This window comes from Rosa chinensis, chromosome 5 (genome assembly GCF_002994745.2).
Source record: "Rosa chinensis cultivar Old Blush chromosome 5, RchiOBHm-V2, whole genome shotgun sequence".
Taxonomy (NCBI): Eukaryota; Viridiplantae; Streptophyta; class Magnoliopsida; order Rosales; family Rosaceae; genus Rosa; species Rosa chinensis.
The window spans coordinates 47942547-48086725 of NC_037092.1; the positions used below are offsets into that span (position 1 = coordinate 47942547).

At 39.3% G+C, this 144179-nt stretch overlaps 6 protein-coding genes, 1 long non-coding RNA gene and 1 pseudogene across 10 annotated transcripts; 4 read left to right on the forward strand and 4 right to left on the reverse strand.

The window, feature by feature from the left end:
* Nucleotides 1-40043: 40043 nt before the first annotated feature.
* LOC112164801 (NADH--cytochrome b5 reductase 1) lies at nt 40044-46301 on the forward strand. 2 transcript variants are annotated; one of them, XM_024301118.2, is made up of 9 exons: nt 40044-40332; nt 40923-41064; nt 41211-41301; nt 41395-41472; nt 41621-41701; nt 41789-41878; nt 45040-45124; nt 45636-45721; nt 45797-46301. In XM_024301118.2, exons 1-9 carry the CDS (start codon nt 40224-40226, stop codon nt 45887-45889), a joined length of 855 nt encoding a protein of 284 aa, XP_024156886.1. In that variant the 5' UTR covers nt 40044-40223; the 3' UTR covers nt 45890-46301. The 2 variants fall into 2 exon arrangements, with proteins under 2 accessions (XP_024156886.1, XP_024156885.1); XM_024301117.2 differs by having other exon boundaries at nt 40047-40332; nt 45040-45105; nt 45797-46274.
* A 714-nt stretch (nt 46302-47015) lies between these two features.
* LOC112164800 (T-complex protein 1 subunit eta) lies at nt 47016-52106 on the reverse strand. The gene is made up of 14 exons (XM_024301116.2): nt 51956-52106; nt 51602-51862; nt 51395-51520; nt 51118-51321; nt 50867-51036; nt 50643-50778; nt 50120-50236; nt 49849-49968; nt 49645-49743; nt 49470-49559; nt 48255-48336; nt 47941-48029; nt 47730-47804; nt 47016-47406 (listed from the first exon to the last, which is right to left on the reverse strand). Exons 1-14 carry the CDS (start codon nt 51968-51970, stop codon nt 47305-47307), a joined length of 1686 nt encoding a protein of 561 aa, XP_024156884.1. The 5' UTR covers nt 51971-52106; the 3' UTR covers nt 47016-47304.
* Nucleotides 52107-61630: 9524 nt separating this feature from the next.
* LOC112202299 lies at nt 61631-63005 on the forward strand. The gene is made up of 3 exons (XR_002937265.2): nt 61631-61990; nt 62161-62293; nt 62945-63005. It is a non-coding gene; the product is annotated as an uncharacterized LOC112202299 (long non-coding RNA).
* Nucleotides 63006-86521: 23516 nt separating this feature from the next.
* On the forward strand, nt 86522-87305 carry LOC112203963 (lamin-like protein). Its single transcript, XM_024344858.2, has 3 exons — nt 86522-86672; nt 86800-86916; nt 86992-87305. Exons 1-3 carry the CDS (start codon nt 86618-86620, stop codon nt 87303-87305), a joined length of 486 nt encoding a protein of 161 aa, XP_024200626.1. The 5' UTR covers nt 86522-86617.
* Nucleotides 87306-87721: 416 nt separating this feature from the next.
* LOC112165103 (protein argonaute 4) lies at nt 87722-95613 on the reverse strand. The gene is made up of 24 exons (XM_024301518.1): nt 95496-95613; nt 95179-95220; nt 93845-94162; nt 93536-93741; nt 93217-93441; nt 92980-93116; nt 92799-92896; nt 92615-92712; nt 92350-92515; nt 92105-92221; nt 91920-92027; nt 91777-91839; nt 91582-91695; nt 91329-91494; nt 91130-91242; nt 90890-91027; nt 90597-90727; nt 90350-90415; nt 89595-89658; nt 89405-89516; nt 89252-89325; nt 88485-88579; nt 88361-88392; nt 87722-88249 (listed from the first exon to the last, which is right to left on the reverse strand). The coding sequence occupies exons 3-24, from the start codon at nt 94157-94159 to the stop codon at nt 88074-88076; spliced, it is 2814 nt and encodes a 937-aa protein (XP_024157286.1). The 5' UTR covers nt 94160-94162; nt 95179-95220; nt 95496-95613; the 3' UTR covers nt 87722-88073.
* Nucleotides 95614-111646: 16033 nt separating this feature from the next.
* On the forward strand, nt 111647-116966 carry LOC112166036 (leucine-rich repeat protein 1). 2 transcript variants are annotated; one of them, XM_040506904.1, is made up of 6 exons: nt 111647-112063; nt 113103-113174; nt 113298-113441; nt 113781-113852; nt 113975-114046; nt 116657-116966. In XM_040506904.1, the coding sequence occupies exons 1-6, from the start codon at nt 111849-111851 to the stop codon at nt 116748-116750; spliced, it is 669 nt and encodes a 222-aa protein (XP_040362838.1). In that variant the 5' UTR covers nt 111647-111848; the 3' UTR covers nt 116751-116966. The 2 variants fall into 2 exon arrangements, with proteins under 2 accessions (XP_040362838.1, XP_024158556.1); XM_024302788.2 differs by having other exon boundaries at nt 116678-116966.
* Nucleotides 116967-117517: 551 nt separating this feature from the next.
* Nucleotides 117518-120022, reverse strand: LOC112167878 (ribonuclease H2 subunit A). Of its 2 annotated transcripts, none has more exons than XM_040507232.1 (2): nt 119757-120022; nt 117518-118821 (listed from the first exon to the last, which is right to left on the reverse strand). In XM_040507232.1, the coding sequence occupies exon 2, from the start codon at nt 118769-118771 to the stop codon at nt 117884-117886; it is 888 nt and encodes a 295-aa protein (XP_040363166.1). In that variant the 5' UTR covers nt 118772-118821; nt 119757-120022; the 3' UTR covers nt 117518-117883. The 2 variants fall into 2 exon arrangements, with proteins under 2 accessions (XP_040363166.1, XP_024160738.1); XM_024304970.2 differs by having other exon boundaries at nt 119817-120021.
* A 20970-nt stretch (nt 120023-140992) lies between these two features.
* LOC112203964 lies at nt 140993-142294 on the reverse strand (annotated as a pseudogene).
* Nucleotides 142295-144179: the final 1885 nt, after the last annotated feature.

Here is a 144179-nt window from a genome sequence, read left to right on the forward strand (position 1 = left end):
TTACGTACCACATATGCACGCTCTTCGTTTAACGTCCTCTACAACTTTCATGAAGAACATTTTCTCAAATTTTGACCCGAACAAAAAGTCATATTTTAGGGCCTCCTAAAACTACTGAAACGACAGTAAAAGTGAAAGTAAATGTCGTTTACCGTCCTAATGATTAGTAAATCAGTAAATTTAGGTTCGGGACGTAACACAATTTTACCTTTAAACAGTCGAATCCGACCGGTGAAGATAACCCAGAAATTCAAGAACCCTAGGTTGTCGATTCGGCCTCTACACAGCAAATCTTGGCTCGAGGCTAGGGGCGAAATGATCTCCAGCAAAAACCCGACCTTCGACGCCAGTTTGGTGACCGGAGATGGCCGGAATCGTCGGAAATCGGCAAAAACCACAAGTTGCTACAATAACCTTCCCAGCTCGAAATCGAGCTCCTCCGACCAAATCTCCCCAAAATACCACCACAGATGCGTCAAGGGGGAGGAGACGAGCTTAGGGATGGCCGGATTTCGTCGTGGGTCGGGCGGAGAGGGAAGAAATCGAAGGGAGAAAAATCGGGCCGAAAGGAAGGAAGGGTCGGGGGAGAGGAGAAGGAGAGTTACCGTGGGTTTCCGAAAATGGAAACCTACAGTGGTAACTTTCCATATATATCTTTTATTACCATGAACAATAACTTCCACATTTTAAGCTATAACTTTCACATACGAACTCCAATTTTTATGTACCACATATGCACGGGCTCGGTTTAACGTCCTCTACAACTTTCATGAAGGAAATTTTCTCAAATTGTTAACCATAAAAAGTCAACTTCTAGCACCCCCCTAAAAGATAAAAACTGAAACTGAGGACGGTAAAACATAAAGAAAATCACTTCGACACAGATCAAGGATAAATCGAAGACGGGGCGTAACAAATATTTTTTATCTCTTGATTTTGTTTGTTGCATGTTGTACCCTCAATCCCCGGTTTGAACGATCCCTACTTATTCTATACTAACAATGTTTCATTTCAGGGTTTAAATTGGCACTTGTTCTGAATGTAGCAGGCAGTACTAGTGATGTAGTGATCGATCTGAGAGCGGATCGTTGTTGACTTGATGAGATTGCGTATACTATTGGGGAGGTTCGAGCCCAAGTGGATTGCGGCACCGACGACGGTATAGGTAGATCTAGTGGGATTGCTGGCCCTGTTCCTAGCCTGTGCTTTGGGAGCACGCTGCAAGTTGGGCCAGTTGGTGATTTTGGCAGATTGATGATGGTGGCGAGGGCTGCTAGGGTTTCTCAAGGATGGTCCTTAGGGTCTTAGTATAATTCACCGGGTGGTCCTTGTGGTTATTTTCATGACGGAGGCGGCGACTAGAATGGCGACCGTAGCGGTGGATGCGGTAATTATGGTTCTGACGACAGTGGCTTGAAGGGATCTATAGGGTTTCTAAAAGCTGGGATTTTGGGGCCTCCTAAGTGGACTTGGAGCTTAATGTGGGCTTGGCTTTTCTGGGCTCATAAAATTTTTATTTTTTCTTTTTATTTTGTCTTTGGGTCTCCATCCTTTTCCACAAAGGGATGATGGGCCAATTTTCTTCTTTTTTTGAGTGGGAAAGATCAACAAGAAATAGGTTGCTTCGTAGGTAGTTTATTGATTTCAGAGTTTACTTAATTTCTTTTTCTTAGTGCTTAATTCAAAAAGTTGGGTGTGCTAAGTAGTACGCTTGTGTGAGGGGTATACTAATGTAGTGTGCTCTATGTAATGTCTTCTTCTGTCTACCCTATGGGCAAGCTGTTCTTGTACTGCTTGCTTAAATTTATAAATGCGTGACCTTTTCACCTAAAAAAAAAAAAAAAGTAACCTAGTTGATAGCTAAATTAAAAGCTACCAATTTTCCTTACTCTCCTACATATATGTCGATTGTAATATAGGGAAATGAGGGTCTCCCACAAAAGATTAAGTTAAACTCAAAGCTTCAACAAAAGTCACAAAACATGGCAGCAGCTCCTACTAAACAGCAGTTGAAAACTAGACTGAAAACCTAACCAAAGCTACTCAGAAAAATATGAAAATTTACTAGACACACAGGGTGTCCAACACACAAAATTTGGGAATTTTTAGAAGTTGATTGCTATGGAATAAAATACGTAAAAACAGAGAACAGAAGATAAAGAAACTAGAAATAGATTTGAGAATTGTTGATATCAAGATGATGACTAGCTAGGTAGGAAGTATCCACTCCCAACAATCACACACCACACACTTTGTGTAATTTACCACCAATTAACTTAGTTGAAGACACTCAAGTTGGCTCGATACACTTGAACATAACCTATTACCCTTTCTTACTTCGTACGCTAGGCATGAAGCGCTCTATACCTAGACTATTCTCAAGCAATGCAACCTAAAGGTACGTTTATTAGATTTAACATCCAGAGATCGTTAAGTTTGAAAAGAGTTTGAGCAACCACTAGGCATCCCAAATAACTTAGCTCCTTGCTAAACCTAGGGTTTCATTTACTTGATAGTGAATACTACCAATTACTTCTCTAGATAATTTGAAGATTATCCAACTATTGATCCAAGCATCAAACAATCAAAGTATTAGAACCCTGGCACGCATACTAAGTAGGCTTCCAAAGCACAAACATAGAATTCATCAATGAGAAACACAGTAAACAAAACCTCAACTCTATTAATTGGAAAACAAATTAAATGTCAAAGTATGTTATGGATCATGTCTAGAAGCTTCAACTGCCCCCTAACTACTGAAAATTTAGTTACTCATAATCTTAAACATGAATGCAAAGGAATTCATGAATTAAAAAGACAACAAAAACCAAAAAAGAAGAAATCTACGAATCGGCATTCGATCTCTAAGGAGCAACGATCGATCGTTTCTGGCAAGTATTGCGTCTTCTTCTGCTCTTGAGTTCTGGTGCTCTTGTGCTTCTTCGTATGTGAGATGGTACGTTTCTTGAGCGTACTAGGAGAGTTTTTATTCAGTTTGTAGTACCTTTTTCATTCCTTTTGGGACTCTAACTTCTTGGCTTCAATGGAAAGCTCCTTGATGAATGTTCTGATTGATTTAGAATTCGTTGACATCATTCTATCCAATAAGAGCTGCCAAGAGAATTAATTGATGAACATCTTTATCTAATGTTGTCCTAACCTTCCTTGATTCATCCAGAGTCCAAGATTCTCCATCGATTGCACATATCTCCTCCCTTTTGCTTTTATTTATTCATTAAGCAACTAAACTAACTAGAAAATAAGATAAACTAACAAAATAAATATGGGAACTAACAACATTATCGTCTCATAATTATGCTCCTATCACTAGTCAAAGATGGTTAAATAATCTAGTTTTATTGAAAATGGCTAAAACTTGATGTCATGTGTACAAAAGAAAGCTATAATAAGTAGATGAATACAAAATTTAAGACTATAAAAATGAAAAACCTAGTATTGTTCATTCTAATAAGTAGATGAATACAAAGAATTAGTTGTTCTAATTCCCCTGCCAGTGTCGAAATTTCTCTATAAAACATAAATCATTTCAAAATAATTGTAGAAGTAAACATGGGTTTCGAAAAAATAAAAAAGTAAAAATAGATAATATAAAATAATAATGATAAATAAAAATTTTTGGAAAAAAATCAGTTTAGTCCCTTGAATTTTAGGGCTAAAATCAATTTGGTCCTTTTTTTTTAATCATGTTGGTCCCTAAGCTTCCAAATCCCATCAACCGCGTCCAATTTTTGAATTTTCTTTTTCATTTTCATTTTTCTTTTCTCTTCTCTCACCCCACCACTAGGCTTCATCAATTTCTCATTCTGAACCGACTGAGTGACAACCCATTATATATATATAGACACACACACACTATTCTCTCTCTTCGAAACAGGGAGGCCACTACTGTTCTCTCTTTCCCTACAGCGCCGCAACACCGATTTTTTTTTTTTTTTTCATTTTTATTTTCTCTTCTCTCACCCCACCACCAGGCTTCATCAATTTCTCAAGATTCATTGAGGAATTCACTCTAAGCAATGAGGCTTCAATACCATCAAGATCTTGACTTGGGTAAAAGCAGGAACTTATAAATCAAGGCTTGTCATAATTGTCCCATAACAATTTGTGACTTGCTCTTGCGTCTTCTTACTTCTCTTCACATGTTCCTTCTTTAATCGACTGATGTATATTGAAATTGATGTTGTTTTAATTATGGGTAGTGAGTAGTTTTAGCCCTAGCCCAAATTTTATGTAAGTTATGTCTATTTTAATGTAATGGTGCAATTTAATTTGATGAATGCTTAAATCAATTTTTGTTGGGTTGAAATGCATGTCTTCGAGCCTCTCTAGGGTATATATTTTGAGCATGTTTAGGATAGAGTTAGAGGCTTGACCCCCTCTAATTCCTAAACTAGAACCCTTAATTTGGTATTGTAGGGGTTATGAGCATAGTGGTTTATACTCGATGCGTGATTGCACGGGTGAATTGCTTAGTAGTCTAATTCTTGAGCTTTATGTTGATTAGATGAGTTAGTACCCTTGAACAGGCTCTAACTCTCTCTAATTGAATTTGTGTGACCTTAAAATGATACATTAATACCGTAATTGAGAATATATGGTCCTTGAGACTTGAACCGCGCAACTTGGATACGACTATCACCTAATTAAGCTTCTGACACATAGGTCTCAGGTGCAGAAGCCTCCCTTGTCTTGCATTTTTTATTAATTACTTTAGTAGTGTATTTCATTTGAGTAATTTTCTATTTGGCACTTATAATTTCGAATAATTGTTGCTAGAATAAATTGTTTTTGTGCTTAGTAGTTCATAACCAAGTGGGGTTCCCTATTCCCTTGAGTACGATACTTGGAGCTTAATTTAAATGCCTAAACTTGATGACCATGTTGTATTATGCGTGAGATGCTAGTATATGCATCAAATCAATATATTGTTTCATAATGTTGTGGGGCACTAGAATTAGTAGGCACATATGGAATCTCTTGTTGGGTTATAATCAAAAGAAACTTATTATAATAGATGCAAAAGAAAGAGTATAATCAAATGCAACCAAAAAATGACATAAAAGTTGTAACTTGCTGATCACTATCATGAGCACTTAATCATCAAACGTAACTTGCAAAAGAAAGAGTGTGACCAAATGTAACTTATTGTGCCTCATTGGTTATTTCTTAGGTTTATTCTTGAGCCACTAGGCCAACCATGACTCTTTTTGTTGTTCGCATTGGCTGCATCTATTTCTTGGATTGCCTTTATTTTCTTTGGAAACCTCTGCAAACCTTCATCAATATCATCACGTGCTAGGTTGTCTTGATCTGTCTTCATTTTCTTTGGTGCACGTTTCTTGCCTATAGTTTTTTGTAGTGACCTTTGTCTAGCTTCAACAATATTGTTGAGTACTTGGTTGTTTGGATGCTTCAACAAGGTGAGAGCTATGGTCAAACACTCCCTTACAGAATGATATTCCATGCATGAGTTTATTAGAATTTGTTTAAATCAATAACTTGAAAACATGATATTATTGAGATAAAATAACTACCCTGTCCCCTGTTTAATTTAGATGCATTCTCATAATCCTCCAAGAATTTAATCATAAAAATGCCACAATCGAATCCATTTTCTTGTATCTGAACACAATTGGGAAGACAAATTTTAAATGAAAAGAATAACCAATCCTTCATTAAAATAAATATGATCTTATTATCAAATATCATGTCTAGGGTCTTCATCTGCATCAATAAGAACCGACAATGTGTGATTTTGAAAATATGTACATATAGCCTGAAAACACTAGACAAAACTGTAACCCTATGTTTTTGAATAACAAACAAGGCTTTGTAAATGAACAACACAATTAGGAAGACATCAACAATTGCTAACGCAGTGTAAACCTCACCACTGAGGAAACTTCACTGCGTGGCTTTTAACGTAGCCAACACGAGAAACAAATCCACTATAAAATCAAATTGTTACAGATCACAAGTCGTAGTATTCAACATAACCAGACAGGTGGCCTCAGTATGTGTCACTTTTTCACCTGGTTTCACACATGTGGTAAGGCAAGTAGCATCAGTGTGAGCAAGAGAACTGTTTTTTCTAGTTCAGATAGGTTTATCTTTGGCAATTTTTAAGTTGCTTGTAGAAAATAAATCAGTCAGCTTATTGATGAGTTCCTTTTGCTCTCTAAGTTCAATTTGTAGTGATTCTACACTACACCTTCTTTGAACAAGCTGTGCCTTAATTCTCTCGTTACATCTAGGTCTAATATGTCCTATCTTACCACAGTAATGACAGGTAGGAATAAAATTCTTGGAATTGAGATACATGTGTTGACCAGTAGCAGTTCCTTGGTCAACCTTTACCTGTTAAGCATATTTCTGCTCCTTGATCATTTTGACAGGTTCGGGGCTTGATTCGTTATTCTCAACAGTTTGTCGAGTTTCTTTTACAAACTTTGTACCTTTAGAACTTTCACCAAAGTAGCCAAGTCCAGAAGTGTCATGTGGGGCTTTACCTGATCCAAATAGTTTAGATATAGCTCTTGAACTGATGTCGAACTTGGTAAATTTTTCCTGTGTAATTTTTAGTTCATCCTGCAAGGAATCAATTTCTATTAGCAAATTTAAGTTTAAAGCGTGTTGTCCTTTTACCTCAAGTTCCAGCACTTTGATTTTTTTGTTTAGTTCCAGAGGCTCATTCTTCCAAGCTGACACTTCTTCGTCATTTGACATATTTGCAAATTCATCAGCGAACCTATTCCGTTCTTGATCCAACAAGGTCTGAGATTCCTTTAACAGGTGCTACATCTCTCCTTTTTCAGCCTTCAACTTTTCAACTTCTCTTTCCAATTCCATTTTCTTGATCAATGTGGCTTTTGATGCCTTATAGAGTTGCTTGCAGCGGATAGTAGTTTTATCATTTGAGAATATCTCGTCACTCTTAGAGTCAGCTAATAAAGATGATACAAATGCCACATTTTCACTTTCCTGAGTTTCATCATCACTCCATGTTGAGAGTAGCGACTTATTTTGACTGTTCCCATGTTTTCTATTTCCACAGTCAGTGGAAATATGACCATGACCTCCACATTCATAACACTATGAGTTCCTTTGAAGCTACTTTTCCCATTCTTCCCACCGTAATCACTATTTCCATTACTGCTACTGTGAAAATTTTTTCGAGGAGCACTGGAACTCCTCATGGAGTTTTTGCTTTTGTGAAACTTCTTGAACTCCTTTGTTAAGAGTGCAAGATCAAGTGTTTCTTCTTCTTCTTCTTCTGCCTCTTTCACTGCCTTAAAAGCTACACCCTTAGATTTCTTGTCAGGCTTTAACCTCATTTCATAGGTTTTGAGATTTTCGATGAGCTCATCGAGTGGATACTCATCAATATCAAATGAATCCTCTATACTAATGACTTTTGAATGAAATTTTTCTGGTAAGGCCCTGAGTATCTTTTTGACTATCTTATCTTCATCAAAGGGTGCCCCCAGACTACGACACTGACCGAAAATTTTAAGAATTCTACCATGAAAATCATCCACAGTTTCATCATCTCCCATAGTCATGGTTTCGAACTCAAAAATCAATGCTTGTAATTTCTGTGCACGTACCTTTTTATTTCCTTCGTATGTAGTCTTTAGAAGATCCCATGCCTACTTGGCAGTATCACAGTGACTGATCCTTAGTTTTTCCCATTCAGAGAGGGCTGTGAAAATGTTATTCTTAGCTTTGAAATCTGCTTGCAGATCACGAACTTCTTCCTCAGTCTAGTCCTTCCTTGGTTTGGGAGTGGCAGTGGAAGAGCTTTCTCCTTTTGCTTTTACCTCAGGTATCTTCCAGCCATTTTCTACAATATTCCACACATGTTCATCTTGCGCATAGAGATATGATTTCATGTATATCTTCCACTAACTATATTTTTCACATCCGCCATCGAACCATGGAGAACTATTTGCAGATCCACCAGCAGCCCTGTCACGTGAATGTTCCATCATTCCCAGGATCACTAGAAAGTTCTAGAACCCACTCTGATGCCAATTGAAAACACTAGACGGAACTGTAACCCAATGTTTTTGAATAACAAACAAGGCTTTGTAAATGAACAATACAATTAGGAAGGTATCAACAATTGCTGACGTAGTGTAAACCTTACCACTGAGGAAACTTCACTGCGTGGCTTTTAAAGTAGCCAACACGAGAAACAAATCCACTATAAAATCAAATTGTTACAGATCACAAGTTGTAGTATTCAACACAACCACGTTACTAGCAATACAGCTAACTTGTATACAATTTGATTATCCTATACTGCAAACTTAAGTCTCTCAATGTCTGGTAAGCCTCAACGAAGCAATCTTTTCTTTTCGCCTTGTATCAAGGACTCACTGATCTCAAGTATGATATGTGAGAAGGAATACAATGACCATAATAGGTAAATATCAAAGAGAGTTTTTCATAAATCAGTTTATGAAGATCATGCAACACATGAAACAGTTAAAGATCCTAAAGCCAAAAACTCTGCATTCACAATGCAGTTTAAGTGACCTTTTATAGAGAAGCAAAACTCCCCCTCAATCAAATCTCTTCTTGTCACCAAAACAGGATAAACACGGAAAGGTTTTAAAACTATTTTGAATATGCAATCGAATCTTTTCTAACCATAGTCAGTCAATATCTCAAATTTATATGCATCATGAAAAACCTTTTAATGCAGATGAGAATATCAAATCAATCTAACCGATATGCATATCAATTTAAAATCAATGAAAATGATATGGAATGAATACCATCTTTAACTCAAGATCAATGAGACGATTCTCCTTGATCTTCTCTTCATGATCCGATTCTGAATCTTCCTCTTTGTTTCCTCTAGCCACCGGGAAGGCAGGAGAATTATTCTCCCAATCTACTACTCCTTTTGTTCTCCTTGTGACCATGAGAAAGCATGTGTTGAATAGTAATAACCCAATATACTTACATAGCCTAAGATAAAACAATAATGCAGAAAAATTATTACTAAATGATAAACTATATTAGTTCGAGGAGTCTTGCATGTGGGACTAGGGAAACTATCTCATATCTCAACCTCCTTGCTTACTATTTTTACTACCATCAAGAACCAGTGGTTTCGTTTAACACCGTCATCTAGGATGGGAATGAAAATCTATACATTATAGATTGTTACTGTATGAAATATCTATCTGAGAAGTAAGTGTGCAAATTAAATGTTTTGTATGATACAGTATCGTATTTCTGAATTATAGTGTACCGAAACTCAATCTTGTAGTTCTTTTTTGCTCTTGCAGCAAATTTTAACAAAGTATCACCTCCTTGTTGAGCAATTGCTTTGGCCTACATCAACATACTGAACGTAGTCTCCTAAACTAAAATTTTGGACACACCATCCATGTATATATAACCTTACAGAAAAATATGCACTAAAAAACCATTGAGAAGACCCAGGTGTCCTAAGAATTCCAACTACAATACTTATCAGCTGGTTACAAACATTATGCCAAAAACTTTTATCAGATGACGGGAGAAAACAGCTGTCTAATTTGGAGTGTCATCATTGTATATCGAGACGCTGTCTGTTAAAAATTCAGACAACGGTGGAACATAGTTGTCTGAGAAACACACAGGTGACAGGTATGTGTTATAAGTGTTGTGTGAAAGCTCGGCCGATGCTAAGCACAGCCCTGCGCAGCAGTTGAGACGCTGCTTCAGACCACACTGCTTGTTTTCAAGCTATTGTATGTGAAACTTTTCAAACAACATACGTTTATTTTGTGTTGTCTGATTGATCTTCAAACTTCAGTTCTTGTAATATATCTGTTGTATGATTTACTTTTGGGATAAGTTTAATTGCTTCTGTTTTGTGAGTATAAATTAGAAGACACTGGTTTGTTATAAACTGATGTGTGATATGAATGATTGCAGTGTGTGGCTGTCCCATTTTTGGCCATTCAGACAACGTTGAGTCGTCATTATATCTATTATGTTGTTTGATCATTTGAACATCCATTCCTAAATTACATTGTGCATTAAATTGGTCCATTTACCAAATGAACAGTACATCAAATGTGAACATTACAAACCATCAAATGACTAATCTAACCAATACTTTAAACTTCAAATGCAAAAAAGATGCATTTCCCAATCATCCAAACCAAAACTAAAAGAAGAAAAGTATTCTAATAGAATTAGAAAAGCATTTCCTTGTAACACTACAAAAAAGACATTTGGCCAATCCAAAATGGTTAAATCAAACTTCAACTTGACTGCATCTACAAAAATTTAGAGTAGAACACTGGTGTGCACTGGTGTGGCAGGAAATAGCCCTTTGTTTCTACATAAATTCATAGGAGACCATGTTTCCTTGTCACTGAATCTACCAATTCCTTTGGTCCTGCATAGAAACTCAATCAATGAGAAAGTACATATCTATTTCTACCAATTCTTTATATATTTCATTATGGTGCCAGGACATGTAGAAAGCCACAATAACCATAATACTTTAATTTGAGCAACTGCACAGTTACCTAACAAGGATAATAGGAGAATTAACTTTCTTGTGTCATACTTATTCACAAGAATAGAGCAAAGCACAAGATTTAAACCTCAAAAGAGCATGTTTAGTTATCTCATAAAATTCTATATAGTCTTGGACAAAGTAGAACTCAGTACAATGAAACACACACCTTCATCAAGTTATCTCAATGATCAAAAACCATATAGCCAGAATCAACTTTATCGTTTACATATCCAGTTCAATGATTATGTAGACATGTTAACAATTAACAGAAAACAAGCGGAATGTTAGAGTAGATTTATAACATGTTAAAGCAAAACAAAAGCTTTAGTTCAACATTGATATTTAGTTCAACTATTATAAAAAAGTAATATATCAAACAGAGAGGTTAATTACATAAGAAGTTAAACTTTTAGCTCAAATAAAGAAGATAGTTGTCGCTATCAATCTACTTTAAGGCAAGTGATAAGTTCCCTGACAACTTTATTGAAAATTTTAAATCCTTGAGGCATTCATTCATACAACAAATTTGGTTTCACAATAAAGAAGAGGGTGAGACCAATGAAAGAACAAGGAACAAAAGCTTTTGTTTTGCTTAATAATATGATCAAATTAAGATTTAAATATAAGAGCTTTTGTTTGCTTACTTTGTGGTGATGGTACTGTAGACCACACATGGAGATTTAATTAATGTATGCACATGACAAAAAAAATGATAAGGCTTGAACTTTGAAGAGGTGCCGCCATAGAAAAACCCAACGAGAAAAGCTTGGCGGTGCTATTCTAATCAATTATGATAGTTCAATCAAAGCTAATCAAGGTGAAAAAGACAAAAGAGCAACATTAATTTGTTAGAGTGCAGTAACATAACTTCATCGACACCAAAACTTCATCAAAAATCATTCAAACTAAAATTCCAAATCGGCTAGTTCATGACTCAACACTGAGAATAACAAGTACTCAGCAAAATTCCAAATTGGGTAGCAAACAAATTATCTGATAGCTGTAGCCAGAAACATATTAGTTAAGACAAACTCTGGTCTAAAATCATCAAACCATGACCAGCCGTATAAATGTGATACCTAAAACAAATCATAAGACATGTTCAATGTAAAACAAAGAATTAGGATTATCACCATAGAAACTTTTGCGATTAGATATGGATCACAACAATTGTATATGGTCATTCAAATTATTCTATTTTCTGCAAAGTAAGATATAAAGTAAAAGGGTTTTAAGAATTTGTACCCATGCCCTAGGCAATGAGCTCAACATCATTGTGCTGCTTGATCAACCTCTGCAACAAAGAATATGTTACAGATTAGCTCCATTAGAAATTAAGAAGATGCATCATTCTACAACAAAATTTGATGCAATAAAAAATGGGGCTGGAAATTTGATGCAATAAAAGATTCATGAACTTGGAGAAACCCAAATCACAGCAATGATATATATCAAGAATTAATTTCATGTTCAAGAATCCGATAATCTCCAGGGGACACTAAATATCAACAATCCATATCAAGAATAGTATCACATCAAGGTTTAACCACATATTCCAGTGACCCATCAACAATTAATTTTCTATCCAATAATCTCTAGCATACTCAAAGTTATCAATCCTAATTTAGAGATCAGTATAAGCACCAAACATTTCCCCTAAAGTCATGAAATTGGACGAACATAATTAACCAAACCACAACACATATTCAACACTCACTAATCAGATAGAAATCATCCACATTCAATATTTGATAGAGAAGAAGCACCTATCTTGCCTTGCAGATGAAATGGAAGATGGCGAACGAGATGATAATAGGGCTGCATCTGTATGGTGGTCAGAAGTTAGTGAGGGAGAAGAGAGAACCCCAGAACTGTTTTCTCTATCCTTGAACTCTTTCTTATCTGCATGATTTAGGGCTTTTGAATTGCTAGAATTTTAAACTTCATATTTGATTTAAGGATCCTTCGCGTTAATGTGTTCCAACAGAGACACGACCCAATCACCAGACCAACAAATGGAAATGGAGTTTCTAGAGAAAAACTAAAAATTATAAAACTACGAGAGTGAGAGACTTTTCGAGAGAAAAAATATAGACTTTTACAATGAACCTCCTCCTTCCCAGTACTAATAACCCTAATCAAGAAGATGGTGATGGCCGAGTGTTTTAGATGTTGTTTTCAGAGAAATAAGCCCTAACCAAAGCAAAACCAAAATTACGACAGGAGTTGTTGCGAGAAAATTGCACACAGTGAGCGTAAATGTCACCCAACATAATTTCACTCGTATTCATTTAGTGAATGGAGTTTTTATTATTTCGGGTTCGACCCATTCAAGACAGAATGTGTCTCTTAATTACAATCCCTTGTTACAGGGAAACACCCTTTGATTCCATTTATGAAGAAACCAATTGATGAGATGTGTGTTTGTTTGTTTTTGCGGCTGCACCCGGACATTTGAATGGGTTGCCTACGTACCCTTGGAGAGGGATCAAGCCACTCGTAGTTCAAGAGTTCCAACGAGTGAATGACTCATTGGAGGCCTTTGATTTTGGAATGAGAGTAGTGTTTGGGACGAATTTGGTTTAAGTGGACCAAAGATTAGATTTTGTGTTTAGGACGTGGTTGTATCTAGATAAATTTGGTTCTAGATTGCCTACATACCCTTTGCGGGATCAAACCACATGTAGTTCCGGCATTTGAGATTTAAAAGGGTAGATGACCCATTTATTTTGGATTTGGTGTTTGGGGAAGGGTTTAAAGCCCTTGCACTTGGTTTGGACTTTATTTGTGTGATTTGGAATGGATTTGATTTTTGTGGTGTTGGGAGAATTTGACTGGAGTCAGTGATTCATTTGGGACAGGTTGAATTTGACTGGTGGAGTCAGGGATTCTGTTTGGAGTTGTGGTTGCATCTAGTGGGTCGCTAGATTGCCTACATACCCTGTGAAGGGATCAAACCACTGTAGTTCATTGCTTTCGGTTTTGTACCGACTTTGGGTTTGATGGATGTGTACATATTTTGAATCCCTCAAACAAAAATATATTCTGGTGTGGACATCCAATTTGGCAGAGTATCCACCGATTTGATTTGGGCACCCTGTCGTGCCGAGCCTCACACTTGGGCTTGCCCAATTGACTTCTTCAGATGAGGCCCACAATTTGAAGACAAGCTTTTGCGGAGAGAGATGTCAACTTTTAGGTTGGGCTTCGTACTTTTAACACCCGGGCCCAAATTCTTGTAACCAAAGCTTGATTAGCATGTCTTAAGTTTCTTTGACAGTTTCGACAGCAGGTTCTGACTTTGATTTGGAGCAGGAAATCATGTCTCTGTACTGTGCACTCGACATAGAAGGAGAGCTGAAAAGACGATAGCTCTGCACAAACTTCGTACTCCTAATAGCTTGAAATTTGTTCGCTGCCCAGAGCATGGTGTGCAGTCTTCCGAAACTGTTGTGAACCCATCATCATATTCATATTAATTTCTCTCCATCTCCCCACTCCCCACTTCAAAAGAACAATTGTCATCACCTTCTTTAATTAATATGAGACTTCAATGCTTAATCCAACCCTTGGTTTTGGTGGAGGTGTGTCACGTTGCTAGTCAAGGTGCTTTATGATCATTGCCATGCATTTGTGAAGGCTGTGGGTGAATGGACTTAATTAGGACGGTGGCTTTGTCATATGCTTCTTTGTCTTCTTCTTTGTCTTCTTCTTGGCTTCCTCTTGTTTTATTTTCTTCTAGACTGTAATCCGAATCAAACTAGGGAGGAGCCAATCATGCTTCTGCTGACTTTGTTGAAGCTTAAACGTAGTCGACTGATCATGAAGATTTGCTCGTCGAATTGTTGTACTTTGTGGGATTGAATGGACATGTTCAATCCTTCATACAAGCTGGGTTATTTCGTCGTGTTGTATCCGTCGAACACCTCTACAGCCATCTTGTGAGGCAACTTCCCTCTTTCTTCCATTTGCTGCTGCAATCTAACTCGTGAGCCACTTTGGTTTCCCGAACATGACTTTGGTGACTCCGTTGATGCAGGTGGAAGCAACAACATGGCGTTGAAACACTATACGAGGATCCTTCTGGAGCAGCTTCCCCACTGTTGTGAACTCGGGAACTTTGCAGGGCCGTACTTGACGTGACATGGCAGCCACCAGGCATTCACCTGACATACTCATTTTTGCCACCCATATGCAGGACGCACCGCGATACAGGCATCAAAAACAAGCATGGTGAACCCCCTTGAACTTGAAGCTTGCTTCCGCCACCTATGCGCAGGACGCACCGCAGTATAGGCATCGAAAGCAAGTGCAGCATGGAGTGACACCACGGCTGTGAATGAGGGCTTGATGTCGACTTTGTGTCTTGCCCGGAAGCCGTCGGTGAGATTTGTGAGGATGAAGCAACGAGGGATTTTTGGAGAGAGGATAAACCATCAACTTCTTGTTTGGAGTGCTCATAGTGTTACATGATCACCTATTTAGCTTTCTGTAATCATATAATGTAGAACAAAGAGAACACTTGAGTGAAAATGATAATCGACAGCATATATAAGAAATTATACCCGCTGCTCTATGTCTGTAGCTTCTCGTGGTCTCTTCTTAGCTTCGAATTATTCTTCTCTTCTTCCCTTCCTCTTCTTTCTCTGCTCCTGCGTTTTTCCCCTCTACACTTGAAACTGCAGCTTAGGGACTAAACAAGAAAATCTCCCACCTAGTGTGAATTACAAACTCATTTCTCTCACCTAGAATTGCCATCTCACATTCACACAACAAAAATAGGTCATTCTGTTACCAACATTTCACCCAAAATTGGCCATTTTGGGGGTAATGACTCTCATTTTGAGGTACATTGAATTTTGTTCCAACTTGCACAACACAAACAAAAAAGGTGTTGTATGATATTTTGCAACTTAATCTCATACAACTATACTGTTGTACCGAGTCAAAATTTTCACCCAAATTTGAGCAAAGGTGGGAGGGAAATGTGCCGCCTAATTTTTTTCATTCAGACAACAGACAAATCCTTAGAAGTGTTGTATGGTAATCTTGGACAAAAAATAAAATCTGGTTTCTGACGTCCTTATACAACTGAATCTCATTAAACCTGTTGTATGAAGCAGTTCAATCAACACATGATGCAATTTTTTTTTTCATTGTCTAAAAAGTGTAGTCTGATAAGGTTTTTGGCATGGTGAAGAAAAATATGGTAGAGTTATAATCAGAATATAAACATGTAAACATGAGGACTAAAACAAAACCCGTAAACTAGTATACTGTACTTAACATTCATACCTTGTCGCTAACAAATTGACTAGGCTCTAAGCATCTCATATTAGAACGGTCTAGGAAGTTATCATATTTTTGAAAACTACAAAATTACACAACAAACTTATGTTTTATTTCTGTACAGATGTGTCAGATTCTTGTTATCCAATGTATGAAAGGTATGTAGACTTACTTGTTATCAAATTCGTCATATAACTCAGCAAATCGCAATCATCATCGTTAAGAGTAACTAGACCCCTAACACTACTCTTCAAATTGAGGGTCCTCCCATGCAACAATTTGACATTTAGCTCATCTTATTGGATCCCAAACTTCACAAATAAATATGATATTTGTTGATTTGGCTTCTAACGATGCACCGCGTATTGATCGGCCTGAATTTATTTGATTTAGTCTCATTCCTAATTGTCTCAACTATGATATTTTGTATCATAACTTGTAAAAGAAAATTAACATGTTTTTTAGCATCATAAAAAATGTTCAATGAATTTTGTTTTCCATATGAAATTTAAAAAAGAAGTGTATGCAAAACATACTATAGGATGTGTTGCCCCAGAGTTGTCCTGACTATATATTTGACATGATGACTCATCATTAAGCTCAACGTCTTTAGAATTCTGAATATTGAAATCATCACCATTTGTATCGGGTTTCTGATGGTTTTGCTTAATAATGTCATTTGCTGACATTTCCACATCCTTGTTTTCAAGATTAGCATCGTTGCTTTTTATACTAACATCCCGATTACAACCTCCACTCACTGCTTTGAAAAATTCTTCATTCATTCCTCTAACAAGACCACCAAGTTCATCAATCTTTTTTGCCACATGAGTAATGGTACTCTTCATAGATTCTTCATAAGTTTGAAGGGCAAAAGAAAGAAGAGGAAGAAAGAGTAAAAGAAAGAGTATATAATGAGGAAGCAAAAGAGAAAGAAGAGAAAGAAACAAGCAATGGTGGAGACAAAGCAAAAGGAAACAAGGAGAGGAAACAAGAAGCTCAAAAACAAGAATTTGATAAAGAAAAGAAGGGAAGAAAAGAGCAGTCTCCAAACACTGAAATGAAGGAAGGGAAAAATGTGAAGAAGAGAACAAAAGAGAAATCGCCAGAAACAGAAATGAAGGAAGGAAAAAATGTGAAAGAAAAGAAGAAAAAGCAGTTAATAGTGAGGCCGCAAAAATTGCAGTGAACATTTTGGAGACTCATAGAAGAACAAAGACTCAAAATACCAGAAGAATCTTGCAAATATTGAGGAAGACAATCTTCTGGCCAATGATAGATCTATTCTATCGTGGAAAGATCACAGAACAACAGTTGATAAAGAATGAGGAGGATCTAGAAACCATTCTGAATTGTTTTGAAACAAGAAAGAAGAAGTTTGTATGTGGACAAATGGAAATGAGTATTACAGAAGATGATGTGAAGGCACTATTCGATCGATCTCCCTACTGAGGGAGAAGAACTAAAATTCAACAAGAAGCTGGAAAAAAAAAAAGATGAGAAGCTCACTCGACTCTTGAAAACTGTGAACCAGGATTATACGCTGAAAACAAAAGTACAAAAAGCATTGACAAAAGAGTTGGCCAACGAGAAAGAGAAAAATAAAAAGATGGAGCTGGAAAGGCAAATAGAAAAAAAAAAAAACAGGACAGATCAAGAACCGGAAATGTCATTTGTTGACAATTCCGCATCCTTGTTTTCATGATTAGCATCGTCGCTTTTTATACTAACATCCCGATTACAACCTGCTCTCACTGCTTTGAACAATTCTTCTTTCATCCATCTAACAAGACCTCCAAGTTCATCAATTTTTTATGCCACATGAATAATGGTACTCTTCATAGATTCTACATAATTTCGAAGGGCAAAAGAAAGAAGAGGAAGAAAGAGTAAAAAAAAGAGTAAATAATGAGGAAGAAAAAGAGAAAGAAGAGAAAGAAACAGGCAATGGTGGAGACAAAGCAAAACGAAACAAGAAGCTCAAAAACAGTAAATTGATAAATAAAAGAAGGGAAGAAAAGAGCAATCTCCAAAAATAGAAAAGAAGGAAGGGAAAAATGTGAAGAAGAGAGAACAAAAGAGAAATAGCCAGAAACAAAAATGAAGGAAGGAAAAAATGTGAAACAAAAGAAGAAAAAGCAGTTAATAGTGAGGCCGCAAAAGCAGTTAAAAGTGTGGCCGCAAAAATGCAGTGAACATTTTGGAGACTGATAGAAGAACACAGACACAAAATAACATAAGAATCTTGGCAAATATTGAAGAAGACAGTTTTCTGGCCAATGATAGATCCATTCTATCGTGGAAAGATCACAGAACAACAGTTGATAAAGAATGAGGTGGATCTAGAAACCATTCTGAATTGTTTTGACACAAGTAAGAAGAAGTTTGTATTTGGAGAAATGGAAATGAGTATTACAAAAGATGATGTGAAGGCAATATTCGATCTCCCTACTGAGAGAGAACTAAAATTCAACAAGAAGCTGGAAAAAAAAAATATGAGAAGCCCACTCGACTCTTGAAAAATGTGAACCAGGATTATGCGCTGAAAACTGAAGTACAAAAAGCATTGACAGAAGAGCTGGCCAAGTAGAAAGAGAAAAATAAAATAGATGGAGGTGGAAAGGCAAATAGAAAAAAAAAACAGGACAGATCAAGAACCGGAAATGAAATGTCATTTGCTGATATTTCCGAATCCTCGTTTTCATGATTAGCATCGTAACTTTTTATACTAACATCCCGATTACACCCTCCTCTCACTGCTTCGAACAATTCTTCATTCATCCCTCTAAGAAGACCTCCAAGTTCATCAATCTTTTTTGCCACAAGACTAATGGTACTCTTCATAGATTCAACATAAGTTCGAAGGGCAAAAGAAAGAAGAGGAAGAAAGAGTATATAATGAGTAAGCAAAAGAGAAAGAAGAGGAAGAAACAAGCAATAGTGGAGATAAAGGAAAAGGAAACAAGAAGCTCAAAATTAGGAAATTGATAAAGAAACGAAGGGAAGAAAAGAGCAATCTCCAAAACAGAAATGAAGGAAGGGAAAAATGTGAAGAAGAGAACAAAATAGAAATCACCATAAACAGAAATGAAGGAAGGAAAAAATGTGAAACAAAAGAAGAAAAAGGAGTTAATAGTGAGGCCGCAAAATCAGTTAAAAGTGAGGCCGCAAAAAATGCAGTGAACATTTTGGAGACTGATGGAAGAACACAGACACAAAATACCATAAGAATCTTGGCAAATATCTAAGAATACAGTCTTCTGCCCAATGATAGATCCATTCTATCGTGGAAAGATCACAGAACAACAGTTGATAAAGAATGAGGTGGATCTAGAAACCATTCTGAATTGTTTTGACACAAGCAAGAAGAAGTTTGTATTTAGAGAAATGGAAATGAGTATTACAGAAGATGATGTGAAGGTAATATTCGATCGATCTCCCTACTGAGGGAGAAGAACTAAAATTCAACAAGAAGCTTGAAAAAAAAGATGAGAAGCCTACTCGACTCTTGAATAATGTGAGCCAGGATTATGCGCTGAAAACTAAAGTACAAAAAGCATTGATAGAAGAGCTGGCCAAGGAGAAAGAGAAAAATAAAAAAGATGGAGCTGGGAAGGCAAATAGAAAAAAAAAAGGGACAGATCAAAAATGGGAAATGTCATTTGCTGACATTTCTGCATCCTTGTTTTCATGATTAGCATCGTCGCTTTTTATACTAACATCCCGATTACAGTCTCCTCTCACTGCTTTGAACAATTCTTCTTTCATCCCTCTAACAAGACCTCCAAGTTCATCAATCTTTTTCACCACATGAGTATTGGTACTCTTCATAGATTCAACATAAGTTCGAAGGACAAAAGAAAGAAGACGAAGAAAGAGTATATAATGAGGAAGCAAAAGAGAAAGAAGAGGAAGAAACAAGCAATAGTGGAGATAAAGGAAAAGGAAACAAGGAGAGGAAACAAGAAGCTCAAAAACAGGAAATTGATAAAGAAAAGAAGGGAAGAAAAGAGCAATCTCCAAATACAGAAATGAAGGAAGGGGAAAATGTGAAGAAGAGAACAAAAGAGAAATCGCCATAAACAAAAATGAAGGAAGGAAAAAATGTGAAAAGAAGAAGAAAAAGCAGTTAATAGTGAGGCCGTAAAAGCAGTTAAAAGTGAGGCCGCAAAAATGTAGTGAACATTTTGGAGACTGATAGAAGAACACATACACAAAATACCAGAAAAATCTTGGCAAATATTGAAGAAGAAAGTCTTCTGGCCAATGATAGATCCATTCTATCGTGGAAAGGTCGCAGAACAACAGTTGATAAAGAATGAGCTGGATCTGGAAACCATTCTGAATTGTTTTGACACAAGCAAAAAGAAGTTCATATTTGGAGAAATGGAAATGAGTATTACAGAAGATGATGTGAAGGCAATATTCGATCTCCCCACTGAGGGAGAAAAACTAAAATTCAATAAGAAGCTGGAAAAAAAAAAAAAGATGAGTAGATCACTCGACTCTTGAAAACTTTGAACCAGGGTTATGCACTAAAAACAGAAGTACAAAAAGCATTGACATAAAAGCTTTCCAAGGAGTAAGAGAAAAATAAAAAAGATGGAGCTGGAAAGGCAAATAGAAAAAACGAGACAGATCAATAACCGGAAATGTCATTTGCTGACATTTCCGCATCCTTGTTTTCATGATTAGCATCGTCGCTTTTTATACTAACATCCCTATTACAACCTCCTCTCACTGCTTTGAACAATTTTTCTTTCATCCCTCTAACAAGACCTCCAAGTTCATCAATCTTTTATGCCACATGAATAATGGTACTATTCATAGATTCTACATAATTTTGAAGGGCAAAAGAAAGAAGAGGAAGAAAGAGTACAAGAAAGAGTATATAATGAGGAAGAAAAAGAGAAAGAAACAGGCAATGGTGGAGACAAACCAAAAAGAAACAAGGAGAGGAATCAAGAAGCTCAAAAACAGGAAATTGATAAAGAAAAGAAGGGAAGAAAAGAGCAATCTCCAAAAACAGAAAAGAAGGAAGGGAAAAAGAAAGAAGGGTAAAAGAAAGTTCATCAATCTTTTTCGCCACATGAGTATTGGTACTCTTCATAGATTCAACATAAGTTCGAAGGGCAAAAGAAAGAAGAGGAAGAATGAGTATATAATGAGGAAGCAAAATAAAAAGAAGAGAAAGAAACAAGCAATGGTGGAGACAAAGCAAAAGGAAACAAGAAGCTCAAAAATAGGAAATTGATAAAGAAAAGAAGGGAAGAAATGTCACGCCCCTGATTTTACACACAAGAAAATCGATATATATAATCCTATAATTATACATGCGTGAACGTTCAGTCATCAATACAAAATACCTGGAATCTTTTTCCTTTTAACCAAGTACATACTGATGCCCTGAACCCTCAAAGTTAATATACACTCGCTCCATAGAGTTATATATTACAATGCTTACGAATTAAATTGTCAACAACAAAATAAAACGTAAATGCAGCCTAGAGTAACTATACAACGGAAGTCCTTATCAACGGTAAAGTCACAAAGATGGCTTCCTACCGTAAAGCTACAAAAGCGCCACCTCAGCTTCAGCCACGATTTCCCTGACCTGCAGGATTAACCCCTACACCATTCCATTGAATAGTGCACCGGGTTTCCACACAACAAACCCGGTAAGCTTATGAAGCTCGTATGAGTAACTCAAAACCAATTACACAAATTTCACAAAAGCCTCCTGCTCATAACCTCAATCCTAGCATTCAATTACACAAATTTCGGTCAAACAAGACTTCCTCAAGCAATGTTTGACGCCACCCTAACGCACTACAGCGAATTCCAAAATCACACTCATTTCCCATTCCCCCCCCCCCCCAGGAGATTTTGTCATCAACATGACATCAAAGGTGAAAATCAAAGAATCACCTTCCTATCCTCAACACAGAGTACAATTCGTCACCACTATGGCTCTTAAGATAAATCAAACCATCAATCAATACAATCAAGAAGAAACAAGGCAATCACATATCAAAACAAGCAAAACGAATCATAGTAACCCCTGCATATAATTTAGTTCAGGAGGTCACATTAAGTCAAGCAATTCAAGACAAAGTAGTCATCGAAGTCCCACACTCTGACGTCTGTAGGTAGCCCCAACCATCACAGCAGTCCTCTCGATCTTTGTTAACTTAATAACAATTCAGCTCCGCTACCGAGAAGTCATCACACTGATTATCGCACAGATTTCCACCAATCATCACCCAGATTTACGTCATCCTACTGATCATCACATAGATTTCAAGGATCATTACATAGATTCACAAAGATATCGCCAATCATCACACAGATAGCGATCATCACATAGATTTTGCCGGTCATCACATAGATAGCAATCATCTTACTAATCATCACATAGATATTGCTGGTCATCACATAGCTAGCGATCATCACATAGATTTCGCTGGTCATCACGTAGATGGCGATCATCACATAGATTCACACATATATTTCTACACGAGCTTTACATGACAATCATCACAAAGATTCACCACAAAGCCACTAATACATGAATATATATGTACATATATATATATATATATATATCCCATAATATATATATAGACACACATAGTCATCCACTTAGAAATGCCACTAATACCAACTATAGTCGTAGTTAGCCTAATAACTCCAAGACAATATGGTAATCATATTCATAACAAATATCGATCATATTCATAACAAATATTGATCCTGCTCATAACAAATATCGATCCTGCTCATAACAAATATCGATCCTGCTCATAACAAATATCGATCCTGCTCACAACAAATATCAATCCTACTCATAACACATATCGTGAGATTTACTCACCAAACGATAAAGGTATTCCATTCATTAATGAACCTTGTGAGATTACTCACCTCGAAACTCCCGCTGCATCTTCAATTCAGGACAAGGTAGCCAATCCACAAAATAGCCGTCCAAGGAGTACTACGTCACGTACCTAAGGAATTACAGCTCTTATTCAGTCAACGAATCACAAGGGATAACGTTCGAAACCCTAAATCGAACCAAAATTCCCAAGGTGACTCCAAATGAGGCGAAACCACATCCGAGACCTCCCAAAGTCCCCAGAATACGTCCACGATCGATGTGACCAAACCACATGTCGATCGGACGCTCGAATCCTCACGGATCAAATAAATTGATCGGTATGAAACTACAAAAATCATAACAAATCCATTCGAACTCCAAAATTTGCATATTATATATCGAAACGCTCGTATCAACGAGTAGAACATATATAATACCAAAAATAGTTCCTTAAGTGGCCGGAACGCAGCCACAGACGGTGGCGCACCGCCGCCGGCCAAAAATCAATATTTCACAAAACTCCCAACATCAAAGTTCTTCATCTAAGCATGCTTGTGAACTTTCCTAACTAGCTCGAAGTCAGAAAACAAGCATAAAGGGTCGAAAACTACCTCACAAGCCGTGAACAGTAATCCAATCCGAGTTGATCGAAGTTTCACGTGAATCGATCCAAACAACCACCAAGGATCGATCAACGAGCCTGCTCTGAGCTCAACCAAGAAGACTTGAAGCCTCGCCGACGTCGGAACAAGGATTTCCGACCGGGTCCGAAATCGCCCAACTGCGCCACCTTCTACCACCGCCACCACCGAGAATCGGTGCTAGAGGACACCACAGGGATGACCAGACGAAGGAGACGAACTGATCTGGAAAGTTTCGTCGCCGGAGACCGCCGTAGTTCACCGGAAAAGTTGGGTCGGACCGTCCCGGTTCGGGTTGGGTCAGTCGGATAATTTCGATTCTGAAGGTGCAGCCGAGAGAGAAGAGAGAGAAAGGAATTGGTTTTCCAGAAAAGGAAACTTATGAAAATAGTAAGTTTCTCCTTCGGGAAACTTCTATTTATACCAAAATGGAAATTCCTTCCAATGGCCATAACTTTCTCATACAAACTCCGATTTACGCATTCCACATGTCCACGAACTCGTATCGTCGCACTCTACAACTTTCGTGAAGGAAGTTTTCGGAGAATCCCAACGAATAAAAAGTCAACCTTTAGCAACCCCCCTAAAACCATATTCATCAATAAATTATTCACCCGAAACACTTCCGCTCCATTCACGAGCCACGAAACCGTCCAATAGTTATAAAATTAATTCCGGAAAATCCTCGGAAAATAATTATGAATTTCCGGGGCATCACAAGAAAAGAGCAATCTCCAAAAACAAAAATGAAAGGAGGGAAAAATGTGAAGAAGAGAACAAAAGAGAAATCGCCAGAAACAGAAATGAAAAAAGGGAAAAATGTGAAAGAAAAGAAGAAAAAGCAGTTAATAGTGAAGCCGCAAAAGCAGTTAAAAGTGATGCCGCAAAAATGCAATAAACGTTTTGGTGACTGATAGAAGAACACAGACACAAAATACCAGAAGAATCTTGGCAAATATTGAGGAAGACAGTGTTCTGGCCAAGGATAGATCCATTCTATCATGAAAAGATCACAGAAAAATAGTTGATAAAGAATGAGGTGGATCTGGAAACCATTCTGAATTGTTTTGACACAAGCAAGAAGAAGTTTGTATTTGGAGAAATGAAAATGAGTATTACAGAAGATGATGTGAAGGCAATATTCGATCTCCCTACTGAGGAAGAATAACTAAAATTCAATAAGAAGCTGGAAAAAAAAAAAAAGATGACAACCTCACTCGACTTTTAAAAACTGTGAACCAGGATTATGAGCTGAAAACATAAGTACAGAAAGCATTGACAGAAGTAAGAGAAAAATAAAAAGATGGAGTTGGAAATGCAAATAGAAAAAAAAAAAAAAAGGGACAGATCAATAACCAGAAATGTCATTTGCTGACATTCTGCATACTTGTTTTCATGATTAGCATCTTTACTTTTTATACTAACATCCCGTTTACAACCTCCTCTCACTGCTTTGAACAATTCTTCTTTCATCCCTCTAACAAGACCTCCAAGTTCATCAATCTTTTTCGCCACATGAGTAATGGTACTCTTCATAGATTCAACATAAGTTCAAAGGGCAAAAGAAAGAAGAGGAAGAAAGAGTATAAAATGACGAAGCAAAAGAGAAAGAAGAGGAAGAAACAAGCAATAGTGGAGATAAAGGAAAAGGAAACAAGGAGAGGAAACGAGAAGCTCAAAAACAGGAAATTGATAAAGAAAAGAAGGGAAGAAAAGAGCAATCACCAAAAACAAAAATGAAGGAAGGGAAAAATGTGAAGAAGAGAACAAAAGAGAAATCGCCATAAACAAAAATGAAGGAAGGAAAAAATGTTAAAAAAAGAAGAAAAAGCAGTTAAAAGTGAGGCCGCAAAAATGTAGTGAACATTTTGGAGACTGATAGAAGAACACAGACACAAAATACCAGAAAAATCTTGGCAAATATTGAAGAAGACAGTCTTTTGGCCAATGATAGATCCATTCTATCGTGGAAAGATCATAGAACAACAGTTGATAAAAAATGAGGTGGATCTGGAAACCATTCTAAATTGTTTTGACACAAACAAGAAGAAGTTCGTATTTGGAGAAATGGAAATGAGTATTACAGAAGATGATGTGAAGGCAATATTCGATCTCCCTACTGAGAGAGAAGAACTAAAATTCAACAAGAAGCTGGAAAAAAAAAAAAAGATGAGAAGCTCACTCGACTCTTGAAAACTGTGAACCAGGATTATGCGCTGAAAACAGAAGTACAAAAAGCATTGACTAAAGAGCTGGCCAAGGAGAAAGAGAAAAATAAAAAAGATGGAGCTGGAAAGACGAATAGAAAAAAAAAAAACAGGACATATCAATAACTGGAAATGTCATTTGCTGAGATTTCCGCATCCTTGTTTTCATGATTAGCATCGTTGTTTTTATTCTAACATCCCGATTACAACCTCCTCTCACTACTTTGAACAATTCTTCTTTCATCCCTCTAACAAGACCTCCAAGTTCATCAATCTTTTTCACCACATTAGTAATGGTACTCTTCATAGATTCAACATAAGTTCGAAGGGCAAAAGAAAGAAGAGGAACAAAGAGTATAATGAGGAAGCAAAAGAGAAAGAAGAGGAAGAAACAAGCAATAGTGGAGATAAAGGAAAAGGAAACAAGGAGAGGAAACAAGAAGCCCAAAAACAGGAAATTGATAAAGAAAAGAAGGGAAGAAAAGAGCAATCTCCAAAAACATAAATGAAGGAAGGGAAAAATGTGAATTAAGAAGAGAACAAAAGAGAAATCGCCATAAACAGAAATGAAGGAAGGAAAAAATGTGAAACAAAAGAAGAAAAAGCAGTTAATAGTGAGGCCGCAAAAGCAGTTAAAAGTGAGGCCGCAAAAATGCAGTGAACATTTTGGAGACTGATAGAAGAACACAGAAACAAAATACCAGAAGAATCTTGGTAAATATTGAAGAAGACAGTCTTCTGGCCAATGATAGATCCATTCTATCGTGGAAAGATCACAGAACAGCAGTTGATAAAGAATGAGGTGGATCTAGAAACCATTCTGAATTGTTTTAACACAAGCAAGAAGAAGTTTGTATTTGGAGAAATGGAAATGAGTATTACAGAAGATGATGTGAAGGCAATATTCGATCCCCCTACTGAGAGAGAAGAACTAAAATTCAACAAGAAGCTGGAAAAAAAAAAAAAAAAAAGATGAGAAGCACACTAGACTCTTGAAAACTATGAACCAGGATTATGCGTTGAAAACAGAAGTACAAAAAGCATTGATAGAAGAGCTGGCCAAGGAGAAAGAGAAAAATAAAAAGATGGAGCTGGAAAGGCGAATAGAAAAAAAAAACAGGACAGATCAATAACCGGAAATGTCATTTGCTGACATTACCGCATCCTAGTTTTCATGATTAGCATTGTCATTTTTTATACTAACATCCCGATTATAACCTCCTCTCACTGCTTTGAACAATTCTTCTTTCATCCCTCTAACAAGACCTCCAAGTTCATCAATCTTTTTCGCCACATGAGTAATGGTACTCTTCATAAATTCAACATAAGTTCGAATGGCAATAATATACTATGCCTTATGTTCCTGTCCACTTAATTTCTAAACTTTGGAAACCAAAATGTTTGGAATTTCATAACACCATTTTCGGGGTATCCATTTAATTAATTTTGCCGACTGTTCCTCCCCCCAATTTGCAATTGTAGGCTTTGAACAATCAGCAAGTGACCCTCCATAGCAGATAACATTTTAATAATAAAGCTGCAAAAATAACACAAATCTATATATGTACTTGGCTTTATTTTGCTTGAACAACCGCATACTATCTAACTAAAATTCAAATGTAAAGCTTGCCCAATTCAGACTTTTATTATTCTTTAGATTGTTCAATGCAAGAAGATACTTCAGATTAATGTGTTGATGTATTTGGCCAAAGCAAGGTGCCCATTGCCAACAAAATGAAGTCGAATCCAAAATGATCATCTGCTAGGTTTGCTCCATCTCATATATCTAGAGTTTCTCACATAATAATCAACCAATAGTTTCATATCAAGGTCATCAATTGAGCCGCTAAACTCTATATATTATCCTCCTTTAGGTCATAATCTGTTTAAAAACCCTAAACACACTTCCATACTCTTACCATGCAGCTCAATCAAACAATTCTCAATGTTAAACTTATCAATAAAAAATCGACATAAATCTCGGCATACTCGTGTGCATGACAATTGCACAAGCATGCCAAAGCCCAATTCAGTTATTGCTGCAGTTTGTACACCAGAAAATTGAGAACCAACTTGTTGAAACTGGTGTGGGCTATACTGAGTGGAGATGATAGATGAAAATTTTGATGTCTTCCTACTTTTCTTTTGTAATTCCAGATGAAGCATTAGGGCCTGGAATAGAATAATTGGTTTTTTCAGTAGGCGTCAGTTTATGCCACTTAGAAGCCACCATTTCTTAAATTGCAATGGATTGAAACAACTTATTTGCATCTCAGAAGTTGCAAATGGAAAATAAAGAATGTAGTAGAAACAATTCAATATCTTGGAAGTTATGTTACCTTATTATCTTTCTTCACCTTTTCACAAGCAATCAACTCGTCCGCTTGGATTTTTCTAACGAAAATGGAAACAAGGTTAGCAGCACTACTACAAAAATTGGATACAAGGACACATAATTTTTGTGGAGTCCTTGAAAGTTTTTAAGGACACGCATCATTTAATTGAAATTTTTAAGTGGGGGAGAGTCTTTCAAGTAGAGCTGGCATTTTTAGCCAAGACAAACCAACCAGCCGAGTTCGAGCCGAGCCAAAGAAGTTGGTAACTAACATTTTCGGTAGCCGAACTATTGGCACGGTAGTACCGAACCAAGAGAGAGATGACGGTACAATATTGGTTTTGATTTTTAGGAAAATACTGTGTACCGTACAATATTGAATTTCTCCCTTTCTATCTCCTTCCTTTCAGCCGTGAAAGGGGAAGAACAGCTGAGAATGATCAGCCAAAGACTCTTATAATTAAGGGGTGATAAAATGACTAAAATACCCCTCAGAAGAAAATACCCATAACTTTTGCATACGAACTCCGATTTTAACGTGCCACATGTCTACGAACTCGGTTTAACATCCTCTACTACTTTCATGAAGAAAATTTTCTCAAATTTTAACCCAAAAAAAAAAAGTCAACTTTTTAGGCCCCATAAAAGTGTCAAAACGAAGTTAAAACTAAAAGTAATTGTCGTTTACCATCCAAATAATTAGTAAAATGATAAATTAAAATACGGGATGTAACAATATATAAATAAACACAAAGGTTAAGCAAAAGTGCAAGATTAGGGGAATAATTACTAGGTAATTATGGACCTAACAGTGTGTGAACACAGACACTTTATTGCCTTACTAGTGTCGTGAGCTCATCATTGTTGAGATCCCAAATGTCAAGCCATGATGGTGAAGGCATGCATCTGGCTTTGGATGGGTTGCCTCCTTCACCATCAGTGAATGCATCATAAAATTGTGCCTCAGTGTAATGACTTTTGGTTTGGTGGAATGGTATTTGATTTCCTGAAAGCTTGATAGGTTTGAGTCTAATCCTTCCCTTGACACACTGATGGTAAGAAGAAGGTACGTGCTTATGCTTGTTCAGCCACAGACATCCCAACAGCACATGATCGTTGATGTCATCATCAACAACATAAAACTTAGTTAGAGACTGAATTGGTCTAACCTTGAGATTCAGTCGTATGTACCCGACAAATTGCTCACTTCAATTTGCAAATGCTATAATTGCCATGCTTGGTTTTGCAATTTTAGTCAAAAGAGCTCCTACAGCATTGAGCATTTGAAGAGATATAATATTCAGGAAAGATCATGTGTCGACCAAGGCTCATCTCACAAATAGAGTGGTCTATGGTGATCTGGGTAAGCAACTTCCATATCTTTGTTGGTAAACACGATAGCATTATCACCTTCTAGTAATCTCCTACCCCTTTGTGTTTCAGTTTTGGCAGCAAAACATTGAGGGCCAAATACTTCAGATACGTTCATCAGAACTTCTGAGCAGCCTGCCTTGCTTGAGGCCCGTATTTTAGTTGAACAAAAAGTTATTTGAACTTAGGATTTTGCTGAAGGACTTGTGTAGCAGTAGGCATTTTATCTTGTGCAACACCAGTTTCCACAATATCTTCTTCCACCTCAGTCACATGATAGACCTGACCCATCATGTTCCTATGACTCTGACCACCATTGCAGAAATGGGCTCTCATCTGACTCTCCAAGGTTGAGCTATTTCCCCACTCATCATGGGAAATCATGAATTATCATAACTATAGGTCTTGAATATCGATGCCAAGAAGCCTGATCAATGGGACCTTGATATTCGCTCAATGCCCAAGATTTATTTCCCAGCATGTGATTTTCTTCATCCTAAACCATGGTATCATCCCCAATACCAGTTATGACAGCACATGCTCCTTTTTCTTGGCATTTTGGCAATGGATCATCATCTGTAGCTTGCTTTTTTGATGGGTGCTTGAGAGTGCCTTCATCAATCTTTGTGTGGTACTCATCCATTATATTCAGAATATGATCCAAATCAGGTAGGTTGAATAGGAATAATGTCAGTGGAGCAACCACATATCATAAAAATAGCCGAAAGAGGTGTAAAGATAGGTGCATACATATCAAGGATGAACTCCCTTTTAGGCATGTGGAGAATGATGGATTTGTTGCTTTTTGCAAAAAATTGGAAGGGACGTATTTTTTTCTATTATTTTTTTTAGCCACGTCTGGACAATGTTAAGGCCACATCCTGAGCAAAAGGGGCATCAGACCGAATCCCAAAAAGGTGGAAGCCATTTTACAAATGCAGGACCCAGAAACTAAAAAAGATATACAAGTGTTGACATGCCACATCGGCGCATTAAGTCACTTTATCTCTAGATTAACTTATCGATGCAAACCATACTTTCAGGAACTTAAGAATAAACAAACTGACTTTTAGGGTCCCAAGCAATCAGAAGCCCTGACAAGTTTAAAAAGGTACTTGTCTATATGATAGATTGTATATGTCCCAGGCAAAGGTGAACCCTTGTGCCTTTACTTGAAGATTTTAGAAGTTAGAGGATTTTTTCGAGCTTCCTCCTTTTGCAGGCCTCTTGATCTTGTTTTTCCTTTCAGAGTTGCTCAAGTACTTGCCTCATCCTTCATGTCTCATTGATAGGAGGCAAGTTCAGATCTCCGATTAGGTTTGGGGGAGGTCTATTTGTGTGTTGGTTTTGTCATTCCCACTCCTTAGTGATAGAAAAAAATTCTATCAGGTGCAGCTCCCGCCATCACTTTTTACGAAAAATGGTTTCCCACATATGGCGCCACGGCCTACGGAGGGACACCCAGGAACCATGATACAAAGTACAAGAAAGCAGAGCAGTTCTAAAATAATGTGTGAGGTAGATTGTGGGATACTAAGTGTGAATGAAGAGCTATACAAAAAGTTGAGATGAAAAAAGAAGGAATTCAAAATTTGAAACTTGAATCTAAGTGAGCTATATTAATGACAGCAATATTTGCATTCAGGACTACAATATTCGTATTAAGGTTGCAAAAGATAACCACGAATCTGGAATCTCGCATTAATGGGTTGCGATATCTCCATTAAGAAGGAAGATAGACGTTGATGAACTGCAATTTCCCCATTAGAAGGGAGGGTAGTCGCACTGTCGCTCACAGCGTGCAGAGTCCTGAGGTGGAGTCAAACATCTAAAGAAGGGAGAACTCAACCTCAAAAAATTGATGAATGCAAAGATATTTCAGAACTAAATACCTATTGTTTATTGCAACACACTACAAAATGTAAGTTGAAAGCAACTGTTAAAAATAAGAAAAATAAACCCATAATCACTAAAGAGGGATACATTCTCTTTTCTAATATCTACTAAAGAGATGACGACACCTCACCATCCTCGACGCCATGACCCTCACTGGCACTAAACGCCGGCAAGGGAACATCTCTCAAGGTCATGCTGCAGATAGGAGAATAGCCCTTAAGAGTGAATTCGTAATAGCCGCCGAACTTGTCAGGACCCACATAACATCTATCCTCTTCCTTAATTAGGGATTGGTTCCACCTAAGCCAAAAATGCGTAGCTGATACGCACTTCATCTGAGCAACTCCTCTCTCAAACTCCTGATCTTTACTTCGGTTCATCAGAGCCAGATCGATTTTCAATTTCGCTATCTAGTGATATTTCTCCTCGACGATCAGACCTAGCTTCCCCATCATTTTGGCTGGCTCCTAAAGCTTCTTCTTTTTTTTATAAAAGTTGACGATCCTTATCCTTTAGTCGAGAATCAGTGACGTCTAGTATTTGCTGTTGCTTGAAGTGAAAGATGTCAAGACCACGCAAGAAGTGGTAGGACGCCATGAGAACCTGCCTAAACAAAATAAAAATGATAAGAAGGAAAAATGGGAGCAAAATACGCTGAAGAAAAGATTACAAAAGGAGAAAAATAGGGAGTACTCACATCAAGATAAAATTCCATGGGACTCTTGAGAAGCCACACCGAATTAGGTTTCAGCGATACGAAAGCAATGGCCACCGCCAACATAGCTGGACCATTGGAAAGTAAAGGTTCTGCTGCTAGCATGTAGGAGTTATCTTGTTTTCTAAAACTTAGCTCCAGAACCTTGGGCAATGGAGGTGGTATCCAGACAGGTGGATCAGCTAGAGAAAAAATCATACTTTGAGAAGCAGGATCAAGTACAACTCCCGACATAGGCTACGGGGCAAACAAATCACCTCGTGTGCGAGAGTACTACATTGAACCTTGAAACGGGCCATTGTCATCAACAAGGTTTTCAATCTAACACCTTCTCACCTTCCGAGTAGGAGGAACCGTTTAGGATAACGTTTTCACTATATGCGGTAAAGACTCCTCATCCACCATGTCAACCTTAAATTCTTCTTACTCTTCCTCCAAGCCTCCTTCCACGTCATCTCCCTCGATGACGAAAATGTCCGAACAAGGAATAATTGAACGAAAATTATCTTTAGCCTCTAGATATTAAGCAAATATAGACTCACAGAATTCAGACTTGTTGAAATTGCTCTCAATCTATGCAACACGAAGCGCTAAATCTCACTCGAAAAGTACAGGATCAACAGATTCCCAATAATGGCCAAACAGAGCTGAGAGGTGAGTGGATACGGTCTGAAGAAGATTCCCGAGCATCACAAATTGGGAAGGACACCATTCACACCCGATGAGGTGTCTCTCCAACCACACTATACGGCTAGAGGGAAAGTCAACCTTAGCTTGAGAAGGCTTGTAAGCTGCATGATAACAAATCAGAAATCAACAAAAAATAAAAGCCCCATAAACAAATATTGTTACGTCCCGCATCTCAATTTACCCGTTTACAAGTCATTCGGACGGTAAATGAATAAAATCTTTACTTTTCACCTTCATTTTTATCATTCAGTGGCTCTAAAAGTTGACTTTTTGCTCGGCTCCGTTTTTTAGGAAACTTCCTTCATGAAAAATTGTAGAGGACATTAAACCGAGTTCATGGACACGTGGCACGCTAAAATTAGAGTTGTAACGAATAAGTTATAAGGGTTTCAAGTCAGTGGTAGGTTTGTAATTATGTTGAAATCTTGTTCTATAAATAGTAAGCTGACTTTCCATTTCCGAAAGCCCCCAAAAATTTACAGATTTTTCCTCTCTCGCCGGCATAACTTCCCGGCAACACTGCCGCTTCCTCCAGCCACCTATGGCGATGAAACTGGTACCATTCTCTTCGTCTTGAAATAAGCTTTCAATCCATATATGTCTTGCATCCTACCATTCACCATAGACGATGAATTGAAGCAAAGAAGGTCAGACCCCTTTTTCGGTGTTTTCTTCAAATTTCAGCCAACTCCGGTCAAATTAGGATGGGAGACCAACTGGGCTTTGTTCGTATGGAGATCTTCTACTAAACTTCCAAGTTTCAGATCTCAAATCAACCCGAGGAAGATGAATTTTGAATTTGGGCCATTTTGGCCTCTTCCTTCTTGAGGTAAATTCCGGTCTCTAAACTTGAAATTGGACTTTGTTGCAGTTATAAAAGTTGTTGTGCTTGTTGAGATGAAGATTTTGGCATAGGTATTATGACCCAGGTGTGGGGTTGCTCAGCGGCGGGTGGGCCCCACGTGCCGCCGCTTCTGACCTTCCATGTTATTCCACTATGTAGAGCACGATGTTACAATCGTGTGGACATAGTTTGAGAGGAATACGTCGAATTTCAAGATCAATTGAAATTTTCGAAGTTTTAGAAATTCAGGTATGAATTTGTAACGATCCGACCATAGGATCGTTATGATTTTTTATGAGCATGTTAGAAATATCGAGTTTATGAAATCCTTAAAGTGAGTTCGGATTTTTGGGATTTTGCCATGAACTATTAGTTAGCTGTTTCATTTGAATTTGAAATTAATTAATACTAATTCATTTCTGATGAGAATCTCGGATTCAAGTGTTAATCATGACTTACGACCTTTTTGAACGCAATTTCGCATGTGGTTTCCGATCTTTTATAAATATTCAAATTATATTACTTGTGATTTATGATTGACGATAATTAATTGAATTTATGTGTTAATAGGGATCTTTAATTTCCAATGAATATTATGAATCTGAGTAATTGTTATGATTTTTGGGTTTATTGTATGATCGTGGATGTATTAATTATTGATCAAGCAGTATTATATTGTGATTGTAATAATTGAGTTGGTTGTGATGATCTTTTGTTGAGTTTGTTGTTCGTGAATTGATTGAATGACTTATGTTGTTGGAGACATTAGAAGAGAGGGGATGGACTAGTGGTCTCGATTAGTGGCACCAGATGAGAGGGGATGAACCGGTGACTAAGATTGTTATTGCGGTACTAGAAGAGAGGGGATGTACTAGTGGTCATGGTTGTCGTGGTAGCACCAGGAGAGAGGGGATGAACTGGTGGCTGTGATGATTCTTGATCTGAGACATGTATGTTGTGAAGTATGGTTTGAATTATCTGGGTCGACTAATGCTATAGCAGGATGAGAATTATATTCATGTATAATGAATGTGTGTTGAGTAAGTGTTACGATTTGTTATATTTATAATTCACAAAGACCCGAGAGGTTGTGACCCCTGTTATATTTCAATGGGTGGGTGGTTGTGGTTATGGTTATGAAGAGCAGATAGGTTCCAAAGGTTGAAAATCGATTTGCATGATTATAAGTGTTCAGTTGTTTTCTGCATGGTTGGGTAGTGCATTTTTAGGAGAAGTGTTGCTGACTTTTCAATAATAAAAGTCAGCAACACTTCTCCTAAGGTGGGCCCCGCAAGACTAATTTGGATTTCAGGTTGAATTTCAAGGTGGGTCTTGTCAAATATGGAGGAAAGAATTAAATAGAATGAAACTATGATCGAGTTACTTACCAAGGTCATCATTGAAAGCACTCGGGGAGCAAAAAATCCAACTCAAGAAACCGCCACTTGCCAGAGATCATCAAAGCTTTGGACCTCTATCCTTGGTGGCCGACTGACAAACCTACGAACATCTTCATCTTTGGATATAGAGTGAAAATGAAATACCAAAATTTTTTGGTCCTAACACAATTGAAGAGATAAAAGAAAGTCTGACAAGCCCAAGGAAACTCCCCACTTCCAGCCCATGATCAAGAAAGCTAACAAAAAGAGATACCTAAGATTAAGTTGTATCAGGTGACCTGTACAAAAGTTAGTGCTGATCAATTTAAAACCCTATCAATGTAGTAAGAATGATAATGTTAAGAGAATAACTAAGTAAATGTAGAGAGTTTAACAATAAAAACATAGCAAATATTTCTCCTATCATCGGGTGCAAGTCAAGTACCACCCACATAAATTAGAAGACCAAATGAATTGGAAACCTGATGAAACTCAAGTGTGAGGGAGACAATAGGCCTCTTCAAGCACGTAAATGTCAGCATAATCAGGAATCGGCAGAAGCTTAACAAACTTTGGGATGGAATATGCTTTCGCATACTTCTCTGTATGTTGGTTTGTTGGCTTCTAAGGCACAGGCTTGCCAATTTGCTCCAAATTCTTTTTTTGGATTTTTGTTGAGTCCGTAAACTTAATGCGGGCCATGAAAGCGAGTAAAAGAGTTGCAAAAGAGAAAATCAAAGTCAAGAAGTTTGAACCTTGACGACGAAGAGGCAAAAAAAAAAATCACTAGTGCTGGGATTCGAATCTAGCCCCAATATGCACCAAGTGGGAACTTACCATAGTTGTCGCCGCATCGTCTAGGGAGCAGATCAAAGAAAGACCAGCATCGTTGAGGGACCAGATCAGAGTGAACGTCTAAGGAAACCTAGCCGAGAGAGAAGCAGATCAAAGGGCTGCGAACAAAGGCTGACGCGGCGGTTCAAATCGAAGCAAAGCTCCAAGTACGACAAAGCAATCCACAACGTCGCCAAAAAAGGTGTATGGAAGGCAAATTGAGAGCAAGCACTTCTTTGTTGGGTTGTTACAATGTGATAGAGCACACTCTAAGATAGTTTCAAAGAAGATTGTAAGCGAAAACCCAAAAAATTAGGCCGGAGGTGCGTGCAACGAGGCTAGGTCCTAAAAAGTTTCGGACCCGCGACAAAACGGGTCAAGGAAAGGACCAGGTCGAGTTGGAATCAAGCCAGACCCAACTTGAAATGGATCTGGGCTTTGTTCAGAGTCCGACGCTGACTTTGGATGGGTTTGGGCCGGGGGCCAATCCGACTTGAGATGAATCTGGGCTAGATTCAAAGTCAAAACTTTGAACTTTGGATGGGTTTGGGCCGGGGGCCAATCCGACTTGAGATGAATCTGGGCTAGATTCAAAGTCAAAACTTTGAACTTTGGATGATTTTGAGCCTGTGCTAGGCCCAAGTATGAATTTTGGTGAATTTCTTGAGGGATTTCCTAAGAATGGGTATCCAAAGGAGAAACTTGGGTGTCCAGAGACATCGGGATATTTGAAAATTTTTCTCTTACGATGGGTATCCGAAGAAAAAATTTGGGGGCATTGTGGGGTGGTCAACGAATTTAACTCACAACCATGACAATTTAAGCCGGTCATGAATATACAAGTGATTATGACCATGAATACGGTAATAATCACGATCAAAGGCAGCAATGATGACGACTATGAAGCACCGCAATGATTATAGCAGTAAGGTGATAATCATTGCAGCCATAAAGCACAGCAATGATTGTTAATGCTAGTGATCTGGCGATAGTCAAATCCCATTAACACTGTTCCTAGTTTGGACTGCTACTTAAAGAAATGGACCTTTTATATGTGAGGAGGAGACTGATCTCTTCCTTGCTTTTGATGTGGGACTTATATGCATCAGTTTGCAGCTTCTGATGTCTCAGCTAAGTGATCTTGACGCGGTGCATGGCAGAACATCAGAGATGATCTTGGCCTGAACCTGAGCTCAAGTGATAACCCATCTGACGGTGTTCCTTGAGGTGACACCCTTGACCGTGCTAGTGTCGCTGGCTGTAGCATGGGAATGACCCAATATTGCTAATTATGCTTAGGCAAATGCTTATGTAAGCACAGTGATAACGATCATAAAGCTCGACAATAAGTACATATATAAAGACGGTAATAATCGTAACTTATGACCAAAACCCTCCCACACCTATAAATAATGGGCACGACAACCAAGTAAGATATCTCATTCGGACTCTCTCTATTACACACGACTTCAACAGTTACAAACTTAAGCATTGGAGGGTTTTCTGCAAGTACCCCCTCTTCTTCCATCCGACGGTCAAACTTTGAGTCAACTCTCAAAGGAAACTTCTCAATTATTCCTAGTCGGCTCCTGCTCCAGTCAGCATTCTTTGGTGAATCAAAATCTCGTTCGAAATATTCTACCAAGTGATTATTATTTCAGAAAACAAAAGAGTGCAGTTAATGGTCAGCAAGAGTTTGGAACAGCTCCACATCCTTTAAGCGGGGAAAAAATTCTGGAAAGAGTTTAAAAGGATTAAATCATCATGGGCTAAGAAGCTGCTAAATTCTAAAAAACCAAAGGTGAAAGTTCAGCTTGGAAAAAGGAAGGCCAGAAATGAAGTTAATCTTAAAAAGAAAAAATGTGGTCACTGATCAGCTTATTTTTTGATCTACCGTAGTGGAGTTCATTGCATGTTAGACATTGTTTAGATGTGATGCATACTAAGAGAAACGTGTGCGAGAGCCTAATTGGAAAGTTGTTGAACATCCTGGAAAAACTAAAGATAGTGTTGCAGCAAGAAAAAAATTGTGTGAAAAAAGGTTTGCGGAAAGGTTTGGCAAAGACTATTTTAGTATTCTGATTTTCTGTTATAGTTCTAAGATCAGGTGTTTGTTTTACAATTTCAACCATGTATTTTCCCATAATCGATGTCGGTTAATTTTTATATGTCAAATTAGACTTCTTAATGGTTATTTTGGCATTACACTATGTCAAAAAGTTAATCAGACGACACACATCAAACGACAAAAAACTCGTATTGCAATAATAATCAATTAGTACAAATATAAACAACATTATAATTACTTCATTATTTATCAACTAATAATTATTTATCAAGTAATAAGTTTAATTATAATATATCAAAAAATAAATTATTTATCAACAAATTCATACCTCATCAACCACATTCGAACCGCCTTGCCTTAATGTAGAATGTCACTCATAGAGTTCTATCTTCAAACTTTTCCACCTCCCCACAAAAGCTGAAGTTAATCGGACATTTTCACTCCAATTTGCAGCATAGTGTTGCTTCATGCCCCGCCATAGATCGTTTTTCCTTCGATCTTTACCCAAAATCGGATTTTGTTTGACATATTTCCAAGCCTTGCACAATTAAATGTCTTATGCATTTGTCCATCTCGTCTCGGATTCAGCATTTTAATCTACACGTTCTACGCCTTTCTCGCCTTGTGAGGCCATATTGGAATAAAAAATAAAAATAAAAAAACTTACTAAGATGAAAGCTATAGGAGGAGGAAGAAAAATTTTGTATAACTATAAAAGATATAATTTTTTGAGTGTGAAAGGTAAAATAAATAGTAAGTACTTATAAGGAAATTTTTAGAATTTTTTACAACTTTTTTTTGTTACCATTTTGTTACTGTTATATATATATCACACAAAAACACACACACAAGAGGTTAATTATGCACTGTCAAATCTCTTGATCAATTGAAACCAACGGTCTAGATTAAATGACCGTTGGTTTCAAATAATCAAGAGAACCAATGGCTACCTTGCACGTGTTCCCATTTCAGTCCATTTAATATTGCTACGCGACAAATTCTGGTCCAGCATGCGCTAGACCACTTTTCCGCGCTACGCGACAAGGTAGCAGCCTCCACACGCGACACTACTCACATCTATCAACCCAAAAACTTGCCTGACATCAGCCACGTTATGGGTTGGGCTGAGCTGGCGACCAACTTGCTTGGGTCAGGTTTTGGGTCAGGAGTTTGGCTTTCTTCTTGACGTAGGTCAAGAAATGTAAGTGTGATGTCGGTCTCTTTACCACCGGTGGAACTGATTTTTTAGGCCATTTAAGTCACCAATTCAACAAGCCTAGTTGGAGGCTGGTCGTCAGTCCAAAGCTGAACATTCTCTTATTGGTTTACTAAGTAAACATAACTGAATTTGCAAAAAAGAGTCGCAAAATTACTACTTATGTCAAGACGAAGATCGTTTCAAAGCTTAGCAAAGAAGTCTGCAGGGAGATCAAACTTTCCTGCACAGCAACAACATATGGATAGGGACCATGTATTTTAGGTATAAAAGTCTGATTTCTGCCTCATTGATGGGGTAGAGGTGTAGAGAGAGGAAAACTTACGAGTACTATGACCTATCCTTCCTCTCGTCTTCTCCTTTTCAATTTAGATTTTATTTTATTTTTTCGAGCAAAACAGCAATTTGTACTAGAAGAAAACTCAAAGGAGTTTAGTGCTTACTCAACGAGTCAACGCACATCCGCTTTCCTCTTTCCTTCCATGTACTCCTCTTCAATTTAGGGTTTTCTAAGAGAGTCTCAAATTTTTCCCAGGTGAACACGACTGTTATCGTGGTTATGTAATTTAGAGTTTTTCAAAAAAAAAAATTTGTTTATATAAACTAAAGGGTAAGCAAATTACCATTATTGAATATTCTAGACGGTAAGATATATTCATATTTCTATTATATCCAACGGCTTAAAATATTCAAAAAAGTAAATATATGTCATACACTAAAACTTTCCTAGATTTTGAACCGATTTATTTAAAACACACCTGAAACCACACTGGAGATTTTAAAATGCAACCTAACCGAACCACAGATTTTAAAATAAGTAAATTTAAAACTCTATTCTGTTTGGTGTCCACCCTTAATATTTTTAAAATCAAAATTATTCATAGTGTCAAATAAGTAATAGTGGAGTGACCTTTTACTTCTTTTATTTCTCTAGATTCTCGGAAATGGCCCAATATTATTTGGTGGTATTAATCATCCTTTTATAAATAGGAAGTCGAGGTTCGACTCATAAATTGTGAGAAATAGTTGTTGTAAATTCTTTATATATGAAAAATGAAAAATGAAAAATGAAAAATGAAAAATAAAAGATAAAAGAAGGCTCGGGCCCGATATTACTTTACGTGAGCTATTATCATCCGCAAACGACGACTTTGTGATTGCGGGCAATTGCGGAAATAACACAAGAAACTGCATCCAACATTGTTTGTTCCATACCAGAAACTGTGAGAGAGAGAGAGGGAGTAGTGCCCTTGTTCCGAATCCTCTCTCTCTCCCTCCCTGTCTGGGTGCTTTGATTTGAAAGAAAGCAATGGCTGTGTTACAGAGTCACAGAGCAGAAATGCTGAGCATAGCCGTGGCCGTAGTCGCCATTGGTGTTGGTACGGCCTACTATTTCTACGTCACCAGGAAACCAAAAGGTCTTTCTCCCTTAACAAACATAGCTTCATTGTTTCCTACCTCTTTCCCTTTTGCGACTTATTTGCCCAGAATCTAGCTGTTTTTTTTTTTACTATGTGCTTTAAGGATAATAAGAGGGTTCAGATGTCATCTTAACACTTGCTGAGAATGCAGAATTTGATTTTGATTGAGCTATTTAGGTGATGGGTTTTTAATTTTCTCTAAACTACTCATTTCTACTAACCCTTAATTCCTACTAGTTGGGATCAACTATATCAGACCCTTTTTGTTAAGACATTTAACATAGCTAATTGCAGACAACTGATGTCTATATCAATGTTTTAATTATAATCTGCACTTAACTAATAGTATGTTGTTGGATTGGTTTCAACTTTCTAGTTATTTACCCTCTTTGAATTATATGAGCTACCTGTAATTAAATCTGCAGTCTTTGATCAGGTACTTTTAACTCTTTTAGCTTTACCTTCTTTGGCATTTACTAGACTTTACTTTAAGCTCGTATCTCCAACCACAAGAACTCCAGTGTTATCTAGTTTGTTTCCATGCGCATGTGTGTTTCAGAATATGCCTAACCAATTTGTCTGGTTAGGTTGCTTGGATCCTGAGAAATTCAAGGAATTCAAACTTGTTAAACGCACTCAGCTCAGCCATAATGTGGCTAAGTTTAAGTTTTCTCTTCCAACAGCAACATCAGTGTTCGGTCTGCCTATTGGACAGCATATAAGTTGCAGGTTTTATTTATTTATTTATTTTCTGTACAGTTGTTCTTTTTTCAACAGATCAGACTTAGTTTGGACATGACTGATACTTGTATTACAATTGGTGTTTTAGTATCCAGCATGATAGTTTTCTGTTAACTGACTGTTTTTTCATACAGAGGAAAAGATAGTCTTAATGAAGAAGTTATCAAAGCATATACCCCAACCACTTTGGATACAGATGTTGGATACTTTGAATTAGTCATAAAGGTTTCTCGCGAATAACTTCTATGCTCTAAATTCTTATATATTGGTTTCATAGTTTTTATGTTTTTCTTTTCTTTTCTTTTTCTTTTTTAATAGATGTATCCCCAAGGAAGGATGTCTCACCATTTTCGAGTCATGAGTGAAGGTGATTATCTCGCTGTAAAAGGACCTAAGGTAAACTTATACCCCTTCATCAGGCTTACATATTAACTGCAAAGAACCAAGGTGTACACTGGTGAAGTACAACAGAGACCAACACTTAAACAGCACCTCTCTATATGCCATTACCAACACTTAATGGTGTTTAAATTTATGCCTCTAGGGTCGATTCAAGTATCAGCCTAACCAAGTTAGAGCTTTTGGGATGCTAGCTGGAGGCACTGGCATCACTCCAATGTTCCAGGTATGATGGAGTCTGAGCTTTGCACATAGTTTTGTTTTGATCCAAAAATTGCTTTTATAGTTTATTTTTCTTTTTCTGGTTTCACAGGTTGCTAGAGCCATAATGGAAAATCCCAGTGACAGAACGAATGTACATCTCATATATGGCAATGTCACATATGATGACATTCTATTGAAAGTAAGCATATGTCTAGTTTCTGTTTGGTCAACACCTGTGATACCCAAAGTATCTATGTGTCCTTGTGCTTTATCTCTCTCTGTTTTTTTTTTTTAATAATTTTTCAGTATTATGTTAAAGGCCTATTGACCACTTCTGGCACTTGACCAACAATAATGTAAATTACTACTAGTTTAATTTTAAATTTGTATCATCACTAAGCATTTATATAAGCAGAAAAATTCTTACTGAAAAAACACTTACTGAGAACCATTCCCATACTTAAGAATACTGTTTTAGTTTTCTAGATCTTTAAAGTGTCATTGAAAAAGAAAAATGCTACACCCTGGTCTCATAATTTCATAGAAGATAGCTGGGCCTAGGAGAAATGATGCAGGACAAGTAGCAAAGAACTGCAGAACTAGGGTTTATTTGCAGCAGTCTCAATTGTTAGAAAGAAAAGGGATTTAGAATAAGAAAATTGAGAAGAAAAGGGATAAACTACTAGCATCACACCAGTAGGGTTTCTAGGCATCACACCCAGAGAACTTAGGCATCACACCTAAGGTTAGGTTGCATCACACAAACCTGGAGAGAAGCAACAGCTTTCAATTTTTATTAACTCAAATCTGCCCATAAAAGACTACAAAGGCCTCTATATATAGGGAGGCTAAGCTAATTCTAGAATAACTAGGAATATCCTTAAAGAATCCTAAAGAAATAATCCTAATAATTATAAGAATCCTAATAATAAAAGCCTAGATTTATTTGAGCTACTTTCCAAATCTTGACTTAAACTATTCTGCTTGTATTCTTCATCATTCTCCCCCTGTTGAAAGACTCGACTCCGGCGAGTTAAAGGTGTAGACTCCCCTGCCCAAACCACCAGGTTCTATCTGAAACCATTTCGACACAAGAATGTGAAGAACTTTCTCCTGGGTTGCATTAGGTTTCCTAAGCGTCCTCCTCTGGTACATGTCCCTGTCAACTGGCCTCATAGGCTTCCAGACAACCTTTTTCTTGTGAAACAGAAAATAATATATATTTTCCTTTCCATGATGGTGCACATCTCGATTAGATAACCAAGGTCTTCCAAGAATGATAGGCGCTCCCTTGTATGGTTGCGGGTGTGGCTGCCCGTGAAGCTGGAGGCGCTCAATGGTAGAACTTGAGACAGCAAGTGCACTTGAGGCTTGAGTTGTAGGAGGTGCTAGATTGTGGTTATCTAAGGCTTCATCTAGATCAGATGGATCATAAGTTCCGTAGTCGAAGGCACTGTCATCCCCACCTTGGATCTCTTCTTTGTCATCAGTGTTGGTTTCCTCAACTATAGTATCTTCTTCTTTATCTGCCTTCTTAGTTGCGGAAGTTTTCCCACGATGTTCTAACTTTCTGATCCGAGTGTTCATTGATTCAATCCGAGTGTCCATCGATTCAAGTTGCTCAACAATCTTTAGTAACAAAACATCTCGCTGATAATCAGTCAGACGACCCCTGAAGTTTTTCCCAGAGCGTGTAGACATTGGAGCAAACTGGTTTGTTTACAGACGGCGCCAAAATGATGCAGGACAAGTAGCAAAGAACTGCAGAACTAGGGTTTATTTGCAGCAGTCTCAATTGTTAGAAAGAAAAGGGATTTAGAATAAGAAAATTGAGAAGAAAAGGGATAAACTACTAGCAGTGTGTTCTAGGCATCACACCCAGAGAACTTAGGCATCACACCTAAGGTTAGGTTGCATCACACAAACCTGGAGAGAAGCAACAGCTTTCAATTTTTATTAACTCAAATCTCCCATAAAAGACTACAAAGGCCTCTATATATAGGGAGGCTAAGCTAATTCTAGAATAACTAGGAATATCCTTAAAGAATCCTAAAGAAATAATCCTAATAATTATAAGAATCCTAATAATAAAAGCCTAGATTTATTTGAGCTACTTTCCAAATCTTGACTTAAACTATTCTGCTTGTATTCTTCATCAAGAAAGTTAACTGACTGTACTGTGCTATGAAAACAGTGTAAAAGCTTTTTAATTTACTTACTTAGGCTGCACATTTTTCTGCACTTCTTTTTCTTAAATCTTTTTTTTTTTTTTTTTTTTTAATGTTAGTATGTTTATATGTGAGTTTTTGAACTTTATGTTCTCTCTTTACATATATGTAGCAAATTTGGCCGCCTACCAATTGTATCTTCCTAGGGACATGCATATGTTGTCATGTTAGCATTTTTGTTATAACATGATTCAGCATGGATCTTTACAGATCGATAGGATTCCATTTGTTTTGGGTCTTTACTGGGCATGTACTAAACATTAATAAGTTAGCTGGTTATTGACCAAATTGGTACATTGTTGATATACAGTCCAAAACTGTTAGTCCAGTTTGGGAAAGCTTTCATTTCTGGGGTCTTTTATTTCTTTTTTGAAGATAGAACAGGAGAGAGGAGAGAAGACGGAGTGAGGCGTTGGGAGATATGAAGAATTAAGAAACGCACTTGAAATGAGACCCATTTGAAATAATTTTTTAGCTATCATTTTATGTACTGTGCACTTGTCCTTCCTCTCCCTCATTTCAGCATATATTTCCTCTATAATAAAAAATAAAAGGTGAAAAACAAAAAATTTCAGTGTAACCAAAGGGCCCTTAACAATGGTGAATCTTGAACCATTTGTCATCTACATATACATGGCAAAACTTACTGAGTGGTTAGTAACAGTGTATGTGCTATATTGCTAATTACTGTGAACTGGCGACAAAGTTCACATGCAAAGTTGTGTTTCACCTATCTTTTAGTGCTAGCACTAGTTTTCCCTTGGTTGCCTGAATATCTAGGCGATCATCACGTAGTTCTTAAGGACCCTTTTCCCACAAATTGGCACTAGTATACTGACAAAAAAAAAAAAAACGGCATAGACATAGTTGAGAAGCAATTGATATGATTGGCTTTTGCATGAATTCTGAAATGATTTTGTCTTTCTATTCACACTACAGTAATGCAATTGATGTTACTCATGCTCTATGAGTCTAATACTTGTTTTAATTTGCCTCCTTATTGTCCTTGGATTTTCTGTTCACCATTTTCTTGTGAATGTGGCATGCACGTAGTAAGGCAATTTCATGTCCTAGAATTCATAAGACCTCGGTGGTTTTATTTATTGTTAACTTTGTTAAACTGTTTTTGCAGGAAGAGCTAGATAATCTGGCCATTAACTTTCCCAATCGTTTCAACATTTATTATGTTTTAAATCAGGTATTGTTTTTATTATTTGGTTTTGATTGCAGTGGTAGATTTGTGAACTTCCGATTAATAAGTCGCATTTTTTGTTTCTATCTTTCTTTCACAACAGTACTCATTTCAGATCTCTTTTTCCAATTATACAATGAGAAGTTGAGAACTAGATTCTTGATTAAAACCTGTCTAATATCTTCTCCATTTTCAAAAAGTTATGAAGTTTTCTGGAATTTGACACTGTTTGAGTGGAACGAACAGGAAGTACTTTTGTATTGTAAATTATTACCAGGATCTCGTATAAAGTTCATAAAATGTATGTTTATGCACCTCGAAAACATTTTTATGGTATATAGATAGCCTTATATGTATGTTTATGCACCTCGAAAACATTTTTATGGTATATAGATAGCCAAAACTTAGGCATCAACACTTTAATTTGTTTTTCCATGTCTTATCTCATAAAAACTTGACTTGCATCATTGCATGAAACCTGCTGTGCTTTTTTTTTTTCCTTTGGTAACAAAATTAATGTTAAATACCGTCTTCAGCCCCTGAAGGCTGGGAAGGTGGTGTTGGGTTCATATCAAAAGAAATTATTCAGACTCACTGCCCTGCACCAGCACCCGATATTAAGGTAATTCTTATCATCACCCTCTCACACTCACTCATTCTCATATAGCATATAATGCTAAACCTTTATCTTTTCCAGATTTTAAGATGCGGACCACCACCTATGAACAAGGCTATGGCTGCTAACCTGGACAGTCTTGGATACAGTTCGGAGATGCAGTTCCAGTTTTAAGGCTTTGATGGAGCTTCTGTCATCGTCTTGAAGGCGTTATTTTTTATGTTAAGAGATTCTGATTCTTGCACTGTCATTCACGACACAACAAGCATCTGATTTCTTTGCTATAGGCTCTTTAATTTTGTGGGTAAAGGAAAGAATACTCCAGTAAAGATGAAGTCACCGGAAATAGGCAACATTATCTATTTTCAAAGTTACTCATATTTTGCAAGAACTGAATCATCATGTTTTGTGTTTTTCTTTTCTTTTCCTTTTTTTTTTCTTTTTTTGTCAATTGAAATAATGCCAGCAACTGTATTACTACTACAAAACTTTAGCTATAAAACAGATGGACTGTTGTACTTGCGGCACTTCTAATGTTTGTTTGCCGCATGATGCTAAATCTGTGAGTTGATGCTGCTTCCTTGTTCCTTTTGTTTTATGGCTGGGTTCACCTACCTCGGTGGCATTGGTCAATGATTCAATGTTTGCTTGGGAAAAATATAGTCGAGTGTCAAGATCTTAGGGTGTTGCTGACATTTTGGAGCATTATGATCTTGCGGAGCCGAGAATGGCATGGCTCAATGAACTTGACGTACACTTGAAACTTGAAGATAACCGAGGTCTATGTACATCGCAGGTTTAGGGTTTAGGTACATCGCAGTTCACAACCTCAAATGGACAAAAAAAGACGGAAGACAACACCCCAATCTTGTTACTCTTTCATGTTGGTTTGATCTTCTAGCCTTCAACAATTTCTGGACAAGGTTTTTTTTTTCTTCTTTCTTTTGAGACATAGTATGTCTCTTCACGAACCTGCATTTCCCAGCCAAGTGGAGCCTCATCTCATTAGACAATTGCAATTAGCTACAGTAACGGAGATGATACCCAACAATATGATGCACTCGCATGAAAATTATGGGACAGCTAGAACTTACAGCTAGGTTCAATGATATTCAACACCTAGATGCATATGACTTGTGCATGTTAGTCATGCTGTTTGTTATGATTTTGATTATGACTTATGAGACGAGCCCAATTCGGATTTCAAAACTAGGAGATAAAAACAAACCCTAGTCAAGAATGACCATGCAGCAAAAACTTGAAATTCAAGACTACAGATTCAATGAAAGAAGCGACCACATGTGCAACAATTCTCACCATTAATCAACAAAACAAGGAGAGAAGGGGAGGGAAAATGTTCATACAAAACCACTAGGTAAGATCTCAACTTAAAGTTGGTTCAACCTACACATTGCTGCTACCTAGCATAACATGCTATGAGAAATCATCCATGCATGCAAACTCCCCAATATCAGTTGATTCAAATGAAAGTACAACTCCAAAAAAGCACACCATCAATGACGATGACAAAACTGTATAAAACCCGGCCTGCTTGGTCATGCCTGATACTCAGCCAAATACTCCTGTGACTATCGTCTTCGCATTCCACGCCCACGACCACGAAAAGCAGCTCCTCCACGACCTCTACCTCCCATCGCACTAGCAGCAGCATCTCCCTGGGCACTCTCAGACTGCATTCAAGTGACATTAAGCATTAAACAGCTGAGTTGTTCTATATAAGAATACAAAGACATAAAGTTAAATTATATGTTATTTGTAAGTATCAAATTGATTAGCCCAATATCTCAATGACTCGATACAGCAGAAGTTCAAGAATCCTGAGTCCATTCTAAATTCTAACCAAAAAAAAAATGAAACTGTTCTCCTTCAGACCAAATGCAGAGGGCTAAAATTTTATTGACATGATGACCATGGATGACCAAGCTACTGTCAAGGAAATATGAAAGTGTGACTAAACATAATCACCTAGAAACAGTAAATAGAACCCACATACCTTTGGATTTTTCACTGTCTCGTCGACACTTAAGACAAGGCAAGCAGCCTCAGTAGCAGCATTTATAGCATTGATCTACAGTAAAAGACACGGTTACTGCACGTGCCAAATGACATTATAAAGAAAAAGGAAAAAAGAGAAAAATACAAGGGCACTCTATGATGTGGCTATGCACTACTACATCTATGCTGTTAAAATAACAAGCATATACCTTTACAACTGCTGGCTCCCAGACAAATTTAGCATACGAATCAGCAATTCCTCCAGAGTTAATGTCAACTCCATAAGGTGCACCCTCAGCTAGAAGAAATTTATTTTCAGAATCTTTTGGCAAACAATTATCGAATGCCTAACGTAAATGCTGAAAACCAACAATCCATATAACGCTCCAATACGAACTGAATCCTTTTTTTCAGTAAAAAAAGTAATATATAGCAAATTGAATAAATAAATGATTATATTTGCTATCCAAAGAAAATTATTAATTAAACAAAATAGAAAATTCTAAACAAAATGAGAACTCACCTGTCGAGTGTTTCTGTCTTAGTTTGTTTAGCATATCAGTCGCGTCGAATCCCGCATTGTCACATAGCTGTCGTGGGATAACCTGCAACATAGGTGGAGGACAGCTAATTAAGACCACTTACCACCACTCAATTATTAGTATCGCAGCATCACACTCTCATTCATGGTATTTCTAATTCATTATTCAGCATAAGCGGAAAAAATTTGGTACTCTTACCTTGAAAAACAATTCATATAAAACTATCAAACTAGACATACATCTACTGTTATTTCTCATTCTTGATATTGAATGAGGTCAAAAGTTAACCCCACAAAAAAAAAACTCAAGGATTTGAGAGTTGCATGAGAACTGAAGAGACATCTACCTTACAACACATCAATTCAGTCCCAGGCAGTTTGTCAAATATTAAACCATCCGTTTGAGAAGAAATATTAGGGCCTAAAACAGAGGCACTAAGATCATTTAGGATTAAGAAAAATTATTTTGAGGAAATGTCTTCTTGTTCACCTAATGACCAAGAAATTATGATCACCCACACTTGGATTTAACATTCAAGGGTTAGAGGTTAAACTAACATATTTAAGTATCTTAATCTCAACCGTTGATAATAACTCAAAGGGTAGCTGACCAGGGTTCACCAAACCTGCCCAATCATTCTTTTTCTTTTTCTTTTTTTTTTGTGAAAAATCATTATGAATTCCAAGCTAAAACAAATCATTTACATTGTAGGCTTTAAGAAAATTAAGTAGCCCCAAAAAGTGCATTACGTGCAGTTCTTGGAATACAGTCTAAAGGGGAAAAGAAGAGCCTTCAAAGAGAATGATCCATCTCCATGTAATGAATTAACCAGCAAATACAGTTGCCATTTCGAATCAAGATTATCCACCTGCCCTGAATGTACTACTATCTAACCTCATCAAGATCAAAACAAAGCAAGATTTACAACCACCCAGATACTTCTACAAGTTAGAACCTGATCTACTTGTTTTTAAACAAGGGAAACTGGAAATTGGAAATTGATGGCTACCCAAGCTTTACCATCCCATGATCCCAAAAAAAAAAGAAAAAAAAGAAGTTGCATTGACCAGATTATACATCCAATGTTTCTATTACTCCTAGATTGCATGCAATTTAATTTGCACTGCAATAACCACTAGCTATGTTTACAACCATGAAGAACAGCCACTCTAACAAAAACGCCCAAAAATGCATACCTCCAGAGCTTTTGCGTATGAGTTGATAAAAAACTGAGACCTCCCAGCAATTTCACGCGCTTTGTCCCTCAAGTAACGGCTGATCTCCATCTGCCACCAAACACAACAAAACAATCAACAAGGTAAACATTTCAGATAAACTTTGCAGGTCTTACTAAGAGTCCAAAACACGTACATCTATAGCACCACCCCCAGGAACTACAGTTGAATTCTTTAAAGCCCTTCTAACAATCATGATCGCATCATGTAAACTACGCTCAGCTTCTTCAATGAACTAATATAAGAATCCAACAGTAAGTCAGAGAGATCAGCATTCAAAAAAAAAAACAAAACAAACAAGCAAACTTAAAAAGGAAACCGAGCTTAAATAATGCCATACCTGATCAGCTCCACCACGAAGAACAATTGTAGCAGTCCTACCAGATGGACATCCACTAAAGATATTAAACCTCTCATTTCCAACTTGCTTTTCTTCAAAACACTCGCATGTTCCAAGGACCTATAAGTTCGAAGAATAAAAAAGTGAGTATCAACTAAGAACAAAAGAAATAATTCCCAACTAAAAGGAACCACTTGCATAGTAATCTAAGAACAGATAAACTTCGCAATTGTACATGAAACTATAGTGTGCCAATATGTGACATAACAACCTCATCAATAACATCATTAATGGATGTCTGCACAGTGCCACCAGTTGCAGCAGCTACCCTTTGCAGATCTTCTTCAGCCACACGGCCAGCACAGAATATATCTCGATCTGCAAAATACTGTTCAGCCAAATAAATTGCATTAATTATTTGTTGATTAAACTCTTCTTTAATATCGTTATGAAGATACCATTTACTTTACACCGAAAAATGCTGAAGGTATTGCAGATTTCCACTTAACTTCCACAATGATGGAGATTATACACAAGCATATTGTGAAAATAGGACCATGACAAATATAGCATTTACATTTTCTAGCGAGAACAGGAATATTTCCTCAGCAGGTGAGATAGGTGACATTAAATAATGAGAGTTTTATATAAAATCACCCCAACTGAAGGGAAAAATTCTCCATTCTTTTACTCTGGGATATTAGTTTCCTCTCTACAAGGTAAACGAGTGTTCAAAAGTTTGTCACCCTAGGGTCAAAGGACTAATCCAGAGGGAGAGAGAAAGGAGGCATCACCTGTGTTGCTAGATCACCAATAGCCAACCGTGAAAGAACAACTTTAGCCCCACTCTGCACACACTTATCCAGCTTGTCATAAATAATATTCCATTCAGCATCAACAATGGACTGATACTGGGATGGGTCTGACAATCTGCAAGGAATTGAAAACATCATGTCAACTACAAAAATTGATTAAAGGCATTAAGTAACACATTTGAAAAGGAGCAACATGGCCCAACCTTATCTCAGCATTTTCTTTCTCGGATTTAAGCTCCAATTCAATATTTAGTATCAGTATCTTCGGATTAAGAAACTTTTTTGGTTGCTGTTCAAAACCGGCATAAGAAAATGTCTTCTTAAAGGCAACGCCATTTACTAGAAAGGAATCACGCATGTTGCCACCAGAAACCTGTAGAAGTTGAATCATTCAGAACAAGCTTATCCTGCCAACACTTCTTCTATTTCCATATAAGCCAGGCCAAGATTCTACCTTCTTTATTCCAATCATGTTAAGACGATCCTCATCACCTATTGCAATGACGGCATCCACAACCATTTTTGCAAAGAACTCCTTTTCTCCCCCAATGAGTTTTGAAGAGAGTGTTGTAGCAGCACAGTTAGCTAGTAGCTCCTTCTTCTCTTCGAGGCTTTTCCCTTCAATGCTGGAAGCAAGTTGTTTGATTCTGTCAATCGCCTGTAAATTCAAAATGCACAAAGATCAGAGCGAGCATAAAAATAAGAGGGAAATCAATTCTGCCAAAAAGTACCAAATAGCTAGCGGTTCGATAACTCCTGATCAAATTCTGTGGGTGCACCCCATCCTCCACGAAAGGCTTGGCCTCGTTCAAGAACTCGGCTGCAAGCAGAACAACTGTAGTTGTTCCATCACCAACCTAGACCAAAAATTCTCCATCTATCAGGGATTGGAATTCGTAAAATGATATCTGAGAGGCGAAAAGTGAGTGAAGAGATACCTCAGAGTCCTGAGACTTGGCGATGTCGACGAGGATCTTGGCTGCGGGATGAACGATATCAAGCAACTTCATGATGGTGGCACCGTCGTTGGAGATGGTGATATTGCCCTTGTCGTCGTGAATAAGCTTGTCCATGCCTCTGGGGCCGAGCGTGGTCCTGACGACGTCGGCAACGGCCGTGCAGGCGTTGATATTGCTGACCAGCTGCGCCTTCCCTTGAGAAGTGTCCGTGCCCTCCTTCAGAAGTATGATCTGCGGTTGCTGTTTGATTTCATTTTCACAACAACAACAAGAGTTAGATAACAGTGACGACGACTAATACCAGTGAAAAAGAGAGAAGGGGGCCGAGCGTACCAGCATACTCGCCATTGTGGAGGATGGATGTTGAAGCAGACAAGAGAGAGAGAGAGAGAGAGAGAGAGAGAGAAGAGTGTTAGTGAAGGAGGGGAGTAAAAAGGAGAATCGAGAGAGGACTGGCCAGCGTTTAGTGAGTTCAGGCTCTTTCTCAAAGTTTTTCTACTGTTTTTGGTATTACCAATTTAATTTTACAACAAGTATTAATATAAACTAGAATGAAGAATAAAAACCAAACTGATTTAGCCATAACTAAAAAGTCTATCAGAACGCGCCCCACGCGCGTAGGAAAAAAGGAGGAATCCCGGCGGAGTTTCGTTTCTCTCCCGGCCGAGCGCTACCGGCGATCCTGCCGCTGCGTTCCGGCCCGGGAGAGGATGCCGGTGATGATTGGTGGAAGGCCCTTAGTGCAGAGATGCGGTCCAGAGGAGGAGGAGGAGGAGGAGGGTGGGCTCTTGAGTTCGGGTTGGGCGGATCGGTCTCGATCTGGCCTTCTGGGTTCAGGGGCGACGACGGCCGAGTTATTGCGGCGGTTTGGTTCTTTCCGGTGGAGGGACTCGGAGTCATCGCCTAGGCGGGCTGCATCATGGTGGCGGCGGTCAAATCGCGGCAGAAGGGTTCCCTGTAGGGAGCTGTTTCTATCGTGCGTTTGGATCTGGGTGGGATTGTCAACAGGATGTAGATTCTGTTTGCAACTTGGCATGGTGGAGTGGCGATGGCAGGCAACGGCGAGGCAGTGGGGTGATGACGATGGTGGTTGCCGGCGGGGGGAATGGTTGTCTGCGGTGATTGGGTGTTGTTGGGGGAAGAGGGCTCTGGGCCGGGCCCCTGTCTTTGGGCTTTGGTGTTGTGTGGTTTTAATTAGGGTTTGTAGTTTGGTTTTGGTTAGGGTTTTTAGTTTGGTTTTGGTCAGGGTTTTTAGTTTGGTTTGTTTAGGTTTAATAAGTCCCTACTCTTTTGAGCTAGGGTTGGTGTCCTACTCTCTTGAGCTAGGAATTGGTGTAGGTGTTAAGCCATGTAAATGGTGTCATTCCCGAGGACGAGGACGATTTTGTTCAACTCTGGTTTACTTTTGTTGTCGATTTGCTGATAAGCGATCCTTTACACGTGGTCTAGCACCTTCGGACACGGTGTTGAAGAGGACGCTGTCTTCTTCGCAGTTGATTATAAGGTTTTACTGGAATTTTCGGGTTTATCTGCTCAATGTAGCCTTGGAAATAGGCGTTTGGTGGTTAGAGTTTGGGCCATTTGGCCTAATGGTCTCTGTAACCGCGGTTTCTTGGGGTTTTGGTTCATGTCCCCCCAATGTAAGCTTTGTTGATTAATGGTTATTTTCTCTTCTCAAAAAAAAAAAAAACTAGAATGAAGAATATACTATATTCTTTTTTCTTTTCTTTTTTCCGTCCCTTTTATAAATAGTTATAAATTTTGTATTCATCTACTTACTTTTCAATTTTCTTTGCACATATGACATTAAGCTTTATCCATTTTCAATCAAACTAGTTATCTAACGATCATTTACCGAGTTACTCAATAATATATGACCTATGTTTCTCAGTTCATTAAATTATATGTACTGTTAATTTAGTATTAGTAATAATGTTATAGTATTATAAATTTATTTATACTTATATTTCTTTTCTTTTTTTTAAAATGAAGCTAATGCGGCAGCCCTCAAGCCTTGATTAATAAAATTGCAGAATACTTTATTAATGAAATTGCAGAACACATGGGGGGACGTAGAGCCTGAACCCCAGATTACAATTGAGAACATCCTGAAATAATACCAAAATTCTCTACAAAATCTATATATTCCACAAAAGCCATTCTCCATTTGCTTTGACATAACGTTGACATACCAAAAAGATAACTCTATAACGAAGAAGTATCATTACAAATAGCACAGTTTTCCCACTATGTTGCCGCACCGAAAAAAATCCAACGGCACTCAATTTCATCCTGCCATTAGGAAGTTGCGTCCATTTGATCAACCAAATAACTCGCCGCCTCGCTAGGCCAGACAAGGCACACAGAGTGTGCATACCAGGACTAAGCCCACTTCACCCAACCAAAATGTGGTAGGGATTTATTGCCAGCATAAAGCTACATCCTACAAAAAGTAAAATACTGTAAATGTTTTAGGGAATCAGAAATTGAGAGAAATTTGTTGTATATTCTCATTGATAATAGTGACCTCTTTATATAGAGGATTACAAGGCATAGAATCTGAATCATACAAGGAAAGAAATTGTAATGCCCCGTACCTATTAATTACTTTTTACCGTGGTTGACCGAGGAGTGACTTTTTCTTTAGTCCGGTAAATTAGGAAATTTATTTGAGATTGTCGTAGAATACGCAAAATCGAGTTCGTGGACACGTAGTTTGTTTAAATTGGATTTATATCGGAAAAGTTATGACCAAAAATAGAAATTTCTATTTTTGGCATGACTTTTGTTTGTGAGTTTCTTTTAGTAGAAAGCAAGAAATAAAACAGATGGAAGAGAGAGAAAGGGAAAGAATCAGAAAAAAATTAAAAGGAAAGAGAGAGAGCACGGGTAGAACCCGAGTCACCCCCTCCCATTTTCTTTTTTCTTCTTCCGTCGCTGCTCTTCCCTTCTCCGGCGAATTCGTCGCCGTCCGGCCACCCCAAGACGCATCGTTGGGCACGGCGTGATCCTCTCTTCCTTCTCCTTCTAGCTATGTAAGTTTTTCACCATGGGTATCATTAGTTTTTGAGTTTTGAAGAGAATTTGCAGAAAAGGGGAAAACCGGAGTTTAGCTCCCATCTCGGTTTTCCGGCGATTTCCGGTCGAATTTCTTTGGGTTTTGGTTGTTGGTGAGTTGCTGAATGAGTCCCTAACCTTGTTGCAGCTTGTTTTGGGCTGTGGAAGAAGAATTGAAGGTGTTTGGGGACGTGAACAGTAGCGTGAACAGTTCCATCCGAGTTCTTGAGTTTGGGTTTGGAATTTCCAACTTTTTCTGCTTGTTTTGGATGTGATTGCAGGTATAGAATTGTTGGGGGTGTTGTGGAGATAATTTTGAGCTAAATAGGTTGACTGGAATTGGATTCCACCTTTGATGTTTTGTGTTAAACTTGAGGATTGTTTGGTTTGAGTTTTTTTTTGGAATTTTGGTGTAGTTATTGTTATTTTGGATAGTATGGATTATAAATTTTATGGGTGAATCTCTTGATAATTTACTATCAATGTTATTGTGAAATTGTTCTATTTTGTGGAGGAGTTTGGAATGGAGATTGTGTTTTGGAAAAGAAAATTTAGAGAGGAGTTAAATTTTAGAGATGGAATTGTGAGTGGAAATGGGGAAAATTAAGATTGAATGTGGAAATGTTTGGAAAGGATTTTTATGGTAATTGGTGGTATTTTTGTGATGAAGGAAGTGAGATTAAATTGATTTAGTTATCGAACGGTCCTTGTGAAGGTTTAGATTAAGTGAAGTCATTGAATGGTTAAGGAATCGATTGAGTGGTTATGAGTTAGAGGGCATTGAGATTGTAAGGAATTATAGAATTTAATTCCGAATAGAAGTGTGGAATTTTATAATAATTTGTGATTAATAGACGCTTATTCCGAGGGGAATGGGTTGTTTTGAGAGTATTTCATTGTATGGTCAATTATATCCTATTCTATTGTGACAGGACGTACTGAGCCCTCGAGCGAGGAGGACACAGACAGGCAGCAGGGTTAGCTGCGGGATTTACTTGTGAGTGGACCTTTATTTTTATTTAAATAATTCATGCAGCATGGTATTAAATTTTGAAATGTGATTTTATGGAAAGAAAAGGATTAAAAAGGAAACAGTTGACAAGGAGGCCAGTTCGGCGCATGCGTATCTTACCTAGTTGGCAGTCCCTTCTAGGTAATAGTCTGGTCGGCAGTCCCGTCCAGACTACAGCTCGGTTGGCAGTCCCATCCGATGCGTCATCTGGTTGGCAGTCCCTTCCAGATGACTTGATGTAGTTAGTCGGCAGTCCCGTCTACTACCTGTGGCTAGTTGGCAGTCCCAACTAATCACCGCCTCCTACTCCGGTTGGCAGTCCCTTCCGATGCGTCATCAGGTGGCAGTCCCTCCCCGATGGCATGAGATGCCTTGGAAGTAGTCCTTCCTAGTCATCAAATGAGTTTCATGGAAAAGGATTTGAGTTGGAACTTCATAGGATTTGGCTGCATGATGGTTTTGTTAAAAAGAGAAATGGGGAAGCATACCATAAATTGTTTTGACTCTCAATTCAGTTTTGTCCACTCACTCTAATGGATTTTATATGTTTTCCCCTGGGCCCTTCGTTTTCAAATGCCCAGATTTCAGATTTGCAGAGATTGCGTCCAGGCTCAAGAACTTGGGAATCAGCGCTTCCGTTTTTGTCCGTAGGTTATTACTTAACCTACCTTGTATGATATCGGCTTAGTTTAGTGTTGCTCTGATAAACCTTTTCTTTGAAGTTTGATGGATGTTGTTGTATGGGTTGTTGTTGCTTACGGAGGATTATGTTGGAATTTGAGCTTTTCGGATGTAATATATGTGCATGGATTGTTAATTTGATATAGTAGGTTGAGTAGAAGTTGTAGTTAAAATTATGTCCAGGTTTGTGAAATTTTGGGTAGCCCATTTTTAGGGGAGGTTCTGCCGAATTTTTCGGTAGGATTTCGCTTAAAGTGGGCCCCGCAGGCTCGTATCCAGGTAATAGGGGTGATTCCTGGGTCGGGTCCTGTCAGTTGGTATCAGAGCACTAGGTTATTAGATTCTGTGGCCGATATCTTCTTATAGTTGTCTTACATGCTTGATAGTATTCAGTACCTCCCGAGTGATGGCCCGACTGCAGCGGTTCCCCATCATATACTCTTCGGTGCTGACGTACCAATCAAGTATGTAAGATAGTTGTTGTTGGTATAAATATCTTGGTGTAACTCAGTTATGGGAATTTCAGGTGGAATGAGACCCGGACGCAGATCTCGTGCTGGCAGGAACCATTCACCCGCTAGTGAGGGTGATGATGAGCATGTTCCTCGTGGGTTGTTACGGACCGTGGAGCGGTTGTTTGAGCGTTTTGCAGCGGCACTCCCCAATCCTAGGACTGACTATACTGTGGAGCGTGCCAGACGCCATGGGGCGTATACTTTCTCTAGTGCTCCTACGGAGTCCGTAGCAGGAGACTGGATTACCCGCATGGAGAGAGTATTTGAGTCCTTGGGCTGTCCAGCTGCTAGGAGGGTTCCTTTGGCTATTGACCTCCTAGACGGGGATGCATGGCTTTGGTGGCAGGGTACCAGGAATATGGGTTATGACCCAACTACCATGACTTGGGAAGAGTTCAAAACGGAGTTCTCAAATCGGTACTATAATCAGGCATCCCAGCACCGTCTCCGATTTGAGTTCATGCAGTTGAAGCAGACTGAGGAGATGACTGTGTTACAGTATGAGGAGCGTTTCATTGCTTTGTCTCGGTTTGCCCCTGAGTTGGTGGCGACAGAAAAGTTGAAGGTTGATCAGTTTATCAATGGCCTTCTACCTGTATATCGGGATTGGTTGGCGCCTCATGATTATCCGACTTTTAAGTTAGCTGTGGAGGCTGCTATGAGGTGTGAGGCTAGATATCTGGACGGTTCCCGACCTTTGGAGATTGGCGGTCCCAGTCAGGGGCCATCTAAGAGAATTGCCTCTAGTTCGGGTTCTGCATCGTCATCAGGCAGTAGACCGAGCAGTTCAGATTCTAGCTCTCGTCAGCGTTTCAGGGGACGCTTCAGGAGGCCTGGGCAGACCGGTAGGAGACAGTCCAGGGGTGGCACTGCTAGTTCCAGTGGAGGCTTTGGTAGACAGGCGATTTCGAGAGACTATCCCCAGTGTGCTACTTGTGGTAGACACCATGCAGGCCCGTGTCAGGCAGGTGTGGGGACTTGTTACCAATGTGGCCAGTGGGGTCACTACAGGAGGGAATGCCCTCAGTTGACCCAGGGAGTCTTCACTACTACTAGTCAGAGTATGGGTCAGACCTCTGTGGGTGCTACTAGTTCAGGCTCTCATGGCAGTTTATCAGGCAGGAGCAGCACTCAGTCGGGTCGTGGACAGAGAGGGCGTCCAGTGACCCAGGCCCGTCTTCATGCTATGACCCAGCAGGAGGGTCGCACTGCACCGAACGTCATTATGGGTATGTTAGTTGTTTTTGGTCAACCAGCTTTCATTTTAATTGATCCTGGAGCCTCTCACTCCTTTATGTCTAAGAGGTTTTCTTTCTTTGCTAATGTGCCCCCATCTCTCCTACTCGGAGAGTGGCATGTTGTTCTACCATCGGGGGAAAGACATAGAATTGAGTGGGTACATCGTTTTTGTGGTGTGTTTGTAGAAGGAGTTTGTTTAGAGGCGGACTTGATTCCATTTGAGTTAGTGGAGTTTGATGTAATCCTCGGGATGGATTTCCTACGGATGCATCATGCCTTGGTGGATTGCTTTTGTAGTACTGTATTATTTCGGAGTCCAGGTAAGCCAGTTGTCACCTTTTATGGTGAACGGGAGGTTCTCCCATCTTGCATAATCTCAGCTTTAACTGCTAAGAAGATGTTGAGTAAGGGTTGCCAAGCTTATTTGGCACATGTGGTGAATTCAAATGCCGAAGTTATGGATCTTAGCCAAATTCCTGTTGTTGGTGACTATCCAGATGTATTTCCAGAAGAATTGCCTGGATTGCCCCCGGTGCGAGAGATAGACTTTACCATTGATTTACTTCCAGGTACAACACCCATCTCTCAAGCACCTTATAGAATGGCACCGGCGGAATTGAAAGAGTTGTATGTACAGTTGCAGGAGTTAACGGATAAGGGATTTATACGACCTAGTGTATCTCCCTGGGGTGCACCTGTGTTGTTTGTGAAGAAGAAAGACGGTACTTTGAGGCTTTGTATTGATTACCGGAAACTAAACAGGGTGACTATAAGGAATAAATATCCCTTGCCCCGCATTGATGATTTGTTTGACCAGTTGAGGGGTGCTAAAGTTTTCTCAAAGATTGATTTGAGGTCTGGTTATCATCAGTTACGGATTAAAGAGGAGGATGTAGCCAAAACTGCTTTTCGATCACGTTATGGTCATTATGAGTTCCTTGTTATGCCTTTTGGGTTGACTAATGCACCCGCTGCTTTCATGGATCTCATGAACAGGGTGTTTCGCCCGTATCTTGACCGCTTTGTGATTGTGTTCATTGACGACATATTGGTTTATTCTAAGAGTGAGGAGTTACATGTTAAGCACTTGAATATTGTGTTGGAGACTCTACGGCTACACCAATTGTATGCTAAATTCAGTAAGTGTGAGTTTTGGCTTGACCAAGTGACATTCTTGGGTCACGTCATTACAGCTGGTGGTGTTAGTGTGGATCCCCAAAAAGTAGAAGCCGTGTTGAATTGGGAAAGACCTACCAATGTGACGGAAATTCGTAGTTTCTTGGGTCTTGCTGGTTACTATCGACGTTTTGTGCAAAATTTTTCTAGAATTGCCGCTCCTCTTACTAAGTTAACGAGAAAGGGTGTCAGATTTGTTTGGTCTGAAAATTGTGAGCGGAGCTTCCAAGAACTTAAGAGTCGGCTGACTAGTGCTCCAATTCTATCCTTGCCTGATGATAGTGGGGAGTATGTAATTTACAGCGATGCCTCTAGACAAGGCTTGGATTGTGTTTTAATGCAGCATGGTAATGTGATTGCTTATGCTTCTAGACAGTTGAAGCCACATGAGTTGAATTATCCCACACATGACTTAGAATTGGCAGCTATTGTACTTGCTCTTAAGCTATGGAGGCATTATCTGTATGGAGCCAGATGTCAGATTTTCACTGACCATAAGAGCCTCAAGTATGTGTTTACACAACCGAATCTAAATTTAAGACAACGAAGATGGATGGAATTGATTGAAGATTATGATTGTACCATTGAGTATCACCCCGGTAAAGCGAATGTGGTGGCGGATGCACTTAGTAGGAATCCATCCGTGACCTTGTCATATTTAAGGGCCACTCGAGTACCCCTATTGTCAGAGTTGAGGTCTACGGGGGTTGAGTTATCGGTTGATGAGGTTGGTACTCTGGTGGCTAGTTTTCATGTCAGACCAGCATTTATTGATAAAATACGGGAAGCCCAGCCTCTTGATCCAAGAATTGAAGGGATTAAAGAAGGTGTTCGTGGTGGTTGGCAACTTGAGTTTTCTATTCGAAGAGATGGGACATTGATGTTTGGGAAGAGACTTTGTGTTCCTAACGTTGAAGCACTTAAACGAGAAATACTTGATGAAGCTCATAACTCCGCGTATGCCCTGCATCCTGGTGGTACAAAAATGTATCGGACTCTCAAGGAGTACTATTGGTGGCCAAACATGAAAAGAGAAATTGCAGCTTTTGTGAGCAAATGCCTTGTGTGCCAGCAAGTGAAAGCGGAAAGGCAAAAACCGTCGGGGTTGTTGCAACCTTTGCCAATCCCAGAATGGAAATGGGAACATCTCACCATGGATTTTATTTACAAGTTACCTCGTACGCAGGATGGTAATGATGGTATTTGGGTGATTGTAGATCGACTCACCAAATCAGCTCATTTTCTGGCGGTTAAGGAAACCTTTAGTTTGGATAAACTGGCAAAGTTGTATGTGGACGAAATTGTAAAGCTTCATGGTGTCCCTGAGTCCATTGTTTCTGATCGTGATGCTCGATTCACATCAAAGTTTTGGAGGAAAGTTCACAAATTTATGGGAACAAAATTACAATTTAGCACTGCTTTCCATCCTCAAACTGATGGACAATCTGAGCGGACTATACAAACTTTGGAAGACATGTTGAGGGCTTGTTCTCTACAATTTAAAGGAAGTTGGGATAAGCACTTGGCTTTGATGGAGTTTGCATATAACAACAGTTACCATTCGAGTATTGGTATGGCTCCCTACGAAGCTTTGTATGGGAAACAGTGTAGGACCCCCTTGTGTTGGGATGAAGTGGGAGAAAGACAACTTATTGGTCCAGAGATCGTTGAAATCACAACAAATAAAGTCAAAGTGATCAGAGAGAAACTCAAGACGGCTCAAAGCAGACAGAAGAGCTACGCAGATAAACACAGGAAGCATCTTGAATTTCAAGTTGGTGATTGGGTATTTCTGAAGTTATCTCCTTGGAAGGGTGTGGTAAGGTTTGGTAAACGAGGAAAACTAAGTCCAAGGTATATTGGTCCCTATGAGATTGTGGAACGAATTGGTCTGGTTGCTTACCGCTTGGCTTTACCTCCACAACTATCTCAAGTACATGATGTATTCCACGTCTCCATGCTTCGCAAGTACATCACTGATCCTTCACATGTGTTACCAGCTCAACCCATTACACTTACAGAAGATCTAACATATGAAGAAGAACCAGTACAGATCCTTGATCGTCGTGAGCAAGTACTCCGAAGTAAGATTATACCTTTGGTTAAGGTATTATGGAGGAATCACCTGTTTGAAGAAGCTACTTGGGAACCAGAGGATCAAATGAGGCAACAGTATCCACATCTTTTTCTTGACAGGTATAATTTCGAGGACGAAATTTTATAAGGAGGGGAGATTGTAATGCCCCGTACCTATTAATTACTTTTTACCGTGGTTGACCGAGGAGTGACTTTTTCTTTAGTCCGGTAAATTAGGAAATTTATTTGAGATTGTCGTAGAATACGCAAAATCGAGTTCGTGGACACGTAGTTTGTTTAAATTGGATTTATATCGGAAAAGTTATGACCAAAAATAGAAATTTCTATTTTTGGCATGACTTTTGTTTGTGAGTTTCTTTTAGTAGAAAGCAAGAAATAAAACAGATGGAAGAGAGAGAAAGGGAAAGAATCAGAAAAAAATTAAAAGGAAAGAGAGAGAGCACGGGTAGAACCCGAGTCACCCCCTCCCATTTTCTTTTTTCTTCTTCCGTCGCTGCTCTTCCCTTCTCCGGCGAATTCGTCGCCGTCCGGCCACCCCAAGACGCATCGTTGGGCACGGCGTGATCCTCTCTTCCTTCTCCTTCTAGCTATGTAAGTTTTTCACCATGGGTATCATTAGTTTTTGAGTTTTGAAGAGAATTTGCAGAAAAGGGGAAAACCGGAGTTTAGCTCCCATCTCGGTTTTCCGGCGATTTCCGGTCGAATTTCTTTGGGTTTTGGTTGTTGGTGAGTTGCTGAATGAGTCCCTAACCTTGTTGCAGCTTGTTTTGGGCTGTGGAGGAAGAATTGAAGGTGTTTGGGGACGTGAACAGTAGCGTGAACAGTTCCATCCGAGTTCTTGAGTTTGGGTTTGGAATTTCCAGCTTTTTCTGCTTGTTTTGGATGTGATTGCAGGTATAGAATTGTTGGGGGTGTTGTGGAGATAATTTTGAGCTAAATAGGTTGACTGGAATTGGATTCCACCTTTGATGTTTTGTGTTAAACTTGAGGATTGTTTGGTTTGAGTTTTTTTTTGGAATTTTGGTGTAGTTATTGTTATTTTGGATAGTATGGATTATAAATTTTATGGGTGAATCTCTTGATAATTTACTATCAATGTTATTGTGAAATTGTTCTATTTTGTGGAGGAGTTTGGAATGGAGATTGTGTTTTGGAAAAGAAAATTTAGAGAGGAGTTAAATTTTAGAGATGGAATTGTGAGTGGAAATGGGGAAAATTAAGATTGAATGTGGAAATGTTTGGAAAGGATTTTTATGGTAATTGGTGGTATTTTTGTGATGAAGGAAGTGAGATTAAATTGATTTAGTTATCGAACGGTCCTTGTGAAGGTTTAGATTAAGTGAAGTCATTGAATGGTTAAGGAATCGATTGAGTGGTTATGAGTTAGAGGGCATTGAGATTGTAAGGAATTATAGAATTTAATTCCGAATAGAAGTGTGGAATTTTATAATAATTTGTGATTAATAGACGCTTATTCCGAGGGGAATGGGTTGTTTTGAGAGTATTTCATTGTATGGTCAATTATATCCTATTCTATTGTGACAGGACGTACTGAGCCCTCGAGCGAGGAGGACACAGACAGGCAGCAGGGTTAGCTGCGGGATTTACTTGTGAGTGGACCTTTATTTTTATTTAAATAATTCATGCAGCATGGTATTAAATTTTGAAATGTGATTTTATGGAAAGAAAAGGATTAAAAAGGAAACAGTTGACAAGGAGGCCAGTTCGGCGCATGCGTATCTTACCTAGTTGGCAGTCCCTTCTAGGTAATAGTCTGGTCGGCAGTCCCGTCCAGACTACAGCTCGGTTGGCAGTCCCATCCGATGCGTCATCTGGTTGGCAGTCCCTTCCAGATGACTTGATGTAGTTAGTCGGCAGTCCCGTCTACTACCTGTGGCTAGTTGGCAGTCCCAACTAATCACCGCCTCCTACTCCGGTTGGCAGTCCCTTCCGATGCGTCATCAGGTGGCAGTCCCTCCCCGATGGCATGAGATGCCTTGGAAGTAGTCCTTCCTAGTCATCAAATGAGTTTCATGGAAAAGGATTTGAGTTGGAACTTCATAGGATTTGGCTGCATGATGGTTTTGTTAAAAAGAGAAATGGGGAAGCATACCATAAATTGTTTTGACTCTCAATTCAGTTTTGTCCACTCACTCTAATGGATTTTATATGTTTTCCCCTGGGCCCTTCGTTTTCAAATGCCCAGATTTCAGATTTGCAGAGATTGCGTCCAGGCTCAAGAACTTGGGAATCAGCGCTTCCGTTTTTGTCCGTAGGTTATTACTTAACCTACCTTGTATGATATCGGCTTAGTTTAGTGTTGCTCTGATAAACCTTTTCTTTGAAGTTTGATGGATGTTGTTGTATGGGTTGTTGTTGCTTACGGAGGATTATGTTGGAATTTGAGCTTTTCGGATGTAATATATGTGCATGGATTGTTAATTTGATATAGTAGGTTGAGTAGAAGTTGTAGTTAAAATTATGTCCAGGTTTGTGAAATTTTGGGTAGCCCATTTTTAGGGGAGGTTCTGCCGAATTTTTCGGTAGGATTTCGCTTAAAGTGGGCCCCGCAGGCTCGTATCCAGGTAATAGGGGTGATTCCTGGGTCGGGTCCTGTCAGAAATCGTACATTGAATAGGAATCTATATCCTTCTAATGTAACCTAGAGTTTGGGTCAAACACAAATTAGGGTTTTACTTGAACACTCCCCCTTGTGTTGCCCAAACGCGGTGCTTTTCTTGTTGCCTCGCTAAAAACCTTGCCGAGTAACTAAAACCCAGTGCGTCAAAAATAACCTTGGTCAAAGGGGAAAAAGAGCATAACACACCATTCACGTTTCGAGACCATACATGTAGACATCTCTCCCTGATGTCTGCATCTCCCCCTGATGACTATGGTCATGGGAGTTCGGATAACTTCTGTAAACGATGCTACCAACACGTTTCTCGAAAGTGGAATTTAGGCAATGACTTAGTGAGTAAGTCTGTCATACTGTCCTCAGATTGAACCTAGTTCCCTTTGATCTTGAGGAGAGTCTGTTGTTGCTGATTATACTTGGTGTTGTCGCTTTTGATGTAGCCTTGATTCATTTGTTCAAAATAAGCAGCATTATCCAAAACGCTTGTAGGCTCATCATTGGTAGACTTCAAACCACAATTGTTCGAACATGCGTAATTATGGATCCAATCCATATACATTCACGAACCACTTCGTGAAGAGCAATGATATCTGCATTGTTCGAAGATATAGCGACTAGGGTCTATTCTGTAGACCTCCAAGATATCACGGTCTTTACTTATGGTGAACACTTAACCATTTTGGGAATGACCTTTGTGTGGGTCAGAGAGATATGCAATATCAGCAAAACCTTCCAAAACACATGTCGTTTTGGGATGGGGATAGTGGACGCAGGCCAGTGTTGGCGGCGTTCCTGGTGTGTGATGGGTCCGAATCCACCATCTCTCTGTAAGGATAGAACAAGCTCATATCAATCGTACATCTCAAGTACCAAAAGATATCTTTTACACCAATCCAATGGCGTCGCGTTGGCGCAAAGCTATACCTTAACTAACAAGCTCACTGCAAATGAGACGTCTGGTCTTGTGCATTGAGCTAAGTACAATAATGCGCCTATTGTACTCAAGTAAGGCACTCCTGCCTCTAGCACACCTTCATTATCATACTTCGAACGAAAAGGATCATTTTCAGGACCAAGACTATGAACGATCATGGGGGTGCTTGAAGGTTTGACCTTGTCAAAATGCCTAAGCATCTATCGACACAATGCTCAAGTTCCAAACTGAGACATAATCGTGTTCTCCCAAAATCGTGTTCTCCCAAAATCCCATCTCAAACTCGGATTTCAAGTGTTCAGCGGTTTCCCTTAACTCTTTAAGGGCTTCCAATGAAGATCATGTCCAACATGAACCGCGATAGAATCTGAAACTTGTTATGAAAACGCGTGGGCATATCCCTTTCCAATCAAGTAGTCACTTTAGTGAGCGTTTCAACCTCTTTGTAAACGCGCTTCGTGGTCTAGAGCCACTTGACTTGGGTAAATGAAGTTCACCATGAACCTTCTTGTATATTCCGTATCTGGATCCCCATAGAGATACGTAGTGGCCACATTTGTAAGCTGCATGTTCAATTATTCGGAAACTACAAAACTGACAGGGTAGTGGAGTGCAATGACATCCATTACGAGAGAATATGTCTGATCGTAGTCGATTTCAGGGCGTTTTGTGAGAAGCCTTGCCCCATAATGACAGGACCCGCCCTGGATTTCACCTTGAAATACAAAGTGGCCCTGCGGGGCCCACCTTAGAAGAAATTCTACCAAAAATTTGGCCAAATTTCCTCTAAAAGTGGACTACCCAAAACCTGTAGAAAGACATTTACACTTCTAAAATAATCCACCCTTAATCTTCTGGAGCCACCCCGCTCCCTAAATCACAACATCTCTCATTTCACATAACAATTCTAATATGCAAGAATATAAATCTCATGGATTATCAAAGCAATCTAATGCACAAGCGTACAAGAAGATAGAATACAAGATAAAGGACCAATACTTTTCTAATGCGGAAGCTATGACAGCTATGCCTCAACCCCATGTACGCTCGACCTCAAGCTAAACTGGCCTGCAAACTTGGCATTTGAAACCGAAAGGCCCAGGGGAAAAACATTTGAAAATCGTTAGAGTGAGTGGACGAAAAATAAGTAATTTCGAATGAACGAGTGAAACTTAATGTTTTCCCAAGTTATTCTCCAAATCCCTCGCATGCAGTAAAAATCTTAGAAACACTCTTAATCATCATATTTATTGAAATCTCAATTATGTAATGTCGATCATCTCGAAATCTCTTTAAAATCTCAAATCCCTCAAATACATAATGATAATTCAGACATCTCGTTAAATTACTCAAATCTCAAATCATATCTCAAATAGGCAATGACTAAAGGGCACTGCCAATTAGTCATCTCATACCACCTGGAGAGGACTGCCGACCAGTGATGCATCGGAGGGAACTGTCGACCAGACGAGGAGGTGACTTACCTGGAGGGGACTGCCGACCAGGTAATGCATGCATGCACTGACTTATTTACCTCCTCAATAAACTGGAATCAATCTCTTTAAAATAATTGCTTTCGAAAGGAAACCCATTATTAATCCAATAAGTCATCAATAATTCACTGAAAGCATAACTTAAGAATATCTCGATAATTCAAAACTCAATATCTCAATAAATCCTCGAAAACATAAATCCTCAGTAAATCAATAAATGCTTTTGGAAAGAAATCTCAATATAACTTCAAAGCTGATAAGTGAGGAGCTCAAAACTCAAGAAATCTCGATAATTCGATCATGCTCAAATATTTGCTAAATCATTTGTACTCGTATATCACCATATAAATCGATATTCGAAATCAATAATTCTCACAACATTTTCTAATCAATCACTTTCCGAAAATCATTGCCCAACTCAATAACTCATAAATAAATAGCTTGAAAATCTATTGAAAGCCCTCGGGAAGGAAATCCACTAATAATCCTGTAACTCATAGAGCATAATAAATCTCAAGAAATCAAGCTCATAAAATCATAAAACTCAATAACTCAAATAATAAATTAAATCTCAATCGGAAAATAATAATATACTGCATGCACTATTAATTTAAAATAAATGTCCACTCACGGTTTGCAGTTACAACGGCCATCCAACTATCTCGTCCTCAAACTTGCATATCCGTCGTCCTGAATAATCAATATAATAAATAATTGTTTCTCAAGAACCGAGACTTAATTTACGATAATAAGTTCAATGCCCTAAAACCAATAAATCTGTCAGGACCCACCCCGGAATTTCCCTCCTAACTCCAAGATGGACCTGCGGGGCCCACTTTTAGAGAAAATTCGACAGAACCTCCCCTAAAAGTGGACAACCCTAAACCTGTGGAAAACACTTCTAAGCAGCAAAAATTCTAGGCTTGAAGCCACCCTGCTTCCAAGCAACAATTCGCAAATTTCCAATTATAACAACAAACTCCACAACCATGAAAACTTATACAAATTACAATCCGGCCAAACCAATCATTCAACTTCCTCCCATAAAATAAAACTCTCTAACACACATAATTATACAAATGTATAAATTCACCATCTTTAGGTATTCAGAGCAATCTAAAGGAACGTATTGAACATATAATACATAAGTAGGTCAATAAATAACCTACTGAGGATAGATGGCAAAGGTGGTGCTAGCCCTCACTCCTAAGCCGGTCAGCAACGCTGTAATCTGGGCAATTGAAACCAAAGGGCCCAGGGGGAAGTATGTAAAAACGTTAGCGTGAGTGGACAAAATAAATAAATAAAAAGTGAGTAAAATTTATACTTTCCCACAAATTTATAATATAATTTCTCGATGCATGCAACCAATGTAAAACATATTTCTTTAGATCCAAAACTTATGATAAGTACCAGCCCCGCTGGATAAAAGAAAACGGACTAGCCCCGCTAGTCAAATACTGATAAAATATGGGGAAGAAGTTTCACCATACAGAAGAAGGGAGCCTCTCAGGCTCGGGTCGGAGTGTCCCACACTCCGGAGCATCCCATGCTCTGCTCTTACTCACCCACAAACACATAGTAAGCAGGGAGGAGTACTAATAGGCTAGCTAGCAATAATATATAGCGACCCAGGTATGGCGGGTAAAAACTAGTAAAAATCCAATAAATCCTTAAGGCTTCCCCATGTCCCACGCTAAAGAAATAAATGGGTTTACAGTATGGCATTCACAATGCCAAAAATCGAAGATTAATAATTAGATAACATAATAACTTTAACAATTTATATTTCGATAATCTTTCCAAAATCTTATCAATAGAATCAATAAAATGAGGAAAGAAATAAGTATTTTAATGACGTGACCCCGCACGCCCTAAATTCCTTAAATAGTCAAATAGTTAAAACCGTTTCCGAAAATAGGCTTATGTTGTAAATTGATAAATGAAATGCTCAACTCGGAAACCATTAAATATATATGCATGCATCATTCTTTAAAATAAAGTCCACTCACAGTGTACGGCTAAGCTTGCCGTCGGTCCGAACCCTCCTCGAGGGTATCCTCCTCACGTCCTGTACAATAAGACGTTCATCAACTTTACTTATCGAATGGAAAACGAAATTGGATTAATTAAAATCAGCCCTAATATCAACTTTAATTGCCCAATTTCCCCCAATCTTCTTCAATAATATTATCTCCTTAATATATAGGCTCAAAGGCCAAACCGAGGAAATCCGATGGATGGATTCCTCATAATTCGTTTAATAATTTCTCCATTCTTTGAATAAACACCAATATTCATATCCAATTCACCTCCAAATCCATTTCCAAGCTTCGATTAATTAACTATGCGTAAAATTGATAAAATACATGTTCAACAGTCAAGATTCCCGGCCAAAACCCTGTCTCACGCGCCACCCACAGTGGCGGTGCGTGGGTTTCACGTGCCGGTGGCCAACCTCCACCTCCAACCACCAAATTTCAGGTGCAACACCTACTCAACACACTGATTCCACTTCATAACTACAACATTTACAAATAACAACTACAAACAGTCGAAATCGATCCAAGAACACAAACCCAGAAAATTCAAGAACCCTAATTCGATCCGACCTCTACACTTCAAATCGTGTTACAAGACCATAGGGGAAATAATCAGTGGTAAAAACCAAACCTTCGGCGAAGAAATGGGGACCGGAGGTGGCCGGAATCGCCGGAAATCGGCAAAAGTCCCAAACTGCAGCCGGAGTGGTTTTGGCTTCGATCCGTGGTTTTCCGGCCAAATCGTGGAAAACCAAGGCTGCTGGGGTGCTCGGAGGGAGGAGGCGCTCCTCTGGTGACCGTGGCATGCCCTGTGGTGGTCGGAATCGTCGGAAATCGGAGGGGGTGAGGAGGAGGCCGAACTGGAGAAAAGGGAGAGGTCGGGGGAGAGGAGAGAGAAAGTGAAAGGGGTGGGTTTCCGGAAATGGAAACCTACCTCAGTAAGTTTCTATTTTTGTCAAAATTACCATGAATAGTAACTTCTACAACTTTGGCCATAACTCTCGTATACTAAGTCCGATTTTTACGTACCACATATGCACGCGCTCGGTTTAACGTCCCCTACAACTTTCATGAAGAACCTTTCCTCAAATTTTGGCCCGAACAAAAAGTCAACTTTTAGGGCCACTAAACTATCGGTAGAAAGTAAAAATTGAAAGTATTCAACAATTACCGTCCAATTAGAAAGTAAATCATTAATTCTAGGTTCGGGATGTAACAATCTCCCCCACTTAAAAAATTTCGTCCTCGAAATTAACATACCTGCTAGAAAAGGTGGGGATACTGCTGTCGCATTTGCTCTTCTGGTTCCCAAGTAGCTTCTTCTACCATATGATTGCTCCAAAGTACCTTGACCAGGGGTATTGTTTTGTTCCTGAGTATCTGCTCTCTCTTATCAAGTATTTGAATCGGTCTTTCTTCATATGTCAAGTCTTCCCTCAACCGGATAGGTTGCTCTTCAAGAACGTGAGATGGATCAGCAACATACTTACGAAGCATGGAAACATGGAAGACATCATGTACTCTGGATAATCTTGAAGGTAATGCTAAACGATAAGCAACTGCACCAATCCGCTCCGTGATTTCATATGGTCCGATGTATCTAGGGCTAAGCTTCCCGCGTTTCCCAAATCTTACGATACCCTTCCAAGGTGATAGCTTCAAAAATACCCAATCACCTACTTGAAACTCCAGATCTTTCCTCCGGTTATCCGCATAACTCTTTTGTCTACTTTGGGCCACTCTAAGCTTTTCCTTGATCACCTTAACCTTTTCAGTCGTAATCTGTACCAATTCAGGACCAATCATTTTCCTTTCTCCTACCTCATTCCAACACAAAGGAGTACGACACTGCTTGCCATAAAGAGCTTCATAGGGAGCCATGCCAATGCTAGAATGATAGCTATTATTGTACGCAAACTCTATCAATGCCACATGATTATCCCAACTCCCCTTAAACTGTAAAACACAAGCTCTCAACATGTCTTCCAGAGTCTGAATAGTCCTTTCTGTTTGTCCGTCCGTTTGCGGGTGGAATGCAGTACTAAACTGAGATTGAGTGCCCAAAGCTTCCATCAACTCGCACCAAAACTTCTAAGTAAAACAAGGATCTCGGTCAGAAGTGATTGAGACGGGTGTGCCGTGGAGTCTCACTATCTCATTCATGAATAACTCTGCATATCTATCCATTTTGTAAGCCTTGTTGACGGGTAAGAAATGTGCGGATTTAGTCAGTCGATCCACAATCACCCAAATGCTATCATGACCACTACGGGTACGTGGTAACCCTGACACGAAGTCCATAGTAAGGTGCTCCCACTTCCATTCTGGTATTGGTAATGGCTGCAATAAACCTGAGGGTTTTTGTCTTTCTGCTTTCACTTGTTGACACACCAGACATCTTCTTACATAATCCGCGATTTCCCTCTTCATTCTAGGCCACCAATAGTATTTCTTAAGAGTATGGTACATTTTAGTTCCGCCAGGGTGCATGGCATAAGCAGAACTGTGAGCTTCCTCTAAGATTTCCTGTTTAAGATCATCCTGATCAGGCACATAGATTCTGTTCTCGAACATCAATGCTCCATCCCCTCTGATGTTAAAGTCTGCTCTAGCACCATTCTCCACTGCTTCTCTTAATTCTTCTAAAGATTCATCATGAAATTGCGCCTCTCGTACTTTGTCAATAAGAATTGGTCTTACATGAAAACTGGCTATTAGGGCTGCAGATTCTTTGGTCACCCCCAAATTAACTCCTGTAGCTCGTAATTCATAAAGGAGTGGAACCCGGACTGTTCTCAAATGTGACAAGGAAGGGGAGGGTAACATGGTAGGATAGGATTTCCTACTAAGAGCATCGGCCACCACATTGGCCCTTCCAGGATGATACTCAATCGTACAGTCATAATCTTTAATCAATTCCAACCATCTTCTTTGCCTCAAATTTATCTCTTTTTGCATAAGCAAATGTTGGAGACTCTTGTGATCGGTAAAGATTTGACAACGAGCTCCATATAAATAATGTCTCCATAGTTTAAGGGCAAGAATTACAGCAGCAAGCTCAAGATCATGTGTCGGATAATTTAACTCATGTGGCTTCAACTGTCTAGAGGCATAAGCAATCACGTTTCCATGTTGCATCAATACACAACCCAATCCTTGTCTCGAGGCATCACTATACACCACATATTCTCCACTATCGTCTGGCAAAGCTAGAACTGGGGCACTGGTTAACCGCTTCTTGAGTTCTTGAAAACTTTGCTCACACTCTTCCGACCAAACAAACTTCACACCCTTTCTAGTCAACCGAGTGAGAGGAGCTGCAATCTTCGAAAAATCTTGTATAAATCGCCGGTAATAACCTGCCAAACCCAAGAAACTGCGAATCTCAGTCACTGTAGTCGGTCTCCCCCAATTTAATACTGCTTCTACCTTCTTAGGGTCCACACTAATACCCTCAGCAGAGACAATATGACCCAAGAATCCTATACTGTTGAGCCAAAATTCACATTTGTTAAATTTAGCATACAACTGGGCTTCCCTCAAGGTCCGAAGCACAACCCTCAAGTGCTTGGCATGCTGAGAATCGTTCTTAGAGTAAACCAGAATATCATCGATAAAGACAATCACAAAACGATCCAGGTAAGGGCGAAACACTCGATTCATGAGGTCCATGAAAGCCGCAGGAGCATTTGTTAGTCCAAACGGCATTACCCTGAATTCATAGTGGCCATAACGTGAACGAAAAGCAGTCTTGGGTACATCAGACTCCCGTATCCGTAATTGATGATAACCGGACCTCAAATCGATCTTAGAGAAGACCTTAGCCCCCCTCAACTGATCAAACAAATCATCAATCCGAGGCAAAGGATATTTATTCTTGATGGTAACCTTATTTAACTTCCTGTAATCAATGCATAATCTCAAGGTACCATCCTTCTTCTTAACGAACAAAACCGGGGCACCCCATGGAGACACACTAGATTGAATGAAACCTTTATCCTCTAACTCTTGTAACTGAGTCTTCAACTCCTTTAGTTCAGCGGGAGCCATCCGATAAGGCGCTTGAAATATAGGTGTTGTACCAGGAATCAAATCGATAGCAAAGTCTATTTCTCTTACAGGGGGTAAACCAGGTAATTCATCCGGAAACACATCTGGAAATTTTCTAACAACTGGTATCTCATCAATACTCAGCTCCTCTCTACTGGTATCCACCATGTGAGCCAAGTAGGCCTGACAACCCTTGCTTAAAAGCTTCTCAGCCGTTAAGGCCGAAATCAGGCAGGAAGAAAATACATTCCGATCTCCCTGAAAAGAAACAATCGGCTTCCCTGGACTTTGAAACACCACAATCTTGAGAAAACAATCAATATTGGCTCGGTGAGTTGCTAAAAACTCCATCCCCAAGATTACATCGAATTCCACAAGATCCAAAGGAATTATATCAACTTCCAAGTTAACACCATTAACCCAAACGCTACAATCTTTGAAAACCCACTCTATTTTTAATGATCCCCCCGCAGGTAAAGATACATACCACTCGCCAATAAGGGGCGACGATGGTACGGTTGCAAAACATGCAAATCTACTCGACATAAAAGAATGCGAAGCACCAGGATCAATTAAAGTATAAGCAGGCTGATCAAAAACAGATAACGTACCGATGATAACATTAGGTGAATCGCGACCCTCCTGCTGGGTCATGGCATGCAATCTAGCATGAGTCGCAGGGCGTCCTCTCTGACCCCTACCCTGCTGAAAGCTACCACGAGAGGCTGAACTAGTACGGGCACCGCTAGTAGAAGCTCCGGCACCACTAGTGGAAGCACCAGCAGATGACTGACCAGCTGCCTGAAAAGGAGTATATGAGACTCTCTGGGTCAAAAGGGGGCAGTCCCTCTTGAAATGGCCCTGCTGCCCACACTCAAAGCACCCAACTGGCTGGTATTGCCCATACTGAGCTGGCTGACTAGCTGATGCCCTGGGCTGACTACTAGAACTAGCCCTGCTCTGCCCAAACTGGCGTCCACTAGACTGTCCTCGAGTGAATCTCCTGTTACGCCCCCCGCGTCTAAAACGAGATCCAGCACTAGATCCACTACTCTGTCCACTGCCTACTGAAGAACCAGATCCTGAGGTGGAAGCAGCTCTCTTAAATGGACCCTGACTGGGGCCACCGGTAACTGTATCTCTTGGTCGAAGGCCTGATAGATACATGGTCTCAAGTCTCAGAGCGGCATTAACTGCCTCATGGTACGTATAGTACTGCACAGCTGTCAATTGCACACGAAAATCACCCCCCAAACCTTCAACAAACCGGTTGATCCGTTCCTCCTCATTGGCTACCAAATCTGGCACAAACTGGGCTAGCTGAGTGAACCGCTGCTCAAACTCCGTCACAGTCATGTCCCCTTTCTCTAAGTGTAAAAACTCATACTTCATTCTGTCACGAACAGCTGTGCCAAAATACCTCTTATTAAAAAGTCCTTTAAATTGCTCCCAAGTCAGCGGGCCAACATTCCCTAAATCTCTGATAGTCATATCCCACCAATCATAGGCCACACCATCAAGAAAATCTACCGCTAATCCCACCTTTCGGTCCTCTGGACAATTAATCTGAGTGAAGACCCTCTCCATCTTGTTCAGCCAATTCTGGGCATCCATGGCTTCAGGGGCATGGGAGAAACTATATGCTCCATGTCTCTTCGCTCGCTCCATAGTAAAATCAGTCCTGGAGCCAGGAAGCGCTGCTGTCAACTGCTGGACAATACGTCCCAAGGCGTCTGCAATTCCCCCAGGAGCATTCTCATCTCCTGGAATGGGAGGGGTCTCCCCACGAGTCCGGCGTCTAGGAGGCATAGCACCTGAAATTGAAAGGGAATTAGATGGCTCACACCGAATGTACTAAGACAACTACCTTATACACTTGAAGAACATACTAGCATCAAAGAGCACATGATGGGGATCCGCCGCGGTCGGGCCATCACTCGGAAGATACTAGATGTTCTCAAATGTATAAAGTAGTATAAATGACAGGAAACGGGAAACCTAATGCTCTGATACCAACTGTCAGGACCCACCCCGGAATTTCCCTCCTAACTCCAAGATGGACCTGCGGGGCCCACTTTTAGAGAAAATTCGACAGAACCTCCCCTAAAAGTGGACAACCCTAAACCTGTGGAAAACACTTCAAAGCAGCAAAAATTCTAGGCTTGAAGCCACCCTGCTTCCAAGCAACAATTCGCAAATTTCCAATTATAACAACAAACTCCACAACCATGAAAACTTATACAAATTACAATCCGGCCAAACCAATCATTCAACTTCCTCCCATAAAATAAAACTCTCTAATACACATAATTATACAAATGTATAAATTCACCATCTTTAGGTATTCAGAGCAATCTAAAGGAACGTATTGAACATATAATACATAAGTAGGTCAATAAATAACCTACTGAGGATAGATGGCAAAGGTGGTGCTAGCCCTCACTCCTAAGCCGGTCAGCAACGCTGTAATCTGGGCAATTGAAACCAAAGGGCCCAGGGGGAAAGTATGTAAAAACGTTAGCGTGAGTGGACAAAATAAATAAATAAAAAGTGAGTAAAATTTATACTTTCCCACAAATTTATAATATAATTTCTCGATGCATGCAACCAATGTAAAACATATTTCTTTAGATCCAAAACTTATGATAAGTACCAGCCCCGCTGGATAAAAGAAAACGGACTAGCCCCGCTAGTCAAATACTGATAAAATATGGGGAAGAAGTTTCACCATACAGAAGAAGGGAGCCTCTCAGGCTCGGGTCGGAGTGTCCCACACTCCGGAGCATCCCATGCTCTGCTCTTACTCACCCACAAACACATAGTAAGCAGGGAGGAGTACTAATAGGCTAGCTAGCAATAATATATAGCGACCCAGGTATGGCGGGTAAAAACTAGTAAAAATCCAATAAATCCTTAAGGCTTCCCCATGTCCCACGCTAAAGAAATAAATGGGTTTACAGTATGGCATTCACAATGCCAAAAATCGAAGATTAATAATTAGATAACATAATAACTTTAACAATTTATATTTCGATAATCTTTCCAAAATCTTATCAATAGAATCAATAAAATGAGGAAAGAAATAAGTATTTTAATGACGTGACCCCGCACGCCCTAAATTCCTTAAATAGTCAAATAGTTAAAACCGTTTCCGAAAATAGGCTTATGTTGTAAATTGATAAATGAAATGCTCAACTCGGAAACCATTAAATATATATGCATGCATCATTCTTTAAAATAAAGTCCACTCACAGTGTACGGCTAAGCTTGCCGTCGGTCCGAACCCTCCTCGAGGGTATCCTCCTCACGTCTTGTACAATAAGACGTTCATCAACTTTACTTATCGAATGGAAAACGAAATTGGATTAATTAAAATCAGCCCTAATATCAACTTTAATTGACCAATTTCCCCCAATCTTCTTCAATAATATTATCTCCTTAATATATAGGCTCAAAGGCCAAACCGAGGAAATCCGATGGATGGATTCCTCATAATTCGTTTAATAATTTCTCCATTCTTTGAATAAACACCAATATTCATATCCAATTCACCTCCAAATCCATTTCCAAGCTTCGATTAATTAACTATGCGTAAAATTGATCAAATACATGTTCAACAGTCAAGATTCCCGGCCAAAACCCTGTCTCATGCGCCACCCACAGTGGCGGTGCGTGGGTTTCACGTGCCGGTGGCCAACCTCCACCTCCAACCACCAAATTTCAGGTGCAACACCTACTCAACACACTGATTCCACTTCATAACTACAACATTTACAAATAACAACTACAAACAGTCGAAATCGATCCAAGAACACAAACCCAGAAAATTCAAGAACCCTAATTCGATCCGACCTCTACACTTCAAATCGTGTTACAAGACCATAGGGGAAATAATCAGTGGTAAAAACCAAACCTTCGACGAAGAAATGGGGACCGGAGGTGGCCGGAATCGCCGGAAATCGACAAAAGTCCCAAACTGCAGCCGGAGTGGTTTTGGCTTCGATCCGTGGTTTTCCGGCCAAATCGTGGAAAACCAAGGCTGCTGGGGTGCTCGGAGGGAGGAGGCGCTCCTCTGGTGACCGTGGCACGCCCTGTGGTGGTCGGAATCGCCGGAAATCGGAGGGGGTGAGGAGGAGGCCGAACCGGAGAAAAGGGAGAGGTCGGGGGAGAGGAGAGAGAAAGTGAAAGGGGTGGGTTTCCGGAAATGGAAACCTACCTCAGTAAGTTTCTATTTTTGTCAAAATTACCATGAATAGTAACTTCTACAACTTTGGCCATAACTCTCGCATACTAAGTCCGATTTTTACGTACCACATATGCACGCGCTCGGTTTAACGTCCCCTACAACTTTCATGAAGAACCTTTCCTCAAATTTTTGCCCAAACAAAAAGTCAACTTTTAGGGCCACTAAACTATCGGTAGCAAGTAAAAATTGAAAGTATTCAACAATTACCGTCCAATTAGAAAGTAAATCATTAATTCTAGGTTCGGGATGTAACAAAATCATTGGGTGATTGAAATCAACACGGAATGAGCCCAAACTTCATACGTTATATCCAATCAATAATTACATCAACATATCGAAAATAGGATCGATCCAACGGTCGGATCTTCCCAAATCAAAATCCAAACTTTCCAAAATTTTGAAAATTCCTATTAATATCCAAACCTCCTCCAATTTCCACCAAACACCTATTTATATAATCGTAACAACATATACTATCCAACAGACCAAAACAACCTACCAGGAACGGCCGGACGCGCCCTCACGCGCCGCCGGTCAACCACCATATCTGGCTACCAAATTTTACTAGCATCATCAACTCAACATTTCTAACAACTTTTTCAACTATGACAAAGTCAGAAAATACCTCTAAGTGGCCGAACAATTAAACAACCCGAAGCATAGTGAAATTTTCCAATTATGCTTTCTTCCTCCACACTTCGATCTGGGTTATGAAACTTGGAGAGCATGAAGAGTGGCTCAAGGCGCTTCTAAAAAGCCTAGCTTTGTTGTCGGAGGTGGCCGGAATTGAGAGAAACCGGCGTTGACCTCAATTGCTACAGTAAACTTCTCGGCCTTGGTTCACCGTTTTCCGCCCAAGACTAGTAAACTGGTAAATTTTGGTTCGGGACATTACACATAAGGCGAGATTGCCATCTCTTTTTCTCACCACGCTTTCTAACGAAGACCCATCAGTCAATAGGTTTTATGTTAGGAGATGTTGGCATCACTGGCTCAAAAACCTTTCTCTTCGTTAGAGAATCCAACTTAACCTAGATCGCATCTTTCCATTTATGCCAAATTTTTCTACGTTGGCATTCATTCATCAACGGAGTGTGGTTCAATATCATCGGACTCAACAAACTCATGCGCATGCGCAACTACATCATTATTATGATGGAGTTTCTATCCCACGTCTCATGTATATTCTTAGGAATAGGTGCTGACATTGAGGCGTCCCTCAACGATAACCATAACCCGGAAGATACTCATGAGACAGATTTTGAGTATCGATGATCAAAGGATTAGAGTGTGCCAAAGTATCCTTCGAACCCACGGGCCTCCCACACATCCTAGCTGGGGCCATGGCCTGTAACGCCAGAGTGCCACTCTCTTTGGCGTTGGCACCATGCCTACCTCTGTGTAGGGTAGCGCTACGTCCTCTCATAGGGACGCCCTTCCTTGCAGACATGTTTGCAGCATATTTGTGTGATCTCGTCAGTTTAACGGGGATCGAGATGAGACATAGTGGGGACAGACCACGACAATTCCTGTCGTTCCTGCTGAACATCCGTGCTCTTATCTCCCCCTAACGACCAGAAGACTATCTCATCAAAGTGACAACCCACAAATCTAGCGGTAAGGAGATCGCCTAGCAAGGGCATGAAGTGGCGGACGATTGTTGGAATCTCAAATCCAACGTAGTTGCCCATTCATCTGTGAGGACCCATCATAGAGCATTGTGGCGGCGCAATTGGCACATAAATAGCACACTCAAATATGCGTTAGTACGATACTTGTACCCAGTCACTAGCTATAACACAGAGGTAGATTGAGTGGCGGTGGGTTGTAGACGAATTAGCATAGCTGCATGTGATATTGCATCACCTCAAGGGGATATGAGGAGATTGGTGCGCATTACCAATGTCCGAACTACCATCGTAGTCGTTTCCGCGAGACTGTTTGGGTGTGTACATGGGAATATGATGTCCAACATCAGTCCCAATACAATAACAATCGAAAGTCTCTGATGTAAACTCTCTAGCATCGTCAAGTCCAATTGACCAAATTAGGATGATCGGGGGAGTGAGCATGTTGTCATATGATATTTGCTAGGAGTGTAGCATAAGCAGCATTACAAGTGGACAATGGCAAAACACATGACCAACGTGTTTGCATGTCAACCAACATCATGAGATATTTAAACGTCCACAAGTTAGTTGAATCAGTCCATAGAATCCCCATGGGTTCTATGTAAGAACAAAATGAATATTTACATATCCTTTACATAGGACGGTCTCAGTCCTAATTTTCCTAAGGAAAGGGCTTTATAAAACTAGCGAGAGGCTTTAGAAGCAACCAATGAGGATTTTGGTTGGGCCTAAGCATCTAAAATGTTATTTGAAGCAAAATTGGTGATTGCAACATCACCTGGGGCGCCATCACCATGATGGACGCCATCCATGGTGTCATGGATAGGGACTGCGCCAGCCCTAGGCTAGTGGTGGACAACGACGGTGCTAGCGCAGCAACGGCGGTCACACTTAGTCCAAGAATCAACCTTTGATTCATGCTTCATTTCGCTCAAGAGAATAGATGTCCGTGTGAAGTCTTTTGTAGACGGATCATCATATCATGACTAGGATGATCTATCCTGTCGTGACAAAGCCAATATGTGTCTAAATCCAAGAGATCTTCTCTCATAACTTTTATTGGATTAATAACTCAAATAGTGACATAGAATCCACTAGAGAGAGACATAAACTTCTCTAAGATGCGCCTTTGTTCTCAATCATTAGAAGCATTGCAAAGGAACTCATTTCCATTCTCTACATGCGTTTTCGCATGGAATCCGTTGGCTATTTATAGGGTACGATTTGCCCTAAGAGCGTAGAGAGTTTCTGTGACAGTAATCAAGGTGTCATTTGGCAAGTGGAACTTGGGCTATTCCATGTCCTTGAACTAATACCGATGGCCCAGCCATCGTAGTCACAAAGTAATATGCTCATAATCAAAATGGAGTCATAATGAAAAGAACTCGAAATTTTATTCATAAGCCAACAGAGTTACATCATTGTCTCTTTGACCAAGGAAAATCTAACCCAAAATGCTAGCTAATGCAAAACAATGGTAGTCGTCTAACTTCTTTCGGTTATTCCAAAATAAATGTGACCGCCAGGTGAGTAGAGAGATGTCGGTGGAGTAAGGCTCGCTTAAGTACCACTAATCTCATAACCTTTCTAGCTTACTTTGGGTGAGCCTACTTTGAAGAAAGACTAAACCATTGGCCTTCACTACAAAAATATATGGCAATTGCCTATTACATCTCTTGGGAAAATAAAGACTTAAACAGAATTGGCGATCTATTGATCCCAGCCAGATTTGTAGTCTTCAACCCTTCACTCTAGATCATCTTCTTGATCTTCTTGTTCCACATAGTGAGCTTCTCTTGCTTCACAATTTGCTTTGTAGGCGGTGACAATTTCTTCACGAGCTTTACAAATGTGTGCCCAATTATCAGACACTCCACATCGAGAACATACATCTCTTTGTTCAAACTCCATTGATTGAGGCGCTTTGAAAGCGTCATTTAGATGGCTCTTAGTGTTGGTGGAGCCACCAACATGACCAAAGGCGTTGCCTCCCTCACTCTTTCCAAGTTGACCTCTTCGGTTCCGTATTCGCCTATTTTAGCGATTACCTTCCCAAGTAGAGCGATTATATGGACCAGAAAGTCCAGAAGTATCCCTAAGGTTAGGGTTTCGCTCTTTGCTCCTTCTCTTAGGGGCGCGACTATAATTGGATTCCGGAATATACTCTATTTCCACAGATCTTGAATTATAGTTCTTCACAAGGATGTTGTCATGCTTTTCAACGACATTTATAACTCCAATGAGCTCATGAAACCTTGTGATCCGTCCTGCCGTAACATCAATTCAATAGTTCTTAGCAACCATCAATGCAGAGACAGGGAAGGTAGAGAGAGTCTTCTTAATCAACATCGCATTTGTGATCTCTTTATCACAGAATTCCATTAAGGATTTAATGCGAAGTGCTTCCGAGTTGTTGTCAAGAACTGACTTGAAATCACATAAGCGGAGGCTATGCCATCTCACTTCTAGGTCAGGAAGCAGGGAGTCATGGACGTTGCCAAATCTTTCTTCGAGTGAGACACACAGCCTTCTGGGGTCTTTTTCATTCATACACTCGTACTACAGCGAATCATCCATATGACGAGTCATTAGGATGATGGCTTTCGCCTTATTTTCCTCTAAGGCTGCTCTATTTGCTTCCAAAGCTTGAGCTTGCTCAACAGTTAGCACGTCCTGGCAGGCTCGAGAATCGTATCTAGGATTCCATCAGCCTTGAGATGCTAGCGGATATCACGAACCCATCTATGATATTCAGAGCCAGTTGTTTCCAATGGAGCAAAGTCCAATTTGTTCAGGTTATTCATCTGAAAGAGAACAAGAAAAAGGGTTAGTTTTGGAGCGGAAAAAGCTACCACGAAAACATATAAATTTTTTTAACGTAGTCGCTTCCAAGAAATTAGGAATTTCTGACGTAATCGCTTCCAAGAAATTCAATTCCAAGAGGTATTGGATTAGATCGAAACAATGACGTAAGTAGTCGATCATAAATTATCTACAAACTCTAAGTTTGGAGATCTCAACAAGCTCCAAACTTGGAGTGAGCACGAACCCCTACAGTTCAGCTTAATTAGGTCTCCCCTATGATGAAGAAAGGAGGGTAGAAGAAGGGAGTTTGCAAGTCCCCGAAAAAGAAGAGAAATTGAATTTTAAAAAAACAGGAACGTTTAGTAAAAAATACCTTAAAATAGGTCGCCGGAAAATTTGGTCGGAAATGTGGCGTTGACCAACGTTGACCTGTGCTGACGTAGCAGATGATGTGGCAAAGTTGCTGACGTGGCAGATCTGATGTGTGTGGGCCTTGACCTTTGGGCTTTGACTTGATGTGTGTGGGCCTTTCTGTTTTTTTTTCTCTTCTTCTTCCGTCAGTGGGGCCCCTTTTTTTCTGCCTAGCACGTGGGCACTCTTTCCTTCTCTTTCTTTCTTTCTCTTTGGGCCCACTCTCTTTCCTTCTCTTTCTTTATTCTTCTTTCTGGGCCTGCTGTCTTTCCTTCTCTTTTTTTCTTCTTCTTTCTGGTGAAGTGGGCCACGTCTCCTTAGTTTGGGGCTGGGCAGGCTGGAACAGAGGGTAGGGATGATCAGAGATAATTTCTGGGAGTCCGGCGGTTCAAGGACGTGCAACATTTCATCAAGCCGATCTGGCAACTTTCCGGCCGGTTTTTGGCATTATTTTTCCGGTTCCCGGATTCTGGATTTAGGGCGCTGTTTGTGGCCAGATGTTGGTCTGGAAAGGGGCGAACCAGGCAGGATTCTTTTTTCTCTTCTAGAGGCCGGTTCGGTACTTTTCAAGCCGGTTCTGGAGGTGCCGCCACCAGTTCTGGACTCATGGATTGAGGGCTTCAATATATGCGGCAGTGGTTTCTAGGGTTTGAAGACTACAATTTTAGGGTTTCAGGGTTAGGGCTTCGTGCTGATAACGTGTTTTAGGGAATCAGAAATTGAGAGAAATTTGCTATGTATTCTCATTGATAATAGGGACCTCTTTATATAGAGGATTACAAGGCATAGAATCTGAATCATACAAGGAAAGAAATCGTACATTGAATAGGAATCTAGATCCTTCTAATGTAACCATATTACCACTAGGTCAAGTAACCTAGAGTTTGGGCCAAACACAAATTAGGGTTTTACTCGAACAGTAAAATATTAAACAAAAATAGCATGGGTTTAGGACCAAGGCCCAGACCCAAGAACCAACAGGCCCAAGTCTGATCAGCAGATTGTAGAGACCACAATGCCCCCCTCCTGTCGGCGCCTCCCATGTCGTCCCACCAACAGCAGCAGCGCGCCCGCCCTCTAACTTCGGCCAGCTTGCCGCACCGCTCCCCCTTAGATCAGAACCAAACTTCCCAAACCAAATCACGTCCACCTGATCCAATCTGAAGCTAGAGGCTTGCAGCGATGTCACCGCTTCGTCCTCACCATCTGGCGATCTCCGACCCTGCGCCATCACCTCGAAACGCCACCCAAGCCGTCCGCGTTCCTCCCTAAGGTAAGGTGACCCTAGCCTAGTGTAACGTCCCGAACCTGAATTCACCGATTTACTAGTCATTTGGACGGTAAACGATATTTACTTTCACTTTTACTGTCGTTTCAGTACTTGCAGTGGCCCTAAAAGTTGACTTTTTGGTCGGGTCAAAATTTGAGAAAATATTCTTCATGAAAGTTGTAGAGGATGTTAAACTGAGCGCGTGCATATGTGGTACGTAAAAATTGGAGTTCGCATGCTAAAGTTATGAGCGAAATACGAAAGTTACTGTTCATAGTAAGTTTCTATAAAAGGTGGAAGCTACTGTGGTAAGTTTCCATTTTCGGAAACTTACCGAGTTTTCTCTCTCCTCTCCCCTGATCCTTTCCTCCTCTTCGGCCCGATTTTTCCTTCACTAATTTCTTCCTCCTCCAGCCACCCCACCAACGAATCCGGGCACCGGCAAGCTCACCTCCTCCTCCTTGTCACACCTGCGGTGGTGTTTTTCGATGACTCAGCCGAAGGAGCTCGGATTTGAGCCGTGAAGCTCACTGTAGCAATTTGGAAGTTTCGTCGATTTCCGGCGATTCCGACTGTCTCTGGCCACCTAACCGGCGTCAAAGGTGCAGTTTTCGCCAAGGATCATTTTCCCCCTAGCCTTGAGCCACGATTTGCAGTGTAGAGGGAGAATCGACCAAAACCCGATCCTAGGGTTCTTGGATTTTCTAGGTTTTCTTCACTGGCCAATTTCGAGCACTTAAAGGTAAAATTGGAATGTGCTGTAGTTGAGAAACTTGTTGGGTCTGTTGTGATGTTGCTGCTGCCAAAATTTGGTGGCCATCAGAGGTGGTGGCCGACGGCATGTGGGGCCACTGTAGGTGGCACGTGGAGGCATGTAAGGCAGTTTTCTGACTTCGATTTTTATCCTATTAAATCCTATAATTGATGTAGAGCTCGTAAATGTGAATTTGGTTGGAATTGAAGAAAAGTTGTGTTGATTATGAAATTTCCGGAATTTAGAATTTTCATTACCGATTTACGAGAATCCGACAGTCGGATATCTCTCGGTTTTGCCTTGGAACCTTTAAATTAACGAATTGGTATTAGTGGTATAATTTGGGTTGAATCCGAGAAGAAGTGAAGATGTGATTATGAGGATTTGATTTTAGGAATCGTATTTAATTGCCGAATCGTTATTCATGAATTATAATTGTGTACAGAGTGATATACCGAGCTATTGCTCGATGAAGGCACTCGTATGCGTGATCGCCAAAATAGTACTGTGAGTGGACATTTATTTTAAATATAATGTGCATGCAGTATATTATTATTTTTCCGATTGAGGTTTAATTTATTATTTGAATTATTGAGTGTTATGATTTTATGAGCTTGATTTCTTGAGATTTATTATGCTCTATGAGTTACGGGATTTTTTTTAGTGGATTTTCTTCCCGAGGACTTTCAATAGATTTTTCAAGCTATTTAGTTATGAGTTATTGAGTTGGTATATGATTTTCGGGAAGTGACTGATTAAGAAAATATTATGAAAACTATTGATTTCGAATATTGGTTTTTATGAGGATTCACGAGTATGAATGTTTCATCTAATATTTGAGCATGATTGAATTATCGAGATTTATTGAATTTTGAGCTCCGCACTTATCAGCCTTGAAGTTAGATTGAGATTTCTTTCCGAAAGCATATATTGATTTACAGAGTATTTGATTTATGCTTTCGTGGATATATTGAGATATTGAGGTTTGAGTTAGCGAGATAATCATGAGTTATGTTTTCGGTGAATTATTAATTATTTATTGAAGTAATATCGAGTTTCTTTCCGAAAGCAAGTAATTGAAAGAGGTTGTTTCCAGTTTATTGAGGAGGCTATCTTCGGTGCATGCGTATATTACCTAGTTGGCAGTCCCTTCTAGGTAATAGTCTGGTTGACAGTCCCTTCCGATGAGTCACCTAGTTAGGAGTCTCTTCCATATGACATGAGGTAGTTAGTTGGCAGTCCCTTCGAACTACCTGTGGTTAGTTGGCAGTCTCTTCTATCCATCGCTTCCTAATCCGGTTGGCAGTCCCTTCCGATGCGTCATCTAGGTGGCAGTCCCCCCTTGATGGCATGAGATGACTAGACAGCAGTCCTTTCTAGTCATCAAACGAAACTCTTGAAAAAGATGTTTTAAAAAGGATTGAGGATGAGATTTTAAGAGATTGTAAGATGCTCTATTTTTTTACATGATTAAGATTGCAGTAAAGATGATGATTGAAAGTATTTCCAAGATTGTTACTGCATGCGAGGTTTTAGAGAATAACTTGGGAAAGCATTAAGTTTTACTTATTCATTCGAAATTACTTAATTTTCGTCCACTCACTCTAACGATTTTTTTTTTAAATGTTATCCCCTGGGCCCTTCGGTTTTAAATGCCCAGTTTGCAGGCCAGTTTAGTTTGAGGTCGAGCGTACATGGGGTTGAGGCATAACTGTCATAGCTTCCGCATTATAAAAGTATCGGTCCTTTATCTTGTGTTCTATTCTCTTGTACGCCTGTACCTTAGATTGCTCTGATAACCTATGAGATTAATATTCTTAAGTTGAGAATTGTTTGTGAAATGGGAGATGTTGTGATATAGGGAGCAGGGTGGCTCTAGAAGAATAAGGGTGGATTATTTTAGAAGTATAAATGTCTTTCTACAGGTTTTTGGATAGTCCACTTTTAGAGGGAGTTTCGCCAAATTTTGTAGAATTTCTTCTGAGGTGGGCCCCGCAGGGCCACTTTAGATTTTCAAGGTGAAATTCGGGGCGGGTCCTGTCACCCAGCCTGCTACTACTGCTGCCCAACACCATGCATTCCTCCAGGCGCCCGAAAACGAAGTGCCATCACCTTGCCGCCTGCTTCTCGACTGGACCCACCATCACCGGACATGAGGTCCCATCTGGCCCATCCAACGACGCCGCCACAAGGGCGTGCCGTTGAACCGGGCATACACTTTGCAGGAAGACTAGCCTTAGGGTTTTGGAGAGAAAAACAAATGCAGTACACTAGAGTTTTTCTGCTTTTTTTTTGTCTTTTTTATAGTTATATGTCTTAACATACATGTGCATTAAAAAGAAGAAGATTGTAGCTAATATTTGAGTAATCGGTAAATTCAACATTTACTAAAACCAAACAAGATTTTTCGGTAATTTTTTATTTCAGTTTCATCGGTATCGATTATCAAAAAAATCGGTTTACCAAACTTAAAATATCGGATGGTATTCAGTCAGTTCAATAATTATCACACCAAATGATAGTCCTAACGTGTTTGTTCTACCAATTTAGTTGGCACTTTATCAGATTGGTAGTTATATATGTTGTCTAGAGATGTACTAGAGATTCTCCGTTTTTTTGTCCTCTTTAATCAAGCGTTCTAGCCTCAACATTTTAGAGACTCATACTGGCTCTTCACTCCCTCTTGGGGTGTCTACTTCAGGTCAAGTGTACCAACACTGATTTGGTTGAACACTTCCTTGGGTACCTAGCTACATTAATTTGGAGAAGCTTTGAAAATGGACTGCTATTAAGAAATGGATCACACAACGCCTCTAAAGAAAGCAGGTGGTAAAAACTCACACAGATATGGTTGCCATATACAAAGCGTGAAGACAAGACCAAAGTTTCAATGACCCTTTACACACTTTGGGGATGAGAAAATCCGTCCTTATTTGCATGAAACATGCATGTGCTGCCACTTCTCAAGTGCCATGGCCTCAATGGAGCAAAGCCAACAAGTAATCCACAGATAGATAGAGAGATTGAGCTATCTAGGGTTGAGAATGGAGGGTTCGAATAACAGAGTTGAGTGGTTGATGAGCATGCTAGTGATAGTAATAATGATGATACTGATGTCGCATGCAGTTGAATCCAGAGAGCCAGTCCTTCATAGGGTTGGAGGGGGAAGGTTCACTTGGGCCCCCGATATTAACTTCACAGATTGGTCAAGTAAAGAGCATTTCTATGTAGGCGATTGGCTCTGTAAGTATCTCTCTCAAAATCACACCTGTTTTGGTTTTCTAATTTGCTAATCTTGTGAATATTCATTCCTTTCAGATTTTGGGTTTGACAAACATATCTACAATGTCCTTGAGGTAAACAGGACCAGTTACGAGAATTGCTTCGACAAAGAATACATATACAATGTTACACGAGGCGGGCGTGATGTGTTCAACTTGACAGAGGCAAAGACATACTACTTTCTCGGCGGCCGAGGCTATTGCTACAAAGGGATGAAAGTTGCTGTCTTTGTTGAGCAAACCCCACCCGTACTTCACCACAGCCCTGGTTTCAAATCATATCCATATTCCAGCACCAACTTTATCATCATTCTCACTATGCTTGCCACTTGGACAATCATTTCTTATTAGAATAATTTCACCCTCCCCTCAGTTGAGAAAAATATCACCCTCCTCTTGGTTACTAGTACCCTAGTAGGGTAATGTACTGTCGATTTAGAGCGCATGATGTTAGCACCTAAAGCAAGTAGTGCGATCAAGCTACTAGTTTCTTCTTATGCCCCAAATAAAGGACATAATTTGTAGGCAAATTGCATAAACAAATCTAGGATAAATGTGCTGTGTTTTACAACAAAGGGTTGTGTGGAAATCTTTTTTCAGCTTTTCCTGTTCCCAACTTCCCATCTGATGCCAGCAAGCAATCACCAAGTGGCACACTGGCTTGAATCATCAACCAAAACAATCATGCAAGAGCAGAGAAGAAGCCAACTTTAAATCAAAGTTAACGGACCAAACAAACCACAAAGGATCAAACAGACTAGCGCATATACACAAAAGCCAACAGCAACCATCTGTATGATGTCATAATCCAAAAAGTCTGGTTACATGCACATACAGTCAACATTGAAGATCTTGTTCCCAAAAGTTAGGCTAGATAGTCAACATCCTAGGTCAGAACCAACATCTAGGATCATATACAAAAAGCCGGTCTGTCATATATAGTACCAGACCAGACATCAAAATATAGTACCAGACCAGACATCAAAATATAAGCCCCTTACGTGGTGGGAGGCTACACCAATATCCAATACTACCGACACCGACCCCCTATATGGCGGGAGGCTACACCAGATGCTAAGGAAACTATATACATAAACAGCTATATAACGCAGAGAGCGCTCAGCAGAAAAACATGGAATTGGCCACGTTCTCCTTCAGCCTGGGAAGCTGCGGGACTGGCACTGCTCCAGCAGAGGTCAGCCCACCATGGCTTGATGAAGTCTCAGATGCATCTTCAAATTTCACAAACTGACTCATTTGAGTGGCAGCGAGATGAGCATAGCAAATCGGAGCAACTGAAAAGAAAAATATTAAGGGCTACAATTTACTTGGTGAAATCTAACATAAACAATCACTGATGTGCATCATAGCATAAACATCAAGAGGGTGTCTACAATTGCACTTACCTACAGAAATGGCAGTGGTACTTCTCTGGTACCTATAAATCATGAAAACTCAATTTTAGAAAGGCTATTGTTTATAAATATTTGCAGGTTACAACTAAGTTAAGCAAACAAATCATGCACTTACACATAGGATAGAGAATGCACTAGTTCCTGCAGATCATCAGCTGAAAACCCAACGTCGTCCAACAGAACATGATAATGAGTAGGTCTCGTGGTACCCTTGAAAACAACAGCACAACAAACAAAGTCAGACATGCTTTGTATCTACTATGTAGGATGCAGATAAAACCCGAAAAAAAAACAAAAAAAAAACAAAAACAAACCATAACAAAGTATCAGAGCTTGCATACAAATAATTTCCCAACAGGAATAAATCCTGATTAAGACCTGGTCATTTTAAAATTAAGACTGATTTTAGTACTAAGGGGTGGACCTGGCTTTCACAAAATGTTCTAGATTGAAAACTAAGACCTGGTAATTTTAAAAAATAAGCATAAATCCTGATTACGTCTTACAAATATTTCAGAGATCAAGTAATTGTTTTGATGTTGGAACACAGAACAACTAAAATTAGTTGCAACATCAAAACACACAAAGGAGCAACAATGGTGTATGACTGAAAAGATATCTTATGCAACAATCCCTATAAGGACTCTAGTATACCTAAACAAAATAAGTAACCCAGTCCCAGGCAATAAGATACAAAGATCTGACAATCAACCAATCACTTTTGAGAGCATCAATCACAGCTGTAACCTTGGTGCATACTTGGGTAGGATAAACCAACTACATCTAGCTACAAGCTATATCATAATTGTATAAAAATATAATAAGCTTTTATTTAAAAAATAAAAATAGAGCCATAAACAAAGCACAATTTTTGATACTCACTATCATTCCGGCCTGTGCACAGAGATAAAAATCATTGTTCTTTGGATGACAAATTCTGTTGTCAATAATGGTACCTGCAAAGACAATAAAAATATCAGTATGGAATAGGCCAAAGGACGTCAAGTGTTTGTTTTGAATTTAGTTTTGCCCTACCAGGTGGAACATTATCAGGTGACTGAGGCTGAAAGAATTTTGTATGGTGGTTTTTCTGAGCGATAATCACCACAAATTTTGGGCACCAACTCTCGTCAAGGAACTTGCACGCCTGACAAAAGACGAATACTAGGTGAGGTAACTTCCAAATTGAACCCAAAATTGAAGAGAAATGGGCAGCTCACAAAACCTCAATGATTTGATCCAGTTCAATGTTCAAGACTTGGTTGAATTGAGACTCGCTGACACCATCCCTAAATCCAATACAAAACAGTCAGCATTCTGACTTACCGTGTAAAAAAGAACAGATGCTATATCAATAATAATAACTAATTAACAATCATTATATCACATTGTAAATACCAATTTCAAAATATGGTAAAGGAATTCAAGCAGCTTATGAAAGTAAAAGTATTCAAAAGAGGCTATAATTGCCATAGCATCATCGCTGAAAATTTGAAATACCATTGTATTACAGATAATCCAGCCACATTTCAGATATCAAACTGTGACTCCCAAAAAGCCTCTTTTTTTTGAGGTCTGACCTAAATGATTAAAGCAAGACAAATTGAAAATCCACTTGTTGGAAAAGGAAATCAGAAAGCTGTTGCACTATTAAAAAATTGGTTTACAATTTTGACCTGTCAGCTATGTACTCAACAATTGTGGTCCTGTCTATATATAGCCAAAAGGTCAGTTGCAGATTAGAGAAAGAAAAAAAAAGAAAAAAAAAACTGATTTGAAGCTATAGCATTTTATACATGTATTTGAAGGACATGGATAAATAATAATAATAATAATAATAATAATAATAATAATAATAATAATAATAATAAATAAAAAAAGGTAATTCACCCATGTGCAAATAGAAATGGTGTTTAATAGGAAATGACCCCAAAGTTCCAGTAATACTTAACATGCATATATCTGGCAAAATTGAAATACCTGAATATGATTATCTGATCCGGTTTACGCTTATTTGAACTTGTATAGAAGTCCAAAAGCAGCTCTCTGAAATTGAGAAGAATAAATTTTACATAAGAAAAAAAAATCAACTTTCATTGTACTAGGAGAAGAGGATTTGAACGTCATTCTACAAATCCTGTGTCATTCCCATGTAAGGAAATGACCGAATAACTATCTCCTTCCACCCAGAGAGAGAGAGAGAGAGAGAGAGAGAGAGGCATTGTACCTCATAATGCCTTCATCTTCTGTATCAGAAACACGCTTGAACAGTGAATCAATCATTTCGACCTTTGGAGACTGAGTTCGAACAGATGCCCTATAGCGGGAAATGAGTGGCCACTGCCTCGAGCTGACTACCTATTATTCGCAATTGCATAGATATTCTTAATATATACAACTTTTCCCTCTATATCAGAAATACTGTGTGGGCACAGTTTAAATAAATTGGTTTAATGTACAAATGAAAGTACAATTCACTATTTGATGGTTTAATGTACATTACTAGAAGAAGCAGTTTACCGCGGCTATTGATGGTATGTCCGACTGGCCAGGAGAGCCATGCGACACATCCATCCCTAGGATGATGGTAGGAGCCTTGGAAACCACAGGAATGGAAGGAGAAAACTCAACAGCCAACAAGGAATTTAATCCACCAAGCTGCAAGAAATCATGAGGTCAAATCAGAGTACGATAACACAAAGTATATACAAATCATCCTAATTAGGAACAAGAAAGGACATAGCCACAGCAACAAATCACCTTAGCATTAATTTTTAGCAGAACATTTGTAAGATATTGGTCATTGACCCTGGTAGGAGCTATGCACTGTGTGACAATACCATACTCAGCCAGATTCTTCCGCTTCCATGGGCCTGGGTAAATCATAAGATTAGTGGTAATAGGGACAGATCAATTATAACCGAACATAGTCAATAATAGGATGGATAAACGAGCCAACCATATAGAGCAGAATTTTTCCTCTCCGGAAGCAAACAGAGAATGAACTGTGGTTGTCCAGGAAGTTTGGATTGAATATCCTCAAACATTCTCTCAACCCTAACCAGAGGTGGGGCACGTCGAGACTGTGGATTCTCTTCAAAAACATCAAATGGAGGGTCTATGGCCTGCCAAAAGCAAAAAAAGAGGAAAGAAAGTTCAGCACATTACTAGATAGCACAAAACACTTCAATGTGGGACATTGCAATACTTACAATTCCCTTCATATCTCCACATTTAATCAAATCACGGACAAGGGCTTTCAGATCACAGCGTGCGGAGAAGTTAACAACAACCCATCGTTCTATCTTAGTAGGCTTCACGAGTTTCTACAATATAAAATGAAGATTTAATCAAATGTACGATAGTAAGATATAAAGAGGAAAAAGGGGGACAGGAAGAATTAACACCTTATTGTTGAAATTCCACCGCCCATTTCTGGGGAAGAAATCATCCCCATTGCCAACTTTTAACTGTTAGGGAACCAAAACAATAGATCAGTAAAAGCAGACTACAGAACACAAAAGTAGCAATTGGTAAATACAGCACATACCTTTGGAGCAGGCAAAACACGGCCTTCCACTTGAGTGAAACTATTACCAATTGATACACCACATGCACGTAGCATAGGTTCACCATCATAATTGTTGATTTTCAAAGCCTGCACTAGTACTCATGAGACTTGTAGAGTCTAGTATGTCTATTAAATGAGTTAAAGGAGAAGGCAAGAAGACCTACATTAGACAAAATGCTCATCCTCTCCTGTGGCTTTTGCCTTGACTTCTCCACCAGTGAAGATCTTTGAAGAGTTGAAAGTGCTTTTGTATACCGTTGCAACGAAACCAATTCACATAGCTACAATAGAAATATCAAAAAACAATATCACATGAGCAAGATTACAACACATATTTACAATAAAAATATTTTAAAATAAATAAAAACATCAAAATAAAAACTAGCAAGAACAAGACTCATCATTTTACCTCAAGGGGAATGTAAGTAGGACGCTTTGGCTTTCCAACATTAATGCAGGGCAGATCGCCAGAATAACGCAACTGTATATTGCGATGACTAACAAAATAGTCATAAACAGTCACTTCAATTTCTCCATCCTCCCCATCCTTTGCATTTTTGTTTCTCAAGGTAAACCTGGATATACAGTAATGAATAACCAATGGGGCAGGTTAAGACACAGATTTCAGAAAGGAAAAAGTGAAAACGAAAAACAGATGATTATAAGAAATATACATTTGCTCTTTGCATGGTCGCTCGCTCAATCCAGTTATCTTGTATTCCAGATTGGTTGGGCTCGTTTTAACCCTCAAATTCTTCAGAGTTCTCTTAGCCTGTCCATGGTGACAAGCAGATGATATCCATGAGAGTACATTAGCATAATAACACCCTATTATAAATAGGCAGATATGGTAGTTACCTTTGTCCAGTCAAGTGAAAAGGGATCTCTAACATTCTGGTTGGAAATTAGAAAATCAACAACTGGTCCAGGCTGTATTATCATGGTAGTTGATACATCTGCACACATACACAACGGAATAGGTGAAGGAAACAGAGGGTTTTGATAATAAAGACAATAAACAAAAAGTTACATTAATTACCAATGTTCAACGACAGGCCACCCTGGGTGGTTCTGAAGCTTGAATGGAATCCTCTGCACCCTAGAACACCTCCTCCAACATCAACAAAACTTTTTGGATCATTATGGAAGAAAGATTGACGAACCAGGAGGCATCCTCTGTATATCCAGGTTTTCGTCAGATTTAATTCAAACCAAAGAATAATTTATCAAAGGCGCCATGGGTATAAAGTGGAAAACTGGAAGAAACTTCACTCACTGCTTAGATGCATGTTGCCTTAATATGATATCCAGCACTCTCAGAGCCTCTTGGGAGTTTTCTGACTCCTGACCGCGTAGAGCATCTCCAATTGCCTTCATGGGAATTTTTGCAGCATAGCTAATTTCAACATTGAACGTTTTGGAACGACCTGGACGCCGTAGCCTCTTCCGATCACTTTCATTAGGACTCCCATCACCATCGGCATTACAATTTCCATTATTTCTAAATAAGACAAACAAAATGAGAATACCAGAATTTAGAGGAAGAAAGGCAAAACATGCAGGTAATAATAAATCCATTACACCCTTCCTCATACCTGTTTGATGGTGTATCCTCCAGAACAACTGAAAATTCAAGTTTGTTGCGTGGAAGCGAACCAACAGTAAAGAGACTCTTCTCCCCATCATAAGCAAAGTCCTTCCCACCTAACTCAGAGATATAAGTCTGGTGGACTCTGTCAATTATCCTTCTTCCAGCACCCTTGCCGTCAAGGGGACGACCATCTTCATACGTAACGGAAACCTACATGTATATGGTACAAGATGAGAAAAATCAAATTGCAAAAGTTACATCAAAATTATTCCAAAAGTACGAGGTTTACAAAGAAAGCAAATAGGGAACATACACTATAATGGAAGAAGTGATCTTCTTTGTTATTATTAGTGACGTTAACTTTGAAGTGATTAGTCAGCAGAGGAGTCTTTTGCCCTTTTGTTCCAAGGCCTCGCCTAGCAATTGGTAGGCGCACGATCTTCTTCTTTAAAGGTTCAGGAGTAATATCTGCTTGAGCACGCAATGGAACAACATCTGGTGGGATAACAGGGGGTGGGGGTGGCAATGCATGTTCTTCCCCGTTTCCATTTGCCCCGTTTTCTCCGTTTGCCCCGTTCTCTCCATTTGATCCATTTGCTGCATTTCCATCGGGCTCAAATGAATCCATAGCCTAAAATTGCACCAAAAGAGATTAAAAGGTAAACATTAGTGAAGGTAATTTCATTAGGAAAAAAAAAGCATGAATGATTAAAATTTCATTTCTAGTACAAAGGATAATTTGGAAAACAAACTGAACTCCCAAGTATAGCACCAGAACAGCTAAAAATGCACCTTGTTTATATGTGAATGAGGTAGCATGCAATAACCAGAAAACTGAATGGAGGGATAAATCACAAACTCGACAATAGCTTTACAGAAGAAATCAAAACCGCAACGGACCAAATAATCTACAAATAAGATAGAACTGCTTCCCAAAAGTGGAGATACAAAACTGCAGAGCAGGACACTGCCACTAAACACTTACTTAAAAAACAACAACAAATTACACTCATCACAAGAAGCTCATTGGAAAGTCAAAGATGCATACTGAAGACACATAAGAAAAGTAGTGAAAGCTTCAATAAGCCACATGCAAGGATGCAGAAAATAAAAGAAATTACATACATGCAACAGGAGTACTTAGCTGAGAACAAGAAATAAACTGAGGCATGGCAAGCTAAATCGTTTCCTTTGCAATTTTTTTTTATAAGTTACAAATAGAAAGTGTTGCAAATAGAGAAAAGAAAAAACAGGAAAAACAGTTGCAAGTTTCAAGGATATTGTTCATACAGAGCACACAATAAGAAAAACTCAAAAAGTTAAAGCCTTGACCATGGACTTGCAAAAATCGCTACGTTTAAAAGTCTAAAATGTAATCTTGCCCCAAAAAAAAAGAAAAAGAGAGAGTCTAAAAATGGAATTGAAAATCTCAGCACAACAACAGAAACAGTCTCAAACAACAGAAAAAAAGAAAAAAACCTATCTCATACAAAACAAGTAAATGCATTTCCATGAAAACCCATAAATGTTTAGAATACCAAGAAAACAAAACCAAGCAAGAACATGCAGAGGAGCCCAAAGATGTTATGTCCAAGCACGATAAGACCAAAAATGGCACATGCAATAAAAATAAAAATAAAAAACTACCTTAAAAGCACAAGACAAACAGCCGTGTCGCTTCCGCAATCCCTGCAAAACAAACAGAGATCGATCATAAGCGCAAGACATACCCCAAAACCAGTCCAAAAGGGAACTGCATTGCATCTATGAAAACCAAGAAAACCCCTTTCAAATCTAAAACAGTTATACAGAAAACAATCAAAAGGGTTTGATTTCCAAGTCGAAAAAACATGAACTGAAACCAGAAAAAAATTGCCAGAAATACCCAAAATCCTTGAAATTAGACCAAAAAGAAGACCAAACAGAAGCACATTTCAACTCTCAAGACTGAAGAAAGGGTTTACCTGGAAAACCCTAGAACGTGAGTTCGTTGGGAGTGAGGGAGTTTGGGTTTGGTTTGGTTGGGCGTCAACTCTCTTTTTAACCACGACCGAGTTGGGTCTTATATACTGGGTCTCTCTTTCGTTAAGTCCAAAGCTTCGCCTACTCTTCTCTGCGGTTCGATTCTGTTCATTCCCTCCGGTTAGGCAGATGTGGCCGTTCGATCTTCGGGAGACATGATGGACGGTTACTGTTCATTCAACCTCACAGCATTAACTACTTTACCGAAGCCCACGCCTTAATGCGGTCAGAGCTGTTAAGTCATACGAGGTACGTGTCTTGTTCTTACTTCTTGACGGTTTTGCCACCCCCCAAACTCTGGAATCACTACCAAGTCTCCAATGAGAAGGTCTTGGAAATGGGTAGTATGGTAATTTGCGGAGCTCGTGAAAGGATGAGATTTGTTGGTTGTGGGGGACCGGCGTGGGTCACTGTCACTTAACGAGTTCAAAATTCGAATCTCGGAGTGGGATGCGACTGTGACGATTTACGGTCACAGTGTCGGTGACCTTAAATTTCCCTCTTTTACTTCTCTTTTATTGCTTCTTACGTTTTTTGTAAACAATACCAATAAACTTAATAAATAATAAATATTCTTTTGGCAAATAATTAAAAAAAAACCAGGACAAGGACAAATGGAAGACCAATGAATGTTGGAGATTTTTCCCTCTGTCTTCCATTTATTCTCCATGATATCATTTACAACTTTAAAAAAGATCATATCTATAGGAGCAATAATCTCATTTGATTGAGTTAAATATTGACGGTTTTTTGCAAGTTAAAAACAATATTCGAAATGATATTTGAATTTGAATGAACATAATTTGAAAGAAAAAAAAAATTTGTCAGGTTTCTGTCAATTTTTTTGTCTCAGCAGATGATGCATTTTTTTATGTGGTCCTCGAACCAAACCAATCTCTAGTTGAAACCCTACCCTAGGGTTTCGTGCATATTGGCGGCGGCGTTTTGACCGCGGTCGCTTGGTCTAGGCCCGCCGAGGCTGTTCTCTAGGCGACCTCATCGGTGCGTGGAGTGAGAGTTGCTAGGTTGCTTTCGCTGTTGTTTCGCCAGCGAAGATTGAGAATTTGGGTTCGTCAGATAGCTCGCCGGTGAGGATAGAGCGAGGAGGTGTGGTCGCTTCCGTGGCTACGCCATCTGTGCGGCAAGAGGATCGGGACCAGGTCGAAGGCTGGGTGTTGACTGCAGATTGAAGGCTGGGAGTGGATCGTTCTTGATTTTGCCTGGGTATTGACTGCAGCACTTGGATCGTCGGCGGTCTCTACTCGGACTGTTTCTACCGGATCTGATGGTGTGGTGGACCGGGCGACGACCGGAGGGACGACAAGCGGCAGCTGCAGCTTGGGTTGTTGTCCTTTTTGCCCGAGCTTGGGCCTAGGTTCTTGGGCCTGGGTCTAACCTTAGGATGATGGGCTCCATGCTGTGGGCCAGTAGACACCCTCATTCATTACCTAGTGCTTGGGTGGACCTAGCCCGAGACCTGGACCTCCTTGGGCGATGTTGGGCCTTTATGGTCTCTACAGTGCCAGTCATAACTTAGATCATGGTTCTCCTGAATTGGTAATTATCTTGAGTTGGACTGGAGAAAGTGGCTTATAGATGAGGAATTGGCTCCTATTTGTTTACTGGGAAGTAGTTTTCTATTTCGTACCACAATTGCGTGATTGGCGGGATGGTTGGGTAGAAGATGATTTTGCCTCAGAAGACACGGAGTTGTTCTTTGTTTATGAGTCCGCTTTATAAGTGGGCTCCATTTGACGTGTAATGAGTTTGCAGTACTTAGATAGGAGTTTGGCTGTTACCCCGCCATTTTTCTGTCTTGTAAGGGTATGTAGACTCTAGCCTTTTAGCTGGTCATCTATGAAATGAACCTTCTATTTCAGAAAATAATAATTTGACAAAAAATTTGATAGCAAACAACAATTTTAATAACCATGAATTGAAGAGAAGTTCGTGTTATTTTTATTAGGGTCCTTGACCCAAAGCCCCAAAATGAGCAAAAGTTATCCCACTTATCCCAGCAACAGATTTAAATTCCCACTAACCCAATTTAAAATAAAATGTCGATTTTGCCCTAAGACTAATTAATAATTTACATTGTATGCCACTCTTCTCTCTCCCCGATCTGCAACACGCACTCTCTCTCCTCCCTCCCTCTCTCTCTCTCCTCCGATGTCAATTCTCTCTCTTCTTTCTCTCTCTCCATGCCAGCTTGTCCAGGACAGCGCCTCCAACCGCCATGGCCTGCACGTCGTCTGCGCCGGCAGTCGATGGTAATTCGTTTGCAGCCCAGAAGTCGGCGATCCTCTCTCTCTCTATCTCCGTGAAGGTGCTGCCGGCGATCTTTTGCAGCCCAGAAGCGGGCGATCGTCATGAGGCGGCGCCACGGATCGTGCAGCCAGCGGTGACTTCATCCAACTGAGAGTCGTGCAGCTCCGGTGTGGCGGCTTGAAGTCGACTCCGGTGCCGAGTCTGGGTCTGCAACGATTGCGACGACCGGAGTTCCGCCGAGGTCGAGGAGGAAGGCCAGGGGATTCATGGGGTTGTTATGAGGTCTGGGCATGGCGGATTTATCACTGTAAAGAATACCCTTCTGCATTGTTATTATGTTTGTGGGAAAATTGAGGATGCCCACCACTTGTTCGATGAATTTCCTCAGAGAAATGATTTGATTTCATGGAATACTTTGATGGGTGATTACCTTCATGTTTCACAACCTCGTGTGATTGTGGACTTGTTTAAGGAAATGTGCATCGGTGGTTTTGAAGCTAGTGTAATCATTGTTCTGTATCTTTTATCAGCCATTGGTGAGTTGGGAAGTTAGCTTGGAGGAGAGAGTGTTCATGGCTACTGCATTAAGATGGGATTTTCCTATAATAGATGTCTATTGGGGGGCAATAGATGGTCTATTGGAGGGCAATAGACGTTTTTAAATTGATGCAATCCCTTCTTTTTTTCTTTAAACAAAGTTTTATCTGATAGTTTAAACTGATATGGTGTTGGTTTTGTTGTGAGGTGCGAATTGGGGACTATCGTGGTGGCTGCTGGGCAAAGGATTGTGTATCCAGTTTCAGCTTTGGTGTCGGAGTTGCTAGCTATTAAAGGAGGATTGGAGATAGTGAAGGAAAGAGGTTTACGTGAGGTGGAAGTGGAGACTGATTGCCTGGGAGCTGTGCAGCTTATTAACAAACAGGAAAAATGTTTTGCGGCGGAAGGTATTATCGTGGAAGAGATTCAGACTCTGTTAAGAGACCTCCAAATCTCTGTGGTTAAGCACACGTCGCGGGACAATAATAAGGCAGCCCATGCAATTGCAAGCTTTGTAGCCCGAGAGGAAGGGCGAGTATTATGGTTAGAGGATGGGCCTTCTTGGCTCATGTCCATCACTGAGAGTGAGAGGCCTTTAACCGAGGTAGAAGGGAGGGAAATGAGTAGTGTTTGTATCCCTAGTGTGTTGGGTGATACTGAGGCTACACCGGGTCATTCCCGAATTATGTAATTTTGATTTTCATTAATAAAGTTTTATCAATTCTAAAAAAAAAAGATTAGTTCTCATTTCGGTAACCGAAACGTCTATTGAGGGGCAATATACGTCTATTGGGGGGTAATAGACGTTTTAAATTGACATAATCTTTTTTTTTCTTTAATCAAAATTTATTTGTCTAAATTTAGGGAGATTAGTTCTCATTTCGGTAATTGAAACGTCTATTAGGGGGCAATAAACGTCTATTGGGGGGCAATACATGACTGATAGTCGTCTATTATGGGGGCAATACATGGCTGATAGTCGTCTATTGGGGGGCAATACATGGCTGATAATTGTCTATTAGGGGTCAATAGACGTCTATTAGGGGGCAATAGACATCTATTGCCCCTCTATTAGAGGGCAATAGATGTCTATTGGGGGCAAAAAAACTTTCCGATGAAATTTTCAGCAAATTCCGGTGGGCGGCAGCAGGTGACTGGATTCCGGTAACCGGTGACTGGAATCCGGAGAAAGTTGGCCGGATTCCGGCGACCGGTGACCGGATTCTGGCGGCCGGTGACAGGCTCCTATAGTTTCTCTCTCTTCCATTTTCTCTCTCTCTCTCTCTAAGTAACAAAGGGGTGAGGGGTAAAATTGTATTAAAAAAAAATTAAAAACAAAAAAAAAAATTTAATGGGGTATTAGGGAAGACTCCCTTAGAGTGTATTGGGTAAAAGGGAATTAAAAAAACTTAATGGGGTAAGTGAGAAAAAAATCCCTAAAAATAGGGTAAATGGACAAAACCCCTTTTTATTTCTCTATTTTGATAATTGTTGTTAAACTTTTGTTATTTTACGTCTCAACAATATAGTGTCATCTTTGTGTGCAACTTGTTGCACTCTCAGTCCAATTACAACAATATATATCTATACTATTATTAAGAGAAGAAGCTTTGTTAGCCAAAATAAAAAATTTTGACAGATTTAACCCTGAAAAATTAAAAAAATTTGAAAATAAATTAAATCATAAGGGTAAATATGACAATTACAAAATTGATTTTTATTAAAAAAATAAAAAATAAATTTTCCCATCTCCACTTTTCTCTCCCACTATTTTCTCTCTACAATAACTGTTTTATTTTATTTATTTTTTTAATTTTCTTTAAAAAAAAATCTATTACACATACAGAGCATGTATGAAGAATGCTAATATATATATATATATATATAGATATATCCCCCTAGATTGTTATCCTTAGGATTAACAAGGAAATGTATTGTCCATGTTGGCCCTAAAAGCGTATGCAGCGCTAGACTATTTCATGGGCATAGGTTGTCTATTGGTCATTGAGATAAAAAGATTATTACAATAACGCTCAATTATATAAGGATATGGCATGGGTCCCACTTACCCAACCAAATTGAGAGGTCATTTTTTGCCTAGCTAATTGCACAATTCTAATAAGTGGTTGTGTTGTCAATGACTATTTTTTCTTAAGTTTGACGCGTGTGCTGCCCTCCCTTGTCTTATAGCGAAGATAGCAGCCCAATGCACGTCATTGATTTTTTATTTTGTGCATAAAATAAATTCAATGGTACTTTATTGGATTGCTCAAATATATCTATCTATACTATTATTAAGATAATAGAGTCAACCAAAATAGAATTATTTTACCAAATTATCCCTCAAATATTAAAAAACCTTTGAACTTAAATATTCGAGAATGACAAAAAGGCCAATTCACAAAATAAAAGAAACTATAAAGAAATTTAACAAAAAATAAAAACAAAAAAAGTGGAGCAGTTTTCTCCACATTTTTTGATATAACTGCCTACGTAGTTATCGGTGTGTTTGGCATCTAGTTATCTATATATTGGACAAATCATAAAAATCAAAACCTAAAAATTTAGTTTTCTTTCATGTTCAAATCATTGGATTTTTTTTCGAAACTGTTATATGCGTGCGGTCCTAGTGGTAACTGAGTTACTGCATTATGAGTACGTAGTCTGTTGTATGCGTGCGGTCATGGTGGTAACTGAGTCACTGCATCAGGAGTACGTAGTCTGTTGTATGCGTGAGGTCATGGTGGTAACTGTGTTACTGCATCATGAGTACGTAGTTTTCGGAGAATGTTTCTAGTGTTCTTTCTTTAATTTATACATGGGATTTGGATTACCATGAATTCTATTGTTTGTTTTAATGTAATCTCATGAACTAAATTATATGCAGGGATTACTATGAATTCTATTGTTTGTTTTAATGTGATCTTCTGAACTAAATTATATGCAGGGATTACCGCTTTTTGAATTGTTTGTTTTAATGTAAATTCCTGAACTAAACTCTATGCAAGGATTTATATGATTTCTATTGTTTGTTTTCATGTGATCTCCTGAACTAAGTTTCTATGCAGGGATTACTGATTTTGCTTAATTCTTATTGTCGGTACAGTTGTGGGTTGTGATCTGTAGTGATTGAAAAATGAGTTGGGATGTCATGATTTTGGCAAATGCGTTATGTTGAGGGAAATGAATATGAATTTGTGGTTGTGCCGTAGAGGCAAAGGAATGGTGATCTGATAGTTTGTGGGGACGTAAAATGTTAAAATATTGGGAGTTATTTGTATAGTTGGAGATTATGGGAAGTGAGATAAAATGAACTGTGAGACAGAGCATGTGGGTTTTAGTTGGGTTGAAATTATTGAGCATGATATTGATTTATTTGAACTTGATGTTTTTGTTGTGATAATTGCATTTTGATTTTGTTAGACTAAGATGGTGAAAGCATGTATTTTGTGGAAGTAAATATTGTTGCTTTAATTCATCTCATGAGTTGAGAAATTATAAGCATGCGTGACGTGAGTCACTTTATTTGAATTTACTCATACGGGCTTAAAAAGCTTACCGGGTTTGTTGTTTACATTCCCGGTGCACTATTCCATGGTGTAGGGATTATTGTGCAGGTTAGAATATCGTTTAATTGTCATCAAAGCTGAGGTGTACGTTCGGCAGCGTGGACGTGGAAGGGTACTCATAGTTTTAAGTCTTCCGTTGTATAGTGAGTTGTGGTGGGTGTGTTTACTTATTGAATTGTCATTCAGTTTAATTTGTAAACTATCTGTAATGTAATATGTGACTCTAAATAACGAGTCGGTATTGACATTGTGAGCTCAGTTTGTTTAGTTGCTTAGTTTATATGAAAAATTTTCTATGTGTTTTTCTTGTACTTGTTAAGTTATCGCGTTTCAGATTTGAATTTATTTATTCAAAATTCGGGGCGTGATAGTTTGGTAACGATGTTAAAAATATTTTATTTTAAATAATTTTTAAACACAAAGATGAGAAAAAGGAGATTATATTTTTCAAATTTGAAAATGCATTCGATAGTTTATGCAAAAAAATATACTTCATATTTTCTAAACTAGGAGAAGGAAAAGTAAAAAATAAAGTTGTTGTTTTCAGTTTCTACAAGTAAAAATTGAAAATATTTTATATTTTTATTTTTTACATTTTCAGAAATAAGGCGCTGAACGCATTTTCACCCTATTTTCATTATTCTAAAATGAAAATATATGTATGAAAACGTTACCGAACTCCAACTAATATTTTTTTAAAATTTTTCAACAATTTTTTTCTTAAATCCCCCTAAAAACTACTATAAATACCCTCATTCTTTCTTCTTCAATTTTCACACAAAAAAATTCTAATTGTACTAAAACTCAAACAGAATGAGGACAAAAGAAATGAATAGTATCGTGACTCTTTTGCCCCTTCAATTTTTAGGGATTTACGATCTGTTGCCATGGACAAGTGTTAGCAACCTGTGGCACCAAGTGGTGTTGATTAACCTCTGCATGTTTGCTCTAGAGGGTAGCTGCTCCTTTGAGAATTAGAGTGAGAGAGGGACAGGCGGAGAGAATTGGTTCTGGTTTCAACTACACCCTAGATTTAAATACCTTATATGATTTGTTTCAATAAAAATTCCTTATATGGTCTGGGTAGTTGTTTCCTTATATGGTCTGGGTAGTTGTGATGCCGATAATGGCCGGATTCAACAAGCCACACAATTTTATCCTCATATATATTCTTTCTTTCACTACAAAACCCATTGAGAATTGATTCTGGACTCTGGTTGTTGGCTCCACAGACAGAGAGTGAGAGTGATCGAATTACTGCAATGGCCACTTGAATAGAGAGTGAAGAAAAACAAGACTGGGTTTACACTTGAACAAGACTGAGACACAATGGTAAGTTCAAAATTGCTTCCAATTTAATTGTTGACCGTGGAATTTCATCAAAAGGGACTGAACTAGTGCAAAAGGCATTTGAACAATGACCAAAATATCGAGTTTCGAGGAAATATTGATGGTTCTAAAAACAGAAATTTCGTGGATATATCGATTTCAGTAAATAATCAAGAAAAATATTGGAAATTTGGAGAAAAATATGAAAATTTTAAGTGAAACATTTGGATATGTTTGTTTTATCAATTATCTACTATATATGAAAAAAAACCTTAAATAAACATTGTTATATAGTGAGTTGTAATAATTTAAGATGAAATAGTAAATGTTGAATCGCCGACAACTCTTACAATTTTTGAAATAAACATCTAATTTTTTTTGTTTATGGCTGGAAACCCAATGGGAGCCTAGGTCATCATGCCTTATATATATTCTTTGTACATATCATACATTACACTTTGAATTACGTGAGTAACTTAGAACCACATAGAAGAATATATATAGAAGTTAAAATTTGAAATGTTGTTGTAAAAATTTTGAACATTTGGATAATAGAATTCAATATAGTAATTGATTATTGCAAGTTAGTTATTGATTGGACATTTATTTAAATTTTCAGATTCATATAGAAAAGAATATATATCACAATGTTGCACATATAACACAACTGTAGGTCCAGCACAGATGGCAAAGCTTTCAAAGTGTATGGAGGCAATCACGGTTTGAATCTTGGTGCTCCCAATATATTTTTGGATTGGAATTTCAGTTGGAATTCAATGAGAATCACGTGGTGGGGTCGCTGACTTGGTGTTGCATGTGAGAATGGTGAGTTAACTTTGGAAGTTTCTGAAAAGCTCCATAAAAATCTCGATATCTCCATTATTTCGTGATATATCAGGAAATTTTGAAAAAAATCAGATGAAATTCTCTTGGTAAGTAAAGGATTTGTCGCCACCTTAAAAAAACGAAATTATCGGCGATATTTTCGATTTTTCGGTCATTGCATTTGAAGGACTTATGGAGCAAATTTACTATCGAGTCGGCACTGTTACTAAGCCGATGGACAGTTAATTGAGAAAGAGAAAATCCGGTACTGTGAAATGACAATTTTGCCCTTATTTATTGGCTTAATTACGGTGTAATGTTTGACCTAGGTATATTGGTGCGGAATTGGGAGTACTAATCTTTTTTCTCTCTTCGTTTTCGGTTGAGCTCTACGCATCTGGAGGTAGTGCAAGCTGAATTCTTGGTCTTCGATTGCGGTCTTGGATAAAGGGGAGCTTCAGATTGTTGGGAGCTTTGATATTCCGCCCACTATTTTTCCCTTTCTCTGCGTTCTATCATTGACAAAGAGTGAAAGAGAGGGGGAGAGTGGCATAGAATAGGTTCTATATGTCGTGATTGTGTGCATTTTCCTTCGATTTAGGGCTTATTTGCTGGGTTTTTGTGAAAGAATTTCTTCAGATTTGCTTCGAATCTTTGTATATGATTGATTTGGGGTTTTGTTGATGCAAGGGTTTCGGGTTATAAGGAAGGCGATTCTTGGTTATTGGGTCAACCTTGAGGTGGAGCTGCATCATTTTTGGTTGTTGGTTAATTATCCTCTGTCAGTTAAGTAGTTAACTCTGTGAGTGGATTTAGATGAGGTTTTCATTGCGCAAAGGATTATTAAAAATTAGGGTTGTAGACACAAGAACTTAATGAAAATAAAATTCGTTAAATAATTCGGTCAACACTTGAAATTATGACTGAACAAATTTAGTCGGCATGTGGGTTCGACAAAATGTGCACATGGCTTGTGAGTAAGCAAAACTAAGCAGACTCAGAGAATGACACGTGGCGACACATGAAAGGCCCGACGGCAATAAATGAATTTGTTCAAACTAAATCAATTGATATTAAAGCGGATCAATCAAATTAAATCAATTGATTCCGGGTCAAATCAAGTATTAAATTTCGTCTGCTGATTAGATGTCAATTTATTGAAATTGATAATCAAGATGAAAATCAGCCACCAAATTAATTGGCTAAATTTCTTAATAATCGTGATTAAATCGATTAATTAAAGCTGATTGATTTGATTATGCTATTAGTGAAATACAATTAAAATCAGCCATCAAATTAATTGACTAATTCGTTAATGGTCGCGATTAAATCAATTAATTGAAGTTGATTGATTCAATTATGCTATTAAGGAAAATGCAATTAATTACGTGTCATCAAGGCATTTCAAATTGAGAGAGACGTTGACACTATAAATACCCCCTCTCAAATCAAGAGAAGGAAGGCAGCAAAAAAAAAGATAAGAAAACACTCTCAAAATTTCAGAAGCCTCCCAAGCTCGTGAAGAACCATCAAGCTGCGAAATAGCCGGTTCCTCAGCAACCTCAAGCCAAAACACTCGTCACGTGTCAACTCTCGTGACCATCATACGACTCAAGATCAAGCATCAAACCCTTGAGTGAAATACATCGTCGAAGATAGAATCAGAGGATTACCAAAAATTGTAACCCACACTCAAAATTCTTAATAAATTTTTTTTTAACTCATGTAATGACTGAATTTTATTTCAATAAAACCATGGTATTATTTAGAAGCTTTTCTTCCCACAGCCTTGTGTTTTGTAATATTTCTGTGTTCAATTTTCTGCAAATAGCTATTTGTATTGTGATGATTGGAATAAGTTGAATGAATCAGCTCTACAGGTTCCTGCTTCAGTTGCAAGCACTTTAAATTATGGTTTATAATGGTTTCAGCAGTGCTTAAGATTTTGATAGTCAAAATCCTTTGTTTTGGGTCATCATAAACAAATAATACACTTTACTTTTGACAAATATACATAAGTGTATGTATGAATTTAGTTAAAATTGTATCAATCGAACTCTTGTGAGTTATGCAGTCTGTTTAGTAGTTATGGGATGACATGTTTTTGAAAAATCATGTTTTTTCCTTAGCACTTTCTAGATGTTTGGCTTGACTGAGTTTGTATCATGTTTCTGAATTTTATGCAGTTTCATGTGCACACTTTAGAGGTTATTTCATTATTTTAATTGTTTGCAGTTGAGTGAATAATGTAGTCCAAGTGAGAGAATGTAAGATGTGAATATACATTAATCACCTAGAGCAACTGTATATGATTACTGTGAATGGAAAAATCGAGGTTGCATTAGATTCTTACCCTGTTGTTATAAGGAATTGTATCTATATCCTATTATTTGGGGAACTTAATATACTTATGAATCAAGTAATATATTGATACAAGATAGAGGATATTACTTGAAGTATTAGGATTCGTTAATGGGAAGAATTCTGATATCTTGCCTCTATATATATAAGGTTTGGTCCCTGCGTTCTCTACACACGAGCTTTTAAGGAACTCAGTCCCATTAAGAGTAAACTCGGACATAGAGCAACTGCAGAAGACCAACCTTGCTTCAATGGCTTTCGACTCCTTTACGGCATCAGGTATGTCCCCTATTCTGGTTAATACATATATAGTTAACATGCCTTCAGTCTTGTGTTTGTATACATGTGAATGTGGCATATTAGTGATTATTTAGGTTTGATTCACAAATTTCTCAAAATTGCATTAACCTTGTTACAAAATAATCGATTTAAAACTTTCACACCTTTGTCAGTCCTTAAACTTTAGTTTGTTAAATTAGACATGTAAAGCATGCTTTGAAACTTAATCTTTAGTCTAGGAAGCTTACTTATCCTTATTGAAGAGTGACATCAAACTGTTTTACTTTCAATCTATGTATTCTATCCATTTGATAAGTGCTTTCTTCTTGAATTAAACCCACACATGGTGAAGCTCTAGCTACTGCTCAATTAACAAATGTATGTAGTCTTAAGAGAGAAATATTGTTAGGACTAATGATGTTCTACAATTTTTCATAATAGGATCAAGAACTCAAGTGGCTTGAAGACTGGTTAAGTGGTACTCGCAGAGAGTTTACATCAGAGATTTCAAGTAGGGGGTCTTCAGTGGTTAGAGATTTTCTTGAAAAATATCTTTATATTTTAAGCATATCAATTGCATAGTTTTAAGTGATGACCTGAGAGTGAAGGGAGCTGGATGACTACCTTGGGTTTCGATCCCCTAAACCTCTGGAGGGCTATACGGACTAGAGGATGTCTAACATCCTTTGAGGTGTGGCATCAAGGGCCACTCTCACTGCTTCTTGCTGCCTATTTGTATATTTACTTGAGCAAGTAGGTGGTTGGCATTAGGACCAGTCATCGGTTTTAGAAAAATGGCTAGCCTTTCATGCATGTATTTACCAGAAATTCATATACTAAGTTTTAGTTTTCTGCTACTGTGCAGTATTATGGTTTTATTGGTACTAATTTTTTAGTTGTTTTCAAACCTAGCTAGCGTTACTTCCTACTGAGCATATGTACGTAAATGATGCTCACCCCTGCTTATTTCAGGTACTGTGCAAGAAGTTGGAAAGGAGTAGAACTGAAGTGGTGGCTTTTGGCATTTTGCAGCTTGTCAACTCTTGTCCTTTAAGGTCTTTATCCTGTTTGAAATCCTGATATTCTTTGGTATATTGAGCCTTTATTTTTCTTAAACTTTTGTTTTGGAAAGTTGAACTCAGCTTGTTATAAATATGTTTGGAAGGCTTATTTTGGTATGTATAAACATCTAGATTAGTCTTGTCTAATGAACTACTTCCAATAACTTATTTGGCTTATGTATATATTAGACACCCAAGTTTTGAAGCAAAATTGTGTCCCTTTTATTTTCTAATTCTGAGTTGTTATTTAGTCATGTTGAGTTTATTCCTCCTGTCAAACTGATCATACTTGTTCCTTGCCATTTACTTGGAAACTATCCTTAAAGTGTACTGTTAGAATTCTCAGATTTTAGACTCTTCTTGAAACCATTAGTTGTTAATTATTTTGATTTTGCTGAAGTTATTTTTAAGCTTAATTACTATCCTTTGAATTTTGTTAGCTTTTTTCACCAAAAGTTTTGAGATATCTTTATTCTAACTATTAAGTTGTGTTAACAGGATTTTAGAGTTTTGCGTAAAACAAATACTCAATTTCAATCTTTGGAAATTATTCTATGCATCGACGGTGCAAATGATCCAACACTTATAAAATGATTTCAATTTATAATTAATATTTTTATTAATAACCTAAGAGTGTATTTAATATAATCTAACCATCAATTTATGTCGGTGTACGTGCACGTCGGTACACTGAATCCTCCCCCATCAATCTTTGGGCTTTTTAGCTAGTTTTTTTTTTTTTTTTACAATGCAGAGATTAATAATCAACTAAACTCTAGAGTTCATTTCGTTACTTTTCTCATCCTAATTTTAAAAGCCTTGTGCATCCTAAGAAGTTAAAGTATTATTTTATCAACACTTAAGCTAGGCCTCATCAAAAAGCCCGCGGATCAAGTGGGCCGATGGAGGCCCGCTGGCCCGCAAGGATTTTGGCCCGGCCCGGCCAGTCAAAAAACCCTCAAAAGCCCGCCTTTGTGGGCCGATGGAGGCCCGCAAAAACCCAGCCCGGCCCATAGGCCAGACCCGCCAAAAGCCCGCTAGGCCCGGCCCGTAAAAGCCCACTAGGCCCGGCCCGTAAAAGCCCGCAAAATATTATATATATATGTGTGTGTGTGTGTGTGTTTATATATATATATATGTATGTGTGTGTGTGTGTTATATATATAGATATATCTACATGTGTGTGTGTGTTTATATAGATATATATATATATATATATATATCAATATATCATATATGTGTGTGTGTTTATATATATATATATAGAGATATATATATATATATGTGTGTGTGTGTGTGTGTTTATATATATATATATACATATATATATATATATTAATATATATGTGTGTGTATATAGAGAGAGAGAGATATATATATATATATAGAGAGAGAGAGATATATATATATATATATATGTGTGTGTGTGTGTGTGTGTGTGTGGAAATTTTTATACTATTATACTTCTATATAAAATATGTGCATATATATATATATATATATATTCTACATATCGGTTGACCAATCCGATCGGATTCGAAAATATGGTGAAATTGGCTAAATTTTTTACCACACTCATAATCTATTGTAATAAACTCATCCAACGGTCGGTTTTTCCATTTTCTTTGAATTGATAGGGGTTGCTCTTTGGAGTGTATGATATATAAATATAGGTTTATAAGAGTAATTACGTTTGACCTAGTTGATCGAATTCGAAACGAGAACCAAATTGGCTGAATTTTCTACAACCACCATAAAACATTACAATCTCTCCATCGAGCGGTTGGTTTCTCCGAATTCATTTTCTACTTCATGGTTGCTTTAGAATGAACCTAAACAATTTAAATGCAATGTATAAGTCATACAACTATAGGAATAAAATTGGTATAGACCAATGTGTTTGTAATTAAAATTAATTTTTTTATCTTATATCCACGCACATCCATTGATGGAATATATTCAAATGTGATGTGAAAAAATAAGCACGTTTCGCGGTTGTCACGGCATCGGTCAACCAATAAAACATATAAGTGACTACGGTTGACCAATCCGATCGGATTCGAAAATATGGTGAAATTGGCTAAATTTTTTACCACACTCATAATTTATTGTAATAAACTCATCCAACGGTCGGTTTTTCCATTTTCTTTGAATTGATAGGGGTTGCTCTTTGAAGTGTATGATATATAAATATAGATTTATATGAGTAACTACGTTTGATCTAGTTGATCGAATTCGAAACGATAACCAAATTGGCTGGATTTTCTACAATCACCATAAAACATTACAATCTCTCCATCGAGCGGTTGGTTTCTCCGAATTCATTTTCTACTTCATGGTTGCTTTAGAATGAACCTAAACAATTTAAATGCAATGTATAAGTCATACAACTTTAGGAATAAAATTGGTATAGACCAATGTGTTTGTAATTAAAATTAATTTTTTTTATCTTATGTCCACGCACATCCATTGATGAAATATATACAAACGTGATGTGAAAAAATAAGCACGTTTCGCGGTTGTCACGGCATCGGTCAACCAATAAAACATATAAGTGACTACGGTTGACCAATCCGATCGGATTCGAAAATATGGTGAAATTGGCTAAATTTTTTACCACACTCATAATTTATTGTAATAAACTCATCCAACGGTCGGTTTTTCCATTTTCTTTGAATTGATAGGGGTTGCTCTTTGGAGTGTATGATATATAAATATAGGTTTATAAGAGTAACTACGTTTGACCTAGTTGATCGAATTCGAAACGTGAACCAAATTGGCTGGATTTTCTACAACCACCATGAAACATTACAATCTCTCCATCAAGCGGTTGGTTTCTCCGAATTCATTTTCCAGTTTATGGTTGCTTTAGAATGAACTTAAACAATTTAAGCAATATATAAGTCATATAACTTTAGGAATAAAATTAGTATAGTCCAATGTGTTTGTAATTAAAATTAATTTTGTTTATCTTATGTCCACGCACATCCATCGATGGAATATATACAAACGTGATGTGAAAAAATAAGCACGTTTCGCGGTTGCCACGCCATCGGTCAACCAATAAAACATATAAGTGACTACGGTTGACCAATCCGATGGGATTCAAAAATATGGTGAAATTGGCTAAATTTTTTACCACACTCATAATTTATTGTAATAAACTCATCCAACGGTCGGTTTCTCATTTTCTTTGAATTGTAATATGTAGCTCTTTGGAGTGTATGATGTATAAATATAGATTTATAAAAAGTTAGTGTCTTTAAAAATTTATTTATCAACAAATTAGTATCTATATATAAATATAGATTTTTTTTGGTACAATATAGTTATATAGATTGTTATCTTTGGTTGTATTTGATCATTATCCATTGAATTTTCAAAGCTTGATTAAAAAAAAAAAACTTGTGTCTTTAAATATTTATTTATAAATAAAGCCCGCAAGGCCCGGCCCAAAAAAGCCCTCAAGGCTAAGCCCGGCCCGGCCCGAAAAAGCCCGCAAGGCCCGCTTTATATGGACGGGCTTGGATCCTTTGATTTTTAATAAAGCCCGGCCCGGCCCGACCCGCAATTATGTAAAAATATAGCAAGACCCAGCCCGGCCCGGCCCAAGCCCGCTATGAATGGGCCAGGCCCGGCCCGTTGACGATTCGCAGCGTTGTAACGTCAATCCTTTTGGAGCATTAACTTGCTCACACCAAACACGGCCCGAATCAAGTAATTCCCGTATTCAACACAAACTCATTTTGTCATGGGTAACAAACGGGCCCATATGGATTGTTTTACTAGCTCTCTATCAAATCCACGGGGAATAATGACCAATGAAAAAAACAAAAAGAGAAGAAATGAAAGGAAACGCCATGATTTACGCTCGGATGTTCAGAGTCGTTCCTTCTCTTGACCTCTTGACTCTGTGGTCTCTCTCTCAGTCTCTCTCACACGGCTCTTGAACAAGAATAAATTAAAAGCGATTAAACCCCCCCCTTTTTTTTTTGGGCAATTAAAGCTCAAGGCAAAGGAGAAGTTAGAAATAAAATTTGACAGAAAGCAAAACGAAGAAGCGGCGATGGCGATGGCGGCGAGGTTTTGGTTGTTGAGCCTAACCCTAAGTGTAAGCGTGGTTGGGTTGGTGCGCGGCAACTCGGAATCAGACGCTTTGTACACGCTGAGGAAGAGCTTATCGGATCCCGATAACGTGCTGCAGAGCTGGGATCCCACGCTCGTCAACCCCTGCACTTGGTTCCACATCACCTGCAACCAGGACAATCGCGTTACCCGACTGTACCCTCTTCTTTCCTTTCTCCCTATTTTCATTAGAGTACTATTATGCTTCTGCTTCATGCAATTGCCTTGCTCTTTCTGTTTAAATATATGATATGATGCCTTTCCAGTTCACATCGTTGGCAATTTGGTTCTGCTTAGCTGGTCATGCCCTACAGGGGTTAATCAAGACACGAGGTTAAAAGTAGGAATTTTATGAATACAAGGATAGGAAATGGAAAAGGGATAGAACAACTAGCATCACACCAATAGGGATCTAGGCATTGCACCTAAGGTTAGGTTGCGTCGGACAAACCCAAAGCTTTCAATTTTATTAACTCAAGTATGATGAAGGCCTCTCTCTATATGTAGGGAGGCTAAGTTAATTCTAGAACAGCTGGAATACGTAATAAAATCCTAAAAACTCCAAACAATTGCCCTGTTCTACATTAAGAATGAATCCTATGGAAATCTAGTTGTAAATCCCAATAATAACAGAGGCTGTTAAACTATCCCAAACCACAAAAGATCCAGTAAGGCCCGTCATCGTTTACAGGATGCCAAATCTGGACTTCACCCTCAGGACCCTTTTTACAAGGCGTTGGATAAACCATAGAGGTGAAGCACTTGCGTTCTTTATCAATGATATCATATCGTATCTAGCGGAAGATAATAATCTCAAAATAATTCAACTGATGACAAAGGCAGTTTTCCCATCTTAGCAGTTGATGAGTTAACCTCTTTCAGTGTGTGCATGGGTCCGCTGAAGCTGGGTTTTAGCTTAGCGTATAGTCTCAGTTGAGCACGTTGTTTGTAAATTTCAGTTCAAACCTTTTTCCTTTTTCTTTTACCAAGTTTCCTTTTTATACATTATTGTGTCATTCTAGATTGCAACCAACATCAGCTATATTTGAACTTTAAAGTAGAGAATGAAACAGAAAATAATTTGGCATTGTGTAAAATTAATATCAAATTTAGTAGTTCTTTTGTCTTGTGTGCATACATTAGAATGTGTGATTTTCCCTTGCAATTGAATGTGTGATTTTGATATTTTGGGCAGGGATTTAGGTAATTCAAACCTCTCTGGACATCTGGTACCTGAACTTGGAAAACTTGAGCATCTTCAATATCTGTATGTCTTATCCTTTCCCATTTTGCCTCACTGTATGCTGGGGTTTTGGTAAACTTTGTTGTATATTACTTCCCGCCAATATTTTCATGTTTAACCCTTATATGTGCTTCTTCGATTATGCAGGGAGCTTTACAGAAATAATATTCAGGGAACTATTCCAGCTGAGCTTGGTAACCTGAAGAGCCTCGTTAGCTTGGACTTATATAACAACAACATATCAGGAACAATTCCTCCTTCATTGGGGAAATTGAAATCACTTGTGTTCTTGTAAGTTATGTTTTACCTCTACTATTGGACTGTTCTGGTATTTATCCATCTATCTTCTTGGTCTGGGAATTGGGTGATCGACTTTCTAAGAATTTTACTCTTGCTTCAAAATGGTGGGATAACTTATTTGGGCTCGTGGAGCAAAGGTGCAACAGTGAAAAGTGAATGTTGTAGTGTGCTGCACAGTTTGCAATTTTCCCCCAAGTGTTACTCAGATTAGGACTAATAGTTGGCCTTGTATCATTCAATAACCCACTGGTCATCTGTCTTTCTGTCAACATAATTAGTTTATTAGGACAGTGCTTCATGCTTTTGTCTCATAATTGCTTGGTGTGGCAGACGTCTCAATGACAACAGGTTAAGTGGGCCAATCCCCAGGGATCTCGTTGGTCTTGCAAGCCTCAAAGTTGTGTGAGTGCTTGTTGAACTATTCTCTTAGCGTTCCTTTTTATTCCTGCAGAAGTAATAGTGCTCTTATATTACTATGTTTGGTATAAGTGCCTGACTGTCGTTAAAATTGTCAATCCTTCTAGGGATGTATCGAGCAATGATTTGTGCGGAACAATTCCTACCAGTGGACCATTTGAGCACATTCCTTTGAGCAAGTACGTTCTTTCTGTTATTTGCCATGTTGCTCCTTTATCTAAGTTTACCTCACTATTTGATAAAGAATGGCTTCTCCCATAACAATAACGGATAACCAAGGAATCTCTTTTGTTATATATATTTTTTCCATTATTAGATAATGCTCTCCATTTTGACACCCTAATTATAAGAAAAAGTTGGCTCTGAGTCATTATGAAATATATAAAAGGGAGTTTGGGTTGATTGATATTCCTGTTTCCAAATGGACTTTGCATGTTTTTCATCAGCAATTTTAAATTTAATTTTATGGGTTCCCTTTACAAAGACTTCAAGTTGCCTTATCACTGAGCATATGACAATTGTATATTTTCAAGTTTTATTATGTTGTATGTGAGAGTACATATTTGATGTTACTTGTGGTTTTCTCAAGCATCTTGAATTCACATAGATAGTCTGAAGTGCAAACCCGAAGAAATGAGAAGTAGATACAAATTGATTTAGGATAGTGGTACAACTTTGTTCAGCTGATGTCAGATTGGATTATCCAACACAAAACATGAATTCTAGTTGGATTATAGTAGGGAAAATGGCCCGTACAGTATCCCACCTTTTCGCCATTCTAAATTTTTGTACCTCAAGTTTCAAAACTATCAGAAAGGTACATGAGGTTCTGATCCCGACCCAATTTTAGTATTTGGAGCCGTTAGCTCCCTTATGGCGTCAACCAACTAATATATATTGAAGGATATGTAGGTAATTTCAGTCTAAATTTTTATTTTTCTTTTTCCCTACACTATGGGTATAGCGTTTGGATCCAAATCTCATCTGGGCACCCATCTCCCCTTTCTTCACAAAATTACAGAGGGAGGAATGAGATGCTTGGTTCAAAATCGGTTTGTTCAGCTCATTGACACTGAGAAATTCCCCTTTGTTCATCACCATCTTCACTCAAACCAGAAATTTTTTAATGCAAAACCCAATAAAAATTTCAATTTTTATTCTTTTCCATCTTCATGCAAACCCAAAAACCCCCACCGTGTAGAGAGCCCAGATTGATTCCAAAACGCCTTCCAAACCGCCACCACTTATATGAAGCCCAGATTGATTCCATCCAATTTGAAGGAGAGAGAGGGTACATCCCAGACCAGCGGCGCCCCTCATTGGCTGCCTCCTCCTCCGCCGCCCCGACCTGCACCCTCCGACATCCCAGACCACAGGCTTCTTCTTCAAGCTACCCTTTGCCCAGGCTCTGAGACCAAAGTCACCACCCCGCGCTCGACGTTAACGACCGAGACCCAGAACCGTCACCTCCTTGTTCAATCCGGTCGTCCTCGTCGCCGCTGACGGAGATTGACTTTCTGAAGATGCTGCAACCAAATCTGGTGGTTGGAGGGCTTACTCGTTGCTGGATTTCAGCAAGAAGGTGCGAGTGGAAAAGAGTTGGTGAAGATGAGGAGATTGGGATTAGATGGAAAAGAGATGGTGAAGATGGAATTTGATAGGAGGAGGAGGAGGAGGAGTTTGAAGTTTACTGAATTTTGGGGCGAGTGGAAAAGAGATGGTGAAGATGAGGAGATTGGGAGCCAATTCGGGTGTTGAAGACGAGATTGAAAGAGTTTGAGACGCTTGAATATCTGGGTGGGTTTAAGAACAGTGAGTTTGTGGAGAAAGTCAAGTCCAGCTTCTTGTTTCCTTCAAATCTTTGTAGCAATTGAATTTCCCATCCTTGGATTTTATCTCAATCCATATTTTTTTCTTTTGCCTATCTGGATTGAGCAAGGATCTAATATCAAATTAGGAAGACTTCGGTATTAATTGATTCACCCATATGATTTTGCAAGAAGTGTTTTTCACCCTGAAAATCAATCCAAAGTGCAAAAAGAACTGAAAAGAGAGAGAGTAAACGAAGAACAGTAGGGAAAAAGAAAAAAAAATAGAAAAAGATGTTTAGAAAAAGAAAAATGAATTAAAATTGAAGAAATGAAAATACCCTTCAAAAAATGCCAACTGGGAGCCTCCGGAACGGAGCTAACTGCTCCAGATACGATTATTCGGTTGGGGTCAGAACCTCAGATACCTTTCTGATAGTTTTGAAACTTGAGGTACGAAAATTTAGAATGGCAAATAGGGTGGCTACTGTACGGGCCATTTTCCTATTATAATATGATGTGATTATCAGATAACAAATGTTTAAAATAAAATTTTTGTAAATAATTTATTATTGGCCAGTCTATCAAGTTTGAAAAAGGTTCCAGGAAATGGAAAAACTACAAAATCTTATAATTATTGTTAAAAAAATAAATATGTTATAATGGGAAGTATACTATTGTATGCTTGGTGAATCTGTTGTTAATAATAAGGGGGTATGGGCAAATATCTTGATAAATATAAGAGTTCGAATTGTCAAGCACAAATATTTATTAGGGATGCAAGCATTGCCAAATTGTCTGGACTATCTTATGAAATAAAGTTCAAAAGGATAAAGTGCTTTATACCTTATTTAGTCATGGTGAGAATGGTGAATCAGATATTTGGGGGTAGAATTTTTCACTTCAGATGGGACTGAGATGTGTCGTTGTGTAAATTTGTTTCCAGCTAAAAGAACTTGTGGCTTTACATTGAAATCTCAGTTTTGTTTCCAAATATTGCAGCTTTGAGAACAACCATCGACTTGAAGGTCCGGAGTTGTTGGGGCTTGCAAGCTACGACACCAACTGCTCGTGAGAGAGGATGGAATCTTGACTCTGCTTTGAATTAGATACTGTACGGTTTCATGGATCGGTTCAAGTTCAATCCCTCATATAAAAAGTATTTGTAAATTTTATAATACTAATGGCATTGGCGTTATGATGGTACCTGTAATTCTCTCGCTGTGCGTTTGGTATAATGTGTCGAATACACTATTTAGTAGCAGTTAAAGTTTTAGTTACAGCGCACGTCCTTGATTTGTTTTCTTAGATCATACTTACTGTTACAAGGATCTCTGAATTTGAAAAAACCACAGCCCACAGGTTCTATGAATATTGAGCTGTCATCTTTCTATTTTGCTTCCCCTGTGCGATATGGATGTTACTATATAATATTGTAATGGTTCTCCCACTTTTTAAATTTCTGGATAAAATAACCTAATATAGTAGGCGAAGTCCTCAGATGAAACTGTGAAACTCAGTTGTGGTTGAGGCGTTGAAACAAACATAATGTTGTCCAACTTGTAACTCCGTAGTAGTTGTTGCACCAGCCTTTCATTCGTGCTGTGCATTCGGGTGATGGAGCTGAACAGATCGGCCTTAAAATGGATGCTCATTGTTCCATACGCATCTCTCCCATGAGCTAACATGTACAAGACTACAATCAGTTCCTCCAAATATGAGACTTGTTTAGTTCATGTTTTTTGTTTTTGTTTTGGGTACAAAGATTTGTTTAGTTTAGAATAAATGAATATTGGAAATGCCTGGCTCACCCAAACATAAATCGGAAGAAGCCAAAGAATATAACAGATAAACATCAGTTCTATAGCAACCCGTCTTGGTTCTTATCACATGCTTGACCCCCTAAATGCATAAAAATATAGATTCACTTTGTCAAACAAGTGTCATTGCCCGGTAAAGAAAACCGAAATAACAGGGGAAAAGGGGAAAAAAAGAGACACCACATTGAAAGATAAAACTGCAAACGGACAACTTCAGCAATGGTGTAGTAAATCCATAATAAAATACTGCAACAGAACTTGGCTTCAGTTATGGAACTACAAATGGTGGCAGATTGACAAGTTCTGGTCAGAATGGAAGTGACGACAAACACCATGGTGCAGTTCCCACTTTGCTAGTATCCAGCCTGACATCTCTCCTGCACCATACTTAGAAATGAGTAACTTGCTCAAGCTTACGAGCCAGGAAAAATTTGCAGCGTCCTTTACCATTTGATTCTATTTCTTCAATCTTTCTCTTTGATGTTGTGACACCAAAACTACTTAATTTCAGTTGCCGCTTTCCATTAGAGCTGCTAGAACCATCGTCATCCATTGATTCCCATAAGACTTCAGCAATGTCTTTAAAATATGGAGTACATGTGCCCCAGCTAAAACGTACCAATGTTGGGAATCCAAATACCGAGTGTTTGTGATGTTGCAACCAGGCCTTGGTATCGGGATCTCCAGGATATCCAGAACCAAAGTTTTTGTGCAGATCTTCAGCTGTTTCATCAAGCACCCACTCTCTTAAGGCTCTGTCCCTTGTGACTTTTGCAGCTATGCTTGCTCCACTAACAACTGGGTAAAGACTATCAGCCTTCTTTGCAACCACAAAATTAACTCCAGGAAATCTCTCAGACAGTTTAGTTCTATACTTTTCAGTATCTCCCACTGTATCCACGTAGACCTCAGTTAGAAGAACCCCCATGTTAAGCACCTTAGTGACAAGGCCAATTGCAGAGTCATGTGATATCTCATTAAGGTTTATCTTATTCTTCTTTAGCATTTTAGCCGAAAGCTCTCTCGGATCTATGATATCGACAGCCCACCCAATTGATTCATCAGCCTTTAGATTCGCAAATAATTCCTCCCTCTTCTCTTCTTTTAGTGTCTTTGAATCCGCAAAGTTCAAAGAGGAGAGAGTCTTCTCATATGAGCGAGCACAGTATAAGCATCCATACACCATTGGCCCTAGAACAGGGCCTCGGCCGGCTTCATCGATGCCCATGATACAAGGCTCTGACGCCCATTGGGGAAGTGTAGTGTCAGATCCCATTTTACAGCAGCTCTCAACTCTTTCTTTCGAGTCTCAGGCCTTCATGTTTCCTGAAAATATATTAACCATGAGCATTTGTTAGTCTCAATGCCTAAAAAAACAACTTTTCCAAAATTTTATTTGAAATCAGAACTTAGAACTAATAGTCTGCATTATATAATTATTTTTGTAGAAAAATTATGTAAAACTAAATGACAACAAAACAATGTATAGACATGAATCACAAGATAGTTAAGTAGTACTGCAATGCAGAAACTACTTTTGAAATAAAGTCATGAAAGAAAAAATAATTGCATACGAACAACGGCTGGTTTAAGAGTTAAGAACTCAGGCAGGCATTAACTTACTGATACTTTCCTACATAAATAAAAGCTCCCCCAATAAGAACAAGAGAATTCATTATTAACGAGATGGATACTCTCTTTGAAGAGTCCTTTTGGCTTGGGAATGTACTGATGACTGACTCTTATAAACGTCAGGAAGTAAAAGTCCAGCAACTCAGCAGACAAAAACAATTACCCAAACAAGAAGAGTAAGAGAAAATACAGACCACAATTTCCAAATTTCAAATTTAATCAAACCCGATTATGATCAGCATTTGGCAGTGATTGATAGGTGGTGTAAGATTTTACTTTCCAAGAGAGCATGGGCATGTAGAGTGAAGTCTGAAGGTACTGAGCACAAGTCAAAACCCCATGTAAATCCCAGACCCAAGAATTCAATGCTACACAAAATCCCTTGTCCATCTCAATCAAAATACATAGAGACCCAGAAATATATATATCTGATATTGGTGATAGTAGTCTCTAGGCAACCAAATTATAAAATGGTAAAAACCCACAAGATTATTAAACCCTACAGAACTCTCAGATTATTAAACCCTACTCTTAACAAAAATAAAAAGCACAAGCTTAAAATGGTAAAAGAATCTCAGAAATCAAATTAAAACCAAGCCCCAAGAAAGCATCGATTGATTCTAACTTACCATATATCGAATTTCGAATTAGCAAAAAGAAGTATAGACAGGAATATAGTCGTTACTCACAGAGGAGAGGGGAGGAGGAGCTCTGAAAGCGAAGTAGAGAAACAGACGGAAACTGGGTGGACGCAAAACCTAAGCCTTTATTTTTTTCCCTTTCTGCATTTTTTGCGCGCTTTTCTTTTTCAATCCCGCCCAATGCTCGATCAAAGGTCCGTACATATGCCCTTTGCGTTGAAGATCTTAGGCCTTCTCCAACCCACGGGGAGAAAGGGCTGAAAGGCAAAAAAAATAATCCAAATAGTGTCCAACCCATGAGAGGGAGCTAAAGGGCCAAATTTGAGGGGCAAAGGGCAACCCACACGGGCAAAAATAGCCCTTTAGTTAGCCTTTTAGCCCTATAAAGAAATGGATCAGAAAGCTACAATGACCCTCGTTTAGGGTCAGTTTGACCAATGCATGACGTCAGAAACTTGTAATGTAGCCGTTGGGTTATTTTATTTTATTATTTTTTATTTTTACATATAGTTTAAAAAAATTTACACTATAAATACGTATCAACTTAACCTTATTTTTCACATCATCCTTCTACTACCATATGTCATATTTTCAATATTTATTTTATTCATGACCTATGCCACATACATGAAATCGTATAAGAAACTACAACATTGCTTGTGAAGCAACACATGGAATTTGAAAAGTACAATCAGAAAAATATTTTTTATCATAAAAATGATTTCAATTACTATTAATGTTTAAGACTTGAGCGGTAGCCCAAGTCTTTGTTAATACGGGTTCGATGGGCGGACCGATACTTGCAGTGTTCTCAGAGCTTCCGCTACCTGTCGAGTTAAATACAAAGCGGCGTAAGAGTGAGACCGCACTGGGCGGTCTTCTATTCTCCGATGCCTAAGTTAGTCAATGTATTTACATTAACAGAATAAAAGTAGGTAAGTTGTGAATGCGTAATTAATGAGGAGATGTGAGAGAACCTTTTATAGGCGGGGAAGAGGTCGAGCTCTTCCATGTTTTCGATGTGGGACTGATGTGCTTCAGTTCCCAGCTTCTGGAGCTTGTGATGCTATCTTGGCGTGGCGCGTGGTGGCGCATTAGCGGTGATCTGGGGGTGAGCCGGGGCTCATGCGGCAGCCTGCTTGGCTGTGTTTCCGTAGGTCATACAATTGGTGGTAGTTGGTACCGCTAGCGGTATCATGAGCGTGGCTCATTATAGCTAATTATGCTTGCAAATGCTTATGTAAGTACAAGTCCCCCAGTCAAGGAAGGCAATCTTGGTTGGGGAGTTGCCTAGCGGTTCGAAGCGTTACTTCCTCTAGACTTTCAAAAGCATAATTAGCGTCAGTTCATTGTCAACCATGGACTTACTGAGCAAACGATTTGTACCCTTTCGGGTGGGCCCTTGCTAGGCCCCCCAAGGAGTCCCCCACTCCCTGGCTAAGATAGACCTTTGTTTGGTTGGTATATTGTTTGTGAGGGGAGCTGCACTGAGTAGAAGGTGTTGGGTAGCGAGCCCAATCTTTTGTACCCTAGTGGCAGGGTCAACCTGCCTGATCAGGGTTGTCGTAGACTGTTGACGTGTCCTCATGTCCCCGAGGGACGTAGCCTGACTGTAACGCCGCGTGGCGGTCGTCGTCAGGAACAGGCGTTGCCTCGGGAATAGCCTTTGGCGGAAATCCCTCAGCTGATAGGAAGCGGAAAGCGGTGTCGCGGGGACCTGCTTGGTGGTAGACCAGTGAGCGGTGTTGCGTTCAGCGGAAATTGCCTTACAAGATGAAGGGAGAAGTTCCGCTGACGGTGTGGCGCTTAGCGGAGACTTCCGTTTGCAAGATGAATTAAGAAGTTCAGCTAGTGGTGTGGCGCTTAGCGGAAGTCTCCGCTTGCAAGATGAAGGGAGAGGTTCCGCTAGTGGTGTGGCGCTTAGCGGAGACTTCCGCTTGCCAAATGACACCAAAAGTTCCGCTAGCGGTGTGGCGCTTAGCGGAGACTTCCGCTTGCAAGATGAAGGGAGAGGTTCCGCTAGCGGCGTGGCACTTAGCAGAGACTTCCGCTTGCCAGATGAAGGGAGAAGTTCCGCTAGCGGCGTGGCACTTAGAGGAGACTTCCGCTTGCAAAGATGAAGGGAGAAGTTCCACTAGCGGTGTGGCGCTTAGCGGAGACTTCTGCTTGTAAGATGAACGTAGAAGTTCCGCTAGCGGTGTGGCGCTTAGCGGAGACTTCTGCTTGCAAGATGAAGGTAGAAGTTCCGCTAGCGGTGTGGCGCTTAGTGGAGACTTCCATTTGCAAGATGACGGAAGAAGTTCCGCTAGCGGCATGGCGCTTAGCGGAGATTTCTGCTTGCAAGATGAAGGGAGAAGTTCCGCTAGCGGTGTGGCACTTAGCGGAGACTTCCGAGGATTGGTGACCTTTGATGGTTACTTATGCTAGATGCTTCGTCTGACGACACATGTGGCCAACATGTATTAAGATAGTGTATGGAATAACGTCCCTGTAGCACGCCCGCGTCTTCGCCATTAGTGCGAGTAATTATTGATTTTGTAATTGAGGCGACCCCTCGGTTAATCCTAAGAGTAAGTGCGATCATGGGGCACGTGTATGGCTGTCGTGCGATGTCGTTTTTCAGCGAACGGCCTGGATTGGTTTGATGTTGACATAAAAGAGAGGGAAACCACAGTAGTTTTGGCATCTTCTTCACTGCAAACTCTGAGTCGTCATGTTCAAGCTTTGTTTCTGAGAGCCGAGAATAAGATTCTGCAATTTCATGAAGTTATCAATCTTTGGAGGACGAAGACCCTCTGAAGCGGAGATGAGCACCCTTAAGCGTATCAAAGTTCCCATCTTTGAGGTGGGTAATCCGAATCTCGTCCTTGCTTTATTTGGTTTTTGTTTTTGTTTTTGTTTTTTTGTTTTTGTATTTAGGGCGAGTTCTGTTATTTCCCAATGTGTTTGAGGGTCTAGAATGGGTTCTGGGGATGGGTGTGACTGTTTGATAGGGGGTTAGGGTTTATGGATTAGCAAAATTGTCGAATCTGTCTTTTGGATATATATGCGCTGTGTTCTTGTTTTGGCGCTTTCTGGGTTTGATGTTCTTGGCTAAAATATGACATAGGGGTAGTTTAGATAGGTTTTGGAACTAACTAACCTTGGTTTTAAGGTTTACGATGGCTAGCGTCTTAGAGATCTTGAGCAGTGAGGATTTTGGGTCTGACGTGTCGCTCAGCGTGGCAGATAGGATGTTCGTTGACTAGTTGCATCCGTCTGCCCCTGTAGGAACCTCACTGTTCGAACCGCTAGACATCGAGTCGCTGCAGACCATACTTTGGGAAGTTGCAATGGGTCGTGTCGGTCATCCAAAAAGTTCAAGGGCAAGGAAGGACGTTGCGCTCTCAAAAGGCGTAAGGAGAGGCTAGCAAGCAATAGCGGCCTAGCGGTTCCGCTGGTGAGGGTGAGCCTGGCGGGGAAGAGGTAGAGTCAGTCTGGGTTTTCCGCCATGGCACTGGTGTTGACGAGGCTGGAGGACCGATGACGGCAGCTGCCGTCAATCGTGTGAAGTGGGTCTTCCGTCTACCTGGTGTGGTTAAATTGCGTCCGCCCGCTGCTGATGAGAGGGCCTCCGTTTTTCCATGGGGGTGTGCTGCCGTTCATGAAGCCATCTTCCGCAAGGGGGTCACCTTTCCGTTACTCCCCAACCTTCAGATCCTGGTATGCGAGTTTGACCTTGCCTTTGGGCAAATTTGCCCTAACATGTGGCTGTTGCTACTAACGCTAAACTCTCTGTGGCGTCTATCTGGGTGTGAAGGGCCGATTGTGGCTGAGGTACTTCATTTCTACGAGCTTGTCTACATGAGGTGATAAGGGTGTAGCGGACAAGTGAACCTCACTCGCCGACAGGGGGCACACAAGTTGCTGGAGAATCTGAAAGATTCAATGTCTCCCTGGCGGGCAACCTTTTGCGTGGTGACCTCGGGGTGGGAGTATGATGCCGGAGCAAATGATGGGGTGCCGACGTATAGGATTAAGTCAGAGTTTTAGCCAATCTGAGGTTGTCGATAGTCACCGCTGGCCCAAGTTGGCGGATATTGCTTGTATGACATGCCAGTAGTGTATATATTTTTTTTCTAATCGTTCTTGGTTTTTTTTTTAGGTAGCGGGTCTTCGTTTTAATTTGACGCTCGAAGAGCAGTGTCGCGTGGTGAGGATAAAAGGCTGCTGGCAGAACCACAACCTGCTCTATCTTGGCTTGCTCACCGGGTGGGAGTTGTTGGTCGACCTGAGGCTGACACGCAACATTGGTAAGTCACTCCCGCCGGCTAGTCTGTTGTGTGTTTTTTTTTTTTTCAAAGCTAACTAGTGATATGGTTGTTCAGATTCACCGTCGGGAAACAAAGCCAATCGGGAGGCTTTTGATAAACCTATGGACGGCGCCGAGCTTGCGAATTTTTTGGAAGACATGTACGCTGTCGGGCTGGCCAAGCAGCAAACCACCGTTGATCCGTAGACTCTAGCAGTGAGTCTGTCAGAGACTCCGGTGGTTCTACCAATGCCCCACCATTCACACCTTCCCCCCGCTGGCCTGCCGGAGGGGCCGCTTAGAGGTGGCTCCGAGCAAGGGGCCTTCGGAGGGAGCCAAGCTACTGGCGCTCCAGCCCGGACCAAGAAGGTTGTCACCCAGCGGCAAGGGTCGCAGACAGAAAAAATGGTGCCGCAGAGAGAGCCCGTTACCATTGCTGGTCTGGAACCGCAGGCGTCGCTGAGGTCTGTTGCTGCTGGTGCTACATGGGTGGTTCTGCAAAGGAAGCAGTGGCAGAGTGACTACGAGGAGGAGGAGGAAGCAGATGATGTGGAGTCCATTGGGGCCCGCCAACAGAAGAGAGCCAACTAAGCCTCACAGACGGTGGCTATGGCTTGGGCGGTGCCGTAGGGCGGTCTAGATTCCTTTTCGTCATATGCGGAGTTTCTGATTGACTATGAGCCGGAGTTCCTGTTCCATCTCTGAGAAAGGCTCGGGTTCGGCGGGCTGGATAGGACCGTGCGTACGACAGTTGTCCAACAATCGGCCTTCAGCTCGGCCTTCAGGCATCTGTCAGTGGGGCTTCATGAGTTATTTTTGGCGGTGTCACGCCAACCTGAAGTTGAGTGGCAACTGAAGGAGGAAATCGAAGGTCTCTAGAGGGAGCTGCAGGAGACCAAGGATAAGCTGGCGGATGTGGAGTGGCGCCTGACTAATGCAGAGTGTGACGCTATGGATGCCCGAGGCAAGCTGAATGTGGCCATTGAGCTGGACCTCGAGCGGAACGACCACATCTCCAAACTAGAGCAGGATATAGCTTTGTTGAAGGATCAAGTGGCGGCAAAGGCCAAGAAAGTTGAGATTCTTCAGAGGAAGTTTGCCGCCAAATCTGCGGAGGTGAAAAGATTAGAGGGCGAGGTTGCCCGGCTGGAGGCTGAGAAGAGCCACTCTGAGGCTGCCGCCATGGAGGCGTTCAAACAATCTGCTAAGTACAAGCGAGCCATGATGGAGGAGGCGAAGGCTGGTGCTGCCGCCAATTTGGACATGCTGAAGCAGAAGGGCGCCGTCAATTGGGTGAAAGCGTCCCAACCCGCCGGGTCATCTGGTCAATGGGAGCCTGCGAATAGCGTGGTTCCTACGCCAGCAGAGGGTGCCCGCTCAGGTAGTGGAGAGAGTAGTGAGCGTCCGGTGGGCGATTCTCAGTGGACTCTACCTCCTACCCAATCTGAAGTTTGCCGTGCTGACTTCATGGTCGCCCATACTGGAGCAGATGGCATCATGGTGACGCAAAGCCCCACTGCTCCTGGATCTGACCAGATGAGCAGCATGGGCGCCCAACAACCGCCGATAAGCAATGAAGAGGTTGCCGCTGCTCCCATGTTATGTTACTTTTGTAATGCCGCTGAGGCTTCTATATTTTTGTAATGTGACTACTTTTGGGCTGGGACTCCCGACCCTGAATATATGAAGAAATTTGCTTTTGAAATATTCGAAGTGTGAGATTCCTTTCGGTGACTGTTGTTTTACCGCTAGAGTTTTGACTTGTGCTTTTACTAATCAACGAAACATTAAAGGAATTAAAATTGTTCCAAGTGCGTGATGTAGCGGATGTGGTCCGCCGAATATTGTTGGCGTTGCCAGTTAACTCTTGTGCTTGGACTTAGAGACAATGGTTTGAATAATTCCTCGTTTCATTGATAGCTGATAGGTCAGCGTTTACAAAAGCGGGGTTGTACCAGGTGGGTAGCTTCCCTTAGCTAAATATTGAACAAAAATTTAGCTAAGTCAAGATGCTCTTAGGTAGCGGCATGACTATTTGTAGTAATACCGAAGGTGCTCAGTATTCCAAGAGTGGGTCGTTGTGATGCCATCCTTGTCCATTAAGTAGAAGGTGTTGGGGCTAACGACTTCTACTATTTTGTACTGTCTTTCCCAAGTTGGGCGGAGTGCTGTTGGCGGTGGAATGACTTCCTTCTTTACCCAGTCCCCCAGTTGGAGGTTGCGGGCTTTGAATCTAGCATTGTAGAAACGTGATACCCACTGCTTGTTTTGCAGTTTGTGCAAATGGGCCTTGTGGTGTCCTTCTTCGAGGAGATCCTTGTCGAGGTTGACACCTTCGTTGTAGGTCTCGGAGCAGTAGCCCTCGACCCTAGCGGTAGTTTGAGTGACCTCAATAGGTAGGACGGCCGTAGTTCCGAACATCATGCAGAATGGTGTTTCACCAGTGGCGGAAGATGGGGTGGTTCTGATGGCCCAAAGCACTTCCAGGAGTTTCTCCGCCCATAAACTCTTGGCATAGTCGAGCTTCTTTTTTAGCAGCTTCTTGATTATCTTGTGTTAACGTTAGAACCAAAGGCTCTAGTTAGCTTTAGAGAGAGGGAGAGAGAGAGCATGACACAAGAAGTATAGTGGTTCGTCTCCCGCCTTAGCAGGAGACTACGTCCACTTGAAAGCTTAACTAGTGTGCTTAGGCCTTGCGGCCCAAGAGGATTACAAGAGATGTAATGGGATGATGAGTAAGTGGGAATGAGTCTCCTTTTATAGGGGAGGGAGGCTCCTTCCTTTACATGTTTTCCAATGTGGGATGCTAAAACCACTATTCTAGTGTAGAAATACCTATTATGGAGGCAACTTGGCAAGGCCGAGAATGTGGCTTCCCGGCGAGATATTGGCCGCTTCCGAATACCGTGGAGTAGCTTGGACATCGGGCTACAAGATGCAAGTCGTGGTTGGGCCCCACCATGACTAGTGGCCCCCCCCAAGAGGGTGTTACTTATGCTTGGTGACATAGAAAATAGCCTTGCTAGTAGAGGTATCTACATCTTGTTTGCTGCTTCGACTTGGCCGTTGGTTTGGGACTGAGCAACAGATGCAAAAGTCATCTTGGTGCCAAGATTAGCGGTGAAAGATATGAGTTCCTTGTTGTTGACCTGTGTGCTGTTGTTTGTGATGATTGTGTGGAGGATGCCTTAGAGGCAATAGATGTTCTTCCAGAGGAAGTGAGTTACCTTGGCGGTAGTTATGGCCTTCAGTGGTTCTGCCTCTATCCATTTACTGTTGTAGTCGATGGTGACGATGATGTATTTGAATTGGCCCTTGGTGGTTGGGCATTTCCCAAGCAAGTCCAGGCCCCACGTGGAGTGGATCCATGGGCCAATGATGATCGACAGGGGCTCCGTCGGGGCGTGGGGGAGGTCAGCATGTTGTCGACACTTGTGGCAGGATCTAGAGACCTTCCTGGCGTCATCGCCGAGAGTGGGCCAGCAGTAGCCCTGTCGCATTGTGCGATTGACTAGAGACTTGGCGCCTGAGTGGTTAGCGTGTATCATGGCAAGAACAATCTTTCCCTCATCTGTGTTCAGGCACCGGAGGTTGAGATGGGTGAACCCTTGGCGGTAAAGCTTGCCATTCTAGATGTTATAGCGGGTTGCTCTTCGCTTAAGTTGCCTTGCCTCGATCTTGTCAGTGGGCAGTGTTCCATTGCGCTTGTACTCTACGATTTCATCCATCCAGCTGGGATTGACCTCAATATTGAAGATTTCTGCCAGGGTTTTGGTGATGCTTGGCTTGTCAAGGCACTCCACCCTTGTGTCTGCTGGACTTTGGTTTGGTTGGGCGGTTGTTAGCCTTGCTAGTGAATCAGCCTTGGCGTTCTTTTCCCTGGGAATATGTGTGATGGTGTGAAATTTGATTTTTTGAGTAGTGTCTTGACGTACCTCAAGTATGCCGCTAACTGCTGGTCCTCGACCTGGAAGCTGTCATTAACCTGGTTAACGACTAGTTAAGAGTTATTGAATATGTTGACACTGTTAACTCCTGAGTCGATGGAGAAGAGTAAGTCGGCAATGAGCGCTTCATACTCCGCCATGTTGTTTGAGGCTTTGAAATTGAAATTTAACCCGCATTCCGCGTTTAGTCCCCCTGGTCCCGTCAAGATAACTCCGGCGCCGCAGGCCTTAGCCCATGCGGAGCCATCTACATGGAGGTTCCAGTTTGACTGCTGTTACCATTTTTGTGCTGGCTTCTTGCGTCCCTAAGTTGGGTTCATCCTGATGCTTGGTGAGCTTAGCGATGAAATTTGCCACTGCCTGGCCTTTCATGGCGGTCCTTGGCTTGTAGTCGATGTTGAACTCGCTGAGCTCTATGGCCCACTTACTGAGGCGCCCATAGTGCTCAGGGTTTTACATTACCTGCTTCAGCGGTTGGTTTGTTAAGACACGAATGGTGTGGGCCTGAAAGTATTAGCGGAGGCGTCTAGCGGAGACAATGAGTGTGAGAGCGAGCTGCTCTAGGGGGGTGATTGAGCTAATATTTTCTATGTTTTTAGTGTCATTTTTTCTACATTTTACTTAGTTATTCTCTTAACAATATCATTTTGTAACTTACGTTGTTGTAATTAGGTACATTTGAGCTCTAAACGCAGGAAATGAGCTAAGAAGAGCTAGAAAAGAAGGAAATGAAGGCAAGGAGGAAATGTGGCACAAAAATGAGAAAGAAATGGAGAAATGAAGTTTTCCTAGTTCTACCAGGAAAAGGAATTACAGTTGAAGTAGGAATCCTAATGAAACTAGGAAAGAGCTCGGAAAAATGGTGTTCGGAAATGAGAAATGAGAAATGACAGAGTCCTAGTTGGACGAGGAAACCTGATGACACTAGGAGTCCTGGTGAGCCTAGGAGATGTTGTGGCTTCAAGATAACTCAAGATAGCTCAAGAATGTTCTAGAATGCACAAGGAATTTCGGCAACAAAGGAATGGGCTTTGAAATTGTCCAATTGAGAAGCCTGGCCCAAAGATTGAAGCATGTGACTTGCACATGAGTCTCTAGATCCTTACAGGAAGTCTTGAGGAGTCCATGGTCCATTCTAATTGCTTTTTGCCGTGAGAAATACAAGGAAAATTCAAGAAGATTTCGGCAAATACATTAAGGGATTATTTTCGGATTTCTTCGGAATTTTTGGAGAGAAAATTGAGGAAGAAATATTGAATTATTACTCTATATACAAGGAAGCCGAAATATGGACTAAATACATGGAGAATTCGGCCAAGACTAAGGTGACTTGTTCTCTAATCCAAATGGAATTTTCTTATTGGTTGAATAATGTCACAAGAGAGAATTCCTAGGAAACCCTAACCCTAGGCCGTGCACTATATAAAGAAGGGATGTATTAACTTCAAAATCATCATGAAACCTTGAATCAAAATTGCAATAACTCCCTTTATTCTCTCAAAGGTTCAGCCTCTCCAAGTGTTCAAGATTTTGAAGCCGTGAAACAAGTTCTTCCTCTATTCTCCATCCTTGCAGTCCACCACCTTTGAAGATCTGCTTGCGTTCTTGAAGCTCCTTTAAAAGTGTAACCATGAACCCTAGAACTTTGTTTTCGGTTTTGCTATCTTGTAACTTAAAAATAGCGTTCTTTGTTTTTGGATTTCTTGGATGTTGCGATTTTATGTTAGATTAAAGTAAATGTTTTGATGTTTAGTTTCCAATAGCCTTGAAGCATGAATTCATTTTAGGATTTTCAGATTTATAGTTTTCGAAATCTCTATATGTTCTTGAATGTTTGTTGGTTTTGATCTTCAATCCCACCTATTATGTTTTCGATTTCTTTAGTGGCCACTTTAGGTTTCGAATTGCATGATTGAATCCATAATAAGATGCTATCTTCCTAGGTCTTGTTAGTTAAAGTGGAAAACCTATAATTACTTAGGTAAATCAACAAAGAGAATTGCATGCTTGATTAGCGTTCTAACTTGTGTGTTTTTCTTAAATCAATCAAACTTTCAACGTGTTTCTTACGTTAATTGTGTATTGTTAATGGATTGATCACTCACTAGCTTTGCATGATTAATAAGGTTAATTATGGTGCGTTCATCTAGTTAATTTAAATAAGGAAAGTAATAAGAACTTATGCATGCACGCGTTCATGGTTTGTTCTTGATTGATTTCGTTCAAGTTGATGTTTTGATTCGAAAATTATAATTTGTAGTCTTGAATTCATGTTAAAGGTTGTTAACTTCATCAATGCATCTCATCCGTCCATCTCATCTTGATTCTTGGTTGATTGGTCATTGTAATTAGTTAGTTAGATAATTAGATTAGTTAATAAACAACTTTCGAAAATCCCCTTTAATTCTTGGGTTATTATCACAAATGGTACCTGAACTTATCATCTATTTTATCGATGGTACCTGAACTTCAATTTTGATCACAACCAGTACCTGAACTTTTCGATTTCATTTTAAATGGTACCTAAGGCCACCTTCGATCACTATTCCAGCCAAAGAAGCCAAATCTAAAAAAAAAAAAAAAAACAAGTTCAAAGCAAGTCTATTACCAAAAAATCATCACTATATATGATCGACCCTCGAAATCATCAAAAATCATAACTATGATCGCCTCCCATGCCGTTTTTAGTCGGAATAGTGATCAAATGTGGCTCTAGGTACCATTTAAAATGAAATCGAAAAGTTCGGGTACTGGTTGTGATCAAAATTGAAGTTCAGGTACCATCGATAAAATAGAGGATAAGTTCAGGTACCATTTGTGATAGTAACCCTTAATTCTTTATTTGATGCTTTAATGACAGAAGCACCATCAATCCCCGGATAGAACGATCCCTACTTGCTATATATTAACAATTGTCAACAGGGTTAATTTTGAGAACTCATTTCGAGTTCATCAGGGGGTATATCTTGTCTCCGCACCATTCATGCCCCTTGCTGGCGTAGAATACGGGGAGCTCCTTTTGACCCTCTCGTCATACAATGGCGCAGCTTACCGCTGATGGGGATTGATAGGAGCATTTTAATGCAACATTTTAATAATTATTTCCTTATATTTTACTTAGTTATTTCCTTAAATAATTAAATTTTAATATAATTTTTATTTTCTAGGTACGTTGGAATAAATGGAGCTGAAATGAAGAAATGGAGTTTTCCTGGTCCGACTAGAAATCCCAGTCAACGCAGGAATCCTGATGAGGCTAGGAAACCTGAAGGCATTAGGAGACCACATGATGACGTGGGAGATATTATGGGGAATTAAAGCTGATTTTTCCATGGGAAATTATGGAGTTAATGTCAAAAATCAAGAGATGATCAAGGATAATGATGCCATGGAGAGATTTAAGGGAGAAAAAGTCCAAAACAAGTCCAGATTCATTCCTATTTTCACTCAAGAGTATTTTGGCAGAAAATTAAGAGAAAAATCAGATTAAATCTTGGGAAAATCAGCAATAATATATTTGGAAAGATTATGGATTTATTTTGGAGCTTTTTGATTGGTTGAGTGACATGGCAGAGCTGACATGGCATTCTGTGATTGGTCGAAGCTGTGTGGCATGTTTGGATAGTTATTTGAGGAGATAAATCAGAAAATAATCATGCAATTAATTCAAAAATAATCTCCCTAAATCAAGGTGTTAAATTGGAGGTTTCTTATTGATTGGATGACATAGCAGAGCTGACGTGGCGTTCTCTGATTGGCTAATGCTATGTGGATAAATCTTGAAGACTTGGAGACTAAGTTGCCATCCTCCTATAAATAGGAGCATTTTCTACACACCATCACACAACAACACCACCACAACAAACACCTCTTCATTTAGAAAATTCTCTCCATCCTCTAAAGCAAGCCACGGATTTCAAGCAAGGCCGAAGGGAGAAGTAGGAGCCGTGACCTATTCCTCCACCATCCACCATTGAAGACTTGCTTTCAAGCTTCAAGGATCACAATGAAAATCATCCATCCTCATCTTCCATCCACGGTGTAATTCGACCTCTACTTTGTAACCTTTGCTTTGAATTTCGTTGGTTTTGTTTTAGTTGACATTCATGATTGAACAAAGTTATTATTTCTGGAATTTTTATGATTAAATGAGTTCGACTCTTATATTGTAATTCGAGAGTTGCTTATGTGAGTTTGTTTAATTAAATTTGCTTTATAGATATCTTTTGTATTTTAATCTTATGTGGTTCGAAACACTTAGGGTTTTGATATGAATGGTGCTAGGTTTAAGAACATGAAATCAACTTTTTGTTTTGTGTAACTTGAATCGAAGTAGTAAAGGTTTTGGATAAAAATCGAATTTAATTAAAGAGGATTGCAATTAGGTGGACTTTTTCATACTAAGTTGCACACTTGAGTTGATAGCCTTTCTTTGTTCTTAATGCGTTAAACATGTCATGATTGACTAGCTTTCTAGGGCTTGATTACATGTTTGATAGGATTAATCTTTGTGCTTTCACTTAGGTTAATTAGCACTGAAAAGTAAAAAATGGGAAATTATTTGCTTTCAAATATTTCACATGATCAACTCCTTTCTCATGACTTAGATGAACAATATTAGGATTTAATCGAATTTGATCATAGTTTCGGTTTTGATCTTTGTTCTCTCATTCCACCCGTGTATATATGTTTTTACATTTTCTTTATTTTATTTATTTTAGTTTTTAATTTAATAATCCTAAAACCCCATTTTGTGTTCATTTGTATATATTTTTATTCTTTGTTTTATTTTTGTAAATAACACTTTTTACTTTTATTAATTTTTTTTTGCAATTACAGGTGTACCCTCAATCCCCGGAATAGAACGATCCCTGATAGGAGCATAAAATGCGACGTTTATAATGTTTAAACCCTATATTTTGCTAAGTTATTTCCTTTATCTTGATCAATTTAACTTAGTTAGTGTTTTTCAGGTGTAAATGGAGTCTCAAAGTCCAAAAGTGGCTAAGGAAGGCACAAGTGGCGCAGAAATGGAAAGAAATGAAGAAATGGAAGTTCTCCCAGTTTGACTAGGAAAAGGAATCCTAGTTGGAGTAGGAATCAGAAGCTGACTTGGATTCAGGCTCTTAAGTCGCAGAAATTAGAAGTTCTACTTGGACAGGGAAACCCAATTCTACTCAAATATGGAATCCTTGTGTGACAAGGAGTCCCTGTTGGATAAGGATTACTCAAGAAGGTTCCGGAAGAGTGTGGAAGCATCTCGGAAAAGGAAGCAGTATTCAACTAGGAAACCTACTTGCATATGGAGTTCTACTCATACTAGGAGAGCTATGGAACGTTCATGGAGCATCTAGAAGTCTCAAGAAGGTCATATGCCGTGCACAAGGAAGAGGAAGCAACAAGGAATTCGAATTACAAAGCAATGTGGAAATTGGACTTCTTGTTGAGTAAGGATTGGAATTTCGTGAGATTCTTGAGGGTTCTTGAAGGTTCTTGACGTTTCTATTTCAGAATAGGCGTGGAAGGCATGTGAGAGGCATGTGATGTGAAGGAAAACCGAATTGGACTCAACTTGTGCATTAAAAGTCAAATCCATTACAGATTCGGAAATCTGCCTGTGCAGATCAGTCAACTTCAACGGAGTGTCATAAATCTCTCAGAGCTCAGAAAATTATGATCTTTATATGGTTGGAAAGCTACGGATGTCTAGTTTCCAAAGCTTTTTACGGCTCATCAATAGCTATTTTCTAGAGAAAGTTATGGCCGTTTTAGTGGACTGAGGTCAATCCTGCCGGAAATCTGTTTCGTGAGAAAGAAGTCCTTAATCAACATAAACTAAGAGAAACCAAGTAGAAACGAATTGGGAGTGCCTTGAGACGTTCTCCTATATATACCTTGTGTATTAGACGTTTCAAGGTTCAGAATTTTCTCCACAATTTCGTATTCTCACTTGTTCTCTCTAGTTTTCAGGTTTTCGCAATCTTCAAGGAGCAAGGCCGTAACCATCCATCTTCCTAGCCGTGATCAACACTTGTGCATCATCTTGGATCTGCTTTGGACCTTGGGACGTGATCAAGGGTTGTTCACACCATCATCTTCTCATGTATTCTTACGGTTTTGGCTTTCTTGTAGTTAGAATTTCTGCTTTGTAATTTCTGTTGTTTAAACCGAAACTATGATGTGACAAACTGATTTTTGGATGCAATTTAGATGGTTCTTTTCATGATTGATGTGTTTATGTGTTCTTGATCTTGCTTAGTTGCCGAAATTAAAGAATAATAATCTGGTTTTATGCTTCATTACATGTTAATGATTTTCTAAGTTTGACAAACAATTAGGATGACTTGCATGTAACTTGCTAGTAATTAGGGTTGATGCTTTGTGAACCTTAATTCGAAATAAGTAGTAAAGGCTTGCTTTGAGTCGAAATCAGATTATGCATGTGATGATAAGTTTTGACTTGCTTTGAGTGCTTGGATTTGCATGTTCATCAATTCTTTCTTGAACTTAATGATTTGAAAACGAATTTTCAACGTATGTGTGTATTCGGGTTTTCAAAATAAATTGACTTAGTGCTTTGCTATTTCGGTTCACATAAGAAAGAAAGTTAAAAGGGACATTGGTTGCTTTGATCTTTGTGTCTTGATTGATGGTGTTCTTGGCAATTAATAAAGATTAAGGGATGCATGAATATGTTGTTCATGAATTGTTCTTGATGAATTGTTTTCCAAAAACCCTTCTTTTCCCACCTTTGTAAATAAAACGATTCTTGTTCTTTGTTTATTTTCGTAAAATTCATAGTTTAATCTTCAAAAACCCCCTATCTTTACTTTTTCTTGTTTGTGTAAATAAATAAAATTAACTTAGATTTTTAGGTAGCATGTTAACCTAGTTAAATAAAAATAAAATAAAAAAATAAATGTTTTTAATTTCGTGAATAGTGTCTCCGTGAATAGTAAATATGTGTTAGTGTTTTCTAGGAATTAATTTGGTGGTTTTTAGGCTTTTGTCTTGTGTTTTTTAGGTGTTCCTAAATTTTAGGGATGCTTTGGTGTTTTTTAGGAAAAGTAGTTAGAGTTAGTTTTGACTTAGGATTTCTTGTTTAACTTGGTCAATAATTTGTTTTCTTGTAGATTAAGTAATTCTAATTAGATAATAACTAGTAATCCTTGTTGTATATGGATTCCCAATGTGATATGGACTTGTAAATTGTGTATAAATAGGAGTAGGATTTCTAAACCTTTTCTAACTTGTTTTCTCTCTTATTTTCGTCCATGCCTATATATATACTTGTATATTTTTGTTATTCTCTCATTCTTTGTTTTCTAATTTGTGTGAATGTAAGATTGCTCTCTAACTCTTTGTTGTTTCTTTTGTTGTTCGAAATTTATGCATGTTTGTACTTGTAAATTTGTAATTTTCGTAGAATTGTATATTCTATTCTTTAATTTGTTTCTCACATGTTAGCACCCTCAATCCCCGGCTTGAACGATCCCTGCTTATTCTATACTAACAACTACATTTTTCAGGGTTTAAATTGGCGAATGCTTTTGCACGTATCAATCCCTATTTACTATATACTAACGATGACATTTCAGGGTTAAATTATGCGCTTGCTTTTAGTGTATCAATTTTTGGATACTGCCAAGCAGACATACAGTACCTCCCCTGGTACATGAATGGAAAGAAGTGGGACTGATGCCAAGTATTCCTTCAAGCTCTGGAATGCAGCCTCATAATCTGGTGTCCAGTCAATTACCTTCTTGTGGGTCCTCTTCAGAACTTTGAAAAATGGGAGGCACCTGTTAGTGAGTCTGGAGATGAACCGAGAGAGGGCGGTTAGTTTGCCCTGGAGGCTCTGAACGTGCACCTTCCATTCTGGAGCCTTCATGTTGAGGATGGCCTGCACCTTGTCAGGATTAGCCTCTATGCCCCGTTCGCTGACGATGTAGCCCAGAAATTTGCTGGCAGTGATGCCAAAGAAACATTTTTCTAGGTTGAGGAGCATGCCATAAGCCAAGAGAATGGCGAATATGATTATGAGGTTTGCCACATGTCCGCTGGGCTTGATGCTTTTGACTAACATGTCGTCCACATATACCTCTATTATCCTACCAAGATGTTCCGTGAACATGGCGTTCATCAACTGTTGATAGGTTGCGCCGGCGTTCTTCAAACCGAAAGGCATGACATTGTAGCAGTATAGGCCCTTGTCGGTAGTGAAGGTGGTGCATTCCTGGTCGCAGGGGTGCATCTTGATCTGATTATAGCTAGAGAAGGCATCCATCATGCTGAGCAGTTCGTGTCCAGCTGTTGCATCGACCAGTTGATCAATGTGGGGTAGCGGGAAGCTGTCCTTTGGGCATGCCTTGTTAAGACCCTTGAAGTCGACACACATTTGCCACTTTCCACTAGGCTTCTTAACCATGACCAAGTTGGAGATCCATTGGGGTAATTAACTTGGCGGATGAACCCAATGTTATGAAGTTTGGCTACCTCTTCCCCTATTGCACGATATCTCTCTTCATCAAAGGCCCTTCGCCGCTGCTTGACAGGATAGAAGGATGGTTTTATGCTCAACTTGTGTGTGATAATCTTAGGGGAGATGCCCGGCATATCAGCGTAGGACCATGCAAAGACGGTGGTGTTGTCAAGTAGAAACTGGGTGAGTTCAGCCGCTATCTCTGGGGCTAGCTAAGCGCCGATGAGGACTATCTGCTCATGGTGTTCGTTGGAGATGTTGATAAACTTCAAGGATGTTTCTGGGTTGACAGGCTCCTTTTTGACATACTTCTCCTCGTCATCCCTAGGATCCTCGAAAATACTTTCCGACGGTCCCATGTTGCCAGCTACTGACTTCCTTTCACACATCCCGTCCCATTGGGTGTGGTGATTATATTCATTTATATGCGTGTAATTATATATTTGGTTACTAATCTCACTTGTGGAAACTCATAGGCATATATTTTTCTCACATTGAGCTATGGATCGGTGGAGCTATGGATGGGATGATCCTAGGGGATATGAGCAACAAAGTTATAATGGTGAAGGCTATCAAGAGTGGAATCCCTATGCCAAGAGTCCTATGCCTTATTACAACCAACCTTGTGCTTTATGTAATTCTCCGTGGCACTCACCTTTTGAATAATGCTCTTTGAGATTTGAGTACCCGAATTTTATGTGAGAGTATGAGTATAAGATGGGCATGTATCAAGAGACATTTGTACCCAAGGCATATCCACAAGAGCAAGCTTTTGAGCCTCGGAAGCCATCACTTGAAGAACAACTAGCTCAATTGGAAGCCTCTAATGCTCAATTGCAAGCCTCTCAAGCTCAATGTCTAGCTTCCCAAGCCCGATTGCATGCTAAATTGCAAGCCTTCAATGCTCAATTGAAAGCTTCTCAAGAAATGACTTCACATTCCAATGAGCAACTTGAGCCTAGTTTTGCACAAGAGCCACCCTTCACCATTTCTCATGAGCAAGAGTCTTTCTTTGACCAAGTGGAGCCTTCTTTAAGAGGAGTGCATTATGAGCATCATGAGCAAGAATTGCCTATTCAAGATCGAGAGAGTGATGTTCATGTACAAGAAAGTGTGCTTGGTTATGGAAATTTTGAAGCAAGTGGGTTGAGAGACTACACTTCGGAGGAACCGGTGCAATATTGGAAATCTAATCTTCACAATGAAGAAGAGAAATATGAAGATGATTCTGAAGAAGAGAATAGCTTGTTTAGTGAGGAGGAGGCGGAGCTTGAAGAGCTACACCATGATCCCTTAATCCTTGAGGCTGATATTCCCAAGGAGGAAGAGAGTCCTTTAATGCATTGTAATGATAAAGAAGTTGAAGGTTTTCTCTCCTCCCACATCCAAGGAGATCCATCATGAGCTTCCCAAGGTAGAGAGTAGAACATTGAGCACTTATGTTCTTAATGAGAAAATTGAGATTAAAGTACTTTTACCTCTCAATCCACCATTAAGTGGTCAATGCTTCTACAATGAGGTGATGGACTGGAAAGGAAGTGGAACTTTCACTCACTATTTCCCATCACTCTTAAGAGTTTCTACCACCTATTGTTCCTAAGAGCATTATTTCTACATCACTTGAGAAGGAGAATGCAAGGTTGGCTTTCTAGAAGAAAAATTGCGAAGAAGAGGAAGATTAAGAAGCTCCACTTTTGGTCACCAATTGCAATATTCATGGATAGCTCTTGGTCTTTCCTCTATGACATGTCAAGGAGTCCCTTAGCCCCAAACAATAGGGTGGTCGCACTTGAGAAGTATCCACCTTGACAAAGTTCATGTTTTATGGACCGGCAATGAAGTCCTTAAACAAAGCGCTCGCTAGGGAGGCAACCCTAGCACATCATCGGTAGTATTTCTTTCTTTCGTAGTTTATTCTTGTTGTAATAAAGCTTATGAGGCATTTTGGGAGGATGGGAGGTGTTCAGAGTTGGAAGTGTGAAGGAGAATGAATTATGCAGTGGGCAGTTTCTGTTCAGAAGTTCAGTTGATTTTGGGTGACTATAGCTTCCAATATACATGCTATTTTGAGTTGAAATTTTCTGGGCTATTCTCCTGTATGTCTACTTTCTTGTGCCAAATTTTCAGCCTTGTTGAGTGTCTGGAACTTCAGTTATTCAATGGTTAATGCATGGAGGTCAGAACAGAGACAACTTCTGTATGGTGACTTTGGGAAGCGACATCTACTGCATCCCAAGCAATTTGGAGCTAAAATTTTTCAGAGATGTGTCTTCACATGTTCTCTCTATACAACAGAAACAGTTTTTAAATTGAACCTTCCTAGCTTTATATTTTGAGTTCCAAGTGACAGAGGTCAGAAACTGCAGAACACAACAGTGAGTTTGGAGGCCAACGATTTTTGACTAAGAATTAATTTTCCAGTGAAATTTTAATAGAAGGTATCTTGATGAGTCTACTTTAATTTTCAGTTGGTCTCACTCTCTTTGCACCTCTGGAGCCCAACTTATTGCAGTTTTGGTGACTGAGGGTCAGCAGCAGACCTCATTACAAGTTGGCAACTTTGACCAGTGTTGGTTTTCATCTCTGTTAGAGATAGGTGGCTCACTTTATATGGATAGAAAGCTCTTTGAGTCTACTTTCCAATTCAGGGGGTCTCACGTACTTATCACTTTCTAATTTTGAGATATGGGCATTAAAATACAGAAAGGTCATTGTTGGAAGTTTTCTGCACTCACTAGTTTTGTTCACTCGGGTTGGTTGGACTTCTTTGCACTTCATTTCATCCTTGGAGGGTAATCTGTGGGTAGTCATGAGGTGTGTTGGAGGTGGCAAACCCTATTAGCTTAATGGAGGATCTTTGTCTTTATTTTTTTGGTGGCCTATTGGTGACGCGTTGCTCTTTGTACACTATATATTTCTCAATGGAGTCGATCTTTCATGAGCACCTAGAGCTAACTTGGAGCATACTTTAAGGAAGTCAAGGCCTTGTTCCTTGAGGTTGGTGTCTCATATTTGTCTTCCCCGAAGGTCGTGAGTAATGGAGGCTCAACAAAGGGGGTTTTCCGTATCTTTTCTCCACATTTAGATTTTATTTTCATACTTAATTCTTGTGCCTTCGCCCGGACTTCACTCTCATGCCTAAATCCAACATGGATTTAGCTTTCGAGCTCACTTGACAACATTGAGGACAATGTTGGTTTTAAGTGTGGGGTGAGGGCTTGGGTGCCCTATAAAAAAAAATATTAGCTTTTTGTAATTAGAATTGGTTAATGCCTTTTCCAACCCCAATGATGAGCCATGGACTTAACTTGTTATGATTGTGGATAGATTAAGCATGATCTTGGATTTTGAGTTTGTTTTGTGATTAAGTGTATATGTGATCTATGCTTTACTATATGTGTGCACACACTACTACAAAAAGGTCATCAGACGACGGTGAATTTGTGTTGTGTGATGACCAAGCTCACCGTGGTCTAAGTGAGTGTTGTGTGATTGAAAAATCAGACAACGGTGATTTCACCGTTGTGTGATAATAGTTTGCTAAACAGAAATACCTATTTCCGTTGTGTGAGTTCTGCGCAGCATGTGCCTGGCATGGCATGCGCGGCGATGCCTCGGCACATTCAGACAACAGAAGATGAAATTTTGCCATTGTCTGAGATTCATAACACACAACAGGTATGACTTATTCTTTGTTGTCTAAGATTCATAACACACAATGGATATAACTCATTCTTTGTTGTCTGAGATTCATAACACACAACTGATATAACTCATTATTTGTTGTCTGAGAAACAGACAACGGATATAACTTAATATTTGTTGTCTGAGGTAAGTAACACACAACTGAAGTAAAATTATCTCCCTTGTCTGTTGATTACTCAGACAACAGTGATCATTTTATTTCTGTTGTGTGTTATGAATCTCACACAACAGAATTTTGTTTTCTTTTGTTGTTGGTTGTTAGTTCACACAACAACTATATTTGGTTATCCGTTGTGTGAATACTGTAATCAATTGGGTACCAACTAGTGACTGTTGTAGGAGAAGCCTCAATTTTGAACTCTTTTACATTCATACAACACATTGTTTTGTATTGTGTTGTATGACTAAACCTTGAACAACAAGAAGAATATCAATATAAATGTTTGTCCAGAATAATGCTCAATATATTACCATATAAACAATACTCTAATCCATATATATCATTCAAGAACCATTATTCAAGCATCAATACATTCAAGTAACAAGATAATGCACCAAACAAGAGCATTCTTAGCTAGCTACACATGAATAAAAAAACTAAGCTTCTAGTATTGAATGCCTATCTCAGCTTTAAATTTTGCAGCTTCTTGTTTGTACCGTTTAGACCTGGAGATAGTGCCAGAAATGAGCAATCAATTAAGATATGAGAGTATCAATCCGTCTTGATCTACAAGGGAACTCATCACCTGTCAACATACAAGGGAAAAAGTACAATTGGAGGTGAACATATGATATTTGTGGGTAAACCAAGGATTGGTGAAAAATGAATTTAAGAATTTGCCTTGAATTTGGATTTTATCTTAACTTCATCAAGATATCAGCGGTAATACGCCATGTGTCTTGACGACATACCAAAAGGAGATGACGTTTGGGCAGGATTTTTGGGTTTCTTTTTCTCCTGCTTGGTTTCAGCACGAAGCCAGGACTCGACAACAGACTGACTGAACTCTTCAACTCTTCAACCTCCAATAACTTCTGAGCTCTCTTTAGCTCACCATCTTGGATGTAAGCTAAATGGGTTGCCCGTGTTTCGAAGCCATCAAAGATATGAGTTGCGTATACAATTGTAGCTCCTCTCTATATGAAACGCAGGATGAATCATAATTAAGATGGGTCCAATTAAGAGAGATAGATATGAGTCGTGCTAATTGACCAGAAAACAAAAGTTTTTGTTATCAAATGACTTGTGTCATTTGCCCCATTCAAAGCTCTTCCAGATCTCATATATGGAGTGTGTATATGTGTTATAACTTTAACAAAAAGAGATCAATGATACAAAGCCATACCTGCTCACATTCTTCCTTGAAGAAATCTAATAAGTCCATCCTAGCAACAACATCCAAGTCGACTGTTACCTCATCAAGCAACAGAACTTGGAAGAAAATGAGAATGCTTCCACTTTTTAATATGCCAAAAGAAAATCTACCACATTTTAGCCTACCAGAGTCCAAAGACAAAATTATAAAGTCAATAGGTGGAGATTCTATAATGTGCAGGATGTACCCCAAGCGTGGAATGAAACATGCAGCACTCATATAATTCTATACCATACACAATTATCATTAGAAAGATGCAAAATGAAGTTAAAATTTAAAATCATCGTAGGATCTTCTTAAGAGTGCAGGGCGTTTCATTTTTTTGTTACAAACCCATATATATGAGATCCTATGATACCTTGAAAGGATAAAGAAGTCCCATGCAGATTTGCACTCGGCGTCGCTGCCCATCAGATACTTTATGCATTCGCCACTTGAGATCTATATCAAGCAGCTCAATCAACTTTTCTCTCCTAACCGGATCAGTTCCTTCCACTGCCACAATTTAATTTCAACAATATTTGTGATGAGAAAGATCTAATATATCCTATTCAATGACACAAACATGACAAAAAGGTAGCAACACGAATAAACACTCCAAAAATCGCACAGTAAATATTATTAAATACAGTATGCTCTGACTTTACTTTTCTTCCTGATTAAACTGGGATAATGTAGCATGCTAGATAAAATAACCCACCTCCAAATATCATATGTTCAGCAGAGTAAAGGCATAGTGTTTTACTGATGTCCAACAATTTATCATTAAGTGAACTAAGAGGGAAGCAGAAGAAGAAACCTTTCCGGTGTGGGATTGGTAAAAAGAGTCAACTTTGGACTGGGGAGTGATGCCTTTAATGATAGGAAACCTCTTCTCCTTCACTACTCTCCCTTTTACGACTGCTTTAGCTTTGCTCTCTTCAGGCTTCAAACAGTAATATGGCATGTGATTATGCACCCCCCTCATAGCTCTACATTCATCTTCTACATGGAATCTTAGGCCTGAATCCACACCCAACTTGGATGCCAAGGGCAGTTGCAGCAGTTGCAAGCATCATATTTCTGCATTAAAAAAAAAACATGGCAGATCAATAAAACATATAATGAGATCTTGAGGATTGGTAAAAGAGGCAGACTAGATAACTATCAGATACTCTATCAAAGTACGTACAGCATATCTGAACATATTACATTGAGCTTCTAACAATTTATAAACACTCACTCACACATACAGATTACACTTCCAAATTTTCCTTAATACTTGCAATATTATCTGCATGATGTGGCAAAGAAAATCAAAATTGGATGTAGTACAGATTTTAATATTCAAAAAAGGTCTCTTTACCATGGATATCATGCCAAATGGTGTTCTCTAAGTTTTTGTCCTTTGAATATGGATTCTTCAAAGCTCAGTTGCAGTTCATACCTGAAACATAAAAGAATGACGACATCATTTGAAGGTTATAGTAATAGCATACTTTTGTAAACATGCAAAATAATATCGAATTCTACTTTGTTAAGGCAAAAAACGACATGTATTGACAGGTACAGAACCATTTAATAGTAACATCACAGCTAGACAATTACCGAATGCCAAGGCCATGATTTCTTGAGTTAAGGAATTGAAGCTCATGCCTCCTGATTCACCCCTTCCCCCAAAGTACGCATCAAAAACGTCAAAAGGATCCACCTAAATAATAGTGATCATTCATCAGAGTGCGGTTAACACGATTAGTGCATTCAGTAAAAAAAAAAAAAAAACTAAAGAACTACTACTGTGTATACATGTTTGTGCATATATAGAAACGAATAAGGAAGCATTGATGCATCATGCAATATACTCGTTGTTCTCAAAATTTTAACATAAACAGATGGCGCACTTTAACTCATCAAGATAGTACTCAATCTTTGTTTATAATGAATTTCTTTTAGCAAATAATCAGAAAATAGTCCCAAGTCTTTCAAAATATTTTCTTTTAGCAAAAACAATAGTAGTGGGTGTAGAGAGAGAGAGAGAGAGAGTAGAGATGGAGATGGAGATGAGAGACGATATATAGATAATAAAGCACAAAAACAAAAGTGAATTAGATATGATGGATCTTGCACTACTATTGTTTTATCCTCCCCAAAAAGAATCTGCCAAAAGTGAATAAATAGCAATGCCCACAAATTTTTATTTATTCTTTATCAATCAATCAATCCAATTGACAGAAGAAAAAAAACACATTTTATAAAAGGTGGCTATATCTTTTTGTGTCATGGAGGCGCTTGTGGATGTTAATGGTGAACTCCCTGGTGATTATAACATTCTAGCAAACAATCCCTTGCCATTATAACATGGTAAACACAGAGAAACACTTTTAATGTTATTATTTTTATTTTTAGCTTATTGCAACATGCTAAAACTATGATTGGGGCTACGCAAACCAACCCCAGAACACAAAACCATATAAGCAAATGTGCCAAAACCATATACCATTTGTAACCCAAAAACACACGTTTACTGTGTCCAATGATTTTACTTGGTACACGATTTGCTCCAGAGAAGTGTTGGACTACAGCATGCAAGTCATCGGCCTCTATACGATAGGGACCATACTGAAAGGTACC

What these genes read in the sequence shown, in the direction of transcription:
- LOC112164801 (XM_024301118.2), top strand. Translation starts at nt 40,224, where the DNA reads ATGGCTGTGTTACAGAGTCACAGAGCAGAAATGCTGAGCATAGCCGTG. An exon ending in GCATCACTCCAATGTTCCAG is followed by an intron (nt 41,702 to 41,788) that starts GTATGATGGAGT and finishes CTGGTTTCACAG; the next exon opens with GTTGCTAGAGCCATAATGGA. An exon ending in ATGATGACATTCTATTGAAA is followed by an intron (nt 41,879 to 45,039) that starts GTAAGCATATGT and finishes CTGTTTTTGCAG; the next exon opens with GAAGAGCTAGATAATCTGGC.
- LOC112164800 (XM_024301116.2), bottom strand. An exon ending in ATCGAACCGCTAGCTATTTG is followed by an intron (nt 51,322 to 51,394) that starts GTACTTTTTGGC and finishes TTGAATTTACAG; the next exon opens with GCGATTGACAGAATCAAACA. An exon ending in TTGGTGATCTAGCAACACAG is followed by an intron (nt 50,237 to 50,642) that starts GTGATGCCTCCT and finishes TTGGCTGAACAG; the next exon opens with TATTTTGCAGATCGAGATAT.
- LOC112203963 (XM_024344858.2), top strand. Translation starts at nt 86,618, where the DNA reads ATGCATGTGCTGCCACTTCTCAAGTGCCATGGCCTCAATGGAGCAAAG. An exon ending in CAATGGAGCAAAGCCAACAA is followed by an intron (nt 86,673 to 86,799) that starts GTAATCCACAGA and finishes TGTCGCATGCAG; the next exon opens with TTGAATCCAGAGAGCCAGTC. An exon ending in CTATGTAGGCGATTGGCTCT is followed by an intron (nt 86,917 to 86,991) that starts GTAAGTATCTCT and finishes CATTCCTTTCAG; the next exon opens with ATTTTGGGTTTGACAAACAT.
- LOC112165103 (XM_024301518.1), bottom strand. Translation starts at nt 94,159, where the DNA reads ATGGATTCATTTGAGCCCGATGGAAATGCAGCAAATGGATCAAATGGA. An exon ending in GAAAAATTCTGCTCTATATG is followed by an intron (nt 91,243 to 91,328) that starts GTTGGCTCGTTT and finishes TGATTTACCCAG; the next exon opens with GCCCATGGAAGCGGAAGAAT. An exon ending in TACCACTGCCATTTCTGTAG is followed by an intron (nt 88,250 to 88,360) that starts GTAAGTGCAATT and finishes TTTTCTTTTCAG; the next exon opens with TTGCTCCGATTTGCTATGCT.
- LOC112166036 (XM_040506904.1), top strand. Translation starts at nt 111,849, where the DNA reads ATGGCGATGGCGGCGAGGTTTTGGTTGTTGAGCCTAACCCTAAGTGTA. An exon ending in TTGAAATCACTTGTGTTCTT is followed by an intron (nt 113,442 to 113,780) that starts GTAAGTTATGTT and finishes TTGGTGTGGCAG; the next exon opens with ACGTCTCAATGACAACAGGT. An exon ending in CTTGCAAGCCTCAAAGTTGT is followed by an intron (nt 113,853 to 113,974) that starts GTGAGTGCTTGT and finishes CAATCCTTCTAG; the next exon opens with GGATGTATCGAGCAATGATT.
- LOC112167878 (XM_040507232.1), bottom strand. Translation starts at nt 118,771, where the DNA reads ATGGGATCTGACACTACACTTCCCCAATGGGCGTCAGAGCCTTGTATC.